The 144,179-nt window shown below is 45.0% G+C and overlaps 3 long non-coding RNA genes and 1 pseudogene across 4 annotated transcripts; all 4 read right to left on the bottom strand.

The window, feature by feature from the left end:
- Positions 1–50,631: 50,631 nt before the first annotated feature.
- Positions 50,632–53,002, bottom strand: LOC120703544. 2 transcript variants are annotated; one of them, XR_005687066.1, is made up of 5 exons: positions 52,736–53,002; positions 52,533–52,646; positions 52,320–52,362; positions 51,114–51,313; positions 50,632–51,041 (listed from the first exon to the last, which is right to left on the bottom strand). It is a non-coding gene; the product is annotated as an uncharacterized LOC120703544 (long non-coding RNA). The 2 variants fall into 2 exon arrangements; XR_005687065.1 differs by having other exon boundaries at positions 52,316–52,362; positions 52,736–53,001.
- Positions 53,003–63,585: 10,583 nt separating this feature from the next.
- LOC120703542 lies at positions 63,586–109,181 on the bottom strand (annotated as a pseudogene).
- Positions 96,776–99,691, bottom strand: LOC120703543. Its single transcript, XR_005687064.1, has 5 exons — positions 99,573–99,691; positions 99,342–99,451; positions 98,271–98,342; positions 97,118–97,213; positions 96,776–96,866 (listed from the first exon to the last, which is right to left on the bottom strand). It is a non-coding gene; the product is annotated as an uncharacterized LOC120703543 (long non-coding RNA).
- Positions 109,182–110,800: 1,619 nt separating the features above from the next.
- On the bottom strand, positions 110,801–112,204 carry LOC120705145. Its single transcript, XR_005687804.1, has 3 exons — positions 111,989–112,204; positions 111,518–111,615; positions 110,801–111,011 (listed from the first exon to the last, which is right to left on the bottom strand). It is a non-coding gene; the product is annotated as an uncharacterized LOC120705145 (long non-coding RNA).
- Positions 112,205–144,179: the final 31,975 nt, after the last annotated feature.

Here is a 144,179-nt window from a genome sequence, read left to right as displayed (position 1 = left end):
AGTTATCTTTTTGATAGTCGGGAATTTATCTTACGGGTTTTCTTGCCCGGACTAGAGTATCTCAAGTTAGTGCTCTAGGCTGAGGGAGATTTCTCTCGAAGGCCTCGAGAGAAATCCTAACACCGAGTGCAGACGTGGTGTCTGAGCTTAGTGTTAGCTAGAAAGTGTGTTCCACCCCACGGTACCATTGTGGTAGGCGGCAGGTGGTGACAGCCCTGTCCGTCCCTCGTAGTCCACCACATTCGGGTGCTTTCATAGCAGTAGTGCCGACTGCCGTTGGACTCCCTTCTCATCCCAGTCTGAGTCGTTCCCTGAGGCCGCCGAAGTAAGCTCTACCTTCCCGAAGATTAGTTAGATAGTTAGTCTGATCTAGAGAGGCTAGCTCGATAGTTCAGAAGTGTATTAGGTGTCTTATCTCGCTCGTTGTCCTCCCAGCTGCTACCTCTCTAAGGAATTGAGTCTCCGTGTGTCACTCGGTCATAGACTGGCCATTTATTTTATTTTTTTATCTGGCTTACCCTCGTCTAAATTAGTCGGTTGATTAACTAGTACGGTTATCATTCGATTTACGATACTCTTTACCATAGTGCTTCCCTGAGGAAAAATACGATACCCTGGAATACTCTATGGTGAAGTGCTACAGCGGTGATTCTGTGCGCTTGCGGAATTAACATTCTATTGGGGCATAAGAAACGCGAACAGCTACATTATCTTCGGACTCAGTCGTCCTCGTATCCTCTTTTTTCTTTTTCCTTGATTCTATCTCAACCCCCGCTACCCATGGAGCAGCTATCCCTTTTACAACTCTCTTCACCCAAGAGCGAGTTCTATGAGCCAGCACCCTCTGCTGACCCAATTCTTTCTACTAGCTATGAACTCGACTTAGGCTATATAGCCTTTGTTCAGGGAAATTCCCTTTCAATAAGGGATTGTGAGAATCCCTACCATCATCTGCGCAAGTTCGAGCAAGTGTGTTCATGCAACAAAATCTCGAGCATGACACACGAAACACTTAAATGGAAGTTGTTTCCTTTTTCCCTTTCAGGAGAAGCGAAGCAATGGTACATTTGTGTCGTAGGCTGTGTGAATGGAAGTTGGATTGAACTTCGGGACAGATTTTGTTCTGCGTTCTTCCCGCTTTCACGAATATGTGCCTTATGAACGGAAATTTTAACTTTCCGTTAGAATGATAAGGAATCAATCGGTGTAGCTTGGGCTAGATTTACCTTATTGGTAAAATCAGGTCCAAACTTGTCATTACCCGAGCATTTATTGCTCCAGCATTTTTATGCTGGCCTTGACAAGGAGTCTGCACACCATCTTGATCTTACCTCTGGAGGATCCTTCACTCATCTTACCCCAGCCGAGAGCAGGGAAGTCCTCGACAAAATCCTGTACAGAACCTCTTTCGTTTGTATCCACGAGCCAGTCCCCACAGAGCCCAAGATGCGACAAGTGGAACCTTCAGAAATCGAATCGGAATCCTCTGAAAGCCAATCAATAGATTTGATCTATGAGACCGCCCCTGAACATAAATCTGAAACATCGGAGGAGGAAGACCCTGTACCTTCGGAGTTTCTCCGAAGTATCGAGCCAGATGTCTTCGAAGATTTCGGCAACACCTCAAGATACTTCTGCCAGAAGCGACCACCGAGTCCAGTCACTCCTACGGATCCCTTAGAGGAGGATTTTCTTCGGGAGACGATTCAAGAGTTGACAACATTGATTAGCAACGAATGGCTGCATGAAGCAGAATCATCCTTAACCCCAGTCCATCTAAACTCTCCATCCTCATCATTCCATTGCCGTCTCCAAGATCAAAATGTGGACGCTCTCTATAGTCCCGCTGTCGGAGCTAATCTCATGTCAGATGAGTTTGCCTTAGCCTTTCTGGGCAATTACAAGCTCACTACGATAGACAGACAGCTCAAGAGACCTTCAGGCTCTCTTACGAGCAGCTATGGGATAATCACCGATGTGCCATTTTGGCACAATGATGTTAAAGTCCGTCTGAACTTTCATATCTTCAAAGATCTCAACTTCGATTTCTTGATAGGACATCTCCTTAAAGATCTCTTTAAGGATGTCCCTAAAGACGGATGCTTAAACATCAAGTTAGGGAAGGACACTTTCCACATCCCTGTGGATCGAGCATTGACATGCTCAGTGGAAGATCTCCCTATTCCAGAGCCAATCGAGGAAATAATGGCCACTTCTGCCTTCGAGTCTTTTGACTCAGACCTCGAGGAGGATATCGAGGAAATGCCAGAAGAAGTCAGTGATGCGGAAGAAGACCCCGGTGAAACTTCTGAACTGCCCGCGACTGAAAAGCTATCACGACCTCCGATTGAGCTAAAGCCTTTACCTTCCGAACTTAGATATGCCTTTCTAAACAGTGATGTAGAGTCTCCCGTGATCATTAGCGACAAACTCTCAGAAGAGGAGATGAACAAGCTCATCGCCGTTTTAGAGAAGCATCGATTAGTCCTAGGCTATACCCTACAAGACCTCAAGGGCATCAGTCCTGCCCTTTGCACCCACCGAATCCCATTGGATCCCACAATAGCACCTTCTAGGGAACCCCAAAAAAGGCTGAACAATGCTATGAGGGAGGTGGTGAAGAAAGAGGTTCTCAAACTCCTAGATGCCGGAATTATCTATCCTGTTCCGCATAGTCAGTGGGTAAGCCTATTTCAAGTCATGCCCAAGAAAGGAGGTATGACGGTGGTGGAAAATAGCAAGAACGAGCTAATTCCACAATGAACCGTCACGTGATGGAGGATGTGTATAGATTACAGAAAACTCAACAAGGCCACAAAGAAGGATCACTTCCCACTACCCTTCATTGATGAGATGTTAGAGCGGTTGGCGAAGCATTCCTACTTCTGTTTCCTTGATGGTTATTCTGGTTACCATCAATTACCCATCCATCCCGAAGATCAGAGCAAGACTACGTTCACATGCCCCTATGAAACATATGCCTACCAACGAATGTCGTTTGGGTTATGTAACACACCCGAGTCATTCCAAAGGTGCATGATGTCCATTTTCTCTGACATGAAAGAATAAATTATGGAAGTTTTTATGGACGGCTTCTTGGTCTATGAAACGACCTTCAATCATTGTCCAGAAAATTTGGACAGAGTCTTGCAGAGATGCCAAGAGAAGGACCTGATCCTTTAGGAGAAATGTCTGTTCATGGTCCGTGAAGGCATCGTTCTAGGACACTTAGTCTCTGAGAGAGGGATAGAGGTGGATAAGGCGAAGATTGAAGTCATCGAACAACTTCTGCCCCCCATCAATGTCAAAGGAATCAGAAGCTTCTTTGGCCATGTCGGATTCTATCGAAGATTCATCGCGAACTTCTCCCAGATCGCTAGACCCCTCACAAGTCTCCTAGCCAAGGATGTTCCTTTCCAATTCACAGATGAGTGCCATAAAGCCTTTGACACTCTCAAAAAGGCACTCATCTCAGCTCCAATCATTCAACCCCCAGATTGGAAGCTCCCGTTCGAGATCATGTGTGATGCTAGTGACTATGCGGTGGGGGCCGTGCTTGGTCAGACCAAGGATAAGAATCATCACGCGATCGCGTACGCAAGCAAGACACTCACTAGAGCTCAGCTCAATTATGCCACAACAGAAAAAGAGCTCCTAGCAGTCGTCTTTGCTATCGACAAGTTTAGATCCTATCTAGTGGGTACCAAGGTCATCGTCTATATAGACCATGCCACACTCAAGTACCTCTTCACTAAGAAGGATGCTAAACCGAGGTTGATCAGATGGATTCTTCTACTCCAAGAGTTTGATTTGGAAATTAAAGATAAGAATGGAGTAGAGAATTCAGTGGCGAATCATTTATCGCGCATGACCAACACGAATACCCAAGACCCGCCGATAAATAACTTCCTATGGGATGATATGCTTCTCAAAGTAACAGCTTCGCACCCCTAGTATGCGAATATCGTGAACTTCATGGTTTCGGGTATATACCCCCAGGGGAAAGCAAAAAGAAGCTAGTTCAAGAGAGTAGACGCCACCTATGGGATGCACCATATCTATATCGAGTCTGTGCATATGGGTTACTCAGACGTTGTGTACCTGCGGCAGAAGGACAAAAGATCATAGAAAAATGCCATGCAGCACCATATGGAGGTCACTATGGTGTATTTCGCACTCAAGCGAAAATCTAGCAGAGCGGTTTTTATTGGCCATCTATGTATGAAGATACAAAAAACTTCATCCGAAGATGCCCAAACTGCCAGAGGCATGGAGGGATCACAGCTCGCAATTCAATGCCCTTGAACTACAATCTTCAAGTTGAACTTTTTGATGTCTGGGGTATTGATTACATGGGACCTTTTGTAAGATCCCAAGGATGCGAGTATATCTTGGTCGCCGTAGACTACGTCTCCAAATGGGTCGAAGCCATGCCATGCAGAGCCGCAAATGCAAAGCATGCTCGTAAGATGTTCCATGATATTATCTTTCCAATGTTTGGCACACCACGGATGGTAATCAGTGACAGAGGGTCACACTTCATTGACTCGGCCTTCCAGAACTTTATCAAGGAGCTAGGGACAAGGCACAACATCGCGACTCCGTACCACCCTCAGACCAGCGGTCAAGCAGAAACATCCAACAAACAAATCAAGAACATTCTACAAAAGACCGTGAATGAGATGGGGAGGGGATGGAAGCTGAAATTACCGGATGCACTTTGGGCATACTGTACAGCATACAAGACACCCATTGGAATGTCACCCTATCAGCTTGTCTACGGGAAAACTTGCCACTTACCCGTAGAGCTGGAGCATAGAGCGCACTGGGCTATCCGGAAGTGGAACATGGATCTTAAAATAGCCGGAGAGTACCGGAAGCGTCAGATCTCGGAACTGGAGGAATGGAGAGACAAAGCTTATCATAGTGCCTCGATCTACAAAGAAAGAACCAAGAGATGGCATGATAAGCGATTGAAGCCCTAGGAACTTCAATCCCGGAGACAAGGTATTGCTCTTTAACTCCAGGGTCAAGTTATTTGGTCACGGAAAGCTACGAAGCAAATGGCGAGGACCGTACCACGTCATCGACACATCGCCGCATGGAGCCATCACAATACAAGATGACGACGGTAACGCCTATAAGGTAAATGGTCAACGACTCAAGCTTTTCCTAGACCATAATAAAGCTCTTGATGAAGAGATAGACGTGATTGACTTAGTCGATCCCGTACTTATATCTAAAAAGAGCCATATAGGCCAAAAGGTAGGTGGGCCCGCTCTACCTCTCAAACACCTGACCCCACCTACTGACCCGCACAAGCTGGGGCCCACTAGGGCCCAGCCTGGGTCGGCCGACCCACCAGGTCGGCCGACCCACCAGGTCGGCCGACCCACCAGGTCGGCCGAACCTGGGCCAGTTCCAGTGAGGCCTAGCTTCGGTGCACGGCCTCCTTGACCCACCTAGAGTCCGACTCCGTGAGGGGCGACGGCGTTTTGCGATGAGAAAAGGAGTCTCGTACCCTTCTTCTTCTCTTCAGAAAACCAATGGCTGGCAAGGGAGATCCCAAAACCGTAGCCACCACGCCAGCCATGACTCATCTAGCGACTCCCCCAGTGATCAACACCCCAAACTCTACCACTGAAGCGACGATGGAAGAGGCGGTGACCTTCGTGCAGCCCCTGGCCATGGTCCCAGCCGAGGGGAGCAGCGGAGGACCGGTGGGCACCACCCTACGATCGGCCGACCTGCCTGGTCAGCCGACTAGGGGGCGAAACATCTAGCGCCCCCGCTCCGCTGCACGCTCCCCCTCGCTTCTCAAGATCGCAAGATCCAGGGCACGCGCGCATAGCCCTTATGGAAGGCCATCCAAAGAAGCTCCGATCCCATCGAGGCCGATCGTACAGGAGCTCTTCAAAGATGGAGTGGCAACAGGATCACCAGTGCCACCTCAGATTGCGCGGGTTGCTCCTGTGCCATAGAAGAGCACTCCAGAGTCTGCACAGGGGGCGACCCCGACACGGACTTTGGACACTCAGAGGAGGAGCGCAGCCGCCAGTTCATCGCCAAAGAAGACCAGATCTCAGTCGTCGCCTGCAAAGCCTAAGGACGACATGACTTCAGTGGGATACACCATCGCCGACCTCACCGTGATGGTCTAGAAGCTACGTCTGGAGAATAGGCGTCTCAAGGACCAGCTTGCGGAGAGGAAGATCGAGGTGGAGGAGCTTCGGGACGACCTCTGTCTTCTACGTAGAGGGTTGAGCGCTAAGTTGAAGCGCTTGTTTGAGGCTACGGGTCACAAAGACCTCTATTAGGAGTCACCTCCTAAGAAGGGTCGTTATCATAGGTTTAGTTTGGGCACTAGTCTTAGTCGTTTCATTTAGGTTTAGGTCAGTTTAGTTGCGCCCTAGTTTTTATTTATTCAGGATTGTGAACTTTGGCTCCCTGGTGTTAATGCCAGCAGAGCCCCATTATCTTTCATATTTGGTTTGTTTTGTCTATGATCGATGAGCAGGTCGAAAACAAGTGTGGGGGGGAGATTCCATGACGCTACACATCCACGATCACATTCACATGTCACGTGCACCTCCCGCTCCAACTCCCGAGTTTGCATTACCTCACTTGTTTCCTCCTTTTAGCGTTTCTAAACATGAGCATATCTTTTGAAATTCTTGAACCTGTTTAAGAAATATGCTAATAAGAGTTCTTGATAGATGCCCTACATAAATGTTTTTCATGCTACACTTAAGTTTGTGAACCATATCTTATAAGACCCCATGATGCTTAGTTGTTGACTAATGTGATATGTATGGTTTAAAGTTGTTCGTCTCTCTCATGTTGGCCAGTCTGGGAATTTTATTTATAAAAACAAAACTGAGTTCATGGTCTTATCTCTTTATCCACCATCCTACCAGAGCCATATGTTACCTTCCACTTAAAAAAAACCCATGCTATGTCTCTTGGCTACGTGTTGAGCTTGATCAAATTTTGTGACCCATCATGGTTTTACTTTGTTTACGCTCTTGATTAAAGGTTATTTGTTTAGATGAACCTCATGCTCCTTAATTATTGTCTGACAATAGTATTCAAAAAAAGCGAGAGAGAGAGAGAGAGAGAGAAAGAGAGATAAAAAGATGGCATGTCAAAGAAGCATGACCCAAAAAAAGAGAGAAAAAAGATGGCATGCCAAAGAAGCATGACCCAGCAAATAAAGTCAGACATGAAAAGGAGCATGTATTTATCTATGCACTAACCTAATCAGTTCATAAATATGAGTATCAACCTGTGGATCCAATTTTTGACCTTGCAACAGATTTGAGTCAAGTAGATGCCATTCTACCTCATCCATCGAAACTCCACATATACCATCAGAGCCGGTGAGGTAAAATAGGGGATAAGTGCTGGTAAGAAGCAATGAGTGATTCTGAGAGACCCATGGAAGAGAGTAAGACCATGAACATCTTTTTCTGTAAAAATTATTTCAAAAATCCCCAAGTCTGGCAGCATGACAGGATGACACTTGAAGCCAAGATCATTCCGTTCTTCAACAACTCAAGATATCATGGTAGACATATTCAAGTTCACAAGCAAGAGCAAGGTATGGAATAACTTTTGTGTAGGATATTCTATCAGGAAGCTACCGCTTCACCTCAATCCTGACCTTTACTCGGGACGAGCAAAGGGCCAAGTGTGGGGGATCTTGTTGACGGTCACTAACGACCAATTTTGACCGTCAACGCCTGCACAAAAAGGAACCAAAATGTGGAACAAATGCTAGGATAGATTTATTTACTAACGAATTCCACAGATGATGATCTAAAATGTGTGCAGGTGATTTTAAGCTAATTTTGCAGCATAATGGTAAGGAATGGTCCAGGACACGATGTTCCGGTGAATCAGGATGCGACACGTGTCAGAATATGGAGTAGAGAGCCCACCAGAGCAAGAAACCGACATGATAAAAGTCAATACCCGTGCCAATGATAAGTGGGCCCAGGAAGTGACCCACAGACCAAAATTCAAGGTCGGTGGGCCCACTGAGGGCTCGGCCGACCAGGCAGGCCGACCGACCTGCCCGTGGGCCCCACCGCCTTCAGGTTCCACGTGGAGGTCTCCCATTGGTTGCTTATGGCGGTTTGATGAGGCTCAGCTGCAGCTCACCCCGTGGCTCCCTCCTATAAATACAAAGGGGGGGTAGAGAAATGGAGGACAGACACAACACACCCTCTCATCTCACCCTTCTCCCTTGGAGCTTAGGTAGACTAGGAGGTGTAGAAGAAGAGGAGGAGAGTGAGGAGGAGTCGGGGGAAGTGCCGGGTCTGTCGGCACTCTTCTCCGCCTGTACCTCGACGCATGCTTATTCGGATGTAAGTATTCGAGACTTTCTTTGTTTGTTTATTTATAATTAGAGTTTAGATTCCAAGTTATCATATCTGCCTTATATTAGTTGATGTGTATGCTAGCGAGTAGCATTTGATCTTAGCTTAAGACCCTGGATAGAAAAGAGTAGTCTTGGCCAGGGCTAAGGTTAGTAGGGAAAGGCGTAGACGTGGTGTCTTGGATGGACTATACCACTCAGTTGTCTGATAGTCCCATGGTTTGTAGAGGTAGCCGGCAGGTGGTAACAGCCCTGTTCGAGCCCTAGTAATCCTCCACGTTCGGATATTGGATAGAGCTCTATTACTGGAGCTATCGGCTTGTATAAGCCGGTCGAAACAGGTAGCTCGAAGTATAACGGTGACGTGATCTCTTCTTCTAGGCATAGATTCTAGATATAGAAAGTCCTCTCTTCTGTCTTCTCCACACTGGTGTGTGTGTCCTTGGATGAGCCTGAACCCATAGATAGTGTACTCATGTTTCTCAGTGGATACGATACCCTGGAATACTCTTGGGTGAAAGCTACAGCGGTATCCGTGCACTTGAGGATTTTATTCGTGACGTTGCAAAATACCAACACTAGCATATACTAAACCAAGTATAATACTAGAGATAGGAACCATAAATGCTTACTGAGCACTGAAGAATGTAGCAGCATCCGTAGAGGTACAAACTGGGAGAAGAGTACCAACACCCCGACACTTCTCCTGAACTATCTCTCACTCTCGTAGAGATACCAATTGGAGAAGAGCACCGATGACCGGCGCCCCTCCTTAGTATCTCTACCCCTAACCCTCTCTAAAGATAAGGTAAGCAAGGCTCTAAGCCTCTCTTCAGAGAGTTGATCACTTGATGGATGTGTTCTCCATTTAGAGCCCCCTCTACTATTTATAGAAGGGAACCATGGGGTCTTCAGCTGCGAGATGGAGCCCAAGTGTGGCAGAACCACCTTAATTATCCCGGCTCAAGTGTGCTGGCCATCACCATAAAGGCAACACCGACTCAAACGCACTTCAAACGGAACAATTCCTGGTCTGTCGGGTAACGTCCCGATACAACCACCGGTTCTAGGATCGAACAAGCATACCCTGCACAAAGGCGAGTCCAGAGATATCACAACCATACATTTTACAACACAGGCATAATATTTATTACATCAAGTTCAAAGTACTTAAAACAGATCCAAACTTAGCAAAACATTATACAAGACATAAGTTTCATGTTCAGAGTTTAAGCAGCGGAAAGAAAACTCAACGGCTACAACACGTCGCAAAAGGACACCAAGCTAGCCCAAGCAAGGTATCACACATCGGGGTCATTGCCGGCCGAAGACGGATCCCATTCTACGGACCAGCCAGGAGGCAAAGAGCAGGGCCAAGACCGACTAGCGATCTGGTCCTCAAAACTGATACCTGAAAAAGTTTTCAACAGCAAGGCTGAGTATTCTAATACTCAGCAAGACTTAACCGTCAACGGATATACTTAGTCCACCTAGCTAGACTATGCAGGATTTTGTAAGGCTCTGGTTTCCTTTTGCTGAAAAGCAATAAAGAGTAGGTCCTTACTTTACATTTCAGCTTTCCATATTCTAGTTGATTAACCATTCTATGTAAGCAACTAATCCTATCCAACCATGGTAGAACTTTAGTCAAACATCAAGATTGATCATAATAATGTTGCTCTTATTACTCTGTGTGGCAAAGGGATCAAGCAATCCCAAACCGTGAGACGCGGACGATTCGAATCGAATTTGTTAACCTGGCCAGGCAGACCTAACACACACAGTTTGGAACACCGTCGGGTCGTTCCCAAACAACCGTTTACCTTTCATTCCGACCTGTGGACAGGGTCACTCTCCCCGACTACAGGGCACCAACCTCATCCCTGCACCCGTGGTGTTGCGCAACATAAACATAAATAAAACCTATCTCTATGAGAGAGTGAAAGGTATATCCACTCCCCGGTCCGATCGGCTACTAGGCTTACCGCGTACCATATTTACGGCATGTGGCTAGTACGTTCAAAAACTTAACCACCGCTACCACACACCGCGACCTTAGCAGAATTTATCAACACAGACGGGGTCTCACCCAAGGTCATGATATCGATCACGACCCCGTCCGTCGTCCTTATATTGATAGCAGAAAGTAGACAAGCAATTCCTATAGAGCTCGCGAGTGACAGGCAATCACTCGACTTTTACCGGTCCTATAAGCTTAGCAATTATTCGAACTCAGGTCTAGTGTTCGGTACATAGGTTCCTAAGATCATGCATCTAGGGTTTCAATTCAAATCCTAAGAACTGTAAATGCACAAGTAAGTAATGACGATAAATTGTAATAATTTGAAATACTGGGTTATGTCCGGGGTTTGCCTTCTCGGTAGTCGCTAACTAGATCAACCTTGGGCTCTTCCGAACTTCGGTCCGGGGCTTCAGTTAGTACAGCAGCGTTCACCTGGGCTTCTGGATCACCTTCTTCGGACTCCGGGATCAACTCGTACATCCCGTTCGCTAAAATAGTCGTATCTATATGTGATGCAAGAACAGTATTATAAACATACACATGAGGTGAAGACACTGTAGTCTAACAATTAGCAAACAAACTTAACACATGGGCACTCATTTATGGAGTAGTTAATTAACATCTCTTACTCCACAAAACAACATGATCAACTTCACAAAAGAACTACACTATCTTCATAAAGCAAGTGGTAGTTGTTTCCTATAGCAAATAAAACATGGTTTGCTAATAAATCAACAACTCATCACTCAAACAGTAAGAAATTTAGAAAACATTTCTCTAAACAGAAGGTATACATAGTAATTACTCCTTAAAAATTCATACCATTTCATGCAGCCATTTAATCAGGATAAAACATTTACTCAGACAACACCTAGAAAAATATTGAATTCTACAGAACAAACGACAATACTTATGAAGCTCAAAATTTTTCAGCACATGACTCATATTCTTAAGAACGTTCCGTAAATTTTTCAGAATTTATTTAGACATAAAACTTAAGTAATAATTTTGACAAAATTAAACCACATATGGTACAACTAATTAGTACAGGGAGTTCTATAATGTTTCTGGTTCTAAACTTTTAAAGCCATGAATATATGACAAAAATAGAGTTCTACGAAAATTCTCATAATTTTATAAGCAATGAAACTATTTATCACAATTAAAGCCTAATTAAGAAGCATTAAATCAAACAAATAGTTAAACAGATCGAAAATTTTCCAAACTCGGGCAACAACAAGGTTTTAGTAACATGTGATTATAGAAAAAGTTTCACACACAAAAGTTGATTATTTCTAACAGTACAAATAAATTAGAAAAACTAGTAGATTTAAGAATCTTGAAACTTTGACCTAGCTAATGATGTCAAAAAGGTTTCAAATTTTTACCAGATGCTAACAACACTGCAAGACACATCCTAGCCAAAAACCACATAAAGTCTATATATTCTATTCTTTTTCTTGGATTAAAATACAGACCAAAACTGAAGATGTGAATGTAACAAACTTTGTAGACGTTGTAACAAGGATTCCAAAACATTTAGATTTGCATTTTTCTAATTTTTCTACGAATTTATAAGAATTTTCAAAGTTCACTGATTTGAATTTTAGAAACAAAAAAAAAGTGCTGGAAACTAGCAAATAGGCCCTTAGAACTTTTTGATTCCTAGCAGATATGCCCCTGGCTCGTCGAAAGAGAAGACAGGGAGGGGATTCGGCCGTGTTCCGGCCAGGGGACTCACCAGCGGCGAACTAGAGGTGGCTAGGGAGCTCGTGGGTTTGGTGAGGTCCGGGACGGTTGATTGGGGTATTCCCCATGGCGAGGTGCGGCGGCGGCTCGAACTGCTCGCCGGCGACCGTGCTGCAGCGGCGGATTGGGGGTGTGGAGGGGCCTGGGAGCTGCGCGAGGCTAGGGCGGAGCCCAAGGCGAAGTCAGAGCAGGCGGAGGAGGTCTGGAGGGGCAGTCCCGCGGCGGCGTCGAGCTCACCGGAGTTGCGGAGGAGGGCGGTGGTGCTCCAGGGCTTCTGGGCAGGGAACGGGCGAAAGGGCAAGGGGAAAAAGGATGCGGGGCTCCTCTAGGAGCTGGGGCGCACATGAGTTGGGGTGCTGGGGCTCTGCGCTGCGCTGGCCACGGCGGCGGCGAGGTGGCGGCCGCAGAGCTCGCTGGGGCGACGTGGCGAGGGGAGGAGGGGTATAGCGCGAGGGGAAGTGGGTCTAGAGGCTACGGAGGTGCCACATGAGGCGGCGGGCGAAGCAGGAGGTGGCCTGCGGCCTCCCTCCGCGGCGAGCGGCGGCGCTGAAGCAAAGAGGGAGAGAGGTGGAAGAAAGAGTTTGGACCTCTTTGCAAAATCCAAAAATTTCAGGGGTCCCACTGTAAACCAAAAATAACTTCTAAGCTAGGGCTCAAATGAAAAAGTGCCCAACATGAAAGTTGTTCAACTTTTCAAGATCTACAACTTTGATGTTGTGCAAAAATTGATTTGGCCAAAGGTTAAAGAGTTATTTTGAAAACAAAGGAAGGATTTTGAATTTAATGGACTTTTGTCTTTTCCATTGCAAATTCACCTCAAATTCAGACTTAAGAGTAAAATTTTCTGCCATGTAATGATTACACTGAATTGTTCAAATAAACCCTCCACAAAAGCAATATTTGCTCTCCCTATTCAAATTAAACTATAGAAAGGACCTTACATTAAATCATAATTACACATTTGACCTTATATTTTTGCAATAAGGTCCTTGATCAAGTAAAATAAGCACATGATGCATAAAATAAATGAAATTCTACTGTGCAGACACCTAGGGTGTCACACCAAGCCTTCCAGAACAGACTTCAGCATCCAATGGGGAGACGACACTTCAAAGATGGGGGCTAGAGGCGCCAGCCTTTGGTCGACCGATCAAAAATGGTGGCAAAACGGCCCCAATTTCGTCCAAGAGGCTGCTTGGTGGGTCCCCATGTCGGTTCCTGGGAAATGGGCCCTTCTTAAGTCGGTTTGCTTATTCAAAAAAATTTCCCAGTACAAGATGTTGCCCCATATCTGTACTGTGCCTCTAAGTAATACAATATATCTTTTCAAAAAAAAAGTACAAGCTGTTGAACATTGCTATGTAGCTATTTTTGTGACCTCTCAAATTCAAACTCTTTCTCATAGAATTAGAATTCCAAGCTTCAAATTTGAGTGTCTTTTATCTAAATCTACTATTTGACATTCTTGAGAGAGTTTGGTGTGTGGCAGAACCACCTGAATTATCCCGTCTCAATTAATTAGAATAAAACAGTTATTCAGACTACACCTAGAGCAAGATCAATATCTACAAAACAAGCTACAACACTTATGAAGCTCAAAATTTTTCAGAACATGTTTCACATGACTATGAACACCTCATAAATTTTTTAGAATTTATCTAGGTAAAAACTGAAGTAATAATTTTGACAAAATTAAACCACATATGATAAAACTAATTAGTACAGAAAGTTCTATAGAGATTCTGGATCCTAAATTTTACAGACATGAACACCCGACCAGCAGAGTGTTCTAAAAAAATTATCAGAATTTTCTAAGGAAGGGAACTATTTACCACAATTAAAGCCTACTTAATCATCATTAAATCAAAGAAATAGTTAAACAGATCAAAAATTTCCCAAACTTGGGCAACAGCAAATTTCCCAAACTTGGGCAACAGCAAATTTCCCAAACCCCGCCATGTTGATCTGGAATGAAAAATTCTGGCTCGTAGGAGTGAAGTCCGACAACTCTACCATGTTAACTTGTGGGAAGGGCTTCATGTCGATCTTCATCGTGTGTTGAGCCAGAATTAATCGGCCTTGCTTGATAGCCAATTGGATCTGACGACGCAGCTCCTTGCATTCACCCGTGGCATGAGTGAACGAGTGGTGCCATTTACAGTACAGCCTTCCCTGCAGCTCCTGTGCCGTCGGTAGCTTGTGATTCTCTAGGAGCTTCAGCTGTTTTTCTTTGAGGAGCAGATCAAATATCTGCTCTGCTTTGGTCACGTCGAAGTCGAAGCCCTTCACAAGCCCCTGCTGTTTGACCCACTTGCATGGGACAGGGTTTGCCCCCCGAGTCCACTCTGCCATGGCCACTTCTTGCTCCTCGCCAGAGTCATCAGATTCATCCGCCTGGGCCATGTTTACATGGCGCTTGAACTTGTCCTGGTACAGCTCAGGATGATAAATCTCATATGCCGTAAGCTTCTGCACCATGTGTGCCAGAGAGGTGAATTCCAACTGAAAAGCCAGATCCTTGATCGGCTTAGCGAGTCCCAGAACAGCCAAATCGACTACCTCCTTCTCTGTGATGCGCGATGAGTAGCATCGGTTCTTGACTTCTCTGAAGCGCTGTATATATTCCGACACAGTCTCTCCTCGCTTCTGCCAGACTTGTGCGAGGTCGGCAATTCCAGCTTTAGCAGCCTCTGAGTGGTACTGGGTATGCAACTGATCTTCCAGCTGCCTCCAAGTTCGAATAGAATCTGGAGCCAATGACGCGTACCATCCAAAAGCTGGGCCTGTAAGGGATTGGCCGAAGAACCAGACCCTCAACGGATCCGACACTAAGATCATCCCAAGTTGCGTTAAGTATCGGCTCACATGCTCGATGGAGCTGGCTCCTTCTGACCCGTTGAATTTGGTGAACTCAGGAAGCCGATACTTGGGTGGCAACGGGATCAAATCGTAGTCGCTTGGATACGGCTTGGAATAGCCAATCACCTTTCTCTTGGGCAGGATGCCAAACTGATCCCTCAGTATTGCACTGACCTGCTCAACACTAAGAACTCTTGGGGCCGATGGCTCAGCACTCGGCCTAGTAGCGTACTTTGCCAACCATGCTTGTTTCTCCGCGTCTGCTCCAGAAGCTCCTGGGTTTACCATCTGCACCGAGCGTGTTGGATTAACACTGTCAGGGATGTAGGTGCACGTGTAACCGTGCGGGATCTCCTTGGGTGGCTCGGTGAGGAATTGGCCTTCTCCAGGATCACCGCCGATCTTGTGGACGACGTAGATCGGCGAATTTTGTGGTTTCGGAGCAGCAAATGAGAATGGCAATAGCGGCCTAGAATGCAGTGCAGCTTCCTCTGTGTGACTCCCCAGGGTTGGTCCCGATGGAGAGTACTGGTTCTTGATTATCTCCTGGATGCTGCGATGTGCCACGCGCTCGAGCTCGTTCATCAGGCTCTGAGAGTGCCGATGAAGCGTATGGGCCACCATGTAGTTCATCTCCTGACGCAGGGCCCTGGTGCGCTCCTCTGATGGTACAGACAAATCTACGTTGTCGAGAGCACCTTCAGGTGAGAACCCCTTCCACTTAATGCCATGGTTGCGGGTCCTCTCAAAAGAGCCGATGAGATCGGCTTCCAACAGAGCTTTGATCTCATCATACTTCTTCTTGTGTTCAGGAGGGAGTTCTTCATACGTGATGGCTTGGGAGCGGGTTCTTGATCTTGAGCTCCAGACATTGTTGTAGTGGACGTTGTTGCCGAGAAGGGTCCCACCGGGCGTGCCAGAATGTGTTGTCGGTCGAAACCCACCGGCGAGCAGCGACAGGCAACACGAAGAGCTGGGAGGTTGCCGGGGTGCTGGCAGGCACTGCTCCCTCGTCGAGGGCCCACAATTCCAGCACGCGCCGCGGCTTGTGAAGACGCAGGGCGTGCCACTTGACCTATACCCGATCAGGAAGGTGCGAACATGCTTGCAACGATCTGCCTGCATACACAAACACGTGGAAACGTAAGTCCGAGCCGTGGTCGGCTCCCCGGGACGACTCTTGCATCGGCTTTAAAGAGCCGATCGAGTCTCGGTGTCAGATTAGATCTGTATCTATCCGGATGTGATAAATAAAGCAAATAACTGTAAAGCTGCTTCAATTAAATCTAATTAATCTAATCCACGATGGTAAAAGCTTCACTGTTACATCGGAACATCCTACACGTGACTGGGCCTAATGAATGTAACAGATGACTAAACCATAACCCAAAACATAGGCCTAAGAACTAGCAAGAGCCGATTCCCGGAACAATCCCCATCAAGGCTAAGATAAAGCATCTACTACATCATCGGATCGTCCAACCCATTTGCAAGGCATAACCTAGCAGATATTATGCCAACTCTTATGATAAGAGCAAACCATAACAGATTAGATCTACTAGACATAAAAGAAGCAGGGTGTTGCCTTTACGCAGCTAACTCTATGTGACAAGAGCTAGTATAAGATGATAACATGATCGCGTAAAGACAACATGATATTCGTAGATGATAAGCAACAAAGCACAACAGATCTACTAAAAGCCATGCTACGAACATCAAGATAACTAGCATTACTCGCCATCAAAAATGCTTCAGTACGAGTAATACCAAGGTAAAAGCAAGAACAATACTGCCCTGATCGCAAGAAGCGATCAGGGCAGCATGGCGCTTACTTGGATGAAACCCTAAGATTAGGGGTGGCGATGCACCGAGAGTTGTTGTTTGCGAGACGTGATGACGTTCTTCTTTTCATGAATAACATAGGGTACATATTTATAGTCCGGAGACTTGGGAAACAATCTAAACTAATCTTGTCCCGATCGGACTCTATCTTTAATCTTAAACTAAATCTAAGGATACATGGCCCATGTGGCCCAAATGCTCACGCAGGAGCCGATTTACAAGCCTTCTTAACCTTCTGCTTTAAACCCATCTTGCTTTCGGCCCATAAATTAATCCTGTTAATTTATGGCGAAAACAGATACATGAAAGACATCATGAATGGCGGCCAACTGAGAAGGAAGACGAATCCGGAAAGCAACTGGTCCACAAGTTTCGATGATTTCAAATGGTCTGATGTATCGGGGTGCCAATTTCCCTTTTATGCCAAAACGTTGAACACCTTTAGTAGGAGATGCTCGCAGATATACGAAATCCCCTACCTTGAATTGTAAAGGATCTCTTCTTTTGTTTGCATAATTTTTCTATCTTGATTGGGCTACTTTAAGATTAGCCTGGATAACTTTGACTTTCTTTTCTGCCTCAGTAACTAGATCTGGCCCAAATATTTTGCGTTCTCTAGCTTGTGACCAACTCAAAGGAGTTCGACACCTTCGACCGTATAACGCTTCAAATGGTGCCATTTGCAAGTTGGATTGATAACTATTATTATATGAGAACTCTGCCAGTGCTAGGCACTTATCCCAGTTCTTGCCATATTGAATAGCACATGCCCTCAACATATCTTCAAGGATTTGATTGATTCATTCGGTTTGCCCATCTGTTTGTGGATGATAAGCTGAACTACGAATCAATTTAGTTCCAAGGGATTCTTGCAATTGCTCCTAGAAACGTGCAATAAACTGAGCCCCATGATCAGAAATGATCGTCTTTGGAACTCCATGCAGACGGATAATCTGGTCGAGATATATCTCTGCATACTTCTTGGCAGAATAAGTTGTATGCACCGGAATAAAATGAGCGGTTTTGGTGAGTCTATCAACGATTACCCAAATAGAATCATGTTTCTGCGAAGTGTTGGGTAAGCCAACGATAAAATCCATACTGATGTCCTCCCATTTCCAGGATAGAATGGGTAAAGGTTGGAGAGTACCAGCTACTTTCAAGTGACTAGCTTTAACTCTTTGACAGACATCACACTCAGAAACATATTTGGCGATCTCTCTTTTCATCCGAGTCCACCAGAAATTCTGCTTAAGATCCTGGTACATCTTGGTACTACCGGGATGAATAGAAAACTTCGATAGATGTGCTTCATCAAGGATTTGTTTTCTAAGCTGGTGATCCTTGGGTACAACAAGACGAAATTCAAACCACAAAACTCCTTTATGATCCACACGGAAACACTTGTACTTTGCTTCTCCTTGGGATAGCTTTTCCTTGATGATTTTGATACCTTCATCATGTAATTGTGCCATGATGATGCTATCATGAAGTGTAGCTTGACAGCTATATGGTTCAGACTTCCTTGAGGTACCATTTCTATATTTAGTTTCATCGTTTCCTGGCATAGAGTTTTGTTGAATGGCTCTACAAATAGACAATGGCATTGTGACTTGCGGCTGAGTGCATCCGCAACCACATTAGCCTTTCCTGGATGATAGTGCACTTCTAGATCATAGTCTTTTATCAGTTCTAGCCAGCGTCTCTGCCTCATGTTGAGATCAGCTTGGGTGAAGATATACTTGAGACTCTTATGGTCAGTGTAAATGTTACAACGAGTTCCCATAAGATGATGTCTCCAGAGCTTAAGAGCATGAATGACAGCTACTAACTCCAGATCATGTGTTGGATAGTTCTTCTCATGATTCCAGAGAGCTCTTGATGCATACGCGATCACCCGGTTGTCTTGCATAAGTACACAACCAAGTCCCGTACCAGAAGCATCACAATAGACATCAAAATGTTTGGTACTGTCCGGTGTAGCCAGCACTGGAGCAGTAGTCAATCGTGCTTTGAGAGTTTGAAAGGCTTCTTCACATTTATCATCCCAAACAAATTTCACTCCTTTTTTTAATAACTCCGTCATAGGTTTGGCTATTCTGGAGAAATCAGGAATGAATCGACGATAGTATCCAGCAAACCGAGAAAACTGCGAATCTGATAGACTGATGTAGGAGGTTCCCAATCCATCACTTCTTGCACTTTAGTTGGGTCAACCGATATACCTTCACTGGAGATAGTATGACCTAAAAATTTCACACTATCTAGCCAAAATTCACACTTGGAGAATTTGGCATAAAGGTGATGATCTCGTAATCACTGAAGAACGATGCGTAAATCCTGAGCATGATCTTCTTCATTCTTGGAGTAGATCAAAATGTCATCGATGAACACCATAACAAATTTGTCAAGCTTCGGCATGAAGACTGAATTCATCAGGTACATAAAATATGCTGGGGCATTGTTAAGACCAAAATACATAACCAGATACTCATAAAGTCCATATCTGGTCGAGAAAGCTGTTTTCGGAATATCACAGGGCTTGATTTTTATTTGATGGTAGCCAGAACGAAGATCGATCTTAGAGAAAACCTTGGCTCCAGCTAACTGATCAAACAGGATATCAATGCGGGGAAGAGGATACTTGTTTTTAATAGTAACCGCATTGAGTGGTCGATAATCAACACATAGCCTCAAACTGTTGTCCTTCTTCTTCACAAACAGGGCTGGACATCCCCATGGTGAAGCACTTGGACGAATAAAACCCTTGTCAAGAAGGTCTTGAAGTTGGATTTTCAATTCTGCCAACTCATTTGGCGGCATTCGGTACGACCTCTTAGAAATAGGGGCGGTACTGGGTTGAAGCTCGATAATGAACTCGATATCTCTATCAGGGGGCATTCCAGGTAAATCATCTGGAAATACATCCGCATACTCACACACAATAGGAATATCTTCAATCTTAACTTCTTTTATGGCATAGGCACAAGAGTTGAAGTACTCTCGTTGTGGTAGATAGAGTATGGTGGCTCCTTGATATGGTGAATCTATCTCGATAGCTCGGGAAGAGATATCTAATAGTACTTTATGTCTAGTCATCCAATCCATGCCCAGAATAACATCCATGCCTTCTAAATTCAACAAGATCAAATATGTCTTTATCAAATTGCTACCCAACTTAATTGGCACATGTCTAATAATTTGATTGGAAGCTATCTTCCCACCAGGGGTTGCTATCATGAAAGATCCCTTAGTATGACAAAATTCCAATCCTATTCTTGCTCTAAATTTGGCACTTATAAAACTATGAGTTGCACCAGAATCAAATAATATGACTGCGGGTTTATTGTGAATGGAGAAAGTATCCGACATGACTAGTGCTCCTTCGGGAAGCTCTGCAAGATTAGTGAAATTAACTCGCCCCTATCGGACTTGCACCATTTTCTTCTTGCCCCCTTGTTATTCTAATTGGAGTTCTGCCCTGGATCAGACTTCTTGGGTTGCGGGCAATTTCTGGCAAAATGGTCAGTACTGCCGCAATTAAAGCATCGATTGTTGACATTCCCATGATTGAATTGTGGGGTATTTGGCCTTGGGCCAAACTACTGCGGCTGCTGAAAGACTGGAGGTCTGAATCCTCCCTATTGCTGAGGCGGCCTAAAAACAAATCTGCCCGTTGGGGCATTTCTCTGTGGAGGTCTGGGTGGAGTATTCTGCACCAGACGATACCTCGGTGGCTGAGCACTCGAGGGTCCTGTTGGTGCCTTTCGCTTCTTCTCGGTGTGGTGTGCTGCGATACAATCTTCTTGAGTAATGGTCATATTGACCAGCTCATTATAAGTATTTGACTGAATAAGGTTCAGGCATTCCTTGAGCTTGGTGTTGAGGCCACGACAAAAATGGTCACGCTTCTTGGCGTCAGTATCCGCATGATGGCCCGCGTACTGGCACAGATGATTCAAGGCCTGTGCATACTGAAGAACAGTGCAGGTTCCTTGATTCAAAGCCAAGAATTCATTCAACTTTCTCTCAATCAATCCCTCAGGAATATGATGTGTCCGAAAAGCATTCCGGAATTCCTTCCAAGAGATAACATGTCCAACAGGCTGCATAGCACAATAGTGATCCCACCAAATACGAGCGGTGCCACGAAGCTGTTGGGCAGCAAACTGTGCCTTGTTCACATCAGCACAAGGTACTGCTAGCAAGGCAAACTTGGACTCAAGGGTACGGAGCCAAGCATCAGCGTCCAAAGGTTCATCAGTTCGGCTGAACAACGGAGGTTGGGTACCAAAGAATTCCTGGTAACCCGTTGGTTGTGCATCACGTCATCCATGTTGCTGGCATGGCAGATTCTGCTACCCTTGCACCAGCTGACGAAGCAATTCGGTTTGCATGGCCATTAGCTCGGCCAGATTCGGCGGTGGGGGCGGTGGCTGCTGAGATCCACTGCCAGTTTCACGGCCGAAACCTTCAGGCGATCCATGGGTATGACCAACCATCTATAATTATGGAAGACATCCATTAGATACATTTTTCTTGCTCCCAAAATCAATGGTATGTGCAATGATCATACATTGGATATCAAACAAAATCAGCAAAATTTAACTAGATGCGGTGTAACACAATATGCATAACACATATTTGCTCAACCAATATAACTCAGAATTGGTCAGCTGTTAGATGACTTCATACTCTTTCATTTCGATATGCATCAAACAGCCTAGAAATGTACCGATGAAGAGATAAAAATTTGGCAAGCAGAAAGATCACAACAATTTCCAAACTGGTAGCCATTATTTATATTACATCCAAGGTAGTTGTTGACGCTCCTTAGCGCCCCGATTTGTATACCGCAAGCACACGGTTCATGTAGCTTTTCCCTTAGAGTATTCCCCCAAGGTTTATCAAGCCGTGGATTGACAAAGAACTACCTAAGGTTTTCCATCTAATCTAACGGATCTATCCTAACATGAAGCATTGATTGCATATAAAGGGTAAACCTTGGATAGATATGAGTGATATGTAAAGGTTGATCTCATCCATGAACATAGGCTTAATCATAGCAAAACCAAAGACATGACTAGGCCTATCGTCATCTAGTTGTAGTTCAAGCTAACGAGCAAATAAATCATGCATCTCAATCAAAAGCATCTTTAAACTCAAAATCTCCAATCCGATCCCTCGATACTCCGCCTACTCTGTGGAGACGGCCTGTCACGACGCCCCCCTTTTGAACGAAATACCCTGAAGCAAGTCGAACCCCCTTTGGTAGTTCCGCCATGAACCTCTAGCCACCATGACTACAAGATCATGCTAAGCGATCTATCTCGATAATAGATCTAAGATGAAGCAAACCCAAAGAGAAGAACGAAATCGAAAGAGAGAACATGATCGCTAATAGATTCGGAAGACATGATTATTGTTACTCACATAATAGATTCGTTTGGATCATCACCGCCATGTGCACACCATCGATGAATCCAACTAGCTCTTGAACTCCGCCATGGCACAACCACGCAGGGAGGCCACGGCGGCTAGGGTCGGCCTAAGCCATCTCCTAGACAACTTCGAAGACTTGCGGCGGCCGTCGTCTCCCTCTGGTCTTGGCCCTAGGTTTTCGTCGAGTTCTGGGTGGATGGATGCCCCGAGTAGAATAAGGTGCGAGCTATTTATAAGCCGAGGAAGCCACTGGTCGAAGGGGAGGCCAAACTGCCTCGAAAACGGCCTGGGCCGGCCGGCCTTCCCCCTTTCGGGCTCGCCTCGGTCTCATTTTTCGCGTGCAGACTCCTCGCATCTTCTAGATTTCATGTCCTTCACGATTGCACCCCTTTTAACGTCGTTATCTAGGAGATATCTTCGAGGAAAGGATAGGATAGAGAATCCTTCCATAAATCTTCATTTGCTTTGCTTAATCCCGAAGTATCTTGATCTCATCTTCGTGGGCTTGGTCCTTTGGGCTCAATTGGAGGATGGATGTGCATGAATGGGCTTCGAATCAACATGGGCTTTGGTCCTCCCTTTGGGCTTTGGCCTTTGTCTTTCTCCGTGTTAGTGCTCGATCACGGGCCTCGTCATTTCATGCTTCAAAATAGGCCAAAAACCTGCAAAAACTAAGTTCCTCCAAAATATATGTGCAAGTGTGAAAATGACCAATAATTAGGCCGGGGTTAGGACGGTTAGTGATTTTGATATTAAATTCATGCCATTATCAAGGATAAACAAGGGATAAAGTGGGTACTTAAGGAGCGCCAACATTCCCCCCATGCTTAAACCTTGCTCGTCCTCGAGTAATTCCAGGAGCTTTGCTTATAAAGAAATCAGCGTTGCCCATCAATGTCCTCTCTGCACTTAGTCATAAATAACAAGACATATTGCTCTCTCAAGTATTTAGCATTTAAGTTCGTGTTGTGACCGGCTACATTTTCATTATGGAAGATAGACTAGCAATTAAAGAACAAGCCACAATAATAAATAAATGCAATGCTCTCAAACTTAAGCGAACTTCAAACCATTACCTTGTTTCATCGTGAAGAGTTTTCAAAAGAACGCATATCAAACATAAGTGAGATTCTCTTGCAAAAGATCATGGAAATACTCATCTCATCAAGTCGCTCAAGCCTACGTTAGATTGTCTTCAACCTATTCTACTCATATATAAAAGTGGAAGGCTTATGTGGAGCTTGGTAGGTAAAAACAATCCTAGCAAAACATTATATCTGAAATATTGTCAAACTAAGAGAGAGATCTATTGGATTTACTGAGACTAGTCAAAAAGGCCATTGGAAAATAATGTTGGAGAGGGAGAAAGATGAAACACACACATTTAGATAGGTGGACATGTGCAAGTGGCAAATGGATGATCCCGAGACACAAATGAAGTTCTCGTTATCGGATTGCACATGGTTGGAAGATTTGAGTATGGAATAATTCTTCAAAGTAACTTGGAAAATTAATGAAGCCAAAAAGAACTAAGGAGCATTTTATTCTTCTCTTTTTTTTCATTTTCTTTTCTTTTCTCCTTTTTTTTCATTTTTCTCTTTCTTTCTCTTTTTTTTACTCCTTAGAATTTTTGATAACATAGAATACTTACCCAGCCATCCCCCCATGCTTGAACGAATGCTCGTCCTCGAGTATGAATAGTTGGAGAACCAACTAGCTAGGGTAAGTATCTCAAATTCACCTTCTTCTTCGTAGAACCTCTTGAATCTCTGGTGAACCTTGTCTCCCAAAACTTTTCTTTATATGGTGCCCTTGATTCTTTTGATTCCATCGAAATGATAATCCATACTCAATTTGAGTTGTGGTCAAGGAGGTAATCACAAAAAGATATTTTTGGTTTAGGGTGGATATCCAGCGAGGTTTGCAAAATTCCCGAAGTAGAAACTCACAATGCATGGATAAATAGGCTAGCAAAAAGAAGGTTACACAAAAAGAACGGAATGACCAGCTTCTTAGTCTCATACCAAAGAAATCAATCTTAATCCAACTCATCAAAATATATGTTTGCAATCTAAAGGTTTCATCATGAAAGAATATGTGTGTATAGGCTTTGGTAGGTAGAACTTTGCAAGAGATTCACAAATGTAGATAGCATAGGAATTAAGTTTTCAAATTAAACAACACAAGGTGTAATGTCATCGGTAGACTTAAATCAAAGAGCAACATAAAATATGTGGGTTTAGAATTTAGTCATTTAACCTCCACAAATAAAAGAGCCGGTATTTGATCATTTTAATTCCATTTAATTGAGAGCAAATGGTCAAGTCATATACAACATAGCGTAGGTAAAACAAAGCTGCAACTTTCATCATTTTTCCATAAGCATAAGGCATTGACAAAATGTATCAATGTGGTGAGCACAAAGTGATGGTGATCCTACACTTATTGAAAATAAAAACAAAACTAGGTTGTCCTCCTAGAAGCCATGTGACAGGTTGAGAGGTATATACAAAGGTTGCATCTATGATTGAAGGCATATATGTACAAGCATTTAGAAAAAAGAGAGTTGAGGAAGAATTACCGACCTTCTCGATGCTCGTAATGAAGTGTAGCACGGCCTCCCCCATACTTAAGCATTGTGCTAAGCATGGAAGAAGAATCATGAGCATCTTGTGGCAACTGTGATTATCTTACTCCATGAGATCTTTCTTCCTTGTCCACGAAATCCTCCCCCATGCTTAGCATGATGCTAGGCGTGGAAGGAGAAGATGGACCAAATTTGTTGTTCTTGAAGTCCTTCCCTCATGTGTATGAATATCATCTTCAATGTGTCTTCACCTTTGTTGCCTTAATCTCCTTCAACTTCTTCTTGTACTAAGTCATGGTCCCAATCATTGCTTCACATCGTCGTCGCCTCCTTCAATTCCTCGTTATCCCATTGCTGCCTCATCTTCATGAATTTTTCTTTCAATTTCCAGAACAGAACGTGTATTAAAACATTGCTCCATTGCGAAGTGCACGAATTTTTCTTTCAAACGAGTCCTCATTCGCCCAAAATTGATTCCGAACAAGACTTTCCATATTCTAGTTGATTAACCATTCTATGTAAGCAACTAATCCTATTCAACCATGGTAGAACTTTAAGCAAACATCAAGATTGATCAAAATAATGTTACTCTTATTACTCTGTGTGGCAAAGGGATCAAGCAGTCCCAAACCGTGAGAAGCGAACGATTCGAATTGAAATTTGTTAACCTGGCTAGGCAGACCTAACACACACGTTTGGAACACCGTCGGGTCGTTCCCAAACAACCGTTTACGTTTCTTTCCGGCTCGTGGATAGGGTCACTCTCCCCGACTATAGGGCACCAACCTCGTCCCTGTAGCCGCAGTGTTGCGCAACATAAACATAAATAAAAACCTATCTCTAAGAGAGAGTGAAAGGTATATCCACTCCCTGGTCCAGTCGGCTACTAGGCTTACCGCGTACCATATTTACGGCATGTGGCTAGTACGTTCAAAAACTTAACCACCGCTATGACACACCGCGACCTTACCAAGTTCATCAACACAGACGGGGTCTCACCCAAGGTCATGATATCGAACACGACCCCGTCTGTCGTCCTTATATTGATAGCAGAAAGTAAACAAGCAATTCCTATAGAGCTCGCGAGTGACAGGCAATCACTCGACTTTTACCGGTCCTATAAGCTTAGCAATTATTCGAACTCAGGTCTAGTGTTCAGTACATAGGTTCTTAGGATCATGCCTCTAGGGTTTCAATTCAAATCCTAAGAATTGTAAATGCACAAGTAAGTAATAACGATAAATTATAATAATTTGAAATATGGGTTATGTCCGGGGCTTGCCTTCTCGGTAGTCACTAGCTAGGTTAGCCTTGGGCTCTTCCGGACTTTGGTCTGGGCCTTCAGTCAAAATAGCGGCGTTCACCTGGGCTTCTGGATCACCTTCTTCGGACTCCGGGATCAACTCGTACGTCCCGTCCGCTAAAACAGTCGTATCTATATGGGATGCAAGAAATAGTATTACCACAAACATGCTTCACGATAAAGTTGTAGTCTAACAAATTGCAAACATACATTCACATGGGCAAGCATTTATAGGGTAGTTATTTAACAATGATTACTACACAAAACAATAAGATCAGCTTCACAAAACAATTTGATTAAACTTATAAAGTAAGTGTTAGTTAGTTTATATAGCATATAAATCATGGTTTGCAAAGAATTGAGTAACTCAGAATACAACTAGCATTTAAATGTAACAAAATTACTTCAAACAGTAAATACAGAGAGCACTCTACCCTGTAAAATTCATTCCATTTCATGCCACCAATTAATTAGAATAAAATAGTTATTCAGACTACACCTAGAGCAAGATCAATTTCTACAGAACAAACTACATTACTTATGAAGCTCAAAATTTTTCAGAACAGGTTTCACATGATTATGTAGACCTCATAAATTTTTCAGAATTTATCTAGGCACAAAACTGAAGTAATAATTTTGACAAAATTAAACCAATTATGATAAAACTAATTATTACAGAAAGTTCTATAGAGATTATGGATCCCAAATTTTACAAGCGTGAACACACGACAAACAGAGTGTTCTACAAAAATTATCAGAATTTTATAAGCAAGGTAACTATTTACCACAATTAAAGCCTACTTAATCAGAATTAAATAACAGAAATAGTTAAACAGATCAAAAATTTCCCAAACTTGGGCAAAAGCAGATATTTAGTAACATGTGATCATGGAAAAAGTTGCATACACAGAACTTGATTATTTCTACCAGTACAAATAAATTAGCAAAACTAGTATATTCAAGAATCTTGAAACTTTGACCTAGCTAATGATGTCAAAAAGGTTTCAAATTTTTACCAGATGCTAACAACACTGCAATACATAAGCTAGCAAAAAATCACATGAATTTACTGACTAGAACACCTAGAATAAATAAAGCCTACTATTTCTATTCTATTTCTTAGATTAAAATACAGACCAAAACTGAACATGTGCATGTAATATAACTTGTAGTTATTGTAACAAGGATTCCAAAACATTTGGATTTGCATTTTTCTGATTGTTCTATGAATTTCTAGGCATTTTCAAAGTTCACAGCCAAAATAACAAAGAGGACCCTGCTGACACTATTCATCAGAGTCTACTGCTATGCAAATAACCCCCTGGATTTCTTTGAATTCTAATAGAGAGGCCACTGGCCGAAGGGAAAGAATAGAGGACGGCGGCAGGCCGTTTACTCGCGATTCCGGTCACCGGCGGCGAGGGGGATGTTGGGGATAACAAAGAGGAGACCGAGCCGCACCCTCTAGTGTACTTGGCGCGACAGGAGATGGTCAGAGGAGGGCGGTCTGCGGAGAAGGAAGTCCGGCGATGGAGGAGGCTCGTCGGCGAGGGTGCTCTGGTGGTGGATAGACGACGAGGAGTAGTCGGTCAGGTGCGTGAGGGTGAGGCGAAGCTAGGGATGAGGTCAGCGCGGGCGGAGCGGCTGTGGAGAGGCGGGTCGACAGTGAGCTCTAGCTTGCCGGCGTGCAGATGGACGTCGGCGGTGTTCTGGGGTCTGGGGGCGGGGAAAAGGCGAGGAAGCGAGGGGAATGGAATGCGGACGTTCTCCTGATGCTGATGCGCACAAGAGGAGGTGATCCGGGGCTCTGCCCGAGGCTGGCCACAGCGGCGGCGAGGTGGCGGCCGCAGAGCTCGGCTGGGGCGGTGTGGCGAGGGGAGGGGGCTCCAGCGCAAGGAAAGGAGGGCGGCGTGGAGTCTGGGCGTGACGCGTGGGAGACCATGGCAAGCAGGAGGTGGCCGGGGCCCTCCATGGCGGCGGCCGGCGCGCTCAGCGCCGGCGGCGCTGAAGCAGAGGAGCAGGGAGGTAGAAGATAGAGTTTGGACCTCTTTGCAAATTCAGAAAATTCCAGGGACCCTACTGTAAAACAACAATAACTTTTAAAGTAGGGCTCAAATGAAAAAGTGCCCAACATGAAAGTTGTTCAACTTTTCAAGATCTACAACTTTGATGTTGTACAAAAATTGATTTGACCAAAGGTTAAAGAGTTATTTTGAAAACATAGGAGGGATTTTGAATTTAATGGACTTTTGTCTTTTCCAATGCAAATTCAGTTTAATTTCAAACTAAAAAGCAAAATTTTCTGCCAAGCAATGATTACACTAAATTTTACAAATAAACCCTCCACAAAAGCAATATTTGCTCTCCCTATTCAAATTAAGTTATAGAAAGGACCCTGCATTAAATCATATTTACACAACTACGCTTAGATTTTTACAACAAGATCCTTTTTCAAGCAAATACAATTCTATTGTGCAGACACCTAGGGTGTCACATGGTGTCAAAACTTTTCGAACTTTTCAAATTTAGATGGAGTTTAACTTAATTTGACTTTTCTTTATTCTTTTCATCTCTTTCTCTTGTCTCTTCTCCTTTTTGTTTTCTTAACCCTAGTCACTTAGGGTTAATCCATGCTCCTAAAAGTGTGGACTGTTACAATCTCTGAGCTTTCTAAAGCCATTCTCTTGACCCGCAAGCTCTGCAACACTCTTTGTGAGTGGTGCTAACTAGATTGCTTATCCTTTGGTTGGGTTGAGAGATTGAGTGTGTGAGCTTCCCAAGAGATCTATGAGCATCCCAAGAGAGCTCCTGTGAGCATTCCATAGCTTGAGCACTTGTGGTGAACATCCAAGCATCTCGTGAAACATTTATTACTCTTGGAGATTTGCCTCCTAGATGGCTAGGAGTCGCTGGCTAGCTCCAATGTGTGGTGAGGAGCGGCACGTTTGTAAGGGTTGTGATCTAGCCTCCTTGGTGAAAAGGATCATCTTAGTGAAGTAGGGAAGTGGTTGGAAGAAGGCCCAACTCCGTGGGAGTGAGGTAAAATAGACTCATATCCTAAAGAGTTCCTCAACGGAGATTAGGATTCACAGAGGTGAATTTGAACTTTGGTAAAACAAATCCTCACGTCCACTCTTGGTTTGTCACTTGTTGTTCTCTAGCTTTTATTTGTGCTTCCGCTTTGTTCTACTTCAGTGTACCTTTCTATGTGCAGGGACTTGATAGAATTACTTGAAATAATCTGCAGAGGTGTCACACAAAGATTGGTTTGTGCTAGAGCTCGAGGAGGGAGGCTACTCTACTTTTACAAAGTTTCTGTATGGATCGGTCTGACCGATCACCCAACGAGTCTGACCAGTTGGTGCCTTGTTAGCCTGTTTCTAAGTGTTGGACCAGTCTAACCGGTCTGCCTGATTGGTTTGACCGGTTAGTGTGCCGACAATTTCAATTAAGATTTGTAATTTACAAAAACACCTATTCACCCCCCCTCTATGCGACATCTAGGTCCTTTCACCACCGCGCCGGCCCCACACACCACTCCCGCTCTTTGCCCCAGTTGCACCATGTACAGGTCACAGTGCCGTGCTGCAGTTGCACCATCGCGCCGCTCTCGTCCCCTTGTGCCGGCGCTACTCCTGCGCCCTGCCACCCTCGCATCGGCCGCTCCTTTCAATGGTGGATGGTGAAACCGACTCATGGAATGAATCTGCCGATACTCTTCCCACTCTTTTCTTTTCTCAGTTTGTGCCAGGTAGGGAGGATTCGGAGGCACATCGCCAGGAGGGAAAGTTGGATCAATCCAATGTTGGATTGATGTGCTGTCGAGTGGTTCCTCCAACAACCTTTGATGGCCGGATGCCTGAGGATCTGCTCAATGCTAAGCAATTCGACGTGGAGGATGTCTGCAATGGTGAAATACGTGCACTATTGAATTGTTGAATGCCTGAGTAACTAATTTATTTACAAATGAATTGTTGAATGTTCATTAAATGATTTTTCCCCATAGAATACTTGCTGAATTGTTGAATTGTTGAATGTTTTGTACATGATATATAAATTTTTTTGTGACATGCATGTCCTATGGATTCATGGTGTTACACTAATCTCCTAGCGAATGATGATGAAGATTCTCAAGATCCCGTAACTCCTATTGATCCAACTATCCATCATGCATGCCCCTGTAATAGCCAAGAGTTCTTAGGGAAGAAACAAAAATTTCAGAGATGAGGAGGATGTACTTCTTGTGTCAGCTTGGCCACATGTGGCCATGGATCCTATTCTAGGAGTTGATCAGTCACACAAAATAGATAAAATTTATTGCAAACATACGAACCTATGTCTAAAAGTCTATTGGTGGATGGTACCCTTCGGGACGAGGAGGCACTACAACAGCCTGAGAATGTGGAGCGAAGGCTCACAAGTAGTAAAAACACACCGAACACCGAAGGCACAGGAGCAATAAATCTGAATTCAATGTCCCATCAAATACTGTTACATGGGTATTTATAGGCGACGGTTCACCTACCCGCCTGCCAAATTACTCTACAATACCCCTCAACAACTAGATTCCTGGAATATCTCGTAGGTATACAAGTATTATTACATTGAAGTCATGGCTTACAGCTAAGCTCCATCCCGGGGCGCCGTGGGCCCTCGTGCCTCCACTCTTCGACTGCGTGGGACTTTACCTCCCTTCGAAGCCATGGTCTTGAGACCGCCAGCCATGCCATTCGTGGGTCCACTGGCTCCGGATCCTTCGCGCCTAGTGTTGGCGCTCCTTAAGTACCCCTTTTATCCCTTGTTTATCCTTGATAATGCCATGAATTTAATATCAAAATCACTAACCGTCCTAACCCCGGCCTAATTATTGGTCATTTTCACACTTGCACATATTTTGGAGGAGCCTCGACATGGAACATCGACAATTTCCACATCGACATGACGGCAACAACATCAAGATTCACTCTTTAGTGGTAGGTGCTAACTTTTGTTAGTGGCCCAGCATCCGCTATCGAGTCCCCACTCCCCAAAAGCAAAAAATGATAAATAAGGTATGCCGCCGTGTCAATTAATTTTAAAGACTGATGTTTTTGGGAAGAATTGTTTGTTCAAGCAATAGGTATGAAGCATGCCCGCGAAGAAAATCGTGCGATCATCATCATCTATGAAGTGTTACTGTTGTGATGAGTTTTTCGTCCAAGATCAGAGAAGTACCATGAGTAAATAATAGATTATTTTGAAGCTCCATCAAGTCTAATTTCCAACGCATCAAGAATCATGAATTTTGGAGATCGGTGTGAAGAGTTATGGTAAAATCTTTCAACGCTGCGCGTTCTGAAATGTCTCGGGACAGAGCGTTGTGCCGGAGTAAAACGACCATAACTTCTTCATTCGAAGTCCGTTTGGGATCAATGACCACTTGTTGAAAAGGTAATTTCAAAAGGCTTTCCATGGAGGAGAAGTTTGGTACATGTTCTGCACTGGATGAAGGGGAATTCAATGAGGACAAAGGCAGTAGCAACCGACGAAGAAGGTGATGATGATGTCAAAGGATGATTGGAAGGTTGTGTACGCGAAAGATGATGATTGGAAGTTAACCAAAGCTGGAGGCAACAAGATTAGGAGAACCACGACACCACCTATCTTCTCCAGTGAGATGCTCGATATACTTCTAATCGAGTGATGCTATCAAGGAAGGAAACCATTCGGATCATCAACACGAAGCACAGGAGCATCTTCCAATCCCGACACCATGGGTAAAGCAAGAACAATGGAGAAGACACATTATTGAAGCCGTGATATTTTCTGGTGAATCAATGGTGATGACCTTGAAGCCTAGGGCCGCACGACACTACGCTCCAAAGACCACATGATCGAGATCATTGACATCTTCGGTTGAATTCACAAGAAGATATTGTTCTCATCAATGTCCAGCTCGATCTCAGAAGCAAATAGCGGCATATTTTTGGATATTCAAAAGCCCCATGAAGTTACGGTTCCAACGAATCAAGAATGAAGCCAATCGAAGTTTCCTACAAGAAGTTATGGCCAAAACATCGAAGGTCGTGCACTCTGAAATTTTCTGGACAGCACGCAGCGCTAAAGTAAAACGGTCATAACTCTCTCGTTTGGACTCCGTCTAAAGTGAATGACCACTTGTTAGAAAGGTAATTTCATAAAATTTTCAATAGATCTATATTTTGGTATATGTTCTGTTGAGTATACAGGAGTGATTCCGCAAAGAAGAGGCAGGAGCAACGCGATGAGAACAAGATAGAGAAGATGACGATGACAATAATGAAGGGGAGCTTGGGAGATGCTTTCATCAAGCGTACATGATAGAGGCTTGGAGCAGACGAAGAACCCCAATGACATTGGCGAATGAAGACACAAGCGGTCGACTTTCGACAAATGAAGATGTTGCAAGCAAACCACGATGGATTACAAGAGGCGACATCAAGCCGCATGGACACTTCGGATTCTCGCACGAAGGACCATGGCTTCACATCAATGAGAAGGTATGTGAGAAAGTCGAGCTCTATGACTTTAAATGAAGCGCTTTGCGGGAGGCAACGCGATCTTTTATTTTATATATATTAATATGACCGTCTACATTGCACTCTTTAATCGGAATATCAAGTAACATTGTACCATTGCTCTAACAAAAACCGCAACTTCATGTTGTTCATTCTAAATGTTATTGAGGGAGCACTTTGTTATTTGATCTTGGGAAACTTGTAGAACTTTTTGTGTGCCTATTAGTGTTTTGAGTCTTTTTCTTTGTGTCTTTTTAGAGAGATTTATACAGCATTGCACCACCCTTTGATTCTAAACTTGTGGCTAATTAACTTAGGCTAACTTTTTGTTTTGTTTTAGACCACCTCATCATGTCATATCATTTTATTCACCCACACCATGTTGAATTGCATAACTTGTTGTTGGTCTCACCCTTGCATTGCATTGCATTGCATGTTGCATAAAAAAAACTTTTTCTAAAAAATATTGACTAGCCTCGCTTTTGAGATCCTAAAACCCTTAGGAAAACCACTCAGAGAGAAATCCCAAAACCATAGGGTATGTTTTTCATTAAAAAAATCTAACTTTTGTTTCTCTCTAGTTTTTTTTGAAACCACCTTAGATAGAATTTCTATACCCAACACTCTCTCTCTTCAAAATTTTTGTTTTAAGCCCAAAATATAGGAAACCCATAAACCTACTTCTAAAACTTTGTTAGCTCGGTTGCTTAATCCTTTTTCGATAAATAACCTTTTCATTGACAAAAGCCTCACTTCTTATGAAGTGTCGCGAAGGCTTTTTGTCACTCTTAGCAATTGTTTTTGAATAAACTAGTTGCAGAACAACATCGAAAGGTCCTTTCAACCTAGCTAACACTTGTTTTTGCTAACTTTGCATTTGCACTTTGCATCCATTCCATCGTTCATGCCCTCATTTTGCTAGCTTGGTCTCAATCTTATTGATGTATGCTTTCCTATCTATGTAATGCTAATCATGATAGCATTTACCTTTTGCAATCTTGTGTAAACATGGTGTTTAGACATGATTGAACACCATCATCATTTAGTTACCAAGCTACGAGGTTGCATTTGGTTGGTTTATAAGCTTTGCAATGCGCTTTATTTTTTTCTTGTGCTATGAAGGCCTATTGATCTTGGGATAGACATGGTATTTTGACCTTGGTTAAATAAGTCTTTTTGGCTATGGAGAAGTTCGGCAACCTAGTTGTAAACATGGTGTTTAGAACTAGGTGTAAACATTGTCTTTGTTTATATACCTTCCTCTCATTTGCATTTACACTAGCACACACGTACACTCACTAGGTTTTTTTTCCATTAAGCTAGCTATGCCACAATTTGAGACCTTAGGAATGGTAAGTTTGTTGGCAATTGTCTCTACTCCCGACTGTCACCTTGGGGGTAGATTGTGCACTTGAATTATTTTACAGGCACGACAAAGCGTTCCCATGAATTCGTGATCAAAGAAGAAATCAAATTCGTCAACATCTCCAAAGTTCGAAAGCAATCCCCGCTGTTTTCATCAGATTTTGCACATCGACATAGATGTACAAGGAAGAAAAAGTTAATATTCAGGAGCTCCATGCAATTCCCGTTCCAACGCATCCAAGATCAATGAATTTGAAGACCCGTACAAGGAGATATGGCAAGAACATTGGACGTTACGCATTCTGAAATTCGTCGAGACAGATTGCAGCGCTGGGATGAAATGGAAATAACTCTCTTGTTCGGAATCATTTTTGGGCGAATGAGGATTCATTGGAAAGGAAAATTCGTGCACTTCACAATGGAGCAATGTTTCAGTACATGTTCTGTTCTGGAAATTGAAAGAAAAAAATTCATGAAGATGATGCAGCAATGGGACAACGAGGAATTGAAGGAGGCGACGACGATGTGAAGCAATGATTGGGACCATGACTTAGTACAAGAAGAAGTTGAAGAAAATTGAGGCAACAAAGGTGAAGACACATTGAAGATGATATTCATACACATGAGAGAAGGACTTCAAGAATTTCAAGATGGTCCATCTTCTCCTTCCACGCCTAGCATCATGCTAAGCATGGGGGAGGATTTCGTGGACAAGGAAGAAAGATCTCATGGAGTAAGATAATCACGGTTGCCACAAGATGCTCATGATTCTTCTTCCATGCTTAGCACAATGCTTAAGTATGGGGGAGGCCGTGCTACACTTCATTACGAGCATCGAGAAGGTCGGTAATTCTTCCAGAACTCTCTCTTTTTCTAAATGCTTGTACATATATGCCTTCAATCATAGATGCAACCTTTGTATATACCTCTCAACCTATCACATGGCTTCTAGGAGGACAACCTAGTTTTGTTTTTATTTTCAATAAGTGTAGGATCACCATCACTTTGTGCTCACCACATTGATACATTTTGTCAATGCCTTATGCTTATGGAAAAATGATGAAAGTTGCAGCTTTGTTTTACCTACGCTATGTTGTATATGACTTGACCATTTGCTCTCAATTAAATGGAATTAAAATGATCAAATACCGGCTCTTTTATTTGTGGAGGTTAAATGACTAAATTCTAAACCCACATATTTTATGTTGCTCTTTGATTTAAGTCTACCGATGACATTACACCTTGTGTTGTTTAATTTGAAAACTTAATTCCTATGCTATCTACATTTGTGAATCTCTTGCAAAGTTCTACCTACCAAAGCCTATACATACATATTATTTCATGATGAAACCTTTAGATTGCAAACTTATATTTTGATGAGTTGGATTAAGATTGATTTCTTTGGTACGAGACTAAGAAGCTGGTCATTCCGTTTTTTTTGTGTAACCTTCTTTTTGCTAGCCTATTTATCCATGCATTGTGAGTTTCTACTTCGGCAATTTTGCAAACCTCGCTGGATATCCACCCTAAACCAAAAATATCTTTTTGTGATTACCTCCTTGACCACAACCCAATTTGAGTATGGATTATCATTTCGACGGAATCAAAAGAATCAAGGGCACCATATAAAGAAAAGTTTTGGGAGACAAGGCTCTCCGGAGATTCAAGAGTTTCTACGAAGAAGAAGGTGAATTTGAGATACTTACCCTAGCTAATTGGTTCTCCCACTATTCATACTCGAGGATGAGCATTCGTTCAAGCATGGGGGGATGGCTGGGTAAGTATTCTATGCTATCAAAAGTTCTAAGGAGCAAAAAGAAAGAAAAAAAAGAGAAAGAAAGAGAAAAATAGAAAAATGACAAAAAAAGGAGAAAAGAAAAGAAAAATGAAAGAAAAAAAAGAGAAGAATAAAATGCTCCTTAGTTCTTTTTGGCTTCATTAAATTTCCAAGTTACTTTGAAGAACTATTCCATACTCAAATCTTCCAACCATGTGCAATCCGATAACGAGAACTTCATTTGTGTCTCGGGATCATCCATTTGCCACTTGCACATGTCCACCTATCTAAATGTGTGTGTTTCATCTTTCTCCCTCTCCAACATTATTTTCCAATGGCCTTTTTGACTAGTCTCAGTAAATCCAATAGATCTCTCTCTTAGTTTGACAATATTTCAGATATAATGTTTTGCTAAGATTGTTTTTACCTACCAAGCTCCACATAAGCCTTCCACTTTTACATATGAGTAGAATAGGTTGAAGACAATCTAATGTAGGCTTGAGCGACTTCATGAGATGAGTATTTCCATGATCTTTCGCAAGAGAACCTCACTTATGTTTGATATGCATTCTTTTAAAAACTCTTCATGATGAAATAAGGTAAAGGTTTGAAGTTCGCTTAAGTTTGAGAGCTTTGCATTTATCTATTATTATGGCTTGTTCTTTAATTGCTAGTCTATCTTCCATAATGAAAAAGTAGCCGGTCACAACATGAACTAATATGCTAAATACTTGAGAGAGCAATATGTCTTGTTATGTATGACTAAGTGCAGAGAGGACATTGAGGGGCAACGCTGATTTCTTTATAAGCAAAGCTCCTGGACTTACTCGAGGACGAGCAAGGTTTAAGCATGGGGGGAATGTTGGCGCTCCTTAAGTACCCCTTTTATCCCTTGTTTATCCTTGATAATGGCATGAATTTAATATCAAAATCACTAACCGTCCTAACCCCGGCCTAATTATTGGTCATTTTCACACTTGCACATATATTTTGGAGGAACTTCATTTCTACAGGTTTTTGGCCTATTTTGGAGCATGAAATGACGAGGATCGTGATCGAGCGCTAACACGGAGAAAGACGAGGGCCAAAGACCAAAGGGAGGACCAAAGCCCATGTTGATTCGAAGCCCATTCACGCACATCCATCCTCCAATAGAGCCCAAAGGACCGAGCCCACGAAGATGAGATCAAGATACTTCGGGATTAAGCAAAGCAAATGAAGATTTAAGGAAGGATTCCCTATCCTATCCTTTCCTTGAAGATATCTCCAAGATAATGACGTCCAAAGGGGTGCAATCGTGAAGGACATAAACTCTAGAAGATGCGAGGAGTCTACACGCGAAAGATGAGACCGAGGCGAGCCCGAAAGGGGGTAGGCTGGCCGGCCTAGGCCCATGGGGCCGGCTGGCCCAGCCTGTTTTCAAGGCGGTTTGGCCTCCCCTTCGACCGGTGGCTTCCTCGGCTTATAAATAGCTCGCACCTTATTCAACTCGAAGTATCCATCCACCTAGAACTCGACGAAAACCTAGGGCCAAGACCGAAGGGAGACGACGGCCGCCGCAAGTCTTCGAAGTTGTCTAGGAAATGGCTTAGGCCACCCCTAGCCGCCATGGCCTCCCTGCGTGGTCATGCCATGGTGGAGTTCATGAGCTAGTTGGAGTCGTCAATGGTATGTACTCGGTGGTGACGATCCAAACGAATCTATTATGTGAGTAATGATAATCATGTCTTCCGAATCTATTAGCGATCATGTTCTCTCTTTCGATTTCGTTCTTTTCTTTGGGTTTGCTTCATCTTAGATCTATTATCAATATAGATCGCTTAGCATGATCTTGTAGTCATGGTGGCTAGAGGTTCATGGCGGAACTACCAAAGGGGGTTCGACTTTCTTCAGAGTATTTTGTTCAAAAAGGGGACGTCGTGACAGACCGTCTCCACAGAGTAGGCGGAGTATCGAGGGATCGGATTGGAGATTTTGAGTTTAAATATGCTTTTGATTGAGATACATGATTTATTTGCTCGTTAGCTTGAACTACAACTAGATGACAATAGGCTTAGTCATGTTTTTGGTTTTGCTATGATTAAGCCTATGTTCATGGATGAGATCAACCTTTACACATCACTCATATCTGTCAAAGGTTTATCCTTTATATGCAATCAAAGCTTCATGTTAGGATAGATTCGTTAGATTAGATGGAAAACCTTAGGTAGTTCTTTGTCTATCCACGGATTGATAAACCTTGGGGGAATACTCTAAGGGAAAAGCTACACGAACCGTGCGCTTGCGGTATACAAATCGGGGCGCTAAGAAGCGTCAACACCTAGCCAAAGACAACCTCCTTAGGGGTCTACGGCTCGTCGTGAAGCAAACAGTCTTCCTCGTCCTTGATCAAGATGGTCTTTGGTTTGTACTCTTCGGCAGCAGTGTCGAGTGCCCTTCGGTGCTGAACAGAAGGTGGCGTCCCCAATAGTGGCCCCTCAAGACTGTGGTACTTCGACTCAACTTCATGGTTCACCGCCCGAAGCGCCACCATTTGGTCCTTCGCCCCCTGCTGCTCCTTCGGGCAAGGATCAAGACTTCCTGCAGCAACAAACTGGCTCGAAGAGATGCTCCAAATGTTAGTAGGTTAATTATACAAATAGGAGAAAAAATAAGAACCTAGGAGCCAAAAAAATAATTAAATAAAGCTAACAACTTGTCATTCTTAGCAAGAAGATGATTTTGCCCCTTAGCGCGCCCCTGCATTTCGTTTTGTGCCAAGGGCAATGTTGACCTGCGTCTGCGCCCCTATAAAGGTGGGGGCGCGGGTCGCTATTGCCTCATTTGTTGTTGCTGTCGCTCCATCCCCCAATCTTGCTGCACTCTTTCCACCCTCTCTGAAGCCCGCATTGCTGCCTCACGGCCGCTTCCGGCCAACAATTTGACTTCGGCAAGAGTTTCCTTGTGCTCTTCATGTATCTTTTAAGACGGCTTCACCAAAACTATGACACCGAGGGGGATCGTCCGAAAGCACCCCCGACGTGATCTCTTGCAGTGACCAACATGACGGAGGCCATGCTGAGGGACATGGAGAGTGTTGACAGTCACTAACGACTCATTTTGACCATCAACTCCTGCACAAAATTCAACCATAATGTGGAATAAATGCTAGTATAGGTTTATTTATTAACAAATTCCATAGATGGTGTTTGAGAATGTGTGTAGGTGATTTTTAGCTAAATTTGCAGCAAAATGGTGTGGCATGATCCAAGACCTCGGTGGCGGGCAGCGGCGCTGAAGCAGAGGGATAGAAGTGGAAGAAAGAGTTTGGACCTCTTTGCAAAATCCAAAAATTTCAGGGGTCCCACTGTAAACCAAAAATAACTTCTAAACAATGGCACAAATGAAAAAGTGCCCAACATGAAAGTTGTTCAACTATTCAAGATCTACAACTTTGATGTTGTGCAAAAATTGATTTGACCAAAGGTTAAAGAGTTATTTTGAAAACAAAGGATGGATTTTGAATTTAATGGACTTTTGTCTTTTCCATTGCAAATTCACCTCAAATTCAGACTAAAGAGTAAATTTTTCTTCCATATAATGATTACACTGAATTTTTCAAATAAACCCTCCACAAAAGCAATATTTGCTCTCCCTATTCAAATTAAACTATAGAAAAGACCTTACATTAAATCATAATTACACATTTCACCTTATAATTTTGCAATAAGGTCCTTGATCAAGTAAAATAAGCACATGATGCATAAAATAAATGCAATTCTATTGTGCAGACACCTAGGGTGTCACACCAAGCCTCCCAGAACCGACTTCAGCATCCAATGGGGAGACGACACGTCAAAGATGGGGGCCAGAGGCGCCAACCTTTGGTCGACCGACCAAAAATGGTGGCAAAACGGCCCCAATTTCGTCCAGGAGGCTGCTTGGTGGGTCCCCATGTCGGTTCCTGGGAAGTGGGCCCTTCTTAAGTCAGTTTGCTTGTTGAACAAAATTTCCCAGTACAAGTTGTTGCCCCATATTTGTATTATGCCTCTAAGTAATACAATATATCTTTTCAAAAAGAAAGTACAAGCTGTTGAACATTGCTATGTCGCTATTTTTGTGACCTCTCAAATTCAAACTCTTTCTCATAGAATTAGAATTCCAAGCTTCAAATTTGTGTGTCTTTTATCTAAATCTACTATTTGACATTCTTCAGAGAGTTTGGTGTCAAAACTTTTTGAACTTCTCAAATTTATATGGAGTTTAACTTAATTTGACTTTTCTTTATTCTTTTCATCTCTTTCTCTTGTCTCTTCTCCTTTTTGTTTTCTTAACCAGAGTCACTTAGGGTTAATCCATGCTCCTAAAAGCGTGGGCTGTTACAATCTCTGAGCTTTCTAAAGCCATTCTCTTGACCCGCAAGCTCTGCAACACTCTTTGTGAGTGGTGCTAACTAGATTGCTTATCCTTTGGTTGGGTTGAGAGATTTATTGTGTGAGCTTCCCAAGAGATCTATGAGCATCCCAAGAGAGCTCCTGTGAGCATTCCATAGCTTGAGCACTTGTGGTGAACATCCAAGCATCTCGTGAAATATTTATTACTCTTGGAGATTTGCCTCCTAGATGGCTAGGAGTCGCTGGCTAGCTCCAATGTGTGGTGAGGAGCGGCACGTTTGTAAGGGTTGTGATCTAGCCTCCTTGGTGAAAAGGATCATCTTAGTGAAGTAGGGAGGTGGTTGGAAGAAGGCCCAACTCCGTGGGAGTGAGGTAAAATAGACTCATATCCTAAAGAGTTCCTCAACGGAGATTAGGATTCACAGAGGTGAATTTGAACTTTGGTAAAACAAATCCTCACGTCCACTCTTGGTTTGTCACTTTTTGTTCTCTAGCTTTTATTTGTGCTTCCGCTTTGTTCTACTTCAGTGTACCTTTCTGTGTGCAGGGACTTGATAGAATTACTTGAAATCATCTGCAGAGGTGCCACACAAAGATTGGTTTGTGCTAGAGATCTTGGAGGGAGGCTACTCTACTTTTACATAGTTTCTGTATGGATCGGTCTGACCGATCACCCAACGAGACTAACCAGTTGGTGCCTTGTTAGCCTGTTTCTACGTGTTGGACCAGTCTGACCGGTCTGCCTGATTGGTTTGACCGGTTAGTGTGCCGACAATTTCAATTAAGATTTGTAATTTACAAAAACACCTATTCACCCCCCCTCTATGCGACATCTAGGTCCTTTCACCACCGCGCCGGCCCCACACGCCACTCCCGCTCTTTGCCCCAGTTGCGCCATGTACAGGTCACAATGCCGTGCTGCAGTTGTACCATCGCGCCGCTCTCACCCCCTTGTGCCGGCGCTACTCCCGCGCCCGCCGCCCTCGCATCGGCCGCTCCTCTCAATGGTGGATGGTGAAACCGACTCATGGAATGGATCTGCCGATACTCTTCCCACTCTTTTCTTTTCTCAATTTGTGCCAGGTAGGGAGGATTCGGAGGCACATCGCCAGGAGGGAAAGTTGGATCAATCCAATGTCGGATTGATGTGCCGTCGAGTGGTTCCTCCAACAACCTTTGATGGACGGATGCCTGAGGATCTGCTCAATGCTAAGCAATTCGACGTGGAGGATGGCTGCAATGGTGAGATACTTTCACTATTGAATTGTTGAATGCCTGAGTAACTGATTTATTTACAAATGAATTGTTGAATGTTCACTAAATGATTTTTCCCCATAGAATACTTGCTAAATTGTTGAATTGTTGAATGTTCTGTACATGATATAGAATTTTTTTTTGACATGCATGTGCTATGGATTCATGGTGTTACACTAACCTCCTAGCGAACAGTAATGAAGATTCTCAAGATCTCGTAACTCCTATTGATCCAACCATCCATCATGCATGCCCCTGTAATAGCCAAGAGTTCTTAGGGAAGAAACAAAAATTTCAGAGATGAGGAGGATGTACTTCTTGTGTCAGCTTGGCCACATCTGGGCATGGATCCTATTCTAGGAGTTGATCAGTCACACAAAATAGATAAAATTTATTGCAAACATACGAACCTATGTCTAAAAGTCTGTTGGTGGATGGTACCCTTCGGGACGAGGAGGCACTACAACAGCCTGAGAATGTGGAGCGAAGGCTCACAAGTAGTAAAAACACACCGAACACCGAAGGCACAGGAGCAATAAATCTGAATTCAATGTCCCATCAAATACTGTTACATGGGTATTTATAGGCGACAGTTCACCTACCCGCCTGCCAAATTACTCTACAATACCCCTCAACAACTAGATTCCTAGAATATCTCGTAGGTATACAAGTATTGTTACATTGAAGTCGTGGCTTACAGCTAAGCTCCATCCCGGGGTGCCGTGAGCCCTCGTGCCTCCACTCTTCGACTGCGTGGGACTTCACCTCCCTTCGAAGCCATGGTCTTGAGACCGCCAGCCATGCCATTCCTGGGTCCACTGGCTCCGGAACCTTCGCGCCTAGCCAAAGACAACCTCCTTAGGGGTCTTCGGCTCGTCGTTAAGCAGACAGTCTTCCTTGTCCTTGATCAAGATGGTCTTTGGTTTGTACTCTTCGGCAGCAGTGTCGAGTGCCCTTCGGTGCTGAACAGAAGGTGGCGTCCCCAATAGTGGCCCCTCAAGACTGTGGTCCTTCGACTCAACTTCACGGTTCACCGCCCAAAGCGCCACCCTTTGGTCCTTCGCCCCCTACTGCTCCTTCAGGCAAGGATCAAGACTTCCTGCAGCAACAAACTGGCTCGAAGAGATGCTCCAAATGTTAGTAGGTTAATTATACAAATAGGAGAAAAAATAAGAACCTAGGAGCCAAAAAAATAATTAAATAAAGCTAACAACTTGTCATTCTTAGCAAGAAGATGATTTTGCCCCTTAGCGCGCCCCTGCATTTCGTTTTGTGCCAAGGGCAATGTTGACCTGCGTCTGCCCCCCTATAAAGGCGGGGGCGCGGGTCGCTATTGCCTCTTTTGTTGTTGCTGTCGCTCCATCCCCCAAGCTTGCTGCACTCTTTCCACCCTCTCTGAAGCCCGCATTGCTGCCTCACGGCCGCTTCCGGCCAACAATTTGACTTCGGCGAGAGTTTCCTTGTGCTCTTCATGTGTCTTTTAAGACGGCTTCACCAAAAGACATGACACCGAGGGGGGTCATCCGAAAGCACCCCCGACGTGACCTCTTGCAGTGACCAACATGACGGAGGCCATGCTGAGGGACATGGAGAGTGTTGACAGTCACTAACGACTCATTTTGACCATCAACTCCTGCACAAAATTCAACCATAATGTGGAATAAATGCTAGTATAGGTTTATTTATTAACAAATTCCATAGATGGTGTTTAAGAATGTGTGCAGGTGATTTTTAGCTAAATTTGCAGCAAAACGGTGTTGCATGATCCAAGACATGACGTTCCGATGAATCAGAGTGCGACACGTGTCATCACAAGGATTAGAGGGCCCACCAGAGCAGGAAACCGACATAACAAAAGACAAAACCTAGACCAATGACACGTGGGCCTAGAATGCAACCCATCAGGACAAGGGCAAGGTCGGTTGGCCCCACTGGGTGGCCGGCCGACATGGTCGGCCGACGGCCCAGTGGGCCCCACTACTTCAAGTCTGCTATGTGGAGGAAGGTCATTGGTCCCTTAAGTCGGTTCACCAAGGATCAGCTACAGAAGAAGCTCCCCTCGGCCGTGGCTCCCTCCTATAAATATAAGGGCGGGGGTGAAGAAATGAAACACACACCACACACAACTCTTACCTCTTCTCTTCATTTGGAGCTTGAAGATCTTCATCCTAGATGCTTTAGGCAGCCTAGGAGTGTAGGAGATTAGGAGGAGAGTGAGGAGGAGTCAGGGGAAGTGCCGAGTTTGTCGGCACTCTTCTCCGCTTGTACCTCGATGGATGCTTATTCGGATGTAAGTGTTCGAGATTTTCTTATTTAAAATTAGTGTTTAGTTGCAAGTTATTTTTTCTACCTTTTATTGAATTGAGTATATGCTTAGAGTAGCATTTGATCCTAGCTTAAGACTCTGGATAGAGAAGGATAATCTTGGTCAGGGTTAGGATTAGTATGGAATAGCGTAGACGTGGTGTCTAGGCTAGATTTTAATGCCTCTCACCGCCGCCAAGTACTCCGCAAGCTTGGATTTTAATGCCCTGTAGGATTTGTCGACATGGCCTGCGATCAACTCAGAGTCTAACCTGATGGAGAGCCTTCGGGCCCCTAGTGCCCTTGCTTTCCGATGGCCCAGCAACAGGCCTTCGTATTCTGCAACATTGTTTGTGCACCCCTGAAAGTTGAGCCTGGCCGCGTACTTTAACTGTGTGCCCGAAGGTGCTGTTAAAACTACTGGAGCCCCTGCCCATCTTGGCAATATGCTCCGTCGCACTCAAGCTGCCAGTCTGCTTGGATCTTCGGCTGTTCTTGCGAAGGTGCTATGGGTGTCCAGTCTGCGATGAAATCTGCCAAGACCTGTGACTTGATTCTTGATCTGGAAGTAAAGTCTATCGTATGTTCCGCCAGCTGCGCAGCCCACTTGCCTATTCTACCAGAGGCCTCTCTGTTTTTGAACATGTCCCAAAGAGGATAAGAGGTCGGGACTCTGATCATGAAAAAGCTCTGTAAATAGTGGCAAATTTTCTGCACTGCCATCACAACTGCATATGCCATTTTCTCCATCTCTGAGTATAACAGTTTAGACCCGCTAAGGGCTTCAGAAACAAAGTAAATAGGGACTTGCCGCTAAGGGCTTCGAAAATGAAGTAAATGGGGACTTGTTTGAGTGATCCTTCAATCTCACACTCCTCCACAAGTGCTGCGCTAACTGCTGCTCTTGACTAAGCAATGTACAATAGAAGTTCCGCCTTCTCTGAAGGGCTAGTCATTACCGCCAAATTTTCAATGTATGTTTTGAGGGCTCCGAAGGCCTTCTGCTGCTCTTCGCCCCACAGGAAATTGCCAGACCCTTTCAATGCTTTGAAGAAGGAGAGAATTTCTCCGCCGACCTCAAGATGAATCTGTTCAGTGAAGCCAGCCTGCCCCCGTCAGCTTTTGCACTCCATTCTTGGTGCTAGGCACCTACATTTGTCTGATGGCTGTGATTTTTTTGGGTTTGCTTCGATGACCCTTTCCATGATTATACAACCAAGCAATTTTCCTTTTCAGATGCCGAAGACACATTTCTCAGGGTTCAGTTTTAAGCCATAATGCCAAAGGTTTGCAAAAGTTTCGCGGAGGTCTTGTATGTTATCCTCCCCCTTCCTACTTCGGACAGCTACATCATCGATGTAGGCGGCGACCTTACCGTCCAGCTGGTCCCCCAACACAACCTTGACTGTTCTGTTGAAAGTGTTTGCTGCATTACGGAGCCCCTACGGCATTCTCACGTAACAATACGTGCCGATGGGGGTGGTGAAACCGGTCTTCTCTTTGTCAGATTTCTTCATGAAGATTTGATGGTAACTGAAGAAACAATCAAGCATGCTCATCATTTCAGAAACTGCAGCCACGTCAACAAGCGCATCGATACGTGGCAATGGTACTTGTCCTTCGAACAAGCTTTGTTGAGACTGGTGAAGTCTATGCACATTCTCCACTTGTCGTTCTTCTTCGGGACCATGACGACATTGGCTAGCCACTCTGAGAATTGGACTTCTCTTATGACTCCGGCATCAAGAAGTTTCTGCACTTCGGCCTGACTTGCCTTCCTCGTTTTGTCAGACATTGTTTTGAGACATTACTTCTTCGGTCATACCTTTGGGTCGACCCTGAGTGAATGCTCAATGACATCTCTGCTGACCCCTTGTAGGTCTGCCGAAGACCATGCAAACACATCTTGGTTGTTTCGCATGAACTGGACCAACCTGGCTTCCTCTGCCTCTTCCAGACCTTTGCCAATGATTATTGTCCTATCTGGGACATATTCGCACAATGGAACTCTCTTCATGTGCTCTGCCGAGGAGACTCCTTCGGCTTTCTGCGGCTCTTTGGAGATTGCCGGCTTTGTTTCGGTGTCTTCAGGCTCGGATGCTTCAATGGCATGCACGTTCTTTGTGGTGTATGATGTGTTTTCTTCGCATCGACCACCCCTCCAGCGGTCAGTAGCTTCATGCACAAATATGGCTGATGGATCATGGCTGCGAACCTGACGATGGTGTTGCAGCCGAAGATGGTGTTGTACGGGTACTTGATGTTTGCCACATCGAAGGTTATGGCCTCCGTTTGATAGGTGTTCCCTTCGTCGAAGGTCACATTCAGTTCAACTTTGCAGAGTGCCTCAATCCTCTTGCCTCTGAAGCTAATGAGAGGGTACTGGGACTTCTACAAATGCTTCTCAGTGAGCCCCAGTTTGACAAAGCACTACCAGATCAGAATCTCTGCTGAGCTGCCATTGTCCACTAGGATTCTGCCCACATCGTTGCCAGCAAAGTGCACCGAGTTCTTGCCGATATTTGCTCTGATGACGAGGGGGTCATTGTGCGGGTAGTGCTGAAGCCTGAGGCCTGCTTCGGTGAAAGATATCGAAACATGCGACCACAGGGTACGAAAATGCTTGCATTCACATACGTGTGACACAGTCTTGAAGTATTCCTTCTTATGTCACTTTGTCACATGTACCGGTTCGTTCGAGCCGCCGGAAGTGGCGTCGATGACGTTCACTATGCCTTCGGGCTACCTGTCACTGGGTGAGTCACTAACACACTCCGAGATCTACCCAGGTTCTAGATTTGGCGGTGGGGGCAGATAACTTTGTGGTGTTGAACTTTGTGACCACATTTGATGCTGCGCCGAAGAGGCGGCCATTGGGGTTTGATGCACCGAAGGGGCAGGCAACGCCGGGTAGGGCGGACCGTACGGCAGCGGGTTGTACTTGAATGCTGGATATGATGGAGACCAGTCGGTGGCAGACGCCAAAGGCCACTGATGGGCTGTCGTTGTCCACCTTGGTGGGCCGCTCTGCGAAGAGTAATTGACTGGCTTCGCCGGTTGTGCATTCTGCCAATGAAGCTCTTCTTTTCTCTCGATGGCGACGTGGCACTCGTTAGTCCAATGGCCTTTTTCCTTGCCATGGAAATAACAAAATGGGACTTTCTGCCTTCGTCCTCCACCGTCCCCATGCCCATGGTTGTTTCTTTCATTTCTCCCTCCTCGGTTGTCTTGAGGTCAGAAATCGCGAGGCTCATTCCCTGAAACCATGTTCACTGCCTTCTGGCACTTTTGTTGGTCCACGTGCCATGGCTTCGGCTGTGACCACTAATTGTTCTTCACTTTTTTCTGTTCATTCATTTCTTTGATTCTTCACCTCTTGCCACAGTCTGACTTAAAGTATTCTTGCATGAACTCGAAGAGCTTGCTGACAGTCTTCGGCATGCGCCACTCAAGATACTCCCCACATGGGCCCAAATTCAACCCGTTGACGGCAGCGTCGATGATGCTTTGCTCCAGCACCTCCGGCACCCCTGCACGAAGCTTCACAATGCGTTGCAGCTACTCTTGAAGGCTTGAACTCCCCTGCTTCAAGTTGTGGAAATCACATGATGTGACCTCATCGGTCTTCACGGCGCATAAGCTGGTGAGCAGCTTGGCCCGAAGCTGACTCCAAGATTGGATGTGCTCGAATGGTAGGTTGTTGTACCATCCTTGGGCTAGACCCCGTAGAGCAAGAATGAGCGCCGTTGCTTTGCAAGCAAAGCCTCCTCTGGATGCTTCAATCATGGCTTCGTACTTGAGAAGAAACTCCTTCAGGTTATACTTGCAGTCGAATTGTGGCAAGACTGCTTGTCGGTGTTTAACCGCCAAGCTCTCCGAGGTACACCCCGAGAAGATTGATTGTAGGCAGGGACTCGCCAAGATCAGAGTGCGATGGTGCAAGGAACACAAAGATTTAGACAGCTTCAGGCCGCCAAATCATAATACCCTACGTCCTGTGTAGTTGTTTGTATTGCCTTAGGTGTCAAGATGTTTTCTATAGGGGTCCCTACCAGCCCTTATATAGTCTGGGGGGACAAGATTACATGGAAAGTCCTAGCCGAGTACTACTGGAGTCCTACTCCAATGAGGTCGAGTAGTTTCCTTGTACATCAACTAGTCCTACTGCTGTACGAGTAGTTACAAGAGAGGTAAGGTACATCCATGCATTGTCCCTTACTCTAGAATATTCCACGCTTGTGAGCAGTCCCGCTGCCCCGGGTCTGACATGCCTCCGAGCTCTTCATGGTCGAGTCCTGTAGGCATCGAGTACTTCTGAAGGCGTCTTCGAGTGCTTCGACTACTTCTGGAGTTCCTCACAAAATCCTTAAGTCCATCGAGTGCTTCGAGTAGTCTTTCGAGTACTTTCTTGGCTGCATCGAGGCTATGAGGTGCTCAAGTCCCAAATCTTCATCTTTTATATGGTGCGCGATGAACTCGCGCTCCATATGGAGTAGCCCCTGAGCCTTAGGTTGAATCACAAAATCAGGCTGAGGGTCAAATCCTTCCTCAAAAAATCTTCCAAATTTTCATTTGAAATTCAAATCTTCCTTGAAAAAATATGCCATTAATGACACATATCTAGTAGCCTCGAGCCTTGAATCGAAATCTCATGATTTGGAGTTAAGGATCCAAAGTCGTGGCATCTATTTAATCTTTGCGCCGAAAGTATCTTAAAGGCGCCCCTTTAGGAAAAGTAAAGGACGTTATCACTTTCCTGTATGCTCACATGTCGTGAACTGTAGGAGGGATCTGTCCTGTTATGCCCGTGACCTTTTCGTCTTGTAGTATCATGGGTTGAGTTAGTGTGAGACCTTTTTCTCTATAAATGAGGGTTGAGAGCTCTTTACAGAGGCATTCCATCGTAGACAATATGGCTTTAAGTTGGTGTTCTTCTCTGGAAAGCTCTCGTCCTCCAGGTAGAAGTCGTTTTTGCTTAGCAACTGGTGCTAGAAGAGTACTTACGAGCAACAAGGATACTTGCTATCGGTTAAGCCGCCACCCTTGCTTCATCCACCTTATCCATCTGAGGCATCTTGTCCCTGGGTGGTTAGAGGTAGGAGGAGTTTCAAAGGTTGCAGTGGACTGGTGGTGTCATACTCTTGAGTATTCTCTACAAGATCTCCCAAGAAATGGCATCTCCGGATATGGTAGTAGTTTTTGTTGCAATAATATCCAGGGAGAAGGAGAAAATTCCATTTCAAGATGCAAGAAGAGGACTTGCGACGTTTTCACTATTGCATGTCTTTCTAGCTTTGAAAATCTCCTCTTCCTCGATGTATTATGTTTATTCCCACCTGGGAATAAGAAGATTTGAAGCTTTGTAACAGCCGATGGCTGATGTATCTTGTGTAGTCCATCTCGATTGTAAAATCGAGTAGTTTAGGAGCTTAGATCTATGTATTTCCTTTTTTCGAAATGTAATCTTAGAAAAAATGTTAATACAGATGTTAATAAGTCCTAAATTCCCGGAGTAGATTGTTGGATTTTTCATAGAATCCCTAATTTTGCGACTGAAAAAGTTGGCGCGTGGCTTTCAGTTTTTAGGTATTCACGAAATTGCCGCTGGCTAGGTTATTTAACCTTTCGGTTAAACCTAGGTTTAGCACGCTCTCGAACTCTCTTAATTCAATCCATCGCTGCCTTTTGATTCCATTCTCCCCTCCATTTGCTACGAGAAACTAGTCACCGCTAGTCCCCGAGCATTTATTATGGGACAAAGGGAGTATGTAGATCTTGACCGTACGCTCTAACAATTAGACTATCCCAATCATGGGTTTCATTAGTTAACATGGCACATAGAATTTTTTATGATTTGCTCACATCAAATTTGAAGACAAAGAGAGAACCAGTTTTATCTAGATAAAACCATACGTACCACTGAAATGATAACGCCTTTAATTTATAAAGTAATTTCAGAAAAAATCTAGCACCTACGCTGAGTTGTAGACTTGAAACCGAGTAGACATATCCTACCATAAGAAATTTAGCTAGCTTAACTATTTCAGTCTTAAAAAATGAGGAATGTTACAAAATCATGTGAACTAGTATGGCTAGAAGTTTTATAAGCAAACTTGGCTACTAGAGCTTGTAGGATTAATGGATGAGAGTAGGCCTGCTGATCGACTAGCATGAGTAGGCTTTAACCTAAGATTTTCGAAATTGTAGTAATGAATCGACAACATTAGTGGAGCCCGGGGGGATAAAAAATACTAACTCTATGATATCAAAATTTTACAGGGAGCATTTCTAAATAAATGTTGACCCTTAGGTATGAATTGAGCCGGAATATATCAGATGCAAACTAACCCCTTTGTGCAAACCGTGCAACTTCAATCTGGGCCACCGAATCAACATCCAAGGGGCACGGGAAATTGCATAATTTTATAATTAACCACCCGCCTAATCACCCTTTTGTAAATTCCCCTTCCCACTTGAATGTTGATCCGATGATTCAGGTTGAAGTTTGTATGGTTTGCACATAATCTCACTACGTGAGGAAGCCTAATTTGTAACGGGCATAAATTGCTATTGGTAACAAGCATAGCACCCATTACCCTTTTGGCATTACCAATAACCCATCATCAGTAACGGGCATACCAATAACAGTCATTGGTAACAAGCATTAAGTCAATGCCCGTTACCTATAGCAGAATATCAATAACGGGCATCGATTACACCCGTCACGGATAACAGAATATTGGTAACGGGCATCAATATGCCTGTTACTAATAACAGTTATAGGTAACAGGCATTATGGTAATGCCCGTTACCTATGTGGAATTAAAAAACAAAAAAAAAGAAATCAAAATTTCTTATATTCCTTAATTACATCCATAAGTTACATTCAATTACATCCGTACACATTATTAGAGTCCTACAGAAAACAAAAAACATGAATTGTATCCAGGAAAACAAGTAAATGAGCAATGTCATCCTCGTGCCCTCTAGCTCTGTACAAGAAACTGATCTGCTCACACATAGAGGCCTAAATCATGTCAAAATTGAAATCATGAAACACAAATGATGAAACAATGCATCACATCACATACATGTTAGTACGACATTTAAGTTGCTTCAACTAAAAGCAAGCTCAACTTCTAGAAAATCAACTCTGGAGCATTCTCAAAATAGTCCAATACAGATTGCAAAATAGTAAACATACACTTGCTTGCGTCTCTGGAGAGCAGATATTGACAGCCACTTGCCTGTATAGGGACAATCAGCTCAGCAAAGTAATTCAAAGCAGAAGTCAAGAACCACCTATGCAGAAGACTTACTGGCATATCTCACATTTGTTTGATCCTCTAGTACGAAACCAAACACCAATGCATGTGCAATGTGCTTTAGCAAGACCTCCACGACATCTGCATCCAAGATCTACCTCTGCATTCATTTAGACATCTGCATCCAAGAACCATACCTCTGCATTCTTTTTTCTTGTGATGTTGAGCTGACCAACACAAATGTACTTCCAGACCTGGCAATGCCATCCAAAAATGATGACCCATCTCCCAATAATGTTACAATGATTAAGACATTTGCAAGAACATGAGTTATAAACAGAATGAATACACAAGTATTCATTGGAGGGCCTTATGGCCAATAAGCAAAGAAATGCAGCAATGGCTAATAGTCTGCTCATATGCCCTTGCAAACTAAATAGCCATAAAGTACTCCTTTATGATAATCAAGAATAGAATAAGATTCATCCTAGAATCTTAAGGCATCACAAAATATTGCATGATCACTATAGGCCTTAAACAGATGAAATAAAAACCAACCAGGGCCACAATTGTGTCATGTACTAAATACAGACTATGCATGTATATGGACACCAGGACCAAACAGGGCTTGAACCACCGCAAAGCATGCTAATTCCCAAAAATGCCTGAGTATTCTTTTGGCTTTTGATTTTTTAGCACCAACAATCCTCACAAGGTATGAAAATCGTCCCCAAAATGGTGTAGAGAAGACAACCACCAAATACCCAAGAGTCGAGTTTCTATATACCCAAGAGTCTACTTCTAGTCACAACCATAAATTGTTGACATGAATTGCTTTAAAAGTAAAAAGGCACTTACATTCTAAATTCTAAAAAATAGAAAAGGTCTTATATTCAATTAAAGACATAATCACGAGGACAAGTTCATTCTGTCCTGTCAGATACAAGCACCATGTAATAGACCCTAATAACCACACAAATCCAATCTTAATCTAAAGCATATGTGTCACGGCAGCACCAGCAGAGTGAAAATTCTGAGTAGCAAGGTGCCAGCATCCATTTCAGCTGCAAAGGCAGGACTACCAGTCCTCCAAGCCTATTATCGATGATAAGTCATTGTTAATAGACAGCATTGAGGACAGCTACGCCTGCTGATTTGGTTGAATCCGAGGCTAAATCTCATTTATAGCGGCAAACTAGATTATGACAGATTTGAATTCAGGTTGGTACTTGGTAGCACACATCTCAGAATCTTACCCACCAGACTTGGATCCAGCCGCCGTGGCCGCCTCATCCGCCTTCGCCTGCACACGCACAGCAACCCCCCACGGAGCAAACAAATCAGCACAACGCGGCAAGCGCTAGCACATCAGAGAGGGACACACACACACACACACACACACACACAGAGAGACAGAGACAGAGAGAGAGAGAGAGAGAGAGAGAGAGAGAGAGGATGGAGCCAGCACGTAACTGCAATGGCGCTCCGAGCCAGCAGCCTGCCTCGCGCGGAGCCCGCTTCTCCCTTGGCCGCCGCCGCCGCGGCCATGCGCACGGCGCACGCTCCTCATCGCCGCCGCTGCAGAGGCTAAGCAAGGCACATGGGGATCTGTCAGCCGCTCATCACCACCTGGTCACACCGATTCGCGCGGCACGGGCAAGCTGAGGCGTACGTACCTAGGCGGCGGATCTGGGCTTGGCGGAGGCGACGGCGCCGAGCCCGTGCAGCGTGGAGGACACAGCAGACCGGCCGTGCGGCCCCAGATCCAGCGGGTAGGCGGGCCGGGGGAGGGAGGGGGCGGTCGAAGGAGGCCGGCGGAGGCCGGCTCGCCGGGGGAGGGAGGCAAAGGGAAGTGGGGCGAGGGCCACAGTGGTGGAGCGAGAGGGAGAGAGGATAAGGGAGAGGAAGCGAATCTGCGAGAGGGAGGGGATGGACAGGGGTGGGCGGACTGGTGTGTTAACGGGATTGAAATAAAAATTCGGGTCCGGGAATAAGTGATGGTAACCAATGTTGTTGGAAATAACGGGCTATCAAGTTTAGCGGTAACTTTCTCTAAAAACTATAAAATAGCTATAGCGAAAGTTCAGCGGTAACTTTTTCTAAAAACTATAAAATAGCTATAGCGAAGCTATAGCGGGTTATAGCGAAGCTATAGCGTGTTATAGCGAAAACTAAATCATTTAGCGGAATAATAAAATAATAAATAATCTCATACAAATTATAAGTATCGTTGGTCTAACACCTAAAATTTGAGTCTAACACGTCTCTTAACTACCCAATAGTACCCAATTGACATTTAGCGCTGCTAAGTCTCACAAAAACCTATTTAGCGGACATTTAGCATGGCTAAATCTCATAAAACCTCTTTTAACAGATATAGCGGACAAATGTTGTATAGCGTAGCGGTAGATCTCCTAAAAAACTATTAGCGGGCTATAGCGAGGTTATAGCGGGCTATTTCCAACCATGATGGTAACGGACATTCGGTGAACCATTACCACGAATATTAAAGGTAACAGACGATAATTAACGCCTGTTACCATTAAAGTTGGGCTGCACCTGATGGTCTTATGAGCAACGGACGTAGACTCATTGGTAACGGGTGTTAATAATGTCTGTTACTTTTAATATTTTTAGTAACAGGTTATATAAGTCCATTACTAATATCACGTTACCTATTTGAGGTTTTCACGTAGTATATGTTCCCGAATTAAATATAGTTGGTTAGATCATAACAAAAATATGTTCGAATTCGAGTCCTCAACTCATTATGGGTACTCATATATTTCTAAGGCTATGTGATCCGTGCATGAATTCTTAGCGGTAAATGAACGGCTACATGTGCATAGCGCTGGGGAGACAAGAGCATTGAGTCGTCCACACGGCACCTGTGTGCTCGCATTTTTTTTAAACTTGTGTGGTACGTGCGTGAATTCTTAAGGTACATCCACATCTATACGAGTGTAGTGGCGGCAGGACAAAGATGCAACGGGCGGCACTAGCCTTTAGAACGGTAATGCGAGGGATAGGGCTTCCGATCAGTCAGACATCCTATGCACCGTGGAAACACCACCCTCTAGCGCTGCAAGTAAGGCCTTGTTTAGATCACAACTCGTAAACCCGTAAACATAAAAAAAAACATCACATCGAATATTTCGACACATGCATGGAGTATTAAATGAAGTATATTTACAAGACTTTTTGCATGGATGGACTGTAAATCGCGAGACGAATCTAATGAACCTACTTAATCCATGATTTGCAACAGTAATGCTACAGTAACCATCCACGAATTATGAATTACTCATGAATTAATTAGCATAATTAGATTCGTCTTGTGATTTACAACCCATCTGTGCAAAAAAATTTGTAAATAGACTTCATTTAGTACTTCAAATTGACAAGATTCCGCCACAAAAATTTTTTTGCGTTCTATCTAAACACAGCCTAAAATCAGCTCCGCGCGCCTTATCCCTACGCCGCCTGCTTCCAGCGCACGTCACGCCTGCATTTCGCCATCCGCTTCGCCTCGCTGTCATGCGCTACCGCGCCTCCACCGATGTGGCCGCCCCGGCCGGTGAGAAGGGCGGCGGCAGAGGCCACCTATATGTGACAGAATCGCCAAATTAAAATGCTAAATTAAGCAAAATGATCGTCATTTGAACACATCAAACGCATTAGCTTAATGATTTAATTTGACGGTTCTATCTCAACTCACGGCCCGATCGAAACAACACCGGTAGTCCCACGCAAAGGCGGACGCAGATGGTACAAGCAAGACAATTACTTGAAAATACTAATACAACACATAGTGTGAAACAAATAAGTCTTACAAACCGAGTTTAAATACATAAATAATTTACATGTCATTTCACAAGAGTTTGCTAAACATAAGAGTCCGACAACTACGAGACAAAAGAGTGATATGGAATTACACACATTGCCCAAGCGTGTGCAATTCAAAGATCTACAAGACTAGGTGTCTGGGGCATCGACGTTCCAACCATCCGCGTCCAAGCGGATGAACTTGGCGTAGCAAGGGCAGAAATCTGCGTCTGCATGGCCCGAAAAATTTGTGGCAATAAACTCTGAGCAACTAATACTCAGCAAGACTTACCTGACGATGGGTATACATATCCCATTATCTAGACATGCAAGACTTTCTGGCTAGTGGTTTGTTTTGCAAAAGGGCAACTAAAAGTGGATCCTTAATTTCAATCTTTTAGCTTCAAATTAAATCTATAAGCTGCTAATCATCTATGGTTTTTATGTCTACAACACTCAATGTAGGAAAATAATTGGTTAAATACATCAACAATCATTTTATCTCATTGATGAGGAGTAGGCCCGATCTTCCGAGAGGTAAGGGTACGTTCGATTGGTGGAGATCTCGACGTTGACGATCCGGCTTCAAATCAGCAAGATTCAAACCCTGCAACCGCTACACCACTGCTCCGTTGGTTATCAACCAAGCACAACTTGATTGACCTCGCCGAGAGGGCTTTTTCTACAAGCGAGTCGAAGGACACAAGCAAGAAGATATAAACACGCAATCTGATATTGCAAAAATAGATGAAGCAAATCGAAGAGGGGTTCAAGAACTCGATTCCAAAGGAATAATCGACACAGTGGAGGAGATAAAAAATGGGGCCCTGGATCAATGTATAAGAACTTGTCGCTACAGATACAACGATGCAATGTCTGTTCCTCGAAGGAAAACTCAAGACTAAACAAAACCCTCTCATTCTTGATGGTGGCAACTGAGTTTATATCCTAAGGGACGTCCTAGGGTTGCTGGTGGTGGCCAAGGGGGCGTCCACCACTTGGGCCACTTGGCCCGACACGATACATGGGACAAGAGCCCAAAAGATGGCCGCGCAGCACCCTGGCAGATTCTGGACGTCACATTATTTCGACAATTCCTGTTGACTCCTAATGAATTTGGGCCTAAAACTAGTGCCATTAGAATCTCCTTGAAATTATCTTTCCATCCATATAAAGGGCGTCCAAAATGGACTCCGTATGCGACCTGAGCGTTATTTTTGGTGCGGGCTGCTCCTAGACTCCGAGGTGGACTCGAACTTGAGTTGTTTTGGGCCTCCACCTTGGGGACTCGAACCGGATAAGCTTTGGGCCTTCTTCTCAACTTGGAAAACAACGTAGGTCTCCTTTATCTTCATGCCATTCACCATATTTGCCCATATGCATACTTGTCATGTCCTCATCACTCATTCTGTTTCATTCCTTACTACGATGTGGCGCAGTGATCAAGGTTCTCATAACCGTGAGTCGCGGCGAATCGATACGATTTAACCTTGCAAGGTGGACCTAACCAACACGGCACGCATATGCCCCGTCGGACTATACGAGCCAACCATTCCCCTCTCCGCCTCGAACTACAAAACCGCTCCACCTGCATATAGTCAGCCGAGCTCAACGAGAGACAACTAAAAGTAAATACATGCATCCCAATTCTCCGCGACTACTCGACTCGCCCTAAGGGGTGGGTAGAAGTTCTGTACTTTTGAAGCAAGGCAGTACTAGGCTTACCGGTTTTGACTACCTCCTACTCCCGGCATGTGGTTAGTACAGTTCAAACTTGATCAGCGGGGCCAACAACAGTACGGTCCCCAATCGACACAGACGGGGCAAACCATTTTCCCGCCCGGTCTCCCATTTCCATGCCTTCCATTCTTGAATTCCGTAACTCATATACTGGAATAATAAAACATCCTATATCTCGCGAGTAACAGGAAATTACTCGACTTCAACCGAGTCCTATTTAGTATAGCATGACTATCGGCCTACACATACTAGTATAGGACTCCAGAAATCTAGGGATTATGCATCTAAGGTTTCATTCAACTCCTATAAATCTAATGCACAATTAGTTAAATTATATACATTACATAAATTTAAATTAGGGGTTATGCATCGGGACTTGTCTTCGGACTGCTACTCTGTACTAGGGTGAATTGGGCCTTGGGCCGGGTTCTCATGAATCCCCTGCTGCGGGGCTTGCTCCTGCTGCTCCTGTGGCTCCGCAACCACCTCGTACACGGTCTCCTCAGCTGCGGTTTCTACACGTATGCATATGATATAAGCCAATGCAATTATGATATGCAACTTTAAAAATAATCTTTGAACAAGTATACTATTAATGATTTATATTACTTCACGCCAGCAGTTCTAATGAAAACCGGTGGTACCGATTTCGGCACCGGTCAGGCTAAAACCGGTGGTACCGGTTTTGGGCCGGCGGCGCATAGCTTAGCGCCCAGCGCCCGGAATGGAAGAAGGAAGGGTTCGGGGAGGTCGAGGGGGATGTCGTGATGCCCACCCCGTGCTTAGTTTGCGCGGCAAAGGCCAGAAAAGGGAGATCAACGTGTGAGGCGAATCTTCAAGCGGCCACGTCGGTGAGGAAGTGGTTTCGGCCGGGAAACGGCTCAAATGAGCTCGGGGATGGGTGGAGGACGAGGCGAGGAAGGTGTGGGTGGGAGGAATCGAAGCTCGGCGGCCGAAGATGGCCGGGCAGCGATGGGGGCGGCTCAACATTGAGCTAGGGCACGGGACGAGGAAGAGTTAGGAGGAAAGAGAAGAAAAAAAAAGTCGAAGACGGTGCCGGGAGGTGATAAGGAAGGCGCCGGCGCCAGCACTCGATTCGCGGACGCCGAGATGCATGCTCTGTCCTACTCAGCGGCCCAGTCAGAAAAATTCTTAGCTAATGGTTTTGGTCGTGTAAATTTACTAATGACCATGATTAGATCTAATTATAGGTGATTAACACCTGAAGTGTTACAATCTCCCCCCCAAAAAGAAATCTCGTCCCAAGATTATGATGGATGTGCTAGATTGAAAAGAGAGGACATTGGTGAGTACCTTGATAGGCTTGTAGTAACTCAGGACATTTGGATTGAATAAATTCTTCCGTCTCCCAAGTGGCTTGTCGCTCGGAGTGATTACTCCACTGGACTTTGTAGAAATGGTTGATTTGATTTCGAGTGACCCGAGTCTTGTGATCAATAATTTTGACCAGATGCTCTGGATAAGCAAGATCGGGTTCCAACTGTAAATTCTCCATATCAATAACCTCAGTTGGAACATGGAGACACTTCTTGAGCTGGGAGATATGGAAAATATTGTGGACCGCCGATAAATGTGAAGGAAGCTCCACACGATATGCTACCGGCCCACAACACTCAATAATAGGAAATGGCCCAACATAGCGAGGTGCTAGTTTTCCCCTCACTCCAAATCGCTGAACGCCCTTCATTGGGGATACTCGAAGATAGACATGGTCACCCACTTCAAATAGTAAGGGCTGGCACACCTCTTATCTGCATAACTCTTTTGGCGGGACTATGCAGTTTTCAATTTTTTTTGTATGAGCCGGACTTGTTCTTCAGCCTCTCCAACCATCTCGGGCCCAAAAAAATTCCTTTCCCCGGCTTCTGACCAACTTAGCGGAGTTCTACACCTCCACCCATATAAGGCCTCAAAAGGAGCCATTCTGATGCTTTCCTGATAACTATTGTTATAAGCAAATTCAGCCAACGGCAGACATTCGTCCCATTTCTAGCTATAGGCAAGTGTACATGTCCTGAGCATATCCTCTAGAATTTGATTAATTCTTTCTGTCTGACCATCTATCTGGGATGGTAAGCTCAACTACGGACAAGCTGAGTACCAAGAGATGCATGCAATTGCTCCCAGAAATGTGCAACAAATTGTGAGCCTCTGTCGGATATAATTGTTTTAGGGTCACCATGAAGACTCACAATGCGGGCAATGTATAGCTCAGCATATTGATGAGATTTGTAACAGGTTCTTACTGGAAGGAAGTGAGCAGCTTTGGTGAAGCGATCCACTATGACCCAGATAGAATCATACCCCTTTGAAGTTTTGGGTAGACCTATAATGAAATCCATACTAATATCTTCCCATTTCCAAGAAAGAATATCCAAAGGCTGCAAAGGACCGGCTGATCTCAAATGGCTCACTTTAACCCTTTCACAAATATCACACTCAGACACATATCTGGCAATTTCTCGCTTCATCCTTGTCCACCAAAATCATTATTTCAAATCCTGGTACATTTTATTACTGCCCGGATGGATTGAATACCTAAAGAGATGAGCATCATCAAGAATCAACTTCCGCAGCCCCAAATCTTTAGGTACCACCGGCCGGTGTTTAAACCATAGCACCCCCTCATCATCTTGATGAAAGCATCCCACTTTAGGATCATTTCCTGCAAGCCTCTGTCGTATCTTTTCCATGCCAATGTCATTCTTTTGAGCAGCAACAATTTGATCCCGAAGTGTAGGTGTGAGGGTAATATTAGCAAGTGTGCCTTCAGATACAATAGCTAGATTCAAATTTTCCATTTCCTGACACAAGGTTGCATGCAAAATTGTGGTTGAGATGCAATTGCAACTTGCCTTGCGACTCAATGCATCAGCAACAACATTAGCCTTGCTAGGGTGATAATGAATTTCCAGATCATATTCTTTAATTAATTCCAACCACCGTCTTTGGCGTAGGTTCAACTCATTCTGAGTAAAGTTATACTTGAGACTCTTGTGGTCTGAGTATATATGCATTGAATTGCCCAAAAGATATTGGCGCCAGATCTTTAGTGCATGAACCACTGCTGCTAGATCCAAATCATGGGTGGCATAGTTTTCTTCATGTCGCCGGAGGGCTCTGGAAGCATAAGAAATCACCCGTCGATCTTGCATGAGGACGCAGCCGAGGCTCATACCTGATGCATTACAATAAATATCAAAGCCCGAGTAATATCTGGCTGAGTCAAAACAGGGATGAGGATGCAACCGAGACCCGTACCTGACGCATCACAATAAACATCAAAGGGTCGAGTAATGTTCGGCTGAGCCAAAATAGGGGCCGACGTTAAAAGCTTTCTCAAAGTCTGAAAAGTCTGTTCATATTTGTCGTCCCAATTGAATTTCACCCCCTTCTTAAGCAATTCAGTCATGGGCCTAGCAATTTTTGAGAAGTCCGGTACAAACCGGCGATAATACCTTGCTAGCCCAACGAAACTTCGGACCTCTAGCACAGACTCAGGGGTCTTCCAATTCAACACATCTTGAATTTTGCTAGGGTCCACAGAAATACCGTCCTCAGAGATAATATGACACAAGAATTGAACCTTTTTGAGCCAGAATTCACATTTACTGAATTTGGCATACAACTTGTGCTCTCTGAGACACTGGAGAACAATGCGAAGATGCTCTGCATGTTCTTCATCATTTTTAGAATATATAAGAATGTCGTCAATGAAAACCATGACAAACTTATCCAGCTCGGGCATGAATACTGAGTTCATAAGATACATGAAATGAGCAGGGGCATTTGTCAATCCAAAGGACATAACCAGATATTCATAAAGCCCATATCTTGTAAAGAAGGCCATCTTGGGAATATCCTCAGCTCTGATTTTTATCTGATGATAACCTGAACGAAGATCAATTTTAGAGAATACCGTAGCCCTGACTAACTGATCAAATAGAATATCAATCCGGGAAAGAGGATATTTATTCTTGATTGTGACGGCATTTAGAGGCCTATAGTCCACTCACATCCTGAGACTTTGATCTTTCTTTTTAACAAAAAAGTACAGGACAGCCCCAGGGTGAATTGCTAGGACGAATATAGCCTTTATGGAGCAACTCTTGCAACTGTTTCTTTAGCTCCGTCAATTCATTGGGTGGCATACGATATGGTCTTCTAGAGATCGGTGCCATCCCCGGTTGCAATTCAATGCCAAACTCAACATTACGGTCAGGTGGCATGCCTGGTAAATCATTCGGAAAAAACATCTGGATATTCACACACCACTGGTATCTCAGCCAAACTTTTGGCCTCAACCTGATTCACCGTATGTGTTGAAGGCATATGGTCCCTCAGAGTCAAGGTCATAGAACCATGATTAGGGGAATTGATATGCATAGACTGAGAAAGAGTGTCCATAATGACTCCGTGAACCCCCATCCAATTCATGCCAAGAATAATATCCATTTTCTGAGTTGGTAACACTATAAGCTGTGTGGCAAAAATCTTTCCTTGTAACTGCAAGGGTACTTGCCTAACAAGTTGATTGGTAATAAAATGCCCCTGGGTGAATGAATATTGTACGGCCTTGATATGCTTTCCACTTCCAACCCAAGTCTACTTGCACATTCCTTGCTAATGAATGTGTGAGATGCACCAGAATCAAATAATACGACAACGGGGTGATCATTAACTGAAAACGTACCCGTCATAGTCGCTCCATTCCAATATCAAATTAGATGTATGTTCTGAGTTCAACAGGCACTGTACAACTAAATAACAATATCAAAATAAGTTAACCATTATACTCGCTCCATTCCAAAATGTAGGTTTTTCGTTTTATCCTAAGTCAAACTACTCTAACTTCGATCAAGTTTGTAGAAAAACAATACCAAACATATGAACTAGCAAGACATATTTCATGGTGCTCATGGTGGGCTTATTGGAACCAATTTGATGTTGTAGATGTGGGTGCATTTCTCTATAAACTTGGTCAAAGTGGAGAAGTTTTACTTAGGACAAAAACTAAAACAACATGCATTTTGTAACGGAGAGTATAATAAAAAAATCCGGTAGAATTTGGAGAAAAAGAATATTGACCTGAGTCACTGATCGAATCGCTGTTGCATATCCAAACATATTGTTTAGAGGAACCTGAAAGAGAGCAGGACATGATAAGTTTGCGAAAGTGGCCAGCATAGAATATGGATCAGCATTAGGAATTACAAAAGCTATGTCCCCTGTCTAGTCAAGCCAGCTGTCACACTCTGTCCTGATTAAGATAAAAATGATACTGGTTTCAAAATGACACCTATGGTCCAAAATTGTACATGACCACATTTACATTTAAGACCGTAACAGACGCCCATAGGGTATTGTGGAGTACTTTGTCAGTTCTTATCCCAGACACAATTGATGCAGATCATACGAAACGAAAATCAACTCCTTGATAACTTTTCCATCAGTTCAAAATACATGTTGTAAAACATCAACATGGCCTACAAGGTGAAGCCTTGACCAACAATTCTATGAAAACATGACATTCTCAAGATAGTGGACAGAGAAACTTCTTCATAAGGATCAACAAACAGACTGTGTAAAAAACCATTACTGCTAATGATGAAATTAATCATAAAAGTTTGCAAGAAACTATTATTCCAAGCTTTGATTAGGATAACAAGAAAAGCAAAAGGAAAAACAACTGATTTCAAAAAGAAGAAAATATGAAACTGGAAGTCAGGAAGGAATCAGGCATTCACATACATGGCAAACTACAATTGTGTCGTCACCTTCCTGCTCATTTCAAACTATGATCCCCTTTCTCCTGTTTTCACATGAATAAAACAATAATCAGCATTGCATGCATTGAACAATGAAACAATAGAAGAAAAAATAATACTGAAGATAATCACAGTAACAGTCTGCCAAATACAACTGAGGATTGTCATTGACAAGTGGAGGGCTGGATAACGAGCCAGCTTGGCTTGGCTCGAGCCCATTTATATAATGAGCTGGCTCAGCTCGACTCAGCGAGCAGTTCGAGCTGGCTCATTTAGCTTGCAAGCTCGACCGCACAAGGGGATGTCGACCACAATGCTTGGCTGTAGCCTATGTACGAGGATGACAGAGTCGTGATCTCAACCATGCATGTCTACTTATTCAGAACTTTGGGGCGGTTACTCGTGCTTTGCACTCCTTGTCCTCCATGGGCCATGGATGGCAAAGAAGAATTCCCACCAGGGAAACCGGGATCGGGGTCACATTACCATCCCTATCCACATGTGGTGGCGGCTTCCTGTGTCGGATGACGAGGCCAGAGGACGAGGCCAGGTGGTGAGGTGACTGGTGGATACGGAGATGTGGAGGGCCAAGGTGGCTGAAACATTGGAGCCGGAGGTGTGAAGCTGACCCCACTAGGGAAACCAGAATCAGGGTCACATTGTCATCCCTATTCAGAACATTGGAGATGTGGAGGTGCCATCCCTATCTTTTTTTTTTCTATGAGGACCAACAGGGTCATCTTGGGCTATTCACAGGCTTATCCCTGTTGGCCCAGCTTTGGACTTGTGTGGCTGCTGAGCTGCTGGCCTGCTGATTGCTGTGTATTGTTTGCTCGTTTGGCTCTAGAGCAGCCTGAGCCAACTAACTAATTTTGCTGAGGCAACTTGTTAGCAAAAGACAATGAGCTGCGCTGAGCCAACAGCAAGCCAAGCGAGCTAACAAGTCACGAGCTTTTCATCCATCCCTAAGCAGAAGTAGGCCCAACCCACCCAGTTATCATAACAACCAATGGCCCTCTAGTGAAGCCTGATTTGTTTGGCAGTAAAGAAGCAAATTACCCCTAAGGAAACTGTAGAGAAATAGCTGCATTTCTTAAGAATAAGAAGAATACTAATGCATGATGTGCTGGCCATGATTCACCACAGACGCATAGCTTGTTGGAATAAAGAACTCACTTGTTCATGTCGCCAGTTACTGTTCCTTGGAACTCGGTCGGAAATTTCAGTTCAACCTTCATAACAGGTTCTAATATTACAGGTTTGGCAGCAGTGTAACACTGAAAAGGAAAAACAAATATTATAAAACACTTGACACATCCCAGGAGTTCACTAGAAACTGTATGTCCAAGATATGGCTCACCTGTCTAAAAGCATAGATAGCAGCTAGCTTAAAAGCAAGTTCACTAGAATCCACTTGATGTGAAGCCCCATCAGTCAGTACAATTCTAATATTTTCAACAGGATGCCCAATCAATGAACCCCTACAGTATGTAGCATATACATAAATGTTATCACTCTGTGAGGAAAAGGAAATGCTTAAAAAAAGCTAAAACATGGACTCACGAATTACAAGCTTCCCTAAAACCCTTCTCTATTGCTGGTATAAAGTTTGAAGGAATTGCTTGTCCGATAATCATGTTGTCAAATTCAAATTTACCATCAGAACCTGATGGAAGAGGTTCAATGTACCTGCATATTGTTTCTTGCCAATTTGTCATAACATTACAAAAAGAACTCAACAAAATATGCAACATAGTTATTTGGACAAAAGATCTCAGGAAGATATCGCATGAGGTCAGGTAAATCTTGACCTCTGAGCACATAAATACAAAAAATATTATGTATCATAAACCCTAGAGATGGGAGCGATTCTCCAACACTCTTACAATACCATTATACAAAAAAAAAACAGGTAAGGAAAGATACAATTAATGCATTTACTTATAGATTGCTCCCTCCGTGTTTTGCAAAACGACACCGACTCTAGCCTTAACTACTAAGTTATGGGATAACGACGCATTTCAAGATAAACCGACAGACGTGATTTTCATGTTCCCAGTGGATGTATGTGAAAAATATTGGTCAGAGTTTCCAAGAGCTACCCCCATATGGCCATATATATTAATCAGAAAGCATTACCATTTTGATGTACACAAACTAAAGATGAAAGCAAGTGATGTAAGCAGACTGTCAATAACGATTTGAGTAATATGAACTCACCCACAAACTCGTCCATATTGACCTTGACCACCAGATTGCTTTTTGTGCAAGTAATCAAATTCGGCGCGCTGAGTGATGGTTTCCCTGAAGTTAACGCGAGGTTTCCCTACCTTCGCATCCACCTATGTAAGTTTCAAAATTCCAACATTCATTACAGGAACGTGACACACTCGGAGAAATTTAAGAGCAGAAACTCAATAATGCCAGCAGACAACAGTTTGTATGAATTATTAACATGCAGTGCCAAGTAGCACCAAGATCTGTACAAATGCCAAGTTGTGAATGTTAAGTGTAATATCATGCATGAATCAAGGGTAGTTTAGTCTTTTCCTATTCTAGGGTTTGGGTGCTCTCATCTACTATATTATACCCTTTGGGGCTATCCAATAATACATACAATTCAGTCCTCTTCTCTCCATTCCTAACATGGAATCAGAGCTCCAGGTTGCCTGATCCGGCCGCCACCCTCGTCGTTGTTGCCGATGCGCTGCCCCTGGGAGCATCGATCTTGCTCCTGGGGGCAGCCTCTCTAGTCCCAAACCCATTTTTTCCGTTCGTGTCATAGCAGCAGTAGCAGCAGCAGCACCGTCCATCCGTCTGGGCGCAGTTGCGGCTCTCCGTTGGCCACCTCAGCCCCTGCGCGTCATGGATCCGCTGCCGCCATCCTCCCCGCCACCCGGGGCAGCTCGTCCCGGCGTTGATTCGTGGCCGTCGTTGTCCATCCTCTCGTCCTCATCTCTGCTGGTCGCGGAGCCAGCCGTCCGCCCGTCGCGGAAGTCTCCGCTGTCGTGGATCTTCACATTGCCACCTGTCTGCTGCTCGTTGAGGCCATCCCCCTGTTGTCGCGGCCGTCAGTCGCTCGTCAGAGGCGCCCCTGTCCGCCGCCACCTCGGGCCCTCTATTGCGACCGTCCGCTCATCCGCCACCGTCGCGGCCACATCTCCGTTGCCAGTCCTCAGGCCAGCTGCTCGTAGCAGCCGCTCGTCCTGTCGCTGGATGGGCCACCCGCTAATCCTCAGGGAGGTTGCACTTCACGGGACGCTCACCTATCCTCTGCCTCGAGACTGCATGCACATCTGTAGTTGTGCGCTGCCTACACCATCTTCAGTTGCTGTGCTCTGCTCTGCCTGCTGGTGTGCTTCACGTTGTTGTGGTAATTCCATTTCACATCTGGTGTGCTTCCATTTCACGATAGCCATCTTTTGTCGCTGCTGCTGTCTGTTTGCTACTGCTAGTATCTACTATATCGAGTCATTTTCGTTTGTCTCATGTTCTGCTATATCAGTCCAAGTCCACATATATTTCTCCAGTTCGTCAAAGCCATGCGTGTCCACTAATTTATTGTCAGATCGGTCAATCTTCTTATGATTAGCTGAGTCCCGTCGATTTAGCTAATGTCATTATCATTGTGGTGCGACAATGCCCTCTTGGTCCCTTTAGGAGCCGTCTTGCTCCTGGTCATGATCAATGGCCGTCTATTTGTCGTCATCACCTTCCAGTCTCACCACTTGCCGTATTGCAGTGGTGCTTTCTATCTTTGGCTGGTTTGACACATCTCACTATTCTTGTTGTGTTTAAAGTCTCCAAAGCAAGATTCATGTTTGAAGAGTCGACGTACTGGTTTGTGAAGACTTGAGGTATTTGCTGAAGTACAGTTGTGAAGGCCATACCCTCTTGTGCAGGAGATCATCTACATCGACATGTTCAAGAGTTGCAAGCTTTGATGACATCTTTGATTTCGGACTTTGAATGTATCAATTTCATTTTATTTAATCTAGTGCTTAGTTTCAACTCTCCAAATGCAACGACATTGCATTCACGTTGCATTTGAGGCGGGTGTTAAGGGTAATATCATGTATGAATCAAGGGTAGTTCAGTCTTTTCCTATTCTAGGGTTTGGGTGCCCTCATGTACTATATTTATCCAATAATACATATAGTTCAGTCCTCTTCTTCTCTCCATTCCTAACAGTGAATACGAAAACTCCCCAACCAGCTATATCTTAGATGGTATTGTTGTGGAGTTTCTATGGTTTGATCAAGTTCTCAATCAGCCTCCATACTTTGAAGATGAGCATAACAACCAGATGCACTCTCCACAATACAGAAGATGAGTATTAAAAAAGGTCCAAAACTTGGCTGATCAACCATAAGATCTTCCTCTGGTTTTGTGAGATAATCCAATAGACTTGTAGCCATCGGGATGGCTTGATGATCTCAAATGCCACCAACTCATCCCATTTTGAACAATTTTTCAAAAGCCCTATTGCTTGATTAGAAGTAGCATAATACCTCATTTTTAATCACTTAGCCATGAACAATAAGTCATTTGTGTCAAGAATCGAGGAAAGAATTGATGTTTACTCAGTCAACATGGGAACAAATCTGTACTTATACTGAAAGAATAAATCCTTAAATATATATAAATATACCCACTTCTACTTAAACTATGAAAGCAAGCCCAGCTGTCTACTATATCTTACTTCTTGGAGTAAGTACAAAGGTAGCTGTTCGATTCATGTGCCTAAACTCTCCACAAAAGATCTTTCATGTCTGTGATGGTAAAATACGGGTATTTAGTTAAAAATGAGCTTTCTCAGTTAGCTAGGTTGTATTAATGTGTTAGATACAAGTACTTTCCCAGTTTAGTGAATTCCTATTTAATAGGAAAAATCAAGGGTAAAATGGCCATGTTATGGACAAACTAGCTTAAAGGTTTGCCTGTCTGTCAAGAACAAGGATATACTCAAGCATTCTGGTAATATAGATTCAGGTAGCAAGCCTCAACCAGGATCATGCACCAATCTATATATGAAGCTATTTCACCCAAATAGTCAAGGAACTAAAGTATGCCTATGAAATAAATGTTTCCATACCTTGTACTCTCTCTTAATACGTTCAACATATATATCCAAATGCAGCTCACCCATCCCTGAAATAATTGTCTACAAGCAAATTTTATGTATTACAAGCTTCACAAGAATACAAACTGAAAATGAAATGCATTATATGACAAACCTGGCCACTCTCTGGATCCAGACCCACACGGAAAGTAGGATCCTCCTTTAGGAAGCGATTCAGAGCTTTTGAAAACTGAAAGTAAAATGTGTATTTTCATTTAGGACATCTAAGACATCAATCTAAATATAGCAATATTATTCTTTTGATTAAAAAATGATATACTTGTCCTCCAGAATCTTTAGATATAGGTGAAACTGCCAAGGACATCACAGGTTCAGGGACATTCATTGAAGTCATAGTATATTTCACTGTTCCATCTGTAAATGTATCGCCTATTGACGAAAGAAGTGGAAAATCAGATGCAGAACAAATGAAGCAAACAGAACAGCAGAAAGTAATATCATTTGCATCGTCCATCTACGTACCTGATGCACAATCAACACCAAAAACAGCAACAATTTGGCCAGCATGTGCTTCTTGAATATCCTATATTGAATGAAAATAACATAAACACTAACCCCTTTGTTGATATGTTAATAAAACAAGATCACTCGGTTCCTTCCTTAACTCTCTATATCCTGAATACACAAGTATATGAGTGATAACACAAATAGCTAGTAACTGTAATTTTGTACTGCATTGATCATATAACTACACACCACAAGCTTACACAACTCACTTGATCAAGCACTACTAGCTTACATGAATCACACTAGCTTACACTACTAGATTCCTGCACCCAAGAACACAAATATATGCTAGCTTCTTAGAAGATGGGGTAGCTACAAACCAACATGCACAAACACATCTAAGAAACATGGCAGCTCATGTTACCTTACTTGCTAACCAAGCAAACTACTTTTACAGCTAGAAGTATTGTTTGTTCCTTCTCTTTGCTTCCATGCATACACAGCATGTACTTGATCAGTGGTTAACTCTAAGTTGACTATCTATAGTAACAGCTAACACTAGAAAGTAGAAACTAGATGCTACTGAATTGCTAATTTCACTTCCCAGCATGTCCAGCTCACCGACAGCAAGTTGACATCTCCTCTGCCAACTTCATGCAGCTCTCTCTTGCACGTAACAACCTAGTAATTTAAGCAGCTAGACAGATCTTGAAATCTTCAAGTGATCACTAGCGCAATATACTAACCATACACCTATACATGCATGTTAACACTAACACTTCCATGACAAGATTATTTCCAACATGATTTTCATCTGATTGAAAAATACTATTGAACAGCAAGCTTCAAAAATCTGATGCAACATACCTCCATCTCATTGGAGTGCATCCTTACCAAGCGAGGAACCTAGAAAGATGCAAGAAAAATTACAACAGGGATTTAGATAAGGCAACACTCCCTCATTCACCAACCTAAAAAAACATATATGTATGTGTAATGATCAAAAAAATCAGACATCCAAATGTGTTTTCCTGATACACTGCTCGTTTTCATCAATGCTATAAGCACAATCAGTGGACGCACGGTAATGCCACAATTTTACCCAACAAAAAACGATAACTCCATACATTTTAGGGTCATACGGAGCGCAACACTTTAAAAAAAAATGACAACTACACAGAATTTAGCGTTCTACAAAACATTGAACACATTGTCGGTGTTTTACCGTCGGGTTCTCCGAGGGGTATCCCGAGGAGAGTGGTTATGAGTAGGGACTCGCCGGGATCAGAACGCGATGGTGCAAGGAACACAAGGTTTTAGACAGGGTCAGGCCGCCGGAGCGTAATACCCTACGTCCTGTGTGGTGGTTTGTATTCCCTCTGGTATTGTTCGATGTTTTGGAGGGGTCCCTGCCTACCCTTATATATCTTGGGGGGACAGGTTACATGAAAAGTCCTAGTCGAATTCTGTTAGGATCCTAGTCCCAGGGGTTTGGCTAGTTCCCGAGTACGTCGACTAGTTCTACTCCTATTCAGGTAGATATAAGAGAGTTCGGGCGTATCCATGTAGTATTCCCTACTCTAGAATATTCCATGCCCGTGGGTAGTCCCGCTATCCCGGGTCCGACAAGCCCCCGAGCTCTTCGTAGTCGAGTCCTGCAGGTAGTCGAGCACTTCTGAAGACGTTCATCGGGTACTTCGAGAGCTTTTGGACTTCTGCTCGTGTGATCGAGTGCTTCGGGTGCTTCTGGAGCAAGTCGTCCATCCTCGGGGTCCATTGGGTGCTTCGCGTAGTCTTCCGAGTGCTTCTTTGGCTGCATCGAGGCTATGAGGTGCTCAAGCCCCGAATTGGTCTTGGTATATGGTGCGCGACATACTCGCACTCATATGGAGTAGCCTCGGGCCTTAGGTTGATTTGATGAATCAGGCTGAGGATCAGCTTAGTCTTCTGGGTTTTTGATCTTCAGTTTGACGTCTAGAACTTTTTTCAAAAAAAGTTGCTGTTCACGACACATATTCCATAGCCCCCGAGCCTTGAATTCAAATGCTTGATTTGGGGTTAAGGGTCTAGGAGAATCGCGTGACGTCCACTTGTGATCTTTCTGAAATCATCAGTGCTGAAGCGAATCTTCTGAAAAGGTGTCAGCGCGGTGTACTGTTTGCCCGTGGGTTCACGTGACGGGTACTGCTGCAGAATCTTTTCTATTTCACCCATGAGCCTCCCTGTCCTTGGATGTCACGGGCTGAGCTGCGGCTCTGCTTCTTCTTCTATTTAAGCAGGGTCCGTTGCACTTGAATCTTCATTCTTGCAGTTGCAGACATGGGTTCCAAGTGGAGTTCTGCACTGGAGAGTACTCGACCTCCTGATGAGAGTACTCGATTTGTCCTTGTAGGTGCTAGAAGAGTATTTGCGAGCAGCACAAACACTTGTTTTCTCTCAGGCCGCCGCCTTTGCTCCTCACATCGCAGCCATCCTGGTTGTTTTTGTGGTGAGTTGGTGGAAACTGTGTCTGAAGCTTTTTTGGGTGGGAACTATGGTTGTCTCGCCCCCCCGGCCGATGACTTCTGGAGAGATGGCTTTGTTTTTGTGCGAAACGTATCAGGGAGAAGAGCAGGAGCAAGAAGAGGATTTGCGATGTTCTGTATCCATCCATATCTTCTTACAACAAGCCTTTTCCTCCTTGAATGTATCTGGATTGCTGCCTTCTAGGAGTAACAAGCTTTGTATCTTTCTATCAGCCCTTGGGTTGTTCTCTTTTGGAGTTGAGATCGAGTGGTTTTGAGTGGTGAAACCGTTGAGATCTGTGTATTTTCTTATATTGGTATGTAATCCTTGTAATTGTATTTCCTTTGGAATGAGTCCAGGGGTTGCTGGCTGAGATAACTCTGAGAACTTGGTTCATGCCTTCTGTACTTCTTGTTTTTTACTGTACTGCCCCTGTCTCTGTTTATCTAACAGCTTCCGTAAATCTAGGTTTAGCACGCTTCCTCTTCTTTCTCCGCCGCCGCAAAACTCATCTGCTCTCACCCTCTAGTGCCGTGAGAAACTAGCCACCGCCAGCCCTCGAGCGTGGAGTGAGAGAGGCTTGTTCTAATGGCGCCGAAGAGATCTGCTGCAAAGGGGAAGGCGAGCGGCGCGGCCGGGGATGGGGCGGAGGTCCAAGAGTGGAGGTTGAGTAAGTGTACCGACTCCCACCTTTTGAATCTGGTAGAGAGTCACCTTCTGCAGCCCCGGAACGTGATTTATTGGAGGAGTTCGGATGGAGAGCTTTTTCCTCATGAGGGGGGAAACGAATCTGTCGTTTTTCTTCCTCATGTTCTTCGGGGCCTTGGTTTTCCCGTTTCTGATTTCTTCCGTAGCCTTCTTCACTACTGGGGGGTTCAAGTGCATCACTTGACCCCTAATTCCATCCTTCACATCTCTATCTTTATCCACTTGTGTGAAGCCTTTCTAGGGATCGAGCCCCACTTCGATTTGTTTCAATATTTCTTTCATCTAAAACCTCATCCCAATGAATCCAAGGTGGATGTAGTTGGGGGGGGGGGGCGGGTTGCAATTTCATCAGGGGAGGAAACCCAAGTATATCCCCTACAATTTGAGTGACAAGGTCATCGACTGGAAGTCGATGTGGTTTTATATTAGGAATCTTTCTTCCTCCCTTCCTCTTCGCACTCCTGGCCCCCTGTGAAGAAGTACGTCGACTAGTTCTACTCCTATTCAGGTAGATATAAGAGAGTTAGGGCGTATCCATGTAGTATTCCCTACTCTAGAATTCCAAGGGGAGCGGGGGGGGGGGACCAGGTTAACTTTCTTCTCGAGGAGATTGAGAGGCTGAAGGCAGAGCACCAGATTTGCGGTGCTTCTGTGATTGTGCATTGGTCGATGCGCAGGATCCAGCCGCTGCAGCGGTGGGTCAATTTGGGCTTTCGGTATACGGGAGAGGCGGATCCTTCCCGTTATACCCGAACCAAGATTTCTGAGGATGATCTGAAGGATCGAGTGTGGGAACTGCTGAAGAACGTGCCAGGGACAGCCAATATTGCTAGGACTTTCAGCGCTGTCAGGCGTCCTCGGGAGGTACTATTTCGAGTAGTCGACTGAAGTGTAGTTCGAGTACTTTTGTCGAGTAGTCGAGTTGATTCGGTATCTTTCATGCAGATTAATCCCAAAAACTAACATAGTAGGCTCCGCTGCCTAAAGATGTGCCTTTGGCACATACTGACTCAAGTGTGCATCTGACTTCTTTTGCCTTGTGCTTTTGATTGAAATTGCCGTTGGATCTTGTTTGATCGCAGTTGTATCTTGTTCGCAGGTCCTTCAGCTCGTCGGACGGCGTCGGATGTCCAGGAGCGGGCGGCGGATGAGCCGGCCGTCGAGTCTGTGAGGACTCGGAAGCGGAGCACTGCCTCTACTGGGAGTAGTGACAGGTGAGTACGGCTTGGTACCCTTCTGAGTTGTTGCCTTTTCTTGATGGCTTTTTTTCCTTTTCTCAGGCCTCCTTCCTCTTCTAAGAGGCAGGCGGTGGGCTCTGTTGTGAGCCCTATTGACTCAGCGCCTGCTACGCTGGTTGAGTCTGGTGGGAGCGGCTCTGTTAAGGGGCAAAGCGCTTCGGGACAGATCGTGGTCCCGAAGTTTGTCAAGGCGAAGAAATTTGTGCTGAAGCACTCCTCTCAGTAAGTGTGTCTGTTGATCGACTGTTTGTATCTGCTCTTTTGATACTGTGATTGCAGTGTCGAGTACTTCTTCCTTTTGTAGCAATCCAGATGCTCTTGGGATTGATGAGTCAGAGAAGGGAATTTTTGATTCCCTTAATAATATTGCTTAGTTGCCTCCCAGCTCGCTGCGGGGGGATGATCAGTTGGGCGATTCTGCTGCCGGTACGGCGGAGAGTCTTGTGGTCGAGGAGGCGGGCAAGTAGCCTCCTGCTGCTGGCACTGGTGAGTGTCTTGATGTGGTTGACTCATTTTTCCATCTAGCTTTTGCTGACTGTCTTTGTATGTTTCAGATAAGTGGACTGAGGACCAGACGGAGAGTCCTTCGGCTGCTACCAGAGTTGATCTGATCCCGCTGGAGAAACCGCAATAGGAGGTAGAAAAAACGGTTGGGGAGTCGACCGGTGTTGCTCAGGGGATTCTGGGCTGCCATTCTGCTCTTGTTGTAAGTAGCTTTTTGTACTCGAGTGCTTTTGTGTTGTTGTCAAGTACTTTGTTTTGATCATGCCTTGTTGGCAGAATCTGGCCAAACAAGTCGCAGAGCAGGCTGAGTTCCTTCGGCGGGCTGGGGAGGATATCCAGCTGATGGCTGACCAGTCGCTTCAGCTTGAAAAAATGGCTGCTCTTGAGAGGTCTTCTCGGGAGCCGTCGGAGAAGGTCAAGCTGCTGGAATCCCGGGTGGAGACTTTGGAGCAGGACAATTCTGCTCTGAAGGAGAAGGCTTCCAAGCTACAGGAGAAGGTCAAGGCTGCTACCAAGGAGAAGAAAGGTATTTTCTTCTTTCTTCTGTGTCCCTCGAGTAGTTTTCTTCTGTTCTCATGTTTTCCTTGCTTTGACAAAGCTAAAAATCTTATTATTGCGAAAGGATAATGAGGTGACTAATCTGACCAATATTATGTATCATCACGCAGATGTTGTAGAGAAGCTGACCAAGATCAAGGCTGATGCTGACAAGTAGATGGTCAGTGATATGAAGTAGATCAGGGAGCTCTCGCAGCAATTGACTGATCTTGAAGTGGCGGCCAAAGTAGTCGTCGACATGGTGGAGGACGAGGAAGCTGCTGGGAAAAGTCTACTGGAGCGTCTTCGTGAAGGCCCCTAGAGACTTAGTAGCTTTTTCTCTGAAACCTCTAGAGAGTACTTGGCCCACGCTTTAGGATTAGTTAAGTCCTTTATCCCTTCCGCGAACTTGTCCCTTATTGGTGATGGGATTGCCGTTGGCTGCTCAAAGGAGCAATTCTCTGAGTATGTTGCGGAGATAAAACCCATCGTGATACGGTTATTAGTGGCTTGGAGCCGGCGCCAGAGTCTTGAGCAGTTTATTGTAATGTCCTCTTGGCTTTTGTGTGGATATGAGTCCACTTGAGTACTTTTGTCATTGTGATGTATAGTACTTTTTTTTCCTTTCATTTGACGGCCGGTTAGCTGGTTGCCTTTTCATGAAGCTTGTCGTCGGCTATCTTGAATCATTTCTTCGAGTACCGTAGTAGTCGATTTGCTTGTCATCTCGAGGACGAGTAATTCCTTTGTAGAAATGGACAGATTGTTCGAGTACTATAGTAGTCGAATTTTCTCTTCGAGTGCATAGCAGTCGATGAATTGTCAGTTCTTGGATGAATAAGTCTTTGTTGGAGATAGGGAATTTGTCCAATCTAGAATCGAGTACCTAAGTAGTCGATCAATTGTCATCTCATGGACAAAGAAATCCTTTTGGGGGATAGAGAGCATGTCCCATCCATAGGTCGAGTACCGAAGTAGTCGAATAATTCGTCATCTTGTAGATGAGAGAAATCCTCTTGGGAGATAGGGAGCGTGTCCCATCCGAAGATCGAGTACCGCAGTAGTCGAATAAGTCGTCGTCTTATAGACGAGAAGAGTCCTCTTGGGAGATAGGGAGCGTGCCCCATCCGGAGATCGAGTAACGCAGTAGTCGAATAACTCGTCGTCTCATGGACGAGAAAAGTCGTGTCCCATCCGAAGATCGAGTACTGCAGTAGTCGAATAATTCGTCGTCTCATGGACGAGAAAAATAGGGAGCATGTCCCATCCGGAGATCGAGTACCACAGTAGTCGAATAATTCGTCGTCTCATGGACGAGAAGAGTCCTCTTGGGAGATAGGGAGCGTGTCCCATCCGGAGATTGAGTACCGCAGTAGTCAAATAATTCGTCGTCTCATGGACGAGAAAAATAGGGAGCATGTCCCATCCGGTGATCGAGTACCGCAGTAGTCGAATAATTCGTTGTCTCATGGACGAGAAAGTAAGAACTTGTCTCTAGGGCCGTAGGCCTAGACTACTCGATTCGCCGTGCCTTTGACTCTGAGTGAATAAAGAAAGGTTGGTATTCGAGGTAGTCGAAGGAGTTACCACCCCTTGGGATGGGGAGCTCATGTCTCTTAGGTTTTACTCCTGAAGGTAGAGAACTTGTCTCTAGGGCCGCAAGGCACATGTCCCTTAGCCCCAGTTACTCGATTTGCCATGCCTTTGACTCTGAGTAAATAAAGAAAAGTTGGTATTCGAGGTAACTGATGGAGTGAAGACTCCTGAAGAAGTAACCCCTTGGGAGGGGGGAGCTCATGTCTCTGGCGACGAGATCTTCTCTTTCATCCAATTTAGAAGCACTCGATTTCCATCTTGGCCTTTATTGGGTGTAAGACCGTTGATCGACTTGAGTATTTTTGTTCTGCCAACTCGAGTGGTTTGGGAATTGAGTCAGAGCTCGGGTGAACCCGTCCTAGCCTTTATTGGGTGTAAGACCGGGGGTAAGCCCAATAGATGAATCGAGTCAGAGCTCAGGCGAACCCATCCTAGCCTTTATTGGGTATAAGACTGGGGTAAGCCCAATAGATGATTCTCTTTAATCTCTGCTTTCTGTCAACATGAGTGGTGAACTGAGTCAGAGCTTAGGCGAACCCATCCTAGCCTTTATTGGGTGCAAGACCGGGGGTAAGCCCAATAGATGACTCGATTGCCAGTGCGGGTAACTTTGGGGTTGAGTCAGAGCTCGGGCGAACCCATCCTAGCCTTTATTGGGTGTAAGACCGGGGGTAAGCCCAATAGATGACTCGAGTCAGAGCTCGGGCGAACCCATCCTAGCCTTTATTGGGTATAAGACCGGGAGTAAGCCTAATAGATGATAGGTATAAGACCGGGGGTAAGCCCAATAGATGACTCTCTTGAGTAGCTGGCATGCTGAATTCCTCATTGGAAGGGTATATTGCTCGTGTTGACTTTCTCTTTGTTGTTAGAAGTTGGAGGTGCTCCAAGTGCTTTGCGAAGAGTGCTGCATTGGAAGCTCGTGTGCTTTCCTTTGTGGTGCAAAAAGCATTTTGAATGGATTTTCTGGTGAGTAGAATCAGTCGTCGACTGCTTTGGTTGAGAAGGAGGTGCTGCCTTGTTGCGATGCCATTTTCGCGAATTATACCCATAGATATCAGGTATCCGGTAATTATAAGTCTGACTGTAGGCTTCGACTTCCTCATGGTCTTCTCTTTTGTTGATGATGACTGTTTTTGCGTTGTGGCCAATATTGATAACATTGTGTAAGTCATTGTTGGAGTAGTCGAAAGAGTTGCTAAGTTGTTGTTGATGTTCTGTCTTGAGAATCATCTTTAGGTTGTTATCTAGATGGACGGTGATTGTGATTCCTTGTGGAGGATTTTCACTGCTAGCTGCTGCTATTTCAGTTATCTCTGGTTCAGAGAGGAATTCGTCGTAGTCCAAGTCTTCTAGTGTTGTAGAATCACTTTCTCGGTTTGTAGTGTCCGAGAGAAAAGCCATGAAAATTTCGCGATTGTGGCTGCGAATTTTCGAATTGACGTTGTCTTCCTTGAGTGGGAGACCTTGTTGGAACGGTAGTTCTTTGTCTTCTGAGAATTGCTGCCTCTCTCCTTTATTTGCGGACTGCCGATTTCCTTTTGTAGTGACTGTAGAAGTCGACTTCTTGTCGGATTCGGTCCCCTTGTCCGAATCGGGTTGTGGCGCAAGTTGGTTTCTTTTGGTGTCCGAAGCCGGGTAGACTTCCTTGTCTTGCTTGATTTGGGGAGAGAATCTGAGAGTATGTCGTAGAAGGTCTTCGTCGTATGGGATGTGGTCCGCTGGTGGCCATCCGCCTTCGATTCGAACTGAGAGTTCATTTATGAATTTGTTGTATTTGTCCAAATTGTTCCGTTTTTCCGAGGAAAATGTCGGCGGTATGCGGTGATCTTCTTGCGGGGTAGGGGAATTCGGAGTTTGGACAATGTTGCACCAGCGACTCATGTAGTCTTTGATTGAAACAGAGTCTTTTGCAGGGTGGTTTTGTGCTAGATGTTGATCCAGTGACCTGTGCAAGTCCTCCCACAGTTTCTTTGCTTTGGACTGTTCCCAGAGAGCTTCAAACTTGTCGGGATTGCTTAATCCTTCCATGAACAGGTCGATGTCGTGTGACCAGTCAGCTAGTTCGTCTTCGGGAATTGGTTCATTCAATTCTTCGAGATATTTGATGAAAGCTTGGTCTTGTTCCATTTCTATAGAGTTGAGAGTCCACTGGGTGGAGGATTCCTTGAGAGAAGTGTTGATGTTGAATATGTCTTCAGCTTTCTCGAGGCAAAGCTCGATCTTTTCATCGATACCATCGATGTTTGAAAAAGTGTTTCTTGACTACTTTTTATTAGTAGTTTTCTTGAAGCTAGCCTTTGATTTTTTCTTTCGAAGACTTGGTTCAGCACTGTAGGTGCAATTGAGAAGTGGAGTCTTTCCATCCAAGGGAGTCTTTTGCTTGGAATCTTCCAGTAATTTCTCCAAATCCTCCTCTAACTCGGAGAGTGTTTTGGTTTTGATTGCGTTGAATTCGGGCTTCATTGCTGAGGTCCGAAAATCTGACTTCTTCGAGCTGATCAATGAATTCGTCGAATTCATGGTGTTTTGCGGTTTCTGAAACTCCTGGAGGATCCTGATTGATTGAGAAGTTTTCGAAACCGCCCGATCCGTCGGCGACGAAGATCCAAGAGCTGACGTGAAGGGAGGTGCCTTTTTCGAGCAACGGTTTGTCGTCGAGAGAAGCCATCGGGTTCTTCTGACTATCGTTGGCGAGAGGCCCCACGGTGGGCGCCAGCTATCGGTGTTTTACTGTCGGGTTTTGCGAGGGGTATCCCAAGGAGAGTGGTTATGAGTAGGGACTCGCCGGGATCAGAACGCGATGGTGCAAGGAACACAAGGTTTTAGACAGGTTCAGGCCCCCGGAGTGTAATGCCCTACGTCCTGTGTGGTGGTTTGTATTCCCTCTGGTATTGTTCGATGTTTTGGAGGGGTCCCTGCCTGCCCTTATATATCTTGGGGGGACAGGGTTACATGGAAAGTCCTAGTCGAGTTCTGTTATGATCCTAGTCCGAGTGGTTCGGCTAGTTCCCGAGTACGTCGACTAGTTCTACTCCTATTCGGGTAGATATAAGAGAGGTAGGGCGTATCCATGTAGTATTCCCTACTCTAGAATATTCTGTGCTCGTGGGTAGTCCCGCTGTCCCGGGTTCGACACGCATACCAAAAAAAAGATAACCAAAAGATTAGTATTCTCAAATATCAAATGCAAATAGAGGTGTACTTCTTCTAAAAATTGTAAAATATAAAATACAGACAAATAAGAATAAATTTTGGATGCATGAATGTACTTACTACAAATTAAAAATAGCTTGAAATATTCAACTTTGAATTCCATATAGAACTCTTCTAAAAATTATGAATGCATATATCATACTGAATTTTAATTGAAAGTTATAAAATGAACATTGTATTTGCCTAAACTGTTGGCAGTAGAATAGAGGAGGTAGGAGCTCTACTACTCAGGGAGCTAGAACACAGGCTAGACTTTTTGGAGCTGTTAAACTACTCATGCATTGCATATAGCCATTCATATTTATAGTACATATGCCATAAGTTTAAAACCGACCTCTACACTACCAAGGGGGTGTTTGAGAGAGCTTTGCTCGCTCCACCAAAAACAGCTCCACTCCATGAAAAAATATCCAAACAGGTCAACTAGCTCCACACCACTCCAGGAAAAATTGGCTCTACTCCAAATTTTTTTGGGAGCTCTTCAAGAGGTGCTCCACCAAATAGTGGACCTGATGGAGTTGGGGGATAATTACCCACCTGCCACTGGTTACACATATACCCCTTCAAGAAAAGAAAAAGTTAACAAACTGATCCATTGGCCTCATGCTCCTGCTGCCGCCCCCGCGGGGGGCCGCCATCGCCGCCGCCCATCGAAGCTGCCTCTGCTGCCACCGCCCGCTTCCCGCCGGGGCTCCCGCCGTCGTCGCTCGGAGGTACTGTCGCGACCGCCACCGCTACCTCCCGTCGGTGCTACCGCCAGTGCCGCCGCCTGCCGGGGCTCCCGTTGGCGCCGGTGCCACCAGGGCTCCCGTCACCTGCAGGGGCACACCCAAGGGGAAAGGCTTGCCTGCATGTACTTGTGTCCGCCGGCACTATCCTAACCGTTGATCCTGTGCTGGGACCCACATCGTCATTCCTCCCCTTCATTTAAGTGTACTAGCTGTGTTCCATATTCCCGCTCTCTACACAAAAATCAGTGCAGGAAGATGTTCCGACGGTGGCGATAGTCCATGTGGCCACCAGTACATGCGGAAAAACCACATCCCACACCCAGGGAGGAGGAAGAGGAAAGGTGGAGTGGAGGTAGAAGAATTACCTAACAAGCAGGGCCCGCGTGGAAGTGAGGGGAGTTTAGATGGGCCGAGACGATCTGCTGGCCAATGCTGCTGGCTGGCAGGGTGGAAGGAGCCGGGCTGTCCTTTTAGAGCTGTTGAGTGGAGTTAGACAGTAGCCAAACATGATGGAGTTTATTTGGTGGAGTGGAGTTTGTGGACTGGAGCTGTTTTTTTGAGGGTGGAGCTCTCCTAAACACCCCTAAGCAAAAACAAAATTGTCTACATCTATTTGCGGTAAGAGAACATCTGCTAGCTTTACTTACTGAGGAAATATACTAGCTGATCTATAATACTTCTAGAAGGTAATTAAGTACTAACACAAGGATTACTTACTAACATAAACAAGAAGTATACTACCAATATTTTTGTTATACTATTACTACTAGCTCTATCATGAAATGGCCGTCATTTCGACTCAACTGCCACTGATAGCAGTTATTTGCTGTAATAACATCCATTTGTCTATAGAGTAGAATTTTAAGGGCTCCAAAGCCAGACACTTTAAAATGCCTCCTTTTGTATATACAATAAGCCCCTTTTATATTCTTCATAGCATATTCAACCAATAATTTTTTATGGTCCTTTGAGTTGAAAATGTTGCTATATTCAACTGTTAAAGCCTTTAAAGGTCCCTGCTCAAAAAACAATTGAAAGCAATGGCTCAACTGCCTTGCTGGGACTTGGAAGTTGAAATTAAGCCTCTGGAAGAGTTGGGCACCTGACAAGTGCAAATACTTCATGTGGACAGTGGCACACAAAAAATGTTGGACAGCTGATCGCCTAGCAAGAAAAGGACTTCCCCACCCTACTGTGTGCCCCCTCAGTGACCAGGTTGAGGAAACAATAGACCACTTACTGGTCTCTTGTGTTTTTTCCCGCCAGATGTGGTTCAATGTGCTGCAAGGGCTTGGACTGCAAGCACTTGCCCTGGGACCAGATGATCTGATTTTCGATGATTGGTGGGATAATGTGAGTAACAGGGTATCTGGTCAGGTCCAAAAAGGAGTCAATTCTATAGTCATTTTGGGAGCATGGAATCTATGGAATCAACGAAACCGGTGTGTCTTTGATGGGACTGACCCTGATTTGAGCAGCATCATCTCGACCACCAAGGAGGATCTGCCGCAGTGGTCTATCGCTGGGGCTAAAGGAGTCTCCTTCCTCCTTGCCCTGGCCCCTATGATCACCTAATTTTGGGTCTGGTCTAGCCTTGGTCTTGTAGTTTACTTTAAGAGAGTGAGTGATAAGATGTATTTCTAGGGAGTGTTACAGTGCCTCTTTCTGTAACCCTTGAAGGGGTACCTCATTTTCTTCTTAATATAATGATGCGCAGTTCTCCTGCACATTCGAGAAAAAATTAAGCCTCACTTTGATTTTCTTCCCTGTATTGACATTGTATGTAAAGTCACCCTTCCGTATCACACCATCATAGATTCTAGAAAGAAACAGTAAGAATAAAGTAGTTAGGTAAATATCATAGAATTTTCTTCCACTACAGAGATAATCAGCAAGAAAACAATAGATCAGTAACTAGAAGAACAAGAATCACCTTATAGATATGTCAGCTGACCAAAACGGCCTTCTTCTAGCTTAAACGCTAATGCCACAAGTGGCTCAGCTGGAGTCCCAGCCAATAATACCTAAGACCAAGATAAAAGCTGTAACTCAATGCAAACAATAATAGTATGAAATTTGTCACTAATTATAACGGAGGGCTACAGTGGAAATGCTCCACAGTTACAAACAAGCTTCCCAACCTTCTTACCATTATATACATACCACCTTGTCATTTCCACTAGTAGGATGAGTGGTACAAGATGGGAAGTGTTAAAAAGAGCGAAGAAAAGATTTGATCTATTTTTATAATACAATTGTTGAAATCCCTTAGTACCTTCTCTTCCGATTTGTTTTGATCAAGGGCGTAGTTGTCAACCTCCAATGGGCATGGTAGATAGTCCAGCACACCATCAAGAAGTGGTTGAACACCCTATAAAACCAATTAAAGCAGACAGTGTAAGCTCAAAAAACTGTGCAATCATCTTATATAAATCATTTCACTGTTAGAATTAACAGTATAACTGCCAACATTGTATCACAGCTGCTTATATTTCTCATCCTAGAGCGGTTACAAAACTTCAAAGACTTATCTTCACCAAAGTTTGATAAACAGCCAATACCCACAGTTATGGGTGATTGTTGTTGACTTAAACAGTCCTAAAGCATTAATAAGTCTGCGCTAAATTGGCTATCTCCTACTACATTGGTGATAGGAGGACGAAGAGCAAAGCAGATGCTTATCCAATGCAATTACTCTATTATTCCTTTGAGTCAGATCCCTTTTGAATGCCGTGAACAAATGGATTGTACAATAGTAGCATTGTGCTTGATTGTAGGTCTACAGAAGATCTTAAATTGCAAGCACCTAAGACATCCAAAGATGGTTGATGGCACAAACATATTTCAGTGCAACACATAATAAGTTACAAAACAGGTTTGTTTGCATATGGTTCATACAGATAATGTGTATATTCTAAAAATAAAAGATCGGTGCATAATTTCAATTTTTAATTTGCTACCTTTACTTTTGGAATTAGAGAAGATTGACACCTGTATTTGTAGCATTAGGAAAATAGCATATATGACATAATTTAGTCTGTATTACATTTGGGCTTTCAATACAGCCTTAGTGTGACTTGCCACATGAACTTTTAAGGGCTTGCTCTTACCACTAGTAGAATTATTATACTTAAAAAGTTTTAGTTATATCATACTATACGTCATGCATTAAATTAAAGTTCTGAAATACAAAAGCAGCAAGGCCCATTCAATCACAGCTGCTTGTTTTAAATTTACAATCCAGCTATTTGCTAAGCAAAATCAGTAACAATAAATTCTAGAGCTGTTTCAAAACCTTTAGGAACACAGGTTTAGCAACCATTTTCATTATCAACCAAGACGATATGGGTCTTTTAAAACCATTTGCACAAGAAATAAAAAATAAATGAAAACATTCAGGGACTGGACGAAAATTGCAGCAACAAACCTTATTTTTGAATGCACTTCCCATGTAAACTGGTATGAACTTCCGTGCCACTGTTGCTCTTCGAATAGCTGCCTGATTAAGAATATAACATCAAGCAGCATGACAACAATTTTGGAAGAACTAACCGGTCATCAATTTATCAATACCATTATCATGCATTTTTAAAACCTAGTATAGTCAGAAATAGGAAAGATGCAAACAAATGTAGATTTTGACTGTAAACTTTTGTGCCAATAAGTTGGCAAGATATCATGTCATAAATAACAAATCCTGTTGTGAACTCAAATACCAATCAGAAAAAGATCATCTGCATATCTTGAACATAAAGATTTAATTACAAATTCTAAATGTTTCAATTTCAGCTCATACAAATGCATAAAAAATATTTGCTTTGGTATAGGACCAAGACTTCAAAGCATTGTACATATCACCAATAAACAAGGGCTACAGATTTGCAGGACATACTTTTTTCCTTACAGAGCATATAATTGTGTAAACCATTTTTCATAGCATAGGATCAAAAACTTCAACAGGTGTGGATTTATAACCCCAACCAATAAGGCCCAAGGACATCACATCCTTTCAACAATCACTTTTACATCTACAGGAATTTTTTTTATTTAATTAGATGATACTGTAAACATTTATGCATGCATAATTACATTTCTCTCTTGGTTTTGCTGGACAAATTACAGGTCAATTTTGATCATGAGCTTATGTTGACAAATTATAGAAACACCTTGCCGTAAATAACCGGTCTGAAATTCAAAAGGAATTTAGGCTTGTTTTTAACTTAATTACTGAAAAAATTCAAATAATCATCTTCCATCATACAAATTACTCGTTACATGTTCTACTGACAAATTAAGAAAGCAGAGCCGCTATCTGACTACCAAAATGTTTTTAACATAGCAAGATCAACTATATATATTCTATATTCACAATCCCTTACAAAATATATATCTGTACGATAATCAAGTAATAGAACAATAAAAATAATGGAGATAGTAGACTTTTTGGGGGGGGGTGATCTAAAATGTTTTTTAAAGTCAAGTTGAACAAACCTTAAGCTGATTAGCTGTTATTGGCTCATCATTGAGAAAAGCTTCAGCAAGCTGATCGTCTACTTCGGAAACAACTTCAATAAGTTCACGTCGCTTCTCACTGACTAAATCTGCCATGTTCGATGGAACATCATATGCGGTGACATTCTGTCTGCACTTTAGAAATAGATGTGCCATCTAAGATGCCAAAAAAAAATAGCCCTATGGAAAATCTCTCAAGAACAAGACTCACCCACTAGAACCCTCGAACTTATAAGCCTTCATTTCTACAAGATCAACAAGACCCTCGAACTCCTCTTCTAATCCTATGGGTACATGTACAGCTGCATTGTGGTGCCGGAGCTTGGAACGTGCCTTTGCACAGAAAGAATGAAAGCAATAATCAGCTTGGAGAAACTGGTTCCAACATATAACCTCAAGATGTCATAACCAGAACATCAGTAGAAGTAAATGTACTAAAGTAACAATAAAATGTTAAAGCAAATGGGGATAGGATGGAACACAACAATAAATAAAATAAAATATATAGCATAGATGATGATCCAGTGGTCTTGACCAAAACCCATCATAGCAACAAAATGTAAGCCTTATTTACCTTAGGTAACAAAACTGCAAGTAATAAGGCTATCTACAATTGAAACTTATTTACCTTTAGGTAACAGAACTGCAAGATACTAATAAGGCTATCTACAATAGAAGATAAAGAGTAAAAAAGTTATCATTTAGAAAATAATAGATACTGATTCGAAATTTTCCCAAAAACAATTTGCATGTTCACCTAAAAACGACAAATGTCAATAAAAACATGTGACAACTTTGACAGAAGTCATTCCATAAGAGATGGTATTTTCCCTTCCGAATAATATTTTCTTGAGGGGGAAAGGATCGCATTTACCAATTACCAATAATGTACATTCAGAGAGGAAGATTGTGTGGTAGCCGATTTAAAAAGGAAAAGTTCATATTACACCACCAACCATTAAACCACACAAAAACAATTCTCATCCGTTATCTAGCATGGTTTTTAAGTCGTCGCCTTGTTGTCCGAGCGGAATTTCAATCCTGGCATCGCGATCGCCGTGCCCTCCCCGTGTATGGCGTCCAATGTCGTCGCCTAGGCATGATTGGCATCGTTTTCCCGCCCAGCAGACACCCCACGAGCCAAAACGATTCGGCATGAGGGAGAAACGGCGGGAGCAGCGTGTGTGCGCAGGAATTGCGCGCCTACACCTCCACAAGCGACCCCATCTGTGCCGCACGCAGATTTAGAGAGAGGAACGAAGAAACGGAAGGAGAAGAGGGCGGCGGCTCTCGGAATCCTCGTTGGCGGCACAGGGCCTCAGTCCAGCTGTGCCCACACCTCGGTCCAGCGGCTCCCATCCCTTCTGCTACGACCAATCCAGTCCGCCTACATCTACATCCATGCTTGGTTAGATTGGACATGGATATACTCTGCTCTGCTGTGCTGAGCTTCCTGCAGTAGGAGGCAAACAACATTGGCTGCTCTACTCCACTGTACATACACTATACATATTATATAATAAGCTAGTTTTTTGTGAATGTGTGCCTGATGACTGATTCATGTGATTGTACCTTACTGCATTTTGCTCAGTTTTGTTATTTGCTACTCTCTGCTTCAGAATTGACAGCAACAAGGTATGTTTATGCTGCTTCATCCTAGATTAGGATATGAGTATGGTGTCGCCTTGCCGCGTGTCTTACTCGCCTAGGCATCTGGAAGGGGGTGGGTCGCCACAGCTCACCTTACTGCCTTAAAAACCATGTCATCTAATTTGAATAGTGATTTTGAAAGTATAAGAAAGAAGTGGTAAGAACAAAAAGAAAAGAAATCAGGGAGAACTCTACAAGTATATTTCTTTTCCAAAAACATTTATATACATAGTAATTCTAACGAAGCCATCTGTGACAATATTTTAAAACATGAATACTTCTGGTGCATGACTATGTATTTTTGTGCAATTCACATGCACTTTTCCCCTAGTATCCTACAAGTAGGAAATGTGAAATAAATAAATCAGAAAAAAATCGAGAATGTTATTTTAGTTAGTTGTTCCAACCATATCCATTCTTTCAATTAAGATTATATTAAAAAAACTGTACTTCTTAATTAAAAAATGATCACACAAGCGAAGGGCAATTGTTCGGAGCTACTTTCATGAGACTGGGCTACAGGACAACGGAATGGCCTAAGGAGGGCAATCTTTTTGTAACTTTATGAAGCACACGTTAAGTGCAGGGACAGAGAAGCAAATGTAAACTAGCGGTACTAGAGGGAAGTATAAATCTTCAATGGAGAAGAGGCCAAATGCTAATATTCAGTAATGTGAAGCATCTCCCTAGAAATAGAGTGGATATAAGTTTCAGGATCAAGTTGGACATGGTAATGCATGAGATCACTAACTGTTGTGGACGCCTTTGTGGGCCGTGTTTACCAGCGCAGGCGGCGCACACAGCAGCAGCCAGCCCAGGAAGATTAGTTTGTTAGATAAATTATTAAGTTTGGATTTGGTTGTTAGGAGATTTGGAAGGTTTTTAGCCGCCGGCATGATATAAGCCAGCTAGGTTAGGGTTAATAGGCAGCCAGGAAGATTGAATCCCGAAGGTTCAGAGCCTCCTCGGAGGGCGAACTGGGTTCAATTTGGCCTTGTTACCTCTAAGTTTTCGATCTATAAAGCTGTCATCATTAAGCCACATCATTTGGTATTCAGAGCCAGATTTTTTTTTCCTTCCATGCACACACCATAAATCCCACCCAAGTTCCCACCCTCGTCTGCGCCTTACGATCTGCCGCCATGGCCTAACCCACCAATGGTGAGCTCAAGCAGTTGATCACCGACGTCCTCTCCAAGGTCACGGCGGTCGAAGGCGAGGTTTCCTCGCTGAAAGTAGATCAAGCGCGACTCCATGTTGCCGTCAACAACGTCCAATCGGCACAGCGCGATGCTATGCTGCTGAATCGTCTGGATCCGGGCCGCGGGACAAACACACCTACGATCCCACGGCGACGTCCCCGACGGCGTCCCACAAGCTGCGCCTCCCCAAGTTTGACGGCTCCACCGACCCCATCGCCTAGACGCACCACTGCGAGCAGTTCTTCCGCGCCGCTCATACCGCCGATGATGAAATGGTACTTCCACCTCGAACGCTGGCGTCCTTTTAAATGGATGGCGCAGCGCAGCAATGGTACTTCCACCTCGAACGCAATCAAGGCGTTCCAACGTGGCAATGGTTCGTTGAGCTCGTGAACCTCCGCTTCGGACCGCCGACGCGCAGCAATCCCCTCGGCGAGCTCATCCAGGTACGCCGCACCGGTACGGTGGCCGAATATCAGGATCGATTCCTGACGTTCCTGGCCCGTTGCGACGGCGTGACGGAGCTCCAGCAGGTTGCCATCTTCACCGCGGGTCTCGGGGCCCCCTGTAAGTCGACGTCGAGCTGCAACGCCTGGTGTCCCTTGAGGATGCCATGAGCCTCGCGCGGTCCTTCGAGGGCCGCCTCATTACGCACGATGCTACCTCGGCTAGCCAGCGTGCGGCGTCACGGCCGGCCTCGACCCGCGCCCCTGCGCCTTCACTACCGTACGCGTCGTCCCCATTGGCAGTCTCCGCCTCCAACCCGCCAACGCCGTCGGCACCGCCACCAGGTCAGCAAGCGCGCTCGCCATCAGGAGCGCGCTTCAATCGCCTGACCCCGGAACAGATGGCGCAGTGCCGCGAGGGCGGCCTCTGCTTCAACTGCCCCGCCAAGTTCTCTAGTGCACACATCAAGGAATGCCCCATGCGCGGCACCTATGTGCTCGAGCTCGACGACGACACCACGGCAAATGAGGAGGATGAGGAGGTACAGATCTCTCTCCACGCGCTCTCTGGCATCGCCACCAGCCTGACGATGCAGCTGAGCGCCGTGATCGCTGACCAGTCGGTCCACGCATTGGTGGATTCGGGATCCACCCACTGCTTCATCGCGGATGGCACCGCGCGCCACCTCGGCCTCGCACCGGCCCTACGCCCGGGACTGACGGTCGGCGTTGCAAATGGAGATCGCATCGCGTGCACCGGCTTCTGCCCCGCCGTCCACATCGTCATTGGGCACGAGGCGTTCGCCATCGACTTCTTCGTCATTCCCCTGGAGGGCTACGAGATGGTCCTCGGCTGCCAATGGCTGAGCACGCTGGGCCCAATCATGTGGGACTTTGGGCGGCGGACAATGTCCTTCTGGAGCGATGATCACCGCGTCCAGCGGTCTGGCTTGCCCACCACGCCAACTGCCCACGTCCACGCCTGCTCCACGGGCGATCTGCTCCAGCTACTACTCCCAGAGTTCGCGGACATCTTCGAGAAGCCGCAAGGGCTACCGCCACCACGCGCCGGCAACCACCGCATCCATCTACTGCCGGACACCCCGCCGGTTACGGTTCACCCCTACCGCTACCCCCAGCTGTTGAAGGACGAAATCAAGAAGCTGCAGCAGGGGATCATTCGCCCCAGCACGTCGCCCTTCTCATCACCGGTGCTGCTCATGCGGAAGAAGGACGGCAGCTGGCGCTTCTGCGTCGACTATCGCGCCCTCAACGCCAAGACCATCAAGGACAAGTTCCTGATCCCTGTGGTCAATGAGCTCCTCGACGAATTGAAGAGTGCGCACTTCTTCACCAAGCTCGACTTGCAAAGTGGGTATCACTAGGTGCTCATGCACCCTGAAGACATTGCCAAGACGGCCTTCCGTACCCACCATGGCCACTTCGAGTTCGTCATCATGGCGTTTGGCCTCACGAACGCACCATCGATGTTCCAGGCCATGATGAACGGCATCCTGCAGCCGTTACTCCGCCGCTTCGTCCTCGTCTTCTTCGACAACATCCTCATCTACAGTCCGTTGTGTGCGGCTCACCTTCAGCACGTGCGTGTCGTGTTCCAGGTGCTACGCACGCACCAACTCGCCCTCAAGCAAAGAAAGTGCTCGTTCGGCGAACGTTCTGTGGCATATCTGGGTCACGTCATCACTGACGGCAACGTCACCATGGACCCAGCCAAAGTGGATGCCGTGCAAGCATGGCCTGCGCTGACGACGGTGCGCGTTCTACGAGGATTCCTCGATCTCACTGGGTATTACCGGAAATTCATCCATGATTATGGCGTGGTGGCTCGACCATTGACCCAGCTCCTCAGGCGAGAGGCGTTCTATTGGTCCAGTGATGCGGACGTGGCGTTCCTCGCCCTCAAGCAGGCACTCATGACTGGCCCAGCCCTGCAATTGCCAGACTTCGATGTCCCCTTCATCGTCAACTGCGACGCCTCTGGCTCGGGCTTTGGCGCCGTGCTTCATCAGGACGGCGGCCCAATCGCGTACTACAGCAGGCCGGTGGCACCATAGCATGCCAAGCTCACAGTGTACGAGTGTGAGCTCATTGGTTTCATCAAGGCAGTGCGACACTGGCGGCCATACCTGTGGGCACGGCCGTTCGTGGTGCGCACGGACCACTACTCCCTCAAGTTTCTTCTTGATCAGCGCCTCTCCACCATACCACAACACACGTGGGTAAGCAAATTGTTTGGATATGATTTCGGCATGGAGTTCAGTCCAAGGAAGACGAACACGGTGGCCGACACATTGTCACGCCATGATGAGGAGATCGCCGCCACACAGGCCATCTCCTCTCCGGCCTTCGACTGCTTCGACGAATTTCGCCGAGAAGCAGAGCACCTGGCGGACATCGGCCGCCTAGTCCGTTGTGGACGGGTTCGTCCTCCACGACGGGTGCATCTTTGTCCCAAAACCGACATCTGCGCTGTAGCCTAAGCTCCTCGCCACGGCTCACGGCGCGGGCCACGGGGGTGTCCAAAAGACCCTGCAATGACTCCGCGCCTCCTTCAACCCCGGGGCGGCCCGGCTTGTGCGCGACTACATCAAGGGGTGTGTGGTCTGTCAACGGAACAAAACAGAGCATCTCCATCCTGCCGGCCTGCTGCAACCATTGGAGGTCCCGAGCGTCGTATGGGCAGACATTGCTCTGGACTTCGTTGAGGGATTTCCTCGGATTGGTGGCAAATCCGTGGTGCTCGCAGTCGTCAATCGCTTATCCAAGTACGCCCACTTCATCGCCCTCAGCCACCCCTACACCGCGATCTCAGTCGCGACGGCATTCTTCGACAACATCGTTCGCCTTCACGGGATCCCCTGCTCCATCGTCAGTGATCGCGACCCCGTCTTCAACAGCGCATTCTGGGGAGAGCTGTTCAAGCTCGCCGATGTCTCCCTGCGCATGAGTATGGCGTTTCACCCCCAGACCGATGGCCAATCGGAGGTGACAAATCGAGTTTTGGGGGTCTATCTGCTGCGCTGTCTCGCCAAAGATCGGCCCAAGAGCTGGTTGCGCTGGCTTCCGTGGGCGGAATTTTGCTACAACACATCATTCCAGACGGCACTGAAGATGACGCTGTTTCGTGTGGTCTATGGCCGTGACCCGCCGCCATTGATCCCCTATCAGCCGGGCAGTGCGAAGGTTGCGGCCGCCCACCGCCAGCTGGGTGACCGCGACGAGTTCCTCGCCGACGTTAAAGAGCTTCTGCTGCACACGCAAGAGCTGATGCATAGTCATTACGATGGTCACCATCGCGATGTGCAGTTCGCCGTGGGTGACTGGGTTTGGCTTCGTCTTCACCAGCGGATGGCGGCCGCTATCACGGACAAGGCTGCAGGCAAGTTGGCGCCTCGCTTATACGGGCCATTTCGTGTGGAGGCACGGATTGGCTCAGTGGCATATCATCTGGCATTGCCCCCGCGCGCACGCATTCACCCAGTTTTCCACGTCATCTTCCTCAAGAAGTTCGTCGGTGAGCCACCGGCGGAGGTTGTGCAGTTGCCCCAATCAAACATGGCAGGGTCCTCCCTGTTCCTACCAGCGTATTGAAAACTGTGTTACATGGACACGTATGTCCAAAATTTTTTTGCCGCGTCGGTGCGCATCGCAGTGTCGACACGCACCTGACACTGCTGGATTCGTATCTGACACGGTGAGGACGAATCTTGTTGCCGGGGGAGAGAGAAAAAGGTCATGTGCTGATGTGCACAAGTTAGCAAACGAGCAGAAGACATGGATGCATGTGTAGCAGTAGAGAGAGAAGTGTTTTCACTGCCGATTTGAGGGTTCTGTCATGTAGATACTGTAGCTAGTCTGTAGCTTTTGCTGTGCTCTCAGGCCTTTTCCTTGGGTGAAGCATTAATGGGATCTCTTGTGGCCTTCTAGTTTGTGTTATAGGTCTACACTCAGAATATATTTATTATTTGAAAAGCTAAAATACTATTAAATTAATTTTAAAAATATATATTGGACGAATCCTCGAATCCTAATTTTCTGAGCTTGCCGAGTCCGACACCCGCACCCGTGTCCCGGTAACACAGATTGAAAACCCGTCTCAACTAAGGCCAATGGCAGGTCTTGGTGCAGTGGTTGGGGCGTCCAACTGCCGATGCTACTTGGGAGATGGTGACGGATTTCAAGCAGCAACACCCAGATTTCTAGCTCGAGGACGAGCTGTTTCATAGCGAGGGAGGAAGTGTTGTGGCCGCCTTTGTGGGCCGTGTTTACCAGCGCAGGCGGCGCACACAGCAGCCGCCGGCCCAGGAAGATTACTTTGTTAGATAAATTAGTAAGTTTGGATTTGGTTGTTAGGAGATTTGGAAGGTTTGTCAGCCGCCGGCATGATATAAGCCGGCTAGGTTAGGGTTAATAGGCAGCCAAGAAGATTGAAGCCCGAAGGTTCAGAGCCTCCTCGAAGGGCGAACTGGGTTCAATTTGGCCTTGTTATCTCCAAGCTTTCGATCTATAAAGCTGTCATCGTTAAGCCACATCACTAACTATACAGTATCATGCTCAACTAATATTATATTAGTAAGCTAGCACAGGTGTGTGGGGTTAATTGGTACATTTTTTTTGACTAAGTGTTGTAGTGTTGATTTCTTTTTCTTTTTTTTTGAAACGCAACTTCATTAGGATTTGGGTGAGATCATGGTGATCTAATTTATAGTAATGAGTGTCTCTCTAGTTGGATACTAATGATAGTGCTCTGGATGGGATGGCAAGAAAATACATCAGTCATCAATTACTTCATTTTTTGCCTCCTAAGCTAGCCTGTGCGCTGTGCTGTTTGCTGATTAGTAAAGCATTGAGAATGATTTCTTCAGATGCATAGGAATGTTCATTATCATACAAAATGTTCTCCATTACAATGATAGCATCATAGTTTAGCTAATGATATGATATTACCATGGCAATTTCTTAAGTTTGTCTTCCTGGCGCGAAATTCTAAAACATATTGAATACATGGAATAAGGCATAATTTAATGAACAGAGAGAGGAATTTTTTTTCCAGAACTAAAGTGCTATCTGCAAAATCAGACTGATGCTCATCTGGTTAAGAACCTTCCATGGATCAGCTCCCATACGGTCCAACTTGTTAATGAACGCAACCCTTGGAATTTCATATCTTCTCATTTGCCGATCAACAGTGATCGACTGACTTTGTACGCCACCAACACTACATAGCACAAGTATAGCACCATCAAGAACACGGAGTGCCCTTTCAACGTCAATGGTGAAATCCACGTGACCTGGAGTATCAATAATATTAACCTGCATCCACATTATAAAGTGAGTTTTCAATCCCTATAACAAGAACAATGTAATGTGGGTTCAAAAAAAAAGATTCATTTGGATGATCTAACACTGAGCTGTGAATGTAGCAAAGGGTAAGGCGTATGATGACCTGTATCAACGGCTAGGCACGAAAGAAGGGGAGAAGGACATTTATAGGATGGCTAGGATCCGCGAGCGGAAGACAAGGGACATCAACCAAATCAAATGCATTAAGGATGGGACAGATCGACTGCTAGTGAAGGATGAGGAGATCATGGATAGATGGAGAGAGTACTTCGACAAGTTGTTTAATGGGGAGAGTGAGGACCCTACCCTTGAGTTAGATGACTCTTTTGACGATACCAACAGACGTTTTGTGAGGAGAATTCAGGAGGTAGAGATCGGAGAGGCTTTGAAGAGGATGAAGGGAGGTAAATCGATGGGCCCTGATGGTATCCCCATTGAGGTGTGGAGATGCCTAGGAGATAGAGCAATAGTATGGTTAACTAAGCTTTTTAATCTCATTTTTCGGTCAAACAAGATGCCGGAAGAATGGAGGAGAAGTATATTAGTACCTATCTTCAAAAACAAGGGTGATGTTCAAAGTTGTACTAACTACCGTGGGATTAAGCTGATGAGCCATACGATGAAGCTTTGGGAGAGGGTTATCGAGCATCGCCTAAGAAGAGTGACAAGTGTGACCCAAAACCAATTTGGGTTCATGCCTGGAAGGTCAACCATGGAGGCGATTTTCTTAATACGACAATTGATGGAGAGATATAGGGAACAGAAGAAGGACTTGCACATGGTCTTCATTGACCTTGAGAAGGCATATGACAAAGTACCGAGAAATGTCATGTGGTGGGCCTTGGAGAAGCACAAAGTCCCAACTAAGTACATTACCCTCATTAAGGATATGTACAAGGATGCGACGATGTTTGTCCGGACATGTGATGGCAACACCACTGACTTTCCTATTAACATAGGCCTACACCAGGGGTCAGCATTGAGCCCTTATTTATTTGCTTTAGTGATGGATGAGGTCACAAGGGATATACAAGGTGAGATCCCTTGGTGTATGATCTTTGCTGATGATGTGGTGCTAGTTGACGAGAGTAGGGCATGGGTTAGTAGGAAGTTAGAGCTGTGGAGACGCACGTTAGAGTCGAAAGGGTTCAGACTTAGTAGGACCAAGGCCGAGTACATGATGTGCGATTTCAGCGCGACTAGGCATGAGGGGGGAGATGTTAGTCTAGATGGACAAGTGGTGGTCCAGAAGGATACTTTTCGGTATTTAGGATCGGTGCTACAAAAGGATGGCGACATTGATGAAGATGTTAGGCATAGAATTTCAGCTGGCTGGTTGAAATGGCGGCAAGCTTCTGGCATCCTTTGTGACAAGAAGGTGCCACAAAAGCTAAAAGGCAAATTCTATAGGACAGCAATTCGTCTGGCGAATGTTGGCCTACAAAAAGGCGACATGTCCAGCAACTGAGTGTAGCAGAGATGCGGATGTTGCGGTGGTTTTGCGGGCACACAAGGAGAGATAGAGTCCGGAACGAAGTTATTCGGGATAGGGTCGGAGTGGCACCAATTGAGGAGAAACTTACCCAGCATCGGCTGAGATGGTTTGGACATGTCCAACGAAGGCCTCCTGAGGCACCGGTGGGTAATGGGGTTATTGAGCGGGTCGACAATGTAAAGAGGGGTAGAGGTAGACCTAAACTGACGTGGGATGAGTCGGTTAAGAGAGACCTTAAGGATTGGAATATCTCTAAAGAGATAGCTTTGGATAGGAGTGCTTGGAGACTAGCTATCAATGTGCCTGAACCTTGAACTTATTTCTTTCGGGTTTCATCTCTAGCCTACCCCAACTTGCTTGGGAAAAAAGGCTATGTTGTTGTTGTTGTTGGATGATCTAACACTCTAATCATTCTTCATGAACTGCCTCAGCCAGTTAGAATGACCCAAAGCCACAGGCCCTGGCCCGAAGACATTAATGCAACTTAAAATCAGTAATTACTAATCAATTCACCCAATCTAATTAGTCAATATTTTCCGTGAAAAATGTGTGGATGAAAAGCACACTTGTACAATAGTGCACAGCAAACAACCACTACCCCACTAACAGAGCCATGAATATGTCATGAAATACCCAAGGCATATTGGCATCCACTCCAAAACCACTGTGCAAAAATTCATGCAATTGTTACGTTCTCCTCTCTGGTGTACATATGCCATAAGTTTGAAACCGACCTCTACACTACCAAGGGGGTGTTTGGGAGAGCTTTGCTCGCTCCACCAAAAACAGCTCCACTCCATGAAAAAATATCCAAACAGGTCAACTAGCTCCACACCACTCCAGGAAAAATTGGCTCTACTCCAAATTTTTTTGGGAGCTCTTCAAGAGGTGCTCCACCAAATAGTGGACCTGATGGAGTTGGGGGATAATTACCCACCTGCCACTGGTTACACATATACCCCTTCAAGAAAAGAAAAAGTCAACAAACTGATCCATTGGCCTCATGCTCCTGCTGCCGCCCCCGCGGGGGGCCGCCATCGCCGCCGCCCATCGAAGCTGCCTCTGCTGCTGCCGCCCGCTTCCCGCCGGGGCTCCCGCCGTCGTCGCTCGGAGGTACTATCGCGACCGCCACCGCTACCTCCCGTCGGTGCTACCGCCAGTGCCGCCGCCTGCCGGGGCTCCCGCTGGCGCCGGTGCCACCAGGGCTCCCGTCACCTGCAGGGGCACACCCAAGGGGAAAGGCTTGCCTGCATGTACTTGTGTCCGCCGGCACTATCCTAACCGTTGATCCTGTGCTGGGACCCACATCGTCATTCCTCCCCTTCATTTAAGTGTACTAGCTGTGTTCCATATTCCCGCTCTCTACACAAAAATCAGTGCAGGAAGATGTTCCGACGGTGGCGATAGTCCATGTGGCCACCAGTACATGCGGAAAAACCACATCCCACACCCAGGAAGGAGGAAGAGGAAAGGTGGAGTGGAGGTAGAAGAATTACCTAACAAGCAGGGCCCGCGTGGAAGTGAGGGGAGTTTAGATGGGCCGAGACGATCTGCTGGCGAATGCTGCTGGCTGGCGGGGTGCAAGGAGCTGGGCTGTCCTTTTAGAGCTGTTGAGTGGAGTTAGACAGTAGCCAAACATGATGGAGTTTATTTGGTGGAGTGGAGTTTGTGGACTGGAGCTGTTTTTTTGAGGGTGGAGCTCTCCTAAATACCCCCTAAGGAAAAACAAAATTGTCTACATCTATTTGTGGTAAGAGAACATCTGCTAGCTTTACTTACTGAGGAAATATACTAGCTGATCTATAATACTTCTAGAAGGTAATTAAGTACTAACACAAGGATTACTTACTAACATAAACAAGAAGCATACTACCAATATTTTTGTTATACTATTACTACTAGCTCTATCATGAAATGGCCGTCATTTCGACTCAACTGCCACTGATAGCAGTTATTTGCTGTAATAACATCCATTTGTCTATAGAGTAGAATTTTAAGGGCTCCAAAGCCAGACACTTTAAAATGCCTCCCTTTTGTATATACAGTAAGCCCCTTTTATATTCTTCATAGCATATTCAACCAATAATTTTTTATGGTCCTTTGAGTTGAAAATGTTGCTATATTCAACTGTTAAAGCCTTTAAAGGTCCCTGCTCAAAAAACAATTGAAAGCAATGGCTCAACTGCCTTGCTGGGACTTGGAAGTTGAAATTAAGCCTCTGGAAGAGTTGGGCACCTGACAAGTGCAAATTCTTCATGTGGACAGTGGCACACAAAAAATGTTGGACAGCTGATCGCCTAGCAAGAAAAGGACTTCCCCACCCTACTGTGTGCCCCCTCAGTGACCAGGTTGAGGAAACAATAGACCACTTACTGGTCTCTTGTGTTTTTTCCCACCAGATGTGGTTCAATGTGCTGCAAGGGCTTGGACTGCAAGCACTTGCCCTGGGACCGGATGATCTGATTTTCGATGATTGGTGGGATAATGTGAGTAACTGGGTATCTGGTCAGGTCCAAAAAGGAGTCAATTCTATAGTCATTTTGGGAGCATGGAATCTATGGAATCAACGAAACCGGTGTGTCTTTGATGGGGCTGACCCTGATTTGAGCAGCATCATCTCGACCACCAAGGAGGATCTGCCGCAGTGATCTATCTGCTGGGGCTAAAGGAGTCTCCTTCCTCCTTGCCCTGGCCCCTATGATCACCTAATTTTGGGTCTGGTCTAGCCTTGGTCTTGTAGTTTACTTTAAGAGAGTGAGTGATAAGATGTATTTCTAGGGAGTGTTATAGTGCCTCTTTCTGTAACCCTTGAAGGGGTACCTCATTTTCTTCTTAATATAATGATGCGCAGTTCTCCTGCACATTCGAGAAAAAATTAAGCCTCACTTTGATTTTCTTCCCTGTATTGACATTGTATGTAAAGTCACCCTTCCGTATCACACCATCATAGATTCTAGAAAGAAACAGTAAGAATAAAGTAGTTAGGTAAATATCATAGAATTTTCTTCCACTACAGAGATAATCAGCAAGAAAACAATAGATCAGTAACTAGAAGAACAATGAATCACCTTATAGATATGTCAGCTGACCAAAACGGCCTTCTTCTAGCTTAAACGCTAATGCAACAAGTGGCTCAGCTGGAGTCCCAGCCAATAATACCTAAGACCAAGATAAAAGCTGTAACTCAATGCAAACAATAATAGTATGAAATTTGTCACTAAATATAACGGAAGGCTACAGTGGAAATGCTCCACAGTTACAAACAAGCTTCCCAACCTTCTTACCATTATATACATACCACCTTGTCATTTCCACTAGTAGGATGAGTGGTACAAGATGGGAAGTGTTAAAAAGAGCGAAGAAAAGATTTGATCTATTTTTATAATACAATTGTTGAAATCCCTTAGTACCTTCTCTTCCGATTTGTTTTGATCAAGGGCGTAGTTGTCAACCTCCAATGGGCATGGTAGATAGTCCAGCACACCATCAAGAAGTGGTTGAACACCCTATAAAACCAATTAAAGCAGACAGTGTAAGCTCAAAAAACTGTGCAATCATCTTATATAAATCATTTCACTGTTAGAATTAACAGTATAACTGCCAACATTGTATCACAGCTGCTTATATTTCTCATCCTAGAGCGGTTACAAAACTTCAAAGACTTATCTTCACCAAAGTTTGATAAACAGCCAATACCCACAGTTATGGGTGATTGTTGTTGACTTAAATAGTCCTAAAGCATTAATAAGTCTGCGCTAAATTGGCTATCTCCTACTACATTGGTGATAGGAGGACGAAGAGCAAAGCAGATGCTTATCCAATGCAATTACTCTATTATTCCTTTGAGTCAGATCCCTTTTGAATGCCGTGAACAAATGGATTGTACAATAGTAGCATTGTGCTTGATTGTAGGTCTACAGAAGATCTTAAATTGCAAGCACCTAAGACATCCAAAGATGGTTGATGGCACAAACATATTTTCAGTGCAACACATAATAAGTTACAAAACAGGTTTGTTTGCATATGGTTCATACAGATAATGTGTATATTCTAAAAATAAAAGATCGGTACATAATTTCAATTTTTAATTTGCTACCTTTACTTTTGGAATTAGAGAAGATTGACACCTGTATTTGTAGCATTAGGAAAATAGCATATATGACATAATTTAGTCTGTATTACATTTGGGCTTTCAATACAGCCTTAGTGTGACTTGCCACATGAACTTTTAAGGGCTTGCTCTTACCACTAGTAGAATTATTATACTTAAAAAGTTTTAGTTATATCATACTATACGTCATGCATTAAATTAAAGTTCTGAAATACAAAAGCAGCAAGGCCCATTCAATCACAGCTGCTTGTTTTAAATTTACAATCCAGCTATTTGCTAAGCAAAATCAGTAACAATAAATTCTAGAGCTGTTTCAAAACCTTTAGGAACACAGGTTTAGCAACCATTTTCATTATCAACCAAGACGATATGGGTCTTTTAAAACCATTTGCACAAGAAATAAAAAATAAATGAAAACATTCAGGGACTGGACGAAAATTGCAGCAACAAACCTTATTTTTGAATGCACTTCCCATGTAAACTGGTATGAACTTCCGTGCCACTGTTGCTCTTCGAATAGCTGCCTGATTAAGAATATAACATCAAGCAGCATGACAACAATTTTGGAAGAACTAACCGGTCATCAATTTATCAATACCATTATCATGCATTTTTAAAACCTAGTATAGTCAGAAATAGGAAAGATGCAAACAAATGTAGATTTTGACTGTAAACTTTTGTGCCAATAAGTTGGCAAGATATCATGTCATAAATAACAAATCCTGTTGTGAACTCAAATACCAATCAGAAAAAGATCATCTGCATATCTTGAACATAAAGATTTAATTACAAATTCTAAATGTTTCAATTTCAGCTCATACAAATGCATAAAAAATATTTGCTTTGGTATAGGACCAAGACTTCAAAGCATTATACATATCACCAATAAACAAGGGCTACAGATTTGCAGGACATACTTTTTTCCTTACAGAGCATATAATTGTGTAAACCATTTTTCATAGCATAGGATCAAAAACTTCAACAGGTGTGGATTTATAACCCCAACCAATAAGGCCCAAGGACATCACATCCTTTCAACAATCACTTTTACATCTACAGGAATTTTTTTTATTTAATTAGATGATACTGTAAACATTTATGCATGCATAATTACATTTCTCTCTTGGTTTTGCTGGACAAATTACAGGTCAATTTTGATCATGAGCTTATGTTGACAAATTATAGAAACACCTTGCCGTAAATAACCGGTCTGAAATTCAAAAGGAATTTAGGCTTGTTTTTAACTTAATTACTGAAAAAATTCAAATAATCATCTTCCATCATACAAATTACTCGTTACATGTTCTACTGACAAATTAAGAAAGCAGAGCCGCTATCTGACTACCAAAATGTTTTTAACATAGCAAGATCAACTATATATATTCTATATTCACAATCCCTTACAAAATATATATCTGCACGATAATCAAGTAACAGAACAATAAAAATAATGGAGATAGTAGACTTTTTTTTGGGGGGGGGGGGGTGATCTAAAATGTTTTTTAAAGTCAAGTTGAACAAACCTTAAGCTGATTAGCTGTTATTGGCTCATCATTTAGAAAAGCTTCAGCAAGCTGATCGTCTACTTCGGAAACAACTTCAATAAGTTCACGTCGCTTCTCATTGACTAAATCTGCCATGTTCGATGGAACATCATATGCGGTGACATTCTGTCTGCACATTAGAAATAGATGTGCCATCTAAGATGCCAAAAAAAAAAGCCCTATGGAAAATCTCTCAAGAACAAGACTCACCCACTAGAACCCTCGAACTTATAAGCCTTCATTTCTACAAGATCAACAAGACCCTCGAACTCCTCTTCTAATCCTATGGGTACTTGTACAGCTGCATTGTGGTGCCGGAGCTTGGAACGTGCCTTTGCACAGAAAGAATGAAAGCAATAATCAGCTGGAGAAACTGGTTCCAACATATAACCTCAAGATGTCATAACCAGAACATCAGTAGAAGTAAATGTACTAAAGTAACAATAAAATGTTAAAACAAATGGGGATAGGATGGAACACAACAATAAAAAAAATAAAATATATAGCATAGATGATGATCCAGTGGTCTTGACCAAAACCCATCATAGCAACAAAATGTAAGCCTTATTTACCTTAGGTAACAAAACTGCAAGTAATAAGGCTATCTACAATTGAAACTTATTTACCTTTAGGTAACAGAACTGCAAGATACTAATAAGGCTATCTACAATAGAAGATAAAGATGTAAAAAAGTTATCATTTAGAAAATAATAGATACTGATTCGAAATTTTCCCAAAAAAATTTTGCATGTTCACCTAAAAACGACAAATGTCAATAAAAACATGTGACAACTTTGACAGAAGTCATTCCATAAGAGATGGTATTTTCCCTTCCGAATAATATTTTCTTAAGGGGGAAAGGATCGCATTTACCAATTACCAATAATGTACATTCAGAGAGGAAGATTGCGTGGTAGCCGATTTCAAATGGAAAAGTTCATATTACACCACCAACCGTTAAACCACACAAAAACAATTCTCATCCGTTATCTAGCATGGTTTTTAAGTCGTCGCCTTGTTGTCTGAGCAGAATTTCAATCCTGGCGTCGCGATCGCCGTGCCCTCCCCGTGTATGGCGTCCAATGTCGTCGCCTAGGCATGATTCACTACTGGAAAACAAGCCAAAGGTCCAGGCCAAAAGTACCAGTTCATGTTGCAACCGGTACTAATACTAGGCATTGGTACCGGTTGAAACATCAGCCGGTACTCTTGGCCTGCGTCAAACGCCGGAAAGTTACGCCGCGTTAGAAACCGGTACCAATTAAATATCAAAGATACCGGTTAATACCATGAGCCGGTTCCGATTGGTCCAAACATAAATGGCACCGGATAATAATAAGAACCGGTGCCTTTAGAGCAGCCATTAGCAGTGGGTAAGTCATGACCCGGTGCCAATGCATGCCTTGTCCGATATTTTAAAATCCTGGCCGTCGTAACTGAGCTCTCATCTCGATCTCTACCCCCTCATTTTTCTACCTCTCATCTCTCTCCCTCATCCTCGGCGCGAGGGTCTTCTTGGCCGGGGCCTTCTGGCGACGGCGGCGGCACAAAGCCCCCGATGGACGGAAATATCAGCAATCCATTCTCTCCTCCCGATTTAGGATTTATACCCACCCCCGCCGATCCCCTCGCCCAGTTCGCCACCGCGCCGCCGGGACCTGTCTCGCCTCTTCCGGCTGGTCCTGCCGCCGCGCCTTCAGGCAAGATCCCGCTGCGGCATCGGTAGCAGCTCCTGACCGCGGTCTCGCCCTGTCATACCGGTTCAGGTCGGAGGGAGCAAGGTGGCGGAGCCCAGGGCCAGGCTGGATCTCTCCCCCACCGCCTCTCCGACAAGGGCCGCGCCTCGTCCAAGAAGATCCGCCGCCGTCGCCAGAAGGCCCCGGAGGTGCCTTCCCAGTCGCCGATGCAGAGGCTGTTCGACACCAGCAGGGAGGTCTTCTTGGCCTCCTCGCCGGGCTTTGTGCCGCCGCCACGAGCCCTCCGCGCGTGCCGCCGCCACGGGCCCTGCGCGCGAGACGCCACCGTAGGCCCTGCGCGCGTGCCGCCGCCGCGGGCAGCGCGCGCACTCGTCGCCAAGCAGAAGGCCGGCGAGGCCACCGAGGCCGCCAAGCAGAAGACTGCTGAGGCCACCGAGGCCGCCAAGCACAAGACCGCCGAGGCCCTCGAGGCCGCCAAGCACAAGGCCGGCGAGTACGCCAAGGAGAGCGCCGTCGCCGGCAAGGACAAGACCGGCAGCGTCATCCAGTGGGCGAGCGAGAAGCTGCCGCCGTGGGTGATTTTTTTCTTTTTTTTTGGAATAGAGATGCATATCGAATTGTATGGATTGTATCTACTCATCGATTCTTTGAATGATTTGCGAAATCTATGAATTGTATCTATATTTTGTGGTTTATTTTTTGAATGATTGGTGGGGGGTGCGAGGGGAATGGGAGAGGATGCGAGGGAACGGGCCGGGGAGTGGATGCGGAACGCCCGTGGTGGTCTTTGGTACCGGTTGCTATTTTCAACCGGTACTGAAGAAGACTTTAGGCACCGGTTAAAAAACCCGGTATCTTAGACCAACGCCTTTGGTCCCGGTGTCGGGGTACCGGTTCGAAATCCGGTACCTAAGCCTCTTTCAAACCGGTGCCCATGGCCCTTTTTCTAGTAGTGATTGGCATCGTTTTCCCGCCCAGCAGACACCCCACGAGCCAAAACGATTTGGCATGAGGGAGAAACGGCGGGAGCAGCGTGTGTGCGCAGGAATTGCGCGCCTACACCTCCACAAGCGACCCCATCTGTGCCGCACGCGGATTTAGAGAGGAACAAAGAAACGGAAGGAGAAGAGGGCGGCGGCTCTCGGAATCCTCGTTGGCGGCACAGGGCCTCAGTCCAGCTGTGCCCGCACCTCGGTCCAGCGGCTCCCATCCCTTCTGCTACGACCAATCCAGTCCGCCTACATCTACATCCATGCTTGGTTAGATTGGACATGGATATACTCTGCTCTGCTGTGCTGAGCTTCCTGCAGTAGGAGGCAAACAACATTGGCTGCTCTACTCCACTGTACATACACTGTACATATTATATAATAAGCTAGTTTTTTGTGAATGTGTGCCTGATGACTGATTCATGTGATTGTACCTTACTGCATTTTGCTCAATTTTGTTATTTGCTACTCTCTGCTTCAGAATTGACAGCAACAAGGTATGTTTATGCTGCTTCATCCTAAATTAGGATATGAGTATGGTGTCGCCTTGCCGCGCGTCTTACTCGCCTAGGCATCTGGAAGGGGGTGGGTCGCCACAGCTCACCTTACTGCCTTAAAAACCATGTCATCTAATTTGAATAGTGACTTTGAAAGTATAAGAAAGAAGTGGTAAGAACAAAAAGAAAAGAAATCAGGGAGAACTCTACAAGTATATTTATTTTCCAAAAACATTTATATACATAGTAATTCTAACGAAGCCATCTGTGACAATATTTTAAAACATGAATACTTCTGGTGCATGACTATGTATTTTTGTGCACTTCACATGCACTTTTCCCCTAGTATCCTACAAGTAGGAAATGTGAAATAAATAAATCAGAAAAAAATCGAGAATGTTATTTTAGTTAGTTGTTCCAACCATATCCATTCTTTCAATTAAGATTATATTAAAAAAACTGTACTTCTTAATTAAAAAATGATCACACAAGCGAAGGGCAATTGTTCGGAGCTACTTTAATGAGACTGGGCTACAGGACAAAGGAATGGCCTAAGGAGGGCAATCTTTTTGTAACTTTATGAAGCACACGTTAAGTGCAGGGACAGAGAAGCAAATGTAAACTAGCGGTACTAGAGGGAAGTATAAATCTTCAATGGAGAAGAGGCCAAATGCTAATATTCAGTAATGTGAAGCATCTCCCTAGAAATAGAGTGGATATAAGTTTCTGGATCAAGTTGGACATGGTAATGCATGAGATCACTAACTGTTGTGGACGCCTTTGTGGGCCGTGTTTACCAGCGCAGGCGGCGCACACAGCAGCAGCCAGCCCCGGAAGATTAGTTTGTTAGATAAATTATTAAGTTTGGATTTGGTTGTTAGGAGATTTGGAAGGTTTTTAGCCGCCGGCATGATATAAGCCAGCTAGGTTAGGGTTAATAGGCAGCCAGGAAGATTGAATCCCGAAGGTTCAGAGCCTCCTCGGAGGGCGAACTCGGTTCAATTTGGCCTTGTTACCTCTAAGTTTTCGATCTATAAAGCTGTCATCATTAAGCCACATCATTTGGTATTCAGAGCCAGATTTTTTTTTTCCTTCCATGCGCACACCACAAATCCCACCCAAGTTCCCACCCTCGTCTGCGCCTTACGATCTGCCGCCATGGCCTAACCCACCAATGGTGAGCTCAAGCAGTTGATCACCGACGTCCTCTCCAAGGTCACGGCGGTCGAAGGCGAGGTTTCCTCGCTGAAAGTAGATCAAGCGCGACTCCATGTTTCCGTCAACAACGTCCAATCGGCACAGCGCGATGCTGCTGAGTCGTCTGGATCCGGGTCGCGGGACAAACACACCTACGATCCCACGGTGGCGTCCCCGACGGCGTCCCACAAGCTGCGCCTCCCCAAGTTTGACGGCTCCACCGACCCCATCGCCTAGACGCACCACTGCGAGCAGTTCTTCCGCGCCGCCCATACCGCCGACGATGAAAATGTATGGCTGGCGTCCTTTTAAATGGATGGCGCAGCGCAGCAATGGCACTTCCACCTCGAACGCAATCAAGGCATTCCAACGTGGCAATGGTTCGTTGAGCTCGTGAACCTCCGCTTCGGACCGCCGACGCGCAGCAATCCCCTCGGTGAGCTCATCCAGGTACGCCGCACCGGTACGGTGGCCGAATATCAGGATCGATTCCTGACATTCCTGGCCCGTTGCGACGGCGTGACGGAGCTCCAGCAGGTTGCCATCTTCACCGCGTGTCTCGGGCCCCCCTGTAAGTCGACGTCGAGCTGCAACGCTCGGTGTCCCTTGAGGATGCCATGAGCCTCGCGCGGTCCTTCGAGGGCCGCCTCATTACGCACAACGCTGCCTCGGCTGGCCAACGTGCAGCGTCACGGCCGGCCTCGACCCGTGCACCTGCGCCTTCGCTACCGTACGCGTCCTCCCCATTGGCAGTCTCCGCCTCCAACCCGCCAACGCCGTCGGCACCGCCACCAGGTCAGCAAGCGCGCTCGCCATCAGGAGCGCGCTTCAATCACCTGACGCCGGAACAGATGGCACAGTGCCGCGAGGGCGGCCTCTGCTTCAACTGCCCCGCCAAGTTCTCCAGTGCACACATCAAGGAATGCCCCATGCGCGGCACCTATGTGCTCGAGCTCGACGATGACACCACGGCAAATGAGGAGGATGAGGTGGTGCAGATCTCTCTCCACGCGCTCTCCGGCATCGCCACCAGCCTGATGATGCAGCTGAGCGCCGTGATCGCTGACCAGTCGGTCCACACATTGGTGGATTCGGGATCCACCCACTGCTTCATCGCGGATGGCACCGCGCGCCACCTCGGCCTCGCACCGGCCCTACGCCCGGGACTGACGGTCGGCGTTGCAAATGGAGATCGCATCGCGTGCACCGGCTTCTGCCCCGCCGTCCACATCGTCATTAGGCACGAGGCGTTCGCCATCGACTTCTTCGTCATTCCCCTTTAGGGCTACGAGATGGTCCTCGGCTGCCAATGGCTGAGCACGCTGGGCCCAATCATGTGGGACTTTGGGCGGCGGACAATGTCCTTCTGGAGCGATGATCACCGCGTCCAGTGGTCTGGCTTGCCCACCACGCCAACGGCCCACGTCCACGCCTGCTCCACGGGCGATCTGCTCCAGCTACTACTCGCGGAGTTCGCGGACATCTTCGAGAAGTCGCAAGGGCTACCGCCACCACGCGCCGGCAACCACCGCATCCATCTACTGCCGGACACCCCACCGGTTACGGTTCACCCCTACCGCTACCCCCAGCTATTGAAGGACGAAATCAAGAAGCTGCAGCAGGGGATCATTCGCCCCAGCACGTCGCCCTTCTCATCACCGGTGCTGCTCATGCGGAAGAAGGACGGCAGCTGGCGCTTCTGCGTCGACTATCGCGCCCTCAACGCCAAGACCATCAAGGACAAGTTCCTGATCCCTGTGGTTAATGAGCTCCTCGACGAATTGAAGAGTGCGCGCTTCTTCACCAAGCTCGAATTGCACAGTGGGTATCACTAGGTGCTCATGCACCCTGAAGACATTGCCAAGACGGCCTTCCGTACCCACCATGGCCACTTCGAGTTTGTCATCATGGCGTTTGGCCTCACGAACGCACCATCGACATTCGAGGCCATGATGAACGGCATCCTGCAGCCGTTACTCTGCCGCTTCGTCCTTGTCTTCTTCAACGACATCCTCATCTATAGTCCATTGTGGGCGGCTCACCTTCAGCACGTGCGTGTCGTGTTCCAGGTGCTACGCACGCACCAACTTGCCCTCAAGCAAAGAAAGTGCTCGTTCGGCGAACGTTCTATGGCATATCTGGGTCACGTCATCACTGACGGCAACGTCACCATGGACCCAGCCAAAGTGGATGCCGTGCAAGCATGGCCTGCGCTGACGATGGTGCGCGTTCTACGAGGATTCCTCGATCTCACTGGGTATTACCGGAAATTCATCCGGGATTATGGCGTGGTGGCTCGACCATTGACCCAGCTCCTCAGGCGAGAGGCGTTCTGTTGGTCCAGTGATGCGGACGTGGCATTCCTCGCCCTCAAGCAGGCACTCATGACTGGCCCAGCCCTGCAATTGCTAGACTTTGATGTCCCCTTCATCATCAACTGCGACGCCTCTGGCTCGGGCTTTGGCGCCGTGCTTCATCAGGACGGCGGCCCAATCACGTTCTACAGTAGGCCGGTGGCACCATAGCATGGCAAGCTCGCAGTGTACGAGCGTGAGCTCATTGGTTTCATCAAGGCAGTGCGACACTGGCGGCCATACCTGTGGGCACGGCCGTTCGTGGTGCGCACGGACCACTACTCCCTCAAGTTTCTTCTTGATCAGCGCCTCTCCGCCATACCACAACACACGTGGGTAAGCATATTGTTTGGATATGATTTCGGCATGGAGTTCAGTCCAGGGAAGACGAACACGGTGGCCGACACATTGTCACGCCGTGATGAGGAGATCGCCGCCACACACGCCATCTCCTCTCCGGCCTTTGACTGCTTCGACGAATTTTGCCGAGAAGCAGAGCACCTGGCGGACATCGGCCGCCTAGTCCATTGTGGACGGGTTCGTCCTCCACGACGGGTGCATCTTTGTCCCAAAACCAACATCTACGCTGTAGCCTAAGCTCCTCGCCACGGCTCACGGCGCGGGCCACGAGGGTGTCCAAAAGACCCTGCAACGACTCCGCGCCTCCTTCAACCCCGGGGCGGCCCGGCTTGTGCGCGACTACATCAAGGGGTGTGTGGTCTGTCAACGGAACAAAACAGAGCATCTCCATCCTGCCGGCCTGCTGCAACCATTGGAGGTCCCGAGCGTCGTATGGGCAGACATTGCTCTGGACTTCGTTGAGGGATTTCCTCGGGTTGGTGGCAAATCCGTGGTGCTCGCAGTCGTCGATCGCTTCTCCAAGTACGCCCACTTCATCACCCTCGGCCACCCCTACACCGCGATCTCAGTCGCGACGGCATTCTTCGGCAACATTGTTTGCCTTCACGGGATCCCCTGCTCCATCGTCAGTGATCGCGACCCCGTCTTCAACAGCGCATTCTGGGGAGAGCTGTTCAAGCTCGCCGGTGTCTCCCTGCGCATGAGTACGGCATTTCACCCCAGACCGATGGCCAATCGGAGGTGACAAATCGAGTTTTGGGGGTCTATCTGCTGCGCTGTCTCGCCAAAGATCGGCCCAAGAGCTGGTTGCGCTGGCTTCCGTGGGCGGAATTTTGCTACAACACATCATTCCAGACGGCACTGAAGACGACGCCGTTTCGTGTGGTCTATGGCCGTGACCCGCCGCCATTGATCCCCTATCAGCCGGGCAGTGCGAAGGTTGCGGCCGCCGACCGCCAGCTGGGTGACTGCGACGAGTTCCTCGCCGACGTTAAAGAGCTTCTGCTGCACGCGCAAGAGTTGATGCATAGTCATTACGATGGTCACCATCGCGATGTGCAGTTCACCGTGGGTGACTGGGTTTGGCTTCGTCTTCACCAGCGGATGGCGGCCGCTATCACGGACAAGGCTGCGGGCAAGTTGGCGCCTCGCTTATACGGGCCATTTCGTGTGGAGGCATGGATTGGCTCGGTGGCATATCATCTGGCATTGCCCCCGCGCGCTAGCATTCACCCAGTCTTCCACGTCATCTTCCTCAAGAAGTTCGTCAGTGAGCCACCGGCGGAGGTTGTGCAGTTGCCCCCAATCAAACATGGCAGGGTCCTCCCTGTTCCTACCTGCGTATTGAAAACTGTGTTACATGGACACGTATGTCCAAAATTTTTTTGCCGCGTCGGTGCGCATCGCAGTGTCGACACGCACCTGACACTGCTGGATTCGTATCTGACACGGTGAGGACGAATCTTGTTGCCGGGGGAGAGAAAAAAAGGTCATGTGCTGATGTGCACAAGCTAGCAAACGAGCAGAAGACATGGATGCATGTGTAGCAGTAGAGAGAGAAGTGTTTTCACTGCCGATTTGAGGGTTCTGTCATGTAGATACTGTAGATACTGTAACACTCTAATCATTCTTCATGAACTGCCTCAGCCAGTTAGAATGACCCAAAGCCACAGGCCCTGGCCCGAAGACATTAATGCAACTTAAAATCAGTAATTACTAATCAATTCACCCAATCTAATTAGTCAATATTTTCCGTGAAAAATGTGTGGATGAAAAGCACACTTGTACAATAGTGCACAGCAAACAACCACTACCCCACTAACAGAGCCATGAATATGTCATGAAATACCCAAGGCATATTGGCATCCACTCCAAAACCACTGTGCAAAAATTCATGCAATTGTTACGTTCTCCTCTCTGGTGTATGGCAGCTCCACTGAGATCTTACACATATCTAGTAATTCGCCAATTCCTCCGCTACCCAACACAGTTTTTTTTCCTGTAGTATTACCCACCACACTGTTTTCCCTGTAGTATGTCTGTGGCCTTAACAATCCTCAATTCCCCATTTTCCCATGTTGCAATCACATTTTCATCCTTTGTCCCTCCACTTTTCTTTTCTATAAGTAAATAAATAAAATAGCAATTTTCCTTAAATTTACAAACTTCATATATTTTCCATTTATTAATGTTAGAAAAACTAAACAAGTCAACCTAGCTACCAACCCAACCTTAGCCTCCCTCATAATCAAAACGAAATGGATCAAGCAGAATTAGATTAAAAGAGGATGAAACAAAACAAACGGACCTGGTACCCCTTCCAGGTGCAATAGGTGGCAGCGGACTGGATGGTGATTCCCTTTTCGCGCTCGAGGTCCATGGAATCCATCTTGGCGCCAACACCGTCGCACCCGCGAACCTCGTGGATCTCGTGCATCTGGCCGGTGTAGTAGAGGACCGGCTCTGTCGATCAACGTCGTCTTCCCGGAGTCGATGTGCGCGGAGATACCGATGTTCCGCATCCGGTCCATCAACTCCCACCACCACGCCGCGTCCTTCTCGTCCCGCGCCCGCAGGGCCGACGCCAACGACAGCGCCCGCCGAGCCGAGGCCACCACGGCCGCGGCCGCCGGCGAAGGGGCATCATCGAGGGCGGCTGGAGGAGGAGGGAGAAAGGGCGGAAGGAGGAGAGGAGATGGGAGGCCGAACGCCGGGCCATGGCCATCGCCGCGAATTTCTCGGTGGTAGCGGCACTGGCAGAGGCGAGATGCGATGTGGGGTTTTGGAATTTTGGTGGACTTGTTCTGTTACACAAAAAACCCTAGTCCGTCAGTCCGTGTACAAACGAGTGAGGCGCATCGCATCACAAGTGACATAGGGCGTGGGCAAAAACTTGGACACAGTACAGCTGAACTGAACCTAACCATGACCGCGTTTGAACTGATGAATACAGATTATTCTTGTCCCCCATCCAAAAAAATATGTTATTCCACGAAATTGAGATTTTTATTTTGTTGAATACATGAAGATTAACGTTAATCTATAACAGTGGAAACATCTAGGCCCCTAATTCGAGTTTTGGTAATTAATGACAACATTTATGGACTAACAAATTTCTTGAGAGAATTTGAATATAAGGTTGGTCTTTGAGAATGTGTGCATGAGTTGATGCCATGAAAAGAATTGAAGATAATGTGGATGGATTCGCTGAAGGCAAATATATATGATAGGGTTTTTCTATTTTACTAGGTTCGTGCCCGTGCGTTGCTATGGGCTACAAAAAAATTCAGTGCAATACACAACATGGATAGCATGGTATGATCTTAGTAATATCCAGATGCATAACTTTTACTTGATAGTGTGAAAGGCACCAACATAGCACCGAGAGTTAATCCAAGTACGTGAGATTTAATAAACTGAACAAGCAAGGTACACCATGATACCCAAGTTAAACGAGCTCTTTCAAAAGATGAAGTCAATGGATAGAACCTTAGCAAAGGATACTTTCTCATCATCTTCGACGCAATCTACTTGTTGTAATTGGTACTCGTGTCAATGTCCAATATAGAATTACAGGCTGCTTTATTTAACTTGAAGGTGTTCAAGAATCAAGAGTAGGTAAGAAAGTTTAGAGTTCTTAAACTCTGCTTGCATCCAAACATTTTGCAGGCACCGAGGACGATCTGAACTCAACCAGAGAAGCATTATTTGTTGTTGACAATAAAATGGAAATATAGTTAAGAAGGTAAAAGATCCACCTGGTATAAGGCATTGTAGCATCATGTACTCCAAGGCTCAGCATTAATTAAAAGAAATAGCAACCAAATGATCTTTAAGTTATAGCTGAAATATAGTCTAAATGAAAGCTTTAGAACTAAGATAACCTCGTCTTGCTTTGAACACCTGATTTCGTGAGCCTGAATAAAGGGCAGAATGGGAGGCACTTTAAGAAAAAACAGAAGAAACTACTTCTGGGTAAAACAAGCAAGACAAAAAACAAGAATCTATTTCAGGTGAGCCTATGATACTATAAGCTCTTTTGCTTGATAGCATTAATACATTTATATGCCATGTACAGATAGAAGAAACATTCATTCAGACTATATTTCACATATAGTGTGTTTGTATCCACCCGCAACGATTGCTGTCTGTCGGTTGTAACTCTCTTTTCTTCTAACTGAAATACATGTCCAGACACGTTCTAAAAAAAATTGCTCATTTGATGGCAACATAAGAAATTACTAATTAGTAAAATTGAGCCATGGCTTCTTGTTAATGACTCAAAAAACCAAGAATGACATTCAACATAAGTCTTTGTGATGGCCACTGAAACAGGCAAACAGCTAGGCAAAGAAGCTATTGCAAACACAAGCAAAGATCTGAAACAAGCATCCATCAGTCCTTCACAGAGCTTATCCAAGCACAAATAGATATATCTTTGTTCAATGATTACTTGTTCATAGAGCATTAGAAAAATAACAACATAGAAGTTATCTTACTACTCAAAATGATTCCTTCCAGCATGGACTATATGTTTATGCAGTTCGTCTGGGACCTGAATGTACAAAGCAACAATTAGCCGGTTACTGCATCCAGCTATCCAGATTCAAGAATATTAGCATGTCAAGAAAAGTCTTCTGTTCCTATAGGTCTGACCATGTACTAAACAATATGACAAAGCAATTCAGTCACATGACCAATACAAAAATGCATGGTTAACCAATTGATGAGCAAGGGGATGGTTAAACAATCGTTAGCACTGATCAGCGACGACTGAGTAGTCAGTAACACACTAATTGACAATCGATCATCATGACACTGAATGGTTTGCTATTTCCTGACGAACACTATAACAATTCGTGCTCCTGCCTGTTCAAGTATAGATGTGATGTTGCAAACTTCAGAGAACTGTAATTAAGAACCTTAGATAAATTTCAGAAAGAACAACTGAATGGTACTACTCTGCCTGGTGCCCACCAAAATCTAAGTTGCCATGTTTTTAAAATGACAACCAAATCTATATATTTTTTAAAAAAAGCTCAATCAAATGTATATGATTACCAAGTTCAGGCATTCCTCACAGATCCCAATCTCAGTAATTGAAACCTGATGACTTCTTCAAGCGAAGAGAGAAGCACATTTCCATAATAAATTGCTACCTGTAAATACATCACGACACTTGATTGATAGTTCAAATAAGGTTAAAGCAAATCATGTTTTCTCAATAGCATATGAATCAAACATCTTATCATACGATGTAAATTAAAAAAATCATACATGGCATGGAATAGTGTCTAATTATATATGCTTTCTAATAATCACCACGGCCTTCCGATTATTTGATCATAATGCCTTGAAGTACAGGGCACACACCTCAATTTTTTTTGCGGGTGCACACACCTCAAATTTGATCATAATACCTAGAAGTACAGGGCACACACACCTCAATCATCCTAAATTGCAGAAACAAGTTGACACCCAAGCTTAATTATAGTTATTTAGAACACGAATAGGCAAACATGAAAAACTCACCCGAGACATCCCAGAATCGTAGAGGGATGAGTTGTCGTTGGGCGGCGGTGTGATGCTTTGTACTGATCGGCAAGCTGCACAACGTCGGCGACGTCGGGAGCGGCGGCCGGGCGCGGATCAGCAGTCAGGACGGCATGGACGGCGGCCGGGACGGCGCGAACAGAGGCCGGGGACGGCGCGGACCGGCTCTACAGTCGCGGCCGGCGGCCGGGGATGGAGCGGCGGCTGGGCGGGGATCGGTGGCCGGGCGGCGTGGATCCACCGGCACGTCGAGGAGTCGGGGACGCGGATCGGTGGCCGAGCCAGCACGGATCTGTGGCGGAACCACCCAAAATAACTTGGATTAGTGCGCTAACCATCGTTGCAAAGGCAACTCTAATCCAACTCGCACGTACCTCGGCAGTTCCTCGAGTAAAATCTCGATTAAAAGCCACAAAAAACCGGGATCGAATAAGCAAACCTCACACGAAGGCGAGTCCATAGAGTACAACAACACGCATTTCATACATCACAGTCTTGTAGCGGAATTTAAAATTATTACAAACCAGTTCTGAAAGTAAAGACAGCAGTACTACAGAAGTCTTATCTACAACAGTTCATCAGAATTTATTATTGCAATGGAAGAATAAAAACACAGTAGCTAACGATAAAATGATGTCATGATGAAGCCCGTACGAGACATCAATGTATAGAGTTAGCATTGGTCGGGGAAGCAACCCACTCCACAGACCAACCTGGAGGTAAAGCAGTTAAATCAGCAAACATATCTTCAAAAGTAATACTTGAAAATAAAGCCACAAGCAAGACTGAGTATACTAATACTCAGCAAGACTTAACCGTCAACGGATATAATTTAGTCCACTTAACTAGACATGCAAGACTTTTTGGCTAGAGGGGTTTGTTTTGCCGAAAAAGCGACTAAGAGTAGATCCTTAATTTCAGATTTTAACTTTTCCATATTCTAGTTCAATTAACCATTCTAGATAAGCATTTATTTCTAAACAAGCATGGTAGTGAAAAACATTAATCATACAATAGTATTATCATCATCAACATATTCCACTTGTTACTCTATGTAGCAGAAGTGTTAAGCAGTCTCATTGTCCGTGAGCGGCGGAACGATTCGAATCGAGTTTATTAACCAGGCCAGGGGAACCTAACACACACGTATGGGAACCAAGTCACCCACACAAATTTTCCCCTTTCTTTCCAATCTGTGGATCCGGGTCATCCCCCTCGACTTCAGAGTAAGTCTACTCTAGTAGCCATGTGGCGCGACCACCCTGAACAAGTTCAGAAGAGGATGAATGATCGTTCCACTCGCCGGTCTAATCAGGTACTAGAGCTTACCGATTACCATATTCCTCGGCATGTGGTTAGTACTTTCAAATGCTTAACAACCACTACCACACACTGCGACCTTATCCATTTTTCTATCTACGACGGGGTGCCATGATCCCGTCCATAAGCCTTATATTTGCAGTATATGTTAAAACAGTCAGATCCTATAATCTCGCGAGTAGAAAGACCACTAGACTTTTACCGATTCTAGTTAGCAGGGCATCTAGTCGAACTTAACCTCTAGTATCCAAAACATGGGTACCCTAGTTAGCAGAGCATCTAGTCGAACTTAACCTCTAGTATCCAAAACATGGGTACCTAGGATCGTGCATCTATGGTTTCAACCAACGCCTGAACGTAAATGCACAATAAATAATAGTACAATATAGATTGCATAGATTAAAAATATAGGCATTAGATGCACCGGGGCTTGCCTTCCTGGGTACTGCTAGCCTTGGGCTCTTCCGAACTTTGGTTCGGGTCTTGGATTAGTTCAAGCGCGTTTACTTGTGCATCAGCGGTGTCAGCCTCGTGCGTTGGCACCAACTCGTAGGTACCGTAAGCGAGATTCGCAGTTTCTATATGAATGCAACAATGAATTTTGTTACAACATGATACAAACACATTTATTTCCTTCACTATAAAGTTGTAGTCCAACAAAAGATGGTTTGTTGTGGTGATCTTAGTTAACTTTATTTACTGGGCAATCGTTTATAGAGTAGTAATTATATTTACTTTACTTCATAAAGTGAACTGGGTGGTAGTTTTTAATGCGAATTAAAATACATGAAGTAATTTGACTATTTTAACTCGCAAGCTAGGAATAGTTTATGCAGCTACAAAATTTATACAAGGTAGTACATCTAATCAGCAACTTGCAGTAAAAATTTCAGCTAAAAACAGTAAGGCATGAATCCATGAAAAATACTCAACACAGATGATGTTTAGAAGAAGATGAATTTCGACAGATCAAACTATAACAGTTATGAAGCTCAATTTTTTACAGAGAAGTATACACATGGTCGTAAACATACTGTAGTTATTTCAGAATTTTTCTAGTAATACAACAGAAGTAATAAATTTGAAAAAATTAAACCACATATAGTAAAACTAATTAGTATAGAAAGTTCTATAGTTTTTCTGGATATTAAATTTTGCAGACATGAATATATGACCAGGTGAAGTTACATAAATTTTTCCAGATTTTTCTAAGCAAGGAACTATTTATCTTAATTAAAGCCTACTTAACAAGCATCAAATCAAATATATAGTTAAACAGATCTAAAATTTCTAAAACTTACGCAACAGTAAGGTTTTAGTGATATACACACAAGGAAAAAGTTTCATACACAGAACCTCAATATTTCTATCAGCATTAATACATGAGCAATACTAGTAGATCTAGGAATCTTGGAACTTTGACTTAGTTATTGATGCCAAAATGGGTTCAAATTTTTACCAGACCCTAGTAACAGTACAACACAAATTCTAGCCAAAAATCACATAAAGTTACTGGGTAGAACTCCTAGAACATCCATATCGCATTTAATCTAATCTTTTTCCTAGATTAAAAAGTAGAACGATTATGAAGATGTGCATGTAATAAACTTTGTATCTATTATTGCAAGGATTCCAAAACATTTTAGTTTGTATTTTTCTGATTTTTCTACGATTACCTAGGCATTTTTGAAGTTCACTGATCTCATTTCTAAAGTTCATGTACATTTTTCGCTCAGACCCCTGGAAAAGATTGCAATCAATGCAATCCGGCCCCTGGAACAGGGCCGGCGGCGACGGTGGCCAAATCCGGCGAGCTAGGCTCGCCGGCGGCGAGGGCTAGGGGGCGGATGGGCAAGAGGAACTCGAGAGCTACCTGCGGGTACCTCGGGTTGGGTGTTGACGCTCACTAACGACCGATTCTGAGCGTCAATATTGCCATAATAAATGGATGAACTTGCATTTCTTACACTCATACTACTAATAAATTACCGAATCCCAGATGTCTCTCTAGATTTCTATGAGTGCAGGATTTAACTGAAAATAGAGGGCAATCACACCCTTTTGGGCCAGGGGGCAGACACCGATTGATCAGACATCATCAACGTGGATTAAAAGGCCACCAGAGCAGAATTTCACCAGAAACAAAGCTGGGCTACACACCATCAACAAGTGGGCCCAGAGAGCAGCCCATGGGGCAAAGGAGAAGGTTGGTGGGCCCAGTGGGAGGCCGGCCGGCCTATCGGCCGGCCAACCTACCCATGGGCCCCACCGCCTCAAATCTTCGACGTGGCAGCTCCTCATTGGATGGAGAAGTCGGTTCCAGGGGTTCCCTGCTGAATTCACGGCCGAGGAGAGGGTAGCTCCCCTCTATATATATGAGGGGAGGGGCTCCATTTCTATCATCTCATCACCAAGCATCAAGCTATCAAGTCACTCTCTCAAGATGTAGTTCATCTTCTCTTGTAGAGGTCTTAGGACTAGAGGAGTTCGGGTTCGAGTCGTAGTTCGAGGTCTTAGAGTCTTCATGGAGAGTCCGGTATGTCTTTTACTTTCTCTTCATGTAATTCTTTGAGTTTGTACTAGATGTTTATTTACTCTATTCAGTACTTTGGTTCGTATGCCCTTGTTGTGTTATCTCATATTCGAATTCAATCATTGCATGTTTAAATTTCCCTCAATTCCACTTGCTTTCTTGCATGAGCATTGCATCTTTTGCATAAGAACCCTTGCATATTTTGTTTTCTAGTCTTTTGCATCATAAACCCTCATGAGTCTTGGAATTAGACAAGTGCCCAAGGGGCAATTTTGGAAGAAAATGGCAGCCACAAAAGTTTGGAGTGTAGTGCATGCATGAACTTGGATGATTTACATGTCCAAATGCATTTGGGGCCACTCCTAGGCCTGCACCGGCCTACCCTTGCACTCATTCATGCAATTTTGGACCATGTGGCAGTCATTAGTGATCACTGAAAAAAGGAGGAAAATTTTGGGGCCACCCACAGGCCGGCCGACCCCATGGTCGGCCGACTTAGGGGCAGCACCCCTCTATTTAACCCGGTGCACAGGGAGCTCTTGGCACTCCCCTTGCCCGAGTTCCACCAGTGCCACTTCACGTTCTTCCCTCCTCAGCTCTCTTTGTTGTTGTTTCTCTCCAAGTTCATAAGAAAAAGAAGAAAAAGATTTCCCTCTTTTTGCATTCTCAATTGCATTTCGTGTTTACCTTCTTTCCTTCATGAGAACGTGTTTGTGGTGGTACAACTACCCCGCAAGAACGGTTTTGTGATGCGTCATCACCCACAAGAATGATTTTGTGGAGTGTTATCACCCACAAGAACGATTTTTGTGAGAGGCAACCATGCCCCGCAAGGACTACTAACCCTTGGACAACTAACCTGGTTTTTGCTAACTCTCACATAATCCTTCCGAGTATTTGGCTTGTTTTGTCTGCTGCAATGTCTTTCAAGAACATCGGAAGGAAGATGTCGGGAGCGCTCAAGAAGGTGACCGGGTCGAGCTCAAGTCGATCAAGCTCGCATCGCTCTTCCACCCCCACTCCAAGCTTGTTATCGCCATAAATTAACAGGGTTAATTAATGGGCCGAGAGTGAGTTGGGCTTAATGAAGAGATTGAAGAAGGCTTACGAATCGGCTCCTGCGTGAGCATTTGGGCCATGTGGGCCGTGTATCATTAGATTTAGTTCAGATTGAGTTAGAGATAGAGTCTGATATGGACACATTAGTTTAGATTGTTTCCCAAGTCTTCGGACTATAAATATGTACCCTATGATATTCGTAAAGAGAAGAACGTCATCACGTCTCGCAACCAACAACTCTCGGCGCACCACCACCCCTAATTCTAGGGTTTCATCCAAGTAAGCGCCATGCTGCCCTGATCGCTTCTTGCGATCAGGGCAGCGTTGTTCTTGCTTTTACCTTGGTATTACTCGTACTGAAGCATTTTTGATGGCGAGTAATGCTAGTTATCCTGATGTTCGTAGCATGGCTTTTAGTAGATTCATCGTGCTTTCATTGTTTATCATCTACGAATATCATGTTGTTTCTGTGCAATCACGTTTCAATCTTATGCTAATTCTTGTTGCATAGAATTAGTTGCATGGAGACAACACGCTGCTTCCGTTCCATCTAGTAGATCTAATCTGTTATAGTTTGTTCTTATACTTAAGAATTGGCGTAATATCTGTTAGATTAGGCCTTGCAAACGGGTTGGATGATCCGATGATGTAGTAGATGCTTTATTTTAGCCTTGATAGGGATTGTTCCGGGAATCGGCTCCTGCTAGTTCTTAGGCCTCTGTTTTTTAGTTATGGTTTAGTTATCTGTTACGTTCATTAGGCCCAATCACGTGTAGGATGTTCCGATCTAACAGTGAAGCTTTTACCGTCGTGGATTAGATTAGTGAGATTTAATTGAAGCAGCTTTACAATTATTTGCTTTATTTACTAAAATCCGGATGCAAACAGATCCAATCTGACACCGGGACTCGATCGGCTCTTTAAAGCCAATGCAAGAGTCGTCCCGGGGAGCCGACCATGGCTCGGACTTATGTTTCCACGTGTTTGTGTATGCAGGCAAATCGTTGCAAGCACGTTCGCACCTTCCTGATCGGGTATAGGTCAGGTGGCATGCCCTGCGTCTTCAGAAGCCGCAGCGTGTGCTGGAATTGCGGGCCGTTGACGAGGGAGCAGTGCCTGCCAGCGCCCTGGCGACCTCCCGGCTCTTTGTGTTGCCTATCGCTACTCGCCGGTGGGTTTTGACCGACAACACATTCTGGCATGCCCGGTGGGACATTCATCAACAACAACGCCCGCCGCAGAGATGACATGAGCTCAGGACCAAGCACCGGTTCCGCCGGTCACCAAACCTATCACATATGAAGAGCTGACTCCAGAACACAAGCAAAAATACGTTGAGGTCAAAGCTCAGTTCGAAGCCGATCTCATCGGCTCTTTCGAGAGGACCCGCAACCACGGCATCAGGTGGAAGGGGTTCTCACCAGAGGGCGCTCTTGACAACGTTGATCTGTCCGTGCCATCAGAGGAGCGCACCAGAGCCCTGCGCCAGGAGATGAACTACATGGTGGCTCACGCGCTTCATCGGCACTCAGAGAGCCTGGTGAACGAGCTTGAGCGTATGGCACATCGTGTCGTCCAGGAGGTGATCAAGAACCAGTACTCCCCGTCAGGAAAAATCTTGGGGAGTCATAGGGGAGAGGCTTCGCTCCAGTCTAGGCCGCCATTGCCATATTCACTCGCAGCAGCAGGACAGCAGAGTTCGCCGATCTACGTCATCTACAAAATCGGCGGTGACCCCGGAGAGGGATAGTTCCTGAGCGAGCCGCCCAAAGAGATCCCGCACGGCTACATGTGCGTGTACATACCTGACAATATCAACCCAACATGCATGGGGCAGCTGGTGGGTACAGGAGCCTCAGTAGCAGACGCAGAGAAACAGGCACGGCTGGCAAAGTACGCTACCGGGCCGAGTGCTGAGCCGTCGGCCCCAGGAGTTCTTAGTGTGGAGCAGGTCAGCGCAATACTGAGAAACCAGTTTGGCATCCTGCCCAAGAGAAAGGCGATCAGCTATTCTAAGCCGTATCTAAGTGACTACGATTTGATCCCGTTGCCACCCAAGTATCGGCTTCCGGAGTTCACCAAATTCAACGGATCAGAAGGAGCCAACTCCATTAAACATGTGAGCCGATACCTGACGCAGCTTGGGATGATCTCAGTATCGGATCCTCTGAGGGTCCGTTTCTTCTCCCAATCTCTCATAGGTTCAGCTTTTGGATGGTATACATCACTGCCCCCAGATTCGATCCGGACTTGGAGGCAGCTAGAAGATCAGTTCCACACCCAATATCATTCAGAGGCTGCCGAAGCCGGGATTGCTGACCTCGCCCAAGTCAAGCAGAAGCGAGGGGAAACTATCTCAGAGTATGTACAGCACTTCAGAGAAGTCAAGAATCGATGCTACTCATCGCGCATCACAGAGAAGGAGGCAGTTGATTTGGCTGTTCTGGGACTCGCTAAGCCAATCAAGGATCTGGCTTTCCAGTTGGAATTTTCCTCACTGGCACACATGGTGGAGAAGCTTACGGCATATGAACACTACCATCCGGACATGTACCAGGAAAAATTCAAGCGCCATGTAAACATGGCCCAAGCAGATGATTCCGATGATTCTGGTGGGGAACAAGAAGTGGCTGTGGCAGAGTGGACCCGGGGGGGCAAACCCCGTCCCGTGCAAGTGGGTCAGATAGAAGGGGCTTGTGAAAGGCTTTGACTTTGACGTGGCCAAGGCAGAGCAGATATTCAATCTACTGCTCAAGGAAAAGCAGTTGAAGCTCCCAGAAAATCACAAGCTGCCGACGGCACAAGAGCTGCAGGGAAGGCTGTACTGCAAGTGGCACCACTCGTTCACCCATGCCACGAATGACTGCAAGGAGCTACGTCGGCAGATCCAATCGGCTATCGAGCAAGGCCGATTAATTCTGGCCCAACACACGATGAAAGTGGACAGTCAACCATTCCCACAAGCTAACATGGTAGGGCTGTCGGATCTTGGACCTGAGGGCTAGAATTTTGCATTTCAGATCAACATGGCGGGACCCGTGCGCCGCCGCGACGAGCAGAGTAAAGAGGCCGCTTCTGGCAAACGGCCCCAGGATGAAGATGAGCCGGAGCAGCAACATGTTACTAAAGAACAAGTGTGTCACATCCGCAATCAGCTCCCAGCTTCCAATCGGCTTCTAGAAAAGTACCAGTACCAGTACAAGTTGCGCCGCCGATGTGAATCGGAAGAGGAGGAGTACGAGCACCGCACAGGGAGGACGCTGGGGAGGCACCAGGCTATACGCGACCACTGGCATTGCCCGTTCTTCAGGTACTGTTGGAACTCCGGCATGAGCCGATTGCCTACTATAGATGATTGCTTGGAGTGCAGGCCTCGGGGACGCCAGCAGGACGAGACATCGGTGTTCCAGCGCTTAGGGCCCAGAACACGTCACGATGACCATGTGAGGCGGCCATCCAAGGATGATCTCGAGCCAGAGGAAGAAGATAAGTACCACCGTCCACGATGGTGTCCTGACGGGCTCAGCCGATCACAGAAGCGCAGAGTGCAGCGCCTACGCAATCTCGAAGAGGCGGAAGCAAAGTACCTTGACGTGTTGAGGAAAGCACGTCCGGATCTCGCAGAGTAAGTCAGGCACCTGTGAAGAGTGGAAAGGCGCCCTCCAAGGAGGGAGTGGCGCCCCAAGCAGCCAAGAGCCGATGACAAGCCATCAGCTGATGTCAACATGGTGTTCGTGCTCTCGTCGGAGTTTCGGGCGCCCCAACCGGAGGAATTGGCCATCGCGCAGCTGGATCTCGGCCCACAGTCGATCATCTTCGAGAAGCCCAAGGAGAAAAGCTACAAGCACCTTAAGGGATTGTATCTCAAGGGCTTCATCGACGGCAGGCCTATGAACAGGATGTTGGTCGACACTGGCGCCGCAGTCAATCTGATGTCGTACTTAGTGCTGCGCCGATTGGGTCGTTCTACTGCTGATCTCATCAAGACCAACGTCATGCTCAATGATTTCAACGGTCAACCGTCAGAGGCGCAGGGCGTCCTCAATGTAGAGTTGACAGTTGGCCGCAAGACCGTCCCAACCTCGTTCTTCATTGTCAACAGTAAGAGTACGTACACAGTGCTGCTTGGGAGGGATTGGATTCACGCCAATTGTTGTGTCCCTTCCACGATGCACCAGTGTTTGGTCCAGTGGGATGGCGATGAAGTGGAGGTGGTCCGTGCAGATGACTCCAGCGAGGTTTCGCTCGCAGACATGAACGCCTGGGACGCAAAAGGGCAAGAGCCGATCTCAGGGATCACGCTGGAAGATTGTGATCGGATCGAAGCGATAAAAAATGGGCTGAGGCTGGTCTTATCCACTGGCCTCACAGAGTAAAAACATCCTGGCAAGCTACGGGATCCAGCAAGATTAGAGAGGCCGGTCCCAGCGACCGGCCCCAAAAAATGATGAGTAATATATGTTTGGAGTTAAAGTTGTTACATCATGTACAAACAATGGCCTGTTCTGTTAACTGGCCAGTTAATGTGCATTCCGTACCAAAGATTAATCTAGAAACGGCCGACCCGTGCGGTCGGCCGAAAATTTTCTTTTGTCATCTTCCCGTGTTTGTTGCCGATGTGGCAGATGGTGATGAGTCGCCTGCATCCACGGTCGATTTAACAGGTGACGACAAGTTGGAGTACGGGTTTACATCAGCTGATGATTTGGAGGAAGTTGATATTGGTCCCGGGGATAAGCCGCAACCAACATTTATCAGCAAGAAGCTAGACCCGAGTCTGCGTGAGCCGATGATTGCACTCTTGAGGGAATACCGGGATTGTTTCGCATGGGATTATACTGAAATGCCTGGTCTAGATAAAAGCATCGTTGAACATCGGCTCCCGCTTAAGAAAGGATTTTGGCCGTTTCAACAACGAGCAAGGCAGATGAAGGCTGAAGTCCTGGAGGAGGTCAAGAAAGAGGTGCAAAAGATGTTGGACGCAGGGTTCATGAGGCCATACAGGTACGCAGAATGGATCTCTAGTGTGGTCCCAGTATAGAAGAAGGATGGCCGATGGAGAGTTTGCGTGGACTTCAGAGACCTCAACAGAGCAACGCCAAATGATGAATATCCGATGCCCGTGGCAGAAACATTGATCAACGCCGCTGCTGGTCACAAAATGCTCAGTTTTATGGACGGTAACACTGGCTACAACCAGATCTTCATGGCCCTAGAAGACATAAGCAAGACTACGTTCAGAGTACCAGGTGCCGTCGGCTTGTTCGAATACTTGGTTATGAGCTTTGGATTGAAAAATGCCGGTGCAACGTATCAACGCGCCATGAATTACATCTTTCATGATCTCGTCGGCAAGCTGGTAGAAATCTACATTGATGATGTCGTAGTCAAGTCCATGTCAGCTGGGGGGCAACTGGAAGATCTGCGTAAGATTTTGGAGCGAACTCGGAAGTTTGGGCTCAGAATGAACCCAAAGAAATGTGCCTTTGTCGTGTCAGCTGGTCAGTTCTTAGGATTCCTGGTGCATGAGTGGGGAATCGAGATCGGCTTGAAGAGTCAGGAGGCGGTAAAGATAATGAAACCGCCTACTACGAAGAAGGAACTACAGAAACTCATCGGCAAAATCAACTTCGTCAGACGATTTATATCCAATCTGTCTTGGCGTATCGAGCCGTTCATGGGTCTGGTGAAGATCAAGTCCGATGATGAATTTCACTGGGGGGCAGAGCAGCAGCAAGCTTTCAACGACATCAAGGAATATTTGTCAAAGCCTCCAGTTCTGGTTCCTCCACGGCAAGACAGGCCTTTCTACGTGTACTTGTCCATGGGTGACACTTCCGTCGCCTCGGTTCTGATACAGAAGCATGACGACCAAGAGAGGGTTGTCTTCTACCTCAGCAGGCGCATGTTGGACACCGAGACCAGGTATCCTGAGATCAAAAAGCTTTGTCTTTGTTTGTTCTTTACATGTATAAAGCTTCGACATATTTTGCTCTCGGCGGAAACAATTGTCATATGTAAATCGGATGTCATCAAGCATATGCTGTCAGCTCCTATTCTGAAAGGCTGACTGGGAAAGTGGATGTTTGCATTGTCAGAATTCGATATCTGATATCAACCTGCAAAGGCAGTCAAGGGGCAGGCACTGGCGGATCTCATTGCAGATAGAGTCAACACTGACGTATCTGCACTTTTTGTACGTGCCTGGGCCATGTTCTTTGACGAATCGGCTTGTGATGATGGGTGCTGCATGGGAATTCTGTTGGTATCGCCTCGTGGAGCGACATATTCTTTTTCCATCAGAATGGCTACTCCATGCACCAATAATTTAGTAGAGTATGAGGCCGTTCGTAAGGGAATGGAATTACTCTTGGAAGCTGGTGCAGAAGCAGTGGAAATATTTGGGGATTCGAAGCTTGTGATTTCTCAGCTCACGGAAGAATATAAATGTGAGAGCGAGGCTCTTTTTCCGATATGGATGCAATGCCGTGAGTTGATGTCACAATTCAGGTACATTAATTTCCACTGGTTACGAAGGACTTTGAACAGTGAAGCCAATGATTTGGCACAGATGGCTTCTGGATACAAGGAAACAGCCGATGGAGTCGATGTAGAGGTTCAGTTTCTAGAACCTGGAGACTGGAGAGCCGATATCTTCAATTATTTGAAGGATTCGGCTCGGGGGGCACCCAGAAGGACAAGACTCAAAGCTATGAAGTATGTTCTGATAGGGGACGACATGTTCTACAGAACTTTGGAAGGATTGTTGCTTAAATGTTTGGGGCCTTCGGAGTCGAATCGGCTCTTGCATGAGGTTCATGAAGGAGCCTGCGGTACTCATCAATCGGCTCACAAGATGAAATGGCTGATTAGACGATCGGGATATTACTGGCCTACCATGCTTGAGGATTGTTTTAAATATTACAAGGGATGTCAGGCATGTCAGAAATTCGACAAGATTCAGATGGTGCCGGCTTCAGTAATGAATCCTATTATTAAGCCATGGCCGTTCAAGGGTTGGGCCATGGATATAATTGGCCAGATCAACCCACCATCTAGCAAAGGTCACCAATGGGTGCTAGCTGTCATAGATTATTTCACAAAATGGGTGGAGGCAGTACCCATGAGGTCAGTGGCATCAAAAGATGTGATCAATTTCGTTAAAGAGCACATCATTGATAGGTTTGGGATCCCTCAGACCATTACGACCGATGGAGGTTCGGTCTTTATATCGGAGGAATTCAGGAAATTCGCTGATGACACGGGGTTCAAGCTGATCAGATCATCTCCATATTATGCCCAGGCTAATGGACAAGCTGAAGCATCCAACCAGAGCCTGATCAAGCTGATCAAGAGGAAGATCGATGAATATCCTAGGCACTGGCATGAGGTGTTGTCAGAGGCTTTGTGGGCATATCATCTTTCGTATCACGGATCCATCAAGACGTCACCATACCATTTGGTTTACGGCCAAGAAGCTGTGTTACCATGGGAGATCACAGCCGGATCAAGGCGTGTTGAGTTTCAGAATGATCTATCGGCTGAAGAGTATGCAGCCTTGATGAGTGTTGGCGCTCCTTAAGTACCCATTTTACTATATGATTAGGAGTTGTTTCGGTAAATTCTTCGGGATGATTCATGTACTAACCCGCCACTTGGCACCCGAACTTGACCGTTTTCGATTTTGTCCTGGATTTTGGAGCATGTTGCATTTTGACAGGAAATTGGACATTTTCGGAGATGTTTTGATGCATGGTTACAACTGGGCTAAGATGAGGAATAAGAGTAAGAGGCCACACGAAAAAGATGGGACCGAAAGGGGCCAGAAAAGGCCCAGGCCGGCCGGCCTGGAGTCCTTGGGCCGGCCGGCCTAGCCCTTTTCGGAGCCCAATCGATCTCGGTTTTCTTCAGCACGAAGTATGCGTCAACCCTAATTTATGTTTTACCAAAACCACCGATCATATTTGCCTATAAATACCCCGAAGCCGCCGTCAAAGAGGAGAACTGTAGAGGGATCGCAGAGATCGCAGAGAAGAGCATCCAGAGATACATTTGAGTTAGACAAAAAGAGAAAGGCGACACCGGAGGCCTCATCGTCCCTCGACGCCGCTGCAAGTTGGAGGACAGCAAGGGATCCATCCCTTGCCGGAGATTTCGTCACCATGATCGACTACGCTTTGCTTAGCTTCATGGGGTAAAGTCCTCGTTTGTTCATGGGGTTGTAAGGAGATCTTGAGTTGTAATTGCCGAATCCTTTATGAGATTGATCTATCACGATTCTTGTTGATGATGCTTTGATGCCTAATAGTTCGCGACTTGGCTTTGGGTTTGCTTTGCTCTTCCATGGTTTACTTAGATTACATCAACTATCGTGTTCTTGTTGATTCGTTACCGATTATCCTCGTGTAGTGATAGTATGCGGGAGGGAAAGGTTTTGATCTTGGAACACACCTTTGGTAGATTAGATCCGTTCTTCGTTGCTTGGCGATTACATCTCTAGTGATCCTAGACCCTACGGACAAATGCTCTTCATATCTTGTGCACACGTTTATCATTGCTCACTAGTCTAGATTAGATTAGATTGGTTAGATTAGATCTATTTCATACTCAATCACTCAATATAGATCTTTTACCAACATCATTAGTGCTCAGTTAAGCATAGTAATACACTTGTTCCGTGGATTGATAAACCTTGGGGGAATACTCTAAGGGAAAAGCTACACGATCCGTGCGCTTGCGGTACATAAATTGGCGCTTTAAGAAGGGTCAACAATGAGTGATAATGTGGAGGATCTTATAGAGCTAAGACTTTGGTCACTTGAGAAGATCAAAGAAAACAAGGCTAAAGTTGCTCATGCATACAACAAAAAGGTCAGGCCGAAAGAATCCCAGGTTGGAGACTTAGTTTGGGAAGCAGTGTTACCATTGGGAACCAAAGATAGAAAATATGGCAAATGGTCTCCAACTTGGCACGGGCCGTACAAGGTTGACCAGGTTTTGCCTGGAAATGCCTACATGCTTGAGGAGTTGGATGGTGTCAAGTTTCTTGTGGGTGTTAATGGCCAACACCTCAAAAAATATTTCCCGAGCATGTGGGAGGGTGAATGACAAAAGCCGATGAAATCCATCTGGCTGTATCATGAGAGGCCAACACGTTGAGTTGGCCAGTAGAAAAATCATGAGAGGCCAACACGTTGAGTTGGCCAGTAAAAAAAATCATGAGAGACCAACACGTTGAGTTGGCCAGTAAAAAAAATCACGAGAGGCCAACACGTTGAGTTGGCCAGTAAAAAAAAGAGAGATAATATATGATAAGCGAGACAACCGATGTGTGACCATCGACTTAAGATGTTTTAAACAGTTACAAGTTTCAGGTTAACAGGCAATACTAAATGTTTCTTGAGCTTATCTATTAGTTCAGGAATTCTTCTATGGCGTGGATGGCTTCTATGCGGATGGCGTCTGCTCATGCTGTGATTGCTTCGTCATCCTTGTCATCGCCTGTTACTATCTGCCGACTCAAGGTGCTTATCTCTGCAAACTCTGCTTGTATCTTCTCAGCTATTTCCTGGGTTTCTTGCTTGGAGTTTGCAATAGAAGCTTCCTCGGCTTGGATGAGTTTCTTGGTGGTGCGAACCTTTTCTTCGAGTTCTGCCAATTCTTTCTTCAGGAGGTCGAGTCGGTTCATGTTGGCAGACACGTCAGCTTTGATATCTAGAGTTGCCTTCTTCTAGTTGAGGACCTTGCACCTTTGAGTAATGTCAGCTTTCAGAGAAATTTGAGAACGACGTGCTTCCATTCTTTGTTGTGCTCTATTCACTTCTGCCCGGAAGAATGGAAGATTGCTGGCTGGCCAAAGCATGATTTGCAGTGACTCCGGGAGTTGGGATTCTATTTGCTCGAAGATGTTCTTTATTCTGCTAGAATCACCAACTAGAGCAGTAATTGGAGCAGAGAGCAGGTCCTTGATATTCTGAAGCTGATTTGTAATTGTAATCGGCTGCTGTGGTGACTGCATTTCTGCATCCGGTGCATTTAGACCCATTGATGTTGGGTCAAAGGAGAGCAGGTCTGAGATATTGAAGCCCTGCTGATATGATAAAGATTAGTTAGGAGCGAAGTGCATTAATGGAGTGATCAGCTGATTTAAAATCGGCTCATGAAGTTACCTGTTCTGAACAAGAAGTGATGATTGGTTCAAGTGTTGCCGATCCAGTTGGTTTGGAGGTGACAACATGGGCTTCGATTATGTCAGCCTGTTCGTCATGCACGTCCGTCAGAGCATTGGAAGTTTCGATTGCTCCAGTGTCAGCTTCATGAATGATGACTTCGTGTTGCACTGAGCTGCTAGTATTAGGGTTGTCTTCAGCTGCGTCCTGGAAATATAATTACTGTCAACCAGAATACATATGTATGCCATAAGGAAGAGGTTTCGGGGAAAATGAATTACCTGGTTGGTGTTAGACTCTGATGGACTCGGGGAAGCTTGTGCTGATTTTTTGATGACTCGCCTTGTGATCATCTTCCTTTTCTTGATTGGGACTCGGGGGCAGCACTTGCGGAGGTTTGTCTTCGTTTAGAAGCCGACTGGAGTAAGTCTGGCTAGGCAGCCATTATTACTTTCTTCATTGATGGAGATCCCTTGCAAAAGAGGACATCAGGAGCAGTTGGAAGAAAGAGGAATGGTTCCCCATTATTGGCTACAGGTTCTGGACCATCTTGTTGCTATAAGCAAAGTGAGTAAGGATTAGCCAAGAGAAAGGGATAGAGGATTTAGAAAGAATAAGTGCACAGGTTTAGTACCTCTTCCTTGGGGATTACATATTCGGGATCAATTTGCTGCAGTAGAGGGCCTAAAGCTCTTCTGAAGATGTGAGTTTTCCACATTTCCCACCAAGTGTTAAAGCCGATTGACGAGGAAGTGAAGGACAGATCAGCTGGTATTGGAATGTGGAGGTTGTCAAACATGCTGTAGTATCTTGAGCTGGTGAGACCATCAGGCAGATCGGCTCTACTCTCCACCAAGTGGTGAATATGGAAGTGGGGAGGGACTTGTCCTAAGCCAAATTGCCGAGCTGCTATGACTGGTTGATAGGTTTCGTAACCTGGTTTGATAATTCTATTGGAAGTACTCATGCCAACAGGGAGGAAACCAGGTCGAATCATTAAGGAATATAGATGCCGAGTGCTGTCGTCATCGGCAAAACTGTCCAGTCTAAAGGCAGTTGGGTTCTCAAAGGATTCAGATTCAGTGAATGGAAAATAGAGTGGATTGTCCAGTCCTTTGTAGAAGACCCTGAACCAGTTTGCTGCATCTGTTGAATTTAGTCTACTACCAGGGAGGCTGAATAGGGCTTGGCCATAGCTAGTGCATGTAATTGGCCTGCCATTTTCGTCAAGAAAGGAGTTCTTGGTTAGGCTTCGAAAGTTTGGGATCTGATGCTGAAAGTAAAGTTGTGCCCATAACTGAATGAACCACCAAAGGCCTCTAGTTCTGAGTTTCCTTTGGTTGAGCAAATTGATTGTCATCAGATGGAGACATCTGTATGTTTCTCCAAGGAAAAGTTTGCCTAGGCCGGTGTGGTTGCCATGGGCCAGGTGGTAGGCCAAAGGAAGGTAATTCTTAGTTGGAGCTAAGGAAGGACCACAGAAGATGAAATGTTCTAACCAAAGATTTAAAAAGGCTGTGTATTCCTTTTCAGTCACTGGACCTTTTGTTTTCATGTGCTGGTTTATGTAAGTACCCCAGTTTGTGCAGTTAACCTTGGATGAAAGTTTAAAGGGAACTTCTGCCATTTTGTGGGCAGCAGGATTAGGAGATCCAATATCTGGGCCAGTGATCATGGTGACATCTAGTAGAGTAGGGATCATGGGACTGTGGCCAAAGAGGAAATAGTTTAGGGCATCAGACCAAAAATAGCCGATGGTTTTCAGAAGATTCTCATCTATGTCAAGGGGTGATAATGATAAGCTAAGTGCATCGGCTATGTTCAATTCCTGCCACAAGGGCATATAAGTTATTGCTACTCTGTTGTACCATGTAGTCCAGCTCTCAGGAGGGTTAGGCCAGGCTCTTAAGCAGTCGGCCCAGAGGTTCAAATCAATGTTTTGACTTACGAAAGGAATCCTATTTGCTTCACAAGAGATTAAATCTGTGGGATTTTCATAAGTACGTGGGCCAAGACAAAAGGATTTTGGGTTGGAAGGATGCGGCAGAAGAATGTCTAACACCTGAAGTTCAGAGATTCAGAAATTTATATGTGGTGTCATATTTCAGAGTTTAATTTGTTGGAGGTTCATCAAGCTGAAGAAAGTTAGAAGGGCAGGCTGAATATTACCTTTAGGCCGTAGATTGCCGCATCATTGGTTGCAGATTTTGTCGTCTGAGCTGCAGAATCCGCCATGGTTCAGATCTGCTGATTTAGGGTTTGGTTGTTTTGCGGATTTTGGTTCGAGTTCTGGATGCTTGCAAGTATTTGCTCGAATTTATGGAGCGGGGTTCTCGAATTATGTTCGGACTTGGAGTGTCTATTACGAATTGGATTCAGAAGTGGAGGTGGTGTTCTGTTCTTATACGAGTTGCTTCCAGTTTTGAATTCTGTCGGCTCTTGGACATTAGTAAAGCCTGATGCGATGCCATCGGCTTTTTTGGGAATAATCCAAACAGACGAGATGAAAAGAAAGGACTTCATTAGAAATTGGATTTTTACAATCGAGAAGCCGATTTGACAAAGGATAATTCCTTCGGCTTTACAGTCCTACTTCTATTCTACCACCTACACCTACTGCTCGTAGGTACCTAGTACCTACGGCGCTTGGGGCTTCGGGCCGGCGCATCCCCGCCGTCGCTGTCATCGTTGTCGTCGTCGTCATCACTGGCGCTGTCGAAGGCGCTGTTGCCGCCGTCCGTCTCGACGTCGTCGCTCCAGCCGCCGCCGCCGCTCTCTTCCTCGCTGTTCTCCTCGGAGGACCCGAGGAACCGGAAGACCTTTCCGCCCATCGGTTCGTCGCTGGAGGAGGAGCCGTTCTCCTCTTCCGAGGAGGAATCGGCTCCATCCGAGGAGGAGTATTCTTCATCGCTGCTCTCCAACTCCTCCTAGAATAGGAGTTAGAGGTCTTCTCCTTCGGTCTCGGGCTCGTCGTCTTTAGAGACGATCCTGAAATCGAACTCCTCTGCATCCCAGTGCAGAGGAGCCAGTGCCTCGTATGCCGCCACCGGGTTGTGCTCCAGCGTCGGTTCCCAACTCTCTGGAATGGAGTCGTGGGAGGAGGCAGAAAGGTCCGAAGAAGAAGGGGAAGAAGGAGGGGAAGAAGAAGAGTGGCCGATGGTGTTGGAGCTAGAAGAGGAGAAGATCGCCATGGCTACTGGCTGCTAGAGGATTGGGGTTTTCTGTGCTATTTGTCTTTGGGAGGAAGATGAGTTTGTCGTGAAGAGAGCCGATTCGGGATGAGATTAAATAGTAAAAAGATGGAAGACGGATCGGCAGTTTCACATTCTATGAGGAGCCAGTTGCAGAGACGTTGCGTCTTCCTTGGTGGTTGCAGCGGTTTTTAATGAGCATTAACGGGAAGATGAAGCGACGGAGTGGTTTTGGAATTATCATTGCCAAAACCAGGGGGGCATGTGTTATCGCCATAAATTAACAGGGTTAATTAATGGGCCGAGAGTGAGTTGGGCTTAATGAAGTGATTGAAGAAGGCTTACGAATCGGCTCCTGCGTGAGCATTTGGGCCATGTGGGCCGTGTATCATTAGATTTAGTTCAGATTGAGTTAGAGATAGAGTCCGATATGGACACATTAGTTTAGATTGTTTCCCAAGTCTCCAGACTATAAATATGTACCCTATGATATTCGTAAAGAGAAGAACGTCATCACGTCTCGCAACCAACAACTCTCGGCGCACCGCCACCCCTAATTCTAGGGTTTCATCCAAGTAAGCGCCATGCTGCCCTGATCGCTTCTTGCGACCAGGGCAGCGGTGTTCTTGCTTTTACCTTGGTATTACTCGTACTGAAGTGTTTTTGATGGCGAGTAATGCTAGTTATCCTGATGTTCGTAGCATGGCTTTTAGTAGATTCATCGTGCTTTCATTGTTTATCATCTACGAATATCATGTTGTTTTTGTGCAATCACGTTTCAATCTTATGCTAATTCTTGTTGCATAGAATTAGTTGCATGGAGACAACACCCTGCTTCTTTTCCATCTAGTAGATCTAATCTGTTATGGTTTGTTCTTATACTTAAGAATTGGCGTAATATCTGTTAGATTAGGCCTTGCAAACGGGTTGGATAATCCGGTGATGTAGTAGATGCTTTATTTTAGCCTTGATAGGGATTGTTCCGGGAATCGGCTCCTGCTAGTTCTTAGGCCTCTGTTTTTAGTTATGGTTTAGTTATCTATTACGTTCATTAGGCCCAATCACATGTAGGATGTTCCGATCTAACAGTGAAGCTTTTACCGTCATGGATTAGATTAGTTAGATTTAATTGAAGCAGCTTTACAGTTATTTGCTTTATTTACCAAAATCCGGATGCAAATAGATCCAATCTGACACCGGGACTCGATCGGCTCTTTAAAGATGATGCAAGAGTCGTCCCGGGGAGCCGACCACGGCTCGGACTTATGTTTCCACATGTTTGTGTATGCAGGCAAATCGTTGCAAGCACGTTCGCACCTTCCTAATCGGGTATAGGTCAAGTGGCACGCCCTGCGTCTTCAGAAGTCGCGGCGTGTGCTGGAATTGCGGACCGTTGACGAGGGAGCAGTGCCTGCCAGCGCCCCGGCGACCTCTCGGCTCTTTGTGTTGCCTGTCGCTACTCGCCGGTGGGTTTTGACCGACAACAAAGCTACTCTCATCAAGACGAGCAAGCTGAGTCCTAGGCGCTAGAAGGGCAGCCAGCACAACAAGAAGAAGAGTAGGCGCCGAATGACTCCAACCTCGACATTCGAGGGGAGCGAGAACTCCAAGCGTACAACATCCTGAAGGACCGAAACTTCGGTCATACATGGGAGTTTGATGCAGAACTGCTGGAAAACACAGGTATGGATGCTGAATTTAGGAGTGTTTGGAAAGCTGTGGGATGGTCTTCATTTGCTGAAATTTCTGAGTTGGGGTCGAGAGATTTAACCATTTAGTTTCTTTGCACTCTTGTGGAGACAAACGATGGTATTTCATTCCGATTTTTCGGGGAGGAATTCTCTTTATCATGGAAAGAGTTGAGTACTATTTTGGGTTTTCACCATAGGTGTAATCTTGATCTTGAGAAAGCAACCAAGGGTTATCACCGGGACAGTTTTTGGCACACCATCTCTGGTTTAAACGCGTACACGCACCCCCGTTGCAATGATATTCAGCATCCAACTTTACGTTTGATGCATAAATGGGTTGCTCTTACGTGTTTCCCTAGAGATGATGTCCGGACAGTTCGTGTGGATGAACTTCGTATTCTTTATGCCATGGTGAACAAAATAAAAATTGCCCCTGTGCAAGAAATGGTTCGCCAAAGGCTCGGCAATTTTCGAATGTCCGGACCAGTTGAGTGCACTTCTTTGGTCACTAGAATTGCCACAAGTTTGGGCGTGTTGAATTGGGCTCGAGTTTCTTTTATCACTACTCCATGACCATCAATCGATATGGCATATTTAGTTCAAGGACATACTCTGAAAAGTGCTCCAGACGGCTCTATTGTATTTTTCTTTCCCGGCTATGTAAACGAGATCCCGCTTCCTAATTCGGGACTCCGTTTATATAAAAGTCGTGGTTATACTTTTGAGTTGCAGCCCATCGAAGTACCTCATAGGAGTAGTGTGTCGGGAAGGATGACCAGAAGCCGGTCGCGAAATGTTGCGATGGATATGCCGTCACTACAACCACAAGCTTTTCATGGTTATGCAGGTTATGCACCCGCTGCTGGAATAGCTGGACCCTCGGCCAGACAGCAGTCTAGTTGGGACCGATATATCCCGCAACCTGAAGCTGGAGGTTCATCATGGCAGAGCGGTGGCAGCTCTGAGTTGGATCAACCCAGACGAACGAACTGGACACAGGCTAGTGGTTCTAGTTCAAGCGGAGTGCCCCCACTCTTTGCTGCCCGACGCTCGTTTTCAGCTCGAAGTTATCGTGATCTCTCTCAGGGGATACACGACATCAACATCCGAGTCAACGACATTGATGATAGGACACAACAGACCCACAGAGCCCTCACTCAACATATTCAAGACACTGAAAGATATCACGCACAACAACAAGCAAATCATGAAGCCACCATGGAACTGCTGCAGAAGCAGTATCAGGACGCTCAAGCATTCTACCAGCACTACGGGTATTACCCTCCACCCGGTCAGTAAGCTAGCTTGGGGGGGGGGGGAAGGAGTCCCCGAAGGTAACATGTATCTTGCATTTGCATATTTCCCTTTTTCATCATTTTGCATTGCATGCTAAAAATAAACGAGTCGAGTCAGTTATCTTTAATTTTCTTTAAGTGTCATTTGTTTTATCTTCTCATGAGCGGTAAGAATGCCTAAGTCTTCCAGTTGAAATGATGAACAGTTGCTCTATTTAATTTCCTTGTCATGCATAGTTTACAACTCATATTCTCCAAGAACTAGGTTCGTTGGTCTCAAAAAGTTTATCCTGAACCTGAAACTTTGTGGGTTGCGAGTGCATGATCTGAGTCTAAGCTGTTGAGAAATATGAAATGATGGATTAGAGTTGCTACAAATCTGTTCTGAGCAAAATTTTACGTCCGGAACTTTTATCTTTGAAAACTACAAAATAAAAAGTTCCTCGGTGATGGGAAATACCTACCAGAGCCATATGCATGAAGCCTACAAAGACATAATCTTACCTACATGCTGCTTGTATCTTTTTGAGCTTTGTCAAATTTTGTGACCTTTGTGAGTTGGGTTTCATACTCTCATGATCAAGAATCACGTACACACCACCTCCACATGCAAAAACTTCCACACTGGAAGAATAGAATTTCCATACCATCCACTCATTCATATCCTCTTTGATGTTCCATATTCCATAAAGTCTCTCCCAAAAATTCTTTCTAGTAAGGGCATGAGCTATGTATGAAAAAAAAAGAAGAGAAGAGGGCACATGAAGGCCCATGAAAAAAAAATGGGCACATGAAGGTCCATGCAAAAATAAGAAAATTAGCCATGCCCAAAATATGAGGAAGAGACAAAATCATGGAACATCCTACTCTCTTACTTTCCACTCCATCCACCACATATCCACACACATACACTTCTCGATCATGGTTGTATGACTTGCTTACTCTTTGGGGTCCGATCTTTGACTTTCCAAAATATTTGAAACAAGTATGCCTTAGTTTTTCTCCCTACCTTGAGCTCCACAAACAGCCTTTAGAAGTAGGAGAAAGAAGGCACACAAAAAGGCCTTGGTGAGGATAAAACACCTTTGAGCGAATGAGAGTGTCATCAGAGGAACTTGTTTTTATTTTTCAAAAATTTGTGAAAACCTCCGGACGTAATTTTGAGCAAGGAATGGGTAAGTGGTGCTTTATAAATCGTTCTATGTCTCAACTGCCCAAGAGGAGGAAAAGGCCAAAAGCTCCATGGAAACTAAGGTAAAAAGGGTGAGCAAAGTTTGACCAACTTATTCAATTCAAGATAGAATGTTTTGTTGTAACTTGTGCATGGTGAAGAAATAAAGCATTGCAGCAACTCCTGATCAACAACCTAAAGTTTAGCTTTGCTCAGGGACGAGTAAAGTTCAGCTTGGGGGGTCTTGTTGATGCTCACTAACGACCGATTCTAAGCATCAATATTGCCATAATAAATGGATGAACTTGCATTTCTTACACTCGTACTACTAATAAATTACCGAATCCCAGATGTCCCTCTAGATTTCTATGAGTGCAGGATTTAACTGAAATGGAGGGCAATCACACCCTTTTGTGCCAGGGAGCAGACACCAATTGATCAAACATCATCAACATGGATTAAAAGGCCACCAGAGCAGAATTTCACCAGAAACAAGGCTGGGCTACACACAATCAACAAGTGGGCCCAGAGAGCAGCCCATGGGGCAAAGGAGAAGGTCGGTGGGACCAGTGGGAGGCCGGACGCCCTATAGGCAGGCTGACCTACCCATGGGCCCCACCGCCTCAAATCTTCGATGTGGCAGCTCCTCATTGGATGGAGAAGTCAGTTCCAGGGGTTCCCTACTGAATTTACGGCCAAGAGGGTGGCTCCCCTCTATATATATGAGGGGAGGGGCTCCATTTCTATCATCTCATCACCAAGCATCAAGCTATCAAGTCACTCTCTGAAGATGTAGTTCATCTTCTCTTATAGAGGTTTAGGACTAGAGGAGTTCGGGTTCGAGTCGTAGTTCGAGGTCTTAGAGTCTTCATGGAGAGTCCGGTATGTCTTTTACTTTCTCTTCATGTAATTCTCTGAGTTTGTACTAGATGTGTATTTACTCTATTCAGTACTTTGGTTCGTATGCCCTTGTTGTGTATATGATCCTTCTTGTGAATTATGAATGTCTTGAGTGATTCATATGCATAGACTAGTCATGTATCATGGCTTTGTTTCATTTTCCTTGATTGGGCGCTCTAGAACTAAGGCCCCGGATAGACAAGGGTGTCCTTGCGAAAGGCTAGAGTGGTGCTCGTTAGTGTAGGCGTGGTGCCTAGGTTGATGACCACGTTTGAATGCGATTCTACCCCATGGTTTGTAGAGGTAGCCGGCAGGTGGTGACAGCCCTGTCCGAGCCTTTTAGTAATCCTCCACGTTCGGGTAGAGGAGTAGGAGGTGCATAAAGCCGTCGGATGATCAGGCTCCTCCTGTTAATCTGGATGCGGTCTCCCTAGTCCATTGATCAGGCTTTTCCTTTTGCTGTGAACGACTCAGTTCAGCTATTCATAAGAGTACAATAGAATATAGCTCTAGTTACCCTTGATCTTGTTTTACCTCTCCGATATCCTATGTGTGTTAACTAGTTGTGCTTGTGTGTTCACTACCCCCATTTACCATGAATATTATTTCCCTATTCGAATCATTGACATTAATCTATAGTGATCCCTCCGAGCTTAATTAAATTCTATACGCCGCCGCCTTCCCTGCGGAAATATAAATGATACCCCGGGTTACTCTCGGGTAAAATGCTACGGCGGTACTCCGTGCGCTTACGGATTTATTCGTGGCTCATGATTTACCTGCCACCCCATTGACGTCTGCGAACGCCATCGCTGATCTCCAGTGGTGATGTTGGTAGGCGTCAACATTGGGGCTGGGACAGATCGAAGCGGTAGGGCCACAGCGAGCGGCGGCGGTTCGGGGGTCTGCTCGCCGGCGGCGACGTTCCGTCGAGTTTTGGAGGGGGTGGCCGGGTGTTGACGCTCCTTAGCACCCCAATTTGTATACCGCAAGCGCACGGATCGTGGTAGCTTTTCTCTTAGAGTACTCCCCCAAGGTTTATCAATCCGTGGATCGACAAAGAACTACCTAAGGTTTTCCATCTAATCTAACGAATCTATCCTATCATGAAGCATGAATTGCACATATAGAGTAAAGCATCGGTAAGGATAAAGCATGACCGAAGGTATGACTAAGCCTATCACACACATTCTAGTTGTAGTTCTAGCTAAATGAGTAAGCACAACATGCATCTCATCCAAAGCTTCTTTAAATCGCGACCTCTAAATTGACCCTCGAAACCCCAAATCTTACACAGGCCACGCCCTGTCACGGCGCTCCCTATCGGCACAGTAGTTTCAGAGCACGAAGATGTGTCGAACCCCTTTGGTATGTCCGGCATGAACCCCTAGCCACCACGGCTACAAGAACACCCCAAGTGACCTATCTTAACAATAGATCTAAGAACACGTGCACCAAAGAAAGAACGAAATCAACAAAAGAGGTACTCCCAAGCATCAACCCAGGAGGTACTTGATCGCTAAATAGATCGGATGACATGAAGACATTATTCACATAATAGATTCATTTGGATCGTCACCACCGAGTATATACCATCGACGACTCCAACTAGCTCATGAACTCCACCATGACACAACCACGCAGGGAGCCCATGGTGGCTAGGGGCGGCCTAAGCCATCTCATAGACTTGCGGCGGCCGTCGTCTCCCTCCGGTTTTGGCCCTAGTTTTTCGTCGAGTTCTAGGTGGATGGATCCTGCGAGTTGAATAAGGTGCGAGCTATTTATGAGCTGAGGAAGCCACCGGTCGAAGGGGAGGCTGAACCGCCTCGGAAATGGGCCTAGGCCGGCCGGCTTACCCTCTTTCAAGTCCGCCTCGGTCTCATCTTTCGCGTGTAGACTCCTCGCATCTTCTAGAGTTTATGTCCTTCACGATTGCACCCCTTTGGACGTCGTTATCTTGGTGATATCTTCGAGGAAAGGATAGGATAGGGAATCCTTCCTTAAATTTTCATTTGCTTTGCTTAATCCCGAAGTATATTGATCTCATCTTCGTGGGCTTGGTCCTTTGGGCTCTCTTGGAGGATGGATGTGCATGAATGGGCTTCGAATCAACATAGGACTTTGGTCCTTCCTTTGGGCTTTGGCCTTCGTCTTTCTCCGTGTTAGCGCTCGATCACGGGCCTCATCATTTCATGCTCCAAAATAGGCCAAAAACTTGCAAAAATGAAGTTCCTACAAAATATATGTGCAAATGTGAAAATGACCAATAATTAGGCTGGGGTTAGGACGGTTAGTGATTTTGATATTAGATTCATGCCATTGTCAAGGATAAACAAGGGATAAAATGGGTACTTAAGGAGCGCCAACATTCCCCCCATGCTTAAACCTTGCTCGTCCTCGAGTAAGTCCAGGAGCTTTGCTTATAAAGAAATCAGCGTTGCCCCTCAATGTCCTCTCTGCACATAGTCATACATAACAAGACATATTGCTCTCTCAAGTATTTAGCATTTAAGTTTATGTTGTGACCGGCTACTTTTTCATTATGGAAGATAGACTAGCATTTAAAGAACAAGCCACAACAATAAATAAATGCAATGCTCTCAAACTTAAGCGAACTTCAAACCTTTACCTTGTTTCAATGTGAAGAGTTTTCAAAAGAATGCATATCAAACATAAGTGAGGTTCTCTTGCAAAAGATCATGGAAACACTCATCTCATCAAGTCGCTCAAGCCTACATTAGATTGTCTTCAACCTATTCTACTCATATATAAAAGTGGAAGGCTTATGTGGAGCTTGGTAGGTAAAAACAATCCTAGCAAAATATTATACTTGAAATATTATCAAACTAAGAGAGAGATCTAATGGAATTACTGAGACTAGTCAAAAAGGCCATTGGAAAATAATGTTGGAGAGGGAGAAAGATGAAACACACACATTTAGATAGGTGGACATGTGCAAGTGGCAAATGGATGATCCCGAGACACAAATGAAGTTCTCGTTATCGGATTGCACATGGTTGGAAGATTTGAGTATGGAATAGTTTTTCAAAGTAATTTGGAAAATTAATGCAGCCAAAAAGAGCTAAGGAGCATTTTATTCTTCTCTTTTTTTCTTTCATTTTTCTTTTCTTTTCTCCCTTTTTTCATTTTCTATTTTTCTCTTTCTTTCTTTTTTTCTTTCTTTTTGCTCCTTAGAAATTTTGATAACATAGAATACTTACCCAGCCATCCCCCTATGCTTGAACGAATGCTCGTCCTCGAGTATGAATAGTGGGAGAACCAACTAGCTAGGGTAAGTATCTCAAATTCACCTTCTTCTTCGTAGAACCTCTTGAATCTCCGGGGAGCCTTGTCTCCCAAAACTTTTCTTTATATTGTGCCCTTGATTCTTTTGATTCCGTCGAAATGATAATCCATACTCAAATTGGGTTGTGGTCAAGGAGGTAATCACAAAAAGATATTTTTGATTTAGGGTGGATATCCAGCGAGGTTTACAAATTTCCCGAAGTAGAAACTCACAATGCATGGATAAATAGGCCAGCAAAAAGAAGGTTACATAAAAAAAACGGAATGACCATCTTCTTAGTCTCATACCAAAGAAATCAATCTTAATCCAACTCATCAAAATATAAGTTTGCAATCAAAAGGTTTCATCATGAAAGAATATGTATGTATAGGCCTTGGTAGGTAGAACTTTGCAAGAGATTCACAAATGTAGATAGCATAGGAATTAAGTTTTCAAATTAAACAACACAAGGTGTTAGATCATCGGTAGACTTAAATCAAAGAGCAACATAGAATATGTGGGTCTAGAATTTAGTCATTTAACCTCCACAAATAAAAGAGCCGGTATTTAATCATTTTAATTCTATTTAATTGAGAGCAAATGGTCAAGTCATACACAACATAGCGTAGGTAAAACAAAGCAGCAACTTTCATCATTTTTCCATAAGCAAAAGGCATTGCCAAAATGTATCAATGTGGTGAGCACAAATTATGGTGATCCTACACTTATTGAAAACAAAAACAAAACTAGGTTGTCCTCCTAGAAGCCATGTGATAGGTTGAGAGATATATACAAAGGTTGCATCTATGGTTGAAGGCATATATGTACAAGCATTTAGAAAAAGAGAGAGTTGATGAAGAATTACCGTCCTTCTCGATGCTCGTAATGAAGTGTAGCACGGCCTCCCCCATACTTAAGCATTGTGCTAAGCATGGAAGAAGAATCATGAACATCTTGTGGCAACCGTGATTATCTTACTCCATGAGATCTTTCTTCCTAGTCCACGAAATCCCCCCCCCCATGCTTAGCATGATGCTAGGCGTGGAAGGAGAAGATGGACCATCTTGCAATTCTTGAAGTCCTTCCCTCATGTGTATGAATATCATCTTCAATGTGTCTTCACCTTTATTGCCTCAATTTCCTTCAACTTCTTCTTGTACTAAGTCATGGTCCCAATCATTGCTTCACATCGTCGTCGCCTCCTTCAATTCATCGTTGTCCCATTGTTGCCTCATCTTCACGAATTTTTCTTTCAATTTCCAGAATGGAACATGTACTAAAACATTGCTCCATTGCGAAGTGCACGAATTTTCCTTTACAATGAGTCCTCATTCGCCCAAAATTGATTCCGAACAAGAGAGTTATATCCATTTCATCCCAGCGCTGCAATATGTCCAGACGAATTTTAGAACGCACAACGTCCAATGTTCTTGCCATATCTCCTTGTACGGGTCTTCAAATTCATTGATCTTGGATGCGTTGGAACGGGAATTTCATGGAGCTTTTGAATATCAACTTTTTCTTCCTTGTACATCTCTGTCCATGTGCAAAATTTGATGAAAATAGCGGGGCTTGCTCTCAAACTTTGGAGATGTTGACGAATTTGATTTCTTCTTTGATCACGAATTCATGGGAACACTTTGTCATGCCTGCAAAACAATCAAGTGCACACACTACCCCTAGGGTGACAGTTGGGAGTAGAGACAAATGCCAACAAACCAACCATCCCTAGAATCTCAACTTGTGGGATAGCTTGCTTAGCGAAATCTGCTGAGTGTATGTGTGTGCATGTGTAAAGGCAGATGAAAAGAAGATATATAAACAATGACAATGTTTGCACCAAGTTCTAAACATCATGTTTACAACTAGGTTGCTTAATTTTCTATATAGCCATAAAGATATAACCGAGGTCAAAACACCATGTTCATTTCAAGGTTAAAAATTCTTCACGACGCAAGAAAGGTAAAGCGCACTGCAAAGCTTATAAATCAACCTAAATCAACATGAGAACAAAATGGATTGCTATCTTGGTCAAAAGAGCTTAAAGATGGAGGTCTGCAAACAAGTTTAAGCACCATGTTTACACAAGATTGCAAAAGGTAAATGCTATCATGATAAGCATTACATGGATAGGAAAGCATACATCAATAAGATTGAGACCAAGCTAGCAAAATGAGGGCATGAACAATGGAATGGATGCAAAGTGCAAATGCAAAGTTAGCAAAAACAAGTGTTAGCCGGGTTGAAAGGACCTTTCGATGTTGTTCCGCAACTAGCTTAATCAAAAATAATTGCTAAGAGTGACAAAAAGGCTCCGCGACACTTCATAAGAAGTGAGGCTTTTGTCAATGAAAAGGTTATTTATCGAAAAGGACCAAGCAACTGAGCTAACAAGGTTTTAGAAGTAGATTTATGGGTTTCCTATATTTTTTGGCTTAAAACAAAAATTTTGAAGAGAGTGTTGGGTATAGAAATTCTATCTAAGGTGGTTTTTAAAAAAACTAGAGAGAAACAAAAGTTAGATTTTTTTTGAATGAAAAACATAACCTATGGTTTTAGGATTGCTCTATGAGTGGTTTTCCTAAGGGTTTTAGGATCTCAAAAGCGAGGCTAGTCAATGTTTTTAGAAAAAGTTTTTTTATGCAACATGCAATGCAATGCAAGGGTGAGACGAACAACATGGTATGCAATGCAACACGGGGTGGGTGAACAAAATGATATGACATGATGAGGTGGTCTAAAACAAAACAAAAAGTTAGCCTAAGTTAACTAGCCACAAGTTTAGAATCAAAGGGTGGTGCAATGCTTCATAAATCTCTCTAAAAAGACACAAAGAGAAAGACTCAAAATACTAATAGGCACACAAAAAGGTCTACAAGTTTCCCAAGATCAAATAACAAAGTGCTCCCTCAATAACATTTAGAATGAACAACAAGAAGTTGTGGTTTTTGTTAGAGCAATGGTACAATGTTACTTGATATTCCGATTAAAGAGTGCAATGTAGACGGTCATATTAATAAAATAAAAGATCGGGTTGCGTCCCGCAAAGCGCTTCATTTAAAGTCATAGAGCTCGACTTTCTTACCTTCAAATTGATGCAAAGCCATGGTCCTTCATGCAAGAGGTGAAGGTGTTCCATGCAGCTTGATGTCGCCTCTTGTAATCCATCGTGGTTTGCTTGCAACATCTTCATTTGTCGAAGGTACACTGCTTGTGTCTTTATTTGTCGATGTTCTTGGGGTTTTTGTTTTGTTCTTCTCCTCTGAATTTGATCATGTACGCTTGATGAAAGCATTGCCCAAGCTCCTCCTCGTAGTCGTCATCGTTATCTCCTCTATCTTGCTCCCATTTATGTTGCTCCTGCCTTGGATTTTCCCCTATATACAGAATAGAACATATACCAAAATATAGCTCTATTGAAAAGTTTATGAAATTACCTTTCCAAAGTGGTCATTCGCTTTAAACAGAGTCCAAACGAGAGAGTTATGACCGTTTTAATTTAGCGCTGCGTGCTGTCCAGAAAATTTCAGAGTGCACGACCTTCGATGTTTTGGCCATAACTTCTTGTAGGAAACTTTGATTGACTTCATTCTTGATTCGTTGGAACCGGAACTTCATGGGGCTTTTGAATATCCAAAAATATACTGCAATTTTCTTCTGAGGTAGAGCATAATATTGATGATAACAATGACTTCTTACGAATTGATCCGAAGATGTCGATGATCTTGATCTTGTGGTCTTCGGAGCATCTTGTTGTGCATCCTTGGCTTCAAGGTCATCACCATTGATTCACTAGCGAGTAGCATGGCTCCAATGGTCTGTCTCCATGGTTCTTGCTTTGCCTAAGGTGTCGGGATTGAAGGAGGCTCCCGTGCTTCGTGTCGATGATCAGAGCGGTCTCTTTCTTTGATTGCACTCGACTAGAAGCTTCTTGAGCATCCCATGGAGAAGATGGGTGGCATCATGGTTCCTCTAATCTTGTTGCCTCCAGCGTTGGTCAACTTCAAATCATCATCTTTTGTGCACATGGTTCTCCAAGCATCTTGCGACATCGTCATCACTTTCTCCATTGTTTGTTGCTGCCTCTTTTTCGTTGAATTCCTTGATCATCCTGCACAGAACATGTACCAAAATTCTACTCCATGGAAATCCTTATGAAATTACCTTTTCAACGAGTGGTCATTGATTCCAAATGGACTCCAGATGAAGAAGTTATGGTCGTTTTACTCCGGCACTACGCTCTGTCCCGAGACATTTCAGAACGCACAGCGTTGAAAGATTTTACCATAACTCTTCACACCGATCTCCAAAATTCACGATTCTTGATGCGTTGGAAAGAAGACTTGATGGAGCTTTACAATATACAATTTTCTCTCACGGTACTTCTCTGATCGTGGACGAAAATCTCATCACAACAGCAGCACTTTGGAGATGATGATGATCCGATCGCACGATTTTCTTTTTGGGCATACTTCACATCTATTGCTTGAACAAACAAATCTCCAAGAAACATTAGTCTTCAAAATTAATTGACACGGTGGCATATCTTATTTATCATCTTTTGCATTGGGGAGTGGGGACTCGATAGCGGATGCTGGGCCACTTACAAAAGTTAGCACCTACCACTAAAGAGCGAATCTTGATGTTGTTGCCGTCATGTCGATGTGGACATTGTCGATGTTCCATGTCGAGGGTCCTCGATCATCTTGTTGCCGATTGTTGAATGTTGAAGTGGATTATGGACTTCTCGAAGTCCAAGTTTGGTGTCTAACTTTTTTCACCTGCTTTCAAGGACACAAACAAGAAAACAAGGGTATATACAATAATAAAAATTAGGGTTAGTCCAAAAAACTAGATAGATCGCCCTAGGGTTCGAGTTGCCGATCCCCGGCAACGGCGCCAGAAAAGATTGTTGACACTCCTTAGCGCCCCAATTTGTATACCGCAAGCGCACGGATCGTGGTAGCTTTTCCCTTAGAGTACTCCCCCAAAGTTTATCAATCCGTGGATCGACAAAGAACTACCTAAGGTTTTCTATCTAATCTAACGGATCTATCCTATCATGAAGCATGAATTGCACATATAGAGTAAACCTTTAATAGATATGAGTGTTGTGTAAAGGTTGATCTCATCCATGAACATCGGTACGGATAAAGTATGACCGAAGGTATGACTAAGTCTATCACACGCATTCTAGTTGTAGTTCTAGCTAAACGAGTAAGCACAACATGCATCTCATCCAAAGCTTCTTTAAATCGCGACCTCTAAATTGACCCTCGAAACCCCAAATCTTACACAGGCCATGCCCTGTCACGGCGCTCCCTATCGGCACAGTAGTTTCAGAGCACGAAGATGTGTCGAACCCCTTTGGTATGTCCGGCATGAACCCCTAGCCACCACAGCTACAAGAACACCCCAAGTGACCTATCTTAAGAATAGATCTAAGAACAAGTGCACCAAAGAAAGAACGAAATCAACAAAAGAGGTACTCCCAAGCGTCAACCCAGGAGATACTTGATCACTAAATAGATCGGATGACATGAAGACATTATTCA

This window comes from Panicum virgatum, chromosome 4K, assembly GCF_016808335.1.
Source record: "Panicum virgatum strain AP13 chromosome 4K, P.virgatum_v5, whole genome shotgun sequence".
Lineage (NCBI taxonomy): Eukaryota > Viridiplantae > Streptophyta > Magnoliopsida > Poales > Poaceae > Panicum > Panicum virgatum.
This window is presented reverse-complemented; position numbering and strand designations above follow the sequence as displayed.